Below are 107579 nucleotides of genomic sequence, written 5' to 3'. Positions count from 1 at the left end.
CCAGGAAGAGAGGTTCAAGTCTTAATCTGCGTTCCTGTGGCTGGGAGCCCGTTTGTAAACAGGACACTGAAGATGGGCTATCACTCGTGAATGGGATCCTGAAGATCTTATTTAGATGGGGCAAAATTGAACCAGGCTGGGCCTTTCACCATATGGCTGAAGTCCTTATAAGCAAAGGACACTGGACATGGAAGGCAGCAGAAACCGGAAAAGCCGGCAGGAGAGAGGGCTCGACACGTGTCGGAGGCAGGGAGGCGAGCCGAGGGGCCCCGGGGTTTGCAGCAAACCAGCACCAGAACACCACGGACTTCCAGGGGAGAGTGTGGCCTTGTGTTGATGCCTTGATTTCGAACTTCTAGCCCCCAAAATTGTTGAGCCAACCAAGGTGGGGTGCTTCTCCTAGCAGCTCTGGCAAGCCAAGACAGTGGCCATGAGACTTGCTTGGACTGACAAGTGCGGAACGCTGAGCACTGCATCCTGAGTCTGAGGCTGGCAGGGCCAGCACGAGGTGCCCCCTCCTCTGCCTCTAGACCGGCAGTGTTCTCGGTGGAGGCTGCCCCATCAGCCTGGCCCCCCATGGAGACAGGCAGCTGTGTGAGCTTCAGGGAACCATTGATGGACATGGGGGTGCGCAGGAAATAAGCCACAAGACATCAGGGTCATGAGTTTCTACAGCACCCCCTGGTCCTAGCCCACCCAGGCTGGTGAGCCCCTGAGCTCTGTCCTCTGCCCCAGGGCACCCGCACTCGCTGCTCCCTCTGCCTGAGGTGTCCTCCTCCTCGCTCTGTTCAGATTTTTTTCTCAAAATTCATCTCCTCAGAGAGATCTTTTGTGACCATGCAATCAAAATTGTATCCCTTTATCACTTTTTATCCCCTTATTCTGGTTTATTTTTATACCACTTAGGATTATATTATCTGACATTATGTCTTATTGCCTAACAATGTACATAGATGCTGTAAAATGTCAGCCAGCATAAGGGAAGGGAGGTGTTCTGGTTTGCTAATGATGTCGTTTTGCAAAACACCAGGAATGATTTGGCTTTTAAAAGGGGGTTTATTTGGTTACACAGTTACAGTCTTAAGGCCATAAAGTGCCCAAGGTAAGTCATCAACAATCGGGTACCTTCACTGGAGGATGGCCAATGGTGTCCGGAAAACCTCTGTTAGCTGGGAAGGCACATGGCTGGCGTCTGCTTGCTCCCAGGTTGTGTTTCAAAATGGTGTTCTCCAAAATGTCAGCATCAGCTTCCAACAGCCGTCTTCAAAATGTCTGTCTCGGCTGCAGCTCTCTGAAGTCCTGTTTCTGAGCTTTTATAGGGCTGCAGCAATTAAATCAAGACCCAAGCTGAATGGGTGAGGCCACACCTCCATGGAAACAATCCCAACAGGTCACACCCTAATCAAAGGTGTCACTCAAAGTTGGGTGGGTCACATCTCCATGGAAACAACCTAATCCTAATATCCCATGAGATTGGATTAAAAGATCATGGCTTTTTCTTGGGGGACATAATATATCCAAACTGGCACAGGCGGGGACTTAATTTTATAGGGAGCAGGAGGTTGGCTCATTTGGGTCCATACCCTTAGGACAGTGCCTGGCACATTTTAAGTTCTCAGTAATGATCTGTTGAATAAATGTAGATCTTTGTGGTGGTTTAAAAATATGCCCATCAGTTCTTTCATAGTCCTCCTCTCAGGAAACAGAGCCCAATCCCCCTCCCCTCGAGTCACCTGGATGCAGCACTCACTTCCGACAGAGGAAAGCTGAAGTGACCATGTGGCATTCACCCTGGGGAAGTTGGCTGCCATGCTGCGAGGCCACTTGAGCTGTCCACGTGGGGAGGAGCTGCCCACAGCGTGTGAGACCATCCTGGGAGGGGACCCTCCAGCCCCGGTCAAGCCCTCGGATGAACGCAGACCTGGCTGACATAGTGACTGTCACCTTAGGTGAAGCCCTGAACTGGGATGACCTGGTGAAACTGCACCCTAAAATTCCTGGCCCTTAGAAACTGAGAGAGGTGATGGTTATTGTTTATGCTGCTAAACTTTGATATAATTTATTATGCAACGATAACTAATCCAGTCCTCCTCTCCAATTCCTCATTATTTCTATTTCTTTCTGGGTTGTCTGTTAATTAAATGCTGTTCTCCCAGACTGGTTCTTTTATTATTATTATTATTATTATTATTATTATTATTATTATTATTCTCTACTTTTAATGTCTTTTTCCTGTTCTGTGCTCCACAGTTCCTTAACTTTGCTTTCTTTTCCTTCTATTGAGTTTCTTATTTTAGTATTCACATTTTTTTTACTTTAAAATACTGTGAAACATGACATAAATAAGAAAATGTACATAAATTATGCTTGTACTATTTAGCAAATAATTATGAAGTGAATAATCATTGAAGAATTGATCAGGTCAAGAAATAAACCATAACCAGCACCTCATACGGCCCTTGTGGGCCCCTCACTAATCATGACCCTTCCCCCCACTAACAGTAACCACTACTTTTATGTTTGTGATAATTTTTTTCTCACCATGTCTGAGTCCTTAGACAGTATTGTTCAGTTTTGCAAAGTTTTGAATTTTATATACATGGAATTATAAGTGTGTGTTTTATAACTTTTTTATTAGAGAAGTTCTAGGCTTACAGAAAAATCATGCAGGAAATACAGTGTTCCCACATACCCCCCCATTACTAACACACTGCATTAGTGTGGTACCTTTTTTACAAATGATGAAACAATGTTATAATTGTACTATTAACTGTAGTCCATACTTAACATTAGGGTGCATTTTCCACCATATATCACCCTATTATTAACACCTTGAATTAGTGTGGTACATTTCTTATAATTCGTGAAAGAACATTTTAATAATTGTACTATTAATTATAGTCCCTTGTTTACACTAGGGTTCACTAATTTCTAGAGTCCTATGTTTGTTCTTTTAATTTTTATTCTAGTAACATATATATGACCTAAAATTTCCCCTTTTAACCACACTCATAAATAATTCAGTGCTGTTAATTACACTCACAACATTATGCTAACATTGCCACCATCCATTTCTAAAACTTTGCACTTTGCAATCAACCCAAATAGGAATTCTGTACAATTTAAGCATTAACTCTCCATTCCCTACCCCCAACCCCACCCCTGTAACCTATATTCTAGTTTCTGACTCTATAAGTTTGCTTATTCTAATTATTTCATATCAGTGAGTGTGCTAGTTTGGATATATTATGTCCCATCAAATGCCATATTCTTTGATGCAATCTTGTTGGGGCAGATGTATTAGTGTTGATTAGATTGGAATCCTTTGAGTGTTTCCATGGAGATGTGACTCAATCACCTGTGAGTGAAACGTTTGATTGGATAATTTCCATGGAGGTGTTACACCGCCTATTCAGGGTGGTTGTTAATTGGATCACTGGAGTTATATAAAGGAGTTCACAGACAGAAGGATCTCAAAATAACTGAGAGTAACATTTTGAAGAGCAGCTGCAGCTAAGAGAGGACAAAATGCCCCAAGAGCAACACTTTGGAGAACACCATTTTGAAACGCAACCTGGGAGCAAGCAGACACCAGCCACGTGCCTTCCCAGCTAACAGTGGTTTTCCAGATGCCAATGGCCTTTCTCCAGTGAAGGTACCCTTTGTTGATGCCTTACCTTGGATACTTTATGGCCTTAAGACTGTAACTTTGTAACCAAATAACCCCCCTTTATAAAAACCAAGCCATTTCTGGTATTTTGCTTCATGGCAGCATTAGCAATCCAGAACAGTGAGATCATACAATATTTGTCCCTTTGTGTGTGGCTTATGTCACTCAACATGATGTCTTCAAGGTTCATCCATGTTGTCTCAAAAATCAGAACTTCATTCCTTTTTAATGCTTAATAATATTCCATTGTTAGGTATACACATTTTTTTTTTAATCTATTCACCAGTTGATGGGCACTTGAGTTGCTTCCATCTTTTGGCTATTGTGAATAAAGCTGCTATGATCATCAGTGTGCAAATATCTGTTCGTGTCCCTGCTTTCAGTTCTTTTGGGTATATACCTACAAGTGAGATTGCCAGGTCATATGGTAATTCTGTGCTTAACTTCCTGAAGAACTGCCAAACTGTCTAATAGAAGCTGCTTCATTTTACACTCCCACCAGCAATGAATGAGTGTTCCTATTTCTCCACATCCTCTCCAGCACTTGGAATTTTCCATCTTTAAAAATAGTAGCCATTCTAGTGGATCTGAAATGATATCTTGTTGTGGTTTTGATTTTCATTTCTCTAATGTCTAATGATGTTGAACATCTTTTCATGTGCTTTTTAGCCGTTTGTTTGTCCTCTTTGGAGAAATGTCTATTCAAGACTTTTGCCCATTTTTTTTAATTGATTTTTTTAATCTTTTTATTGTTGAGTAGTAGGATTTCTTTACATATTCTGGATAGTATACCCTTATCGGATATGTGGATTCTGAATACTTTTCCCATTGAGTAGGTTGTCTTTTCACTTTCGTGATAAAATCCTCTGATGCCTGTGCTGGTTTGAAACTGTTATGTACCCCAGGAAAGACTGTTCTTTGATGCCCTCTTGTGGGGGCGGATTTATTATGGGTGAGATCTTTTTTTTTTTTTAATTCAGTTTTATTGAGATACATTCACATACCATACAATCATCCATGGTGTACAATCAGCTGTTCACAGTACCATCCTATAGCCATGCATTCATCACCCCAATCAATTTTTGAACATTTTCCTTAAACCAAAAAGAATAAAAATAAGAATAAAAAAATAAAAGTAAAAAAGAACACCCAAATCATTCCATCCCCCCATCCCACCCTATTTTTCATTTAGTTTTTGTCCCCATTTTTCTACTCATCCATCCATATGCTGGATAAAGGGAGTGTGATCCACAAGGTTTTCACAATCACACTGTTACCCTTGTAAGCTACATTGTTACACAATCGTCTTCAAGAGTCAAGGCTACTGGGTTGGAATTTGATAGTTTTAGGTATTTACTTCTAGCTATTCCAATATATTAAAACCTAAAAATTGTTATCTATATAGTGCATAAGAATGTCTACCAGAGTGACTTCTCGACTCCATTTGAAATCACTCAGCCACTGAAGCTTTATTTCGTTTCATTTTGTATCCCCCTTTTGGTCAAGAAGATGTTCTCAACCCCACGATGCTCGGTCCAGATTCATGCCCAGGAGTCATATCCTGTGTTGCCAGGGAGATTTACACCTCTGGGAGTCAGGTCCCATGTAGGGGGGAGGGCAGCAAGATCACCTGCCAAGGTGGCTCAGTGAGAGAGAGAGGCCACATCTGAGCAACAAAAAGGCACTCGGGGGAGACTCTTAGGCACAATTATAAGCAGGTTTAGCCTCTCCTTGCAACAACAAGCTTCATAGGGGCCAGCCCCAAGACAGAGGGCTCAGCACATCAAGCCGTCAGTCCCCAATGTTTGTGAAAACATCAGGGACAATCCAGGTGAGGAAGTCCAATACCTCTGCATTCTCCCCCAGCTCTTCGGGGGGGGGGGCAAATATATATTTTTATTCTCATGGGTGGGATCTTTTGATTAGGTTGTTTCCATAGACGTGTGACCCACCCAACTGTGGGCGAGACCTTTTGATTAGATTATTTCCATGGAGGTGTGACTCTGCATATTCAAGATGGGTCTTGATTAGTTTACTGAAGTCCTTAAGAGAGCTCAGAGGCCAACACAGGCCCAGACGGCTAGAGATGCAGATAGGAAGATGTTTGGAGATGCTAAGAGATGAAGCTCAGAGTTTTCCCCCAGGAGAAGCCAAAAGCTGGCACAGACCAGAAGCTGGGAAATGCAGACAGAAGGATGTTTGAAGATGCTTATCTAAGAGTTGAAGCCCAGAGTTTGTCCCAGAGAAACTATGAAGGGACCCTCAGATACTTGGAGAGAACAAGCAAGAATGCACAGGTACTGAGGGAGAGAAGCCAAGAGACATGGAAGCCAGAGATATTTTGGAGAAAGTCATTTTGAAACCAGAACCCAGGAGCAAAGAACCAGCAGATGCCAGCCACTTGCCTTCCCAGCTGACAGAGACGTTCCGGACGCCATCGGCCTTCTTTCAGTGAACTGTAAATTTGTAGCCTAATAAATCCCCCTTGAAAAGCCAATCCATTTCTGGTATTTTGCATAATGGCAGCTTTAGCAAACCGGAACAGTGCCCAAAAGTTTTTAATTTTGATGAAGTCACATTTATCTATCTTTTTCTTTTGTTGCTGTGTTTTCTTCTAGGGGTTTTATAATCCTGGTTCTTATATTTAGGTTTCTGATCCATTTTGAGTCAATTTTTTTGTATATGGTATGAGATAGAGTCCTCCTTCATTTTTTGCATATGGACACCCAGTTGTCCTGGCAACATTTGTTGAAGAAACTGTTCTTTCCCAATTGAGTGGAATTGGCAGCCTTGTCAAAAATCAGTTGGACATACCTCTCTCTCTAGCTAAGGCAACTCAGCTAAGCCACCTCACCGCCCTCCCCCCTACATGGGACCTGACTCCCAGGGCTGTAAATCTCCCTGGCAATGCAGGATATGACACCCGGGGATGAGCCTGGACCCGGCATTGTGGGATTGAGAACATCTTCTTGTCCAAAAGGAGGAAGCGAAATCTCTCAGTGGCTGAGAGACTTCAAATGGAGTTGAGAGGTCACTCTGGTGGGCATTCTTACATACTATATAGATACCCCTTTTTATTTTTTTTTTATTGGAATAGCTAGAATACCTGAAACTTTCAAACTGAAAAAGAAAATCAATTGGCCACAAGTGTGAGGGTCTATTTCTGAACTCTTTATTTGATTCCCTTGGTATATGTATCTATCCTTGTGCCAGTACCATCTGCTTGACCACTGTAACTTTATAATAACTTTTAAAGTCTGGAAGTTTGAGTCCAGATGGTTTTGGCTATTTGGCGCCCATTACCCTTCCAAATAAATTTGATGATTGCCTTTTCCATTTCTGCAAAGAAGGCTGTTGGAATTTTGATTGGGATTATATTAAAACTGTAAATGATTTTAGGTGGAACTGACATCTTAATGATATTTAATCTTCCAATGCATAAACATGGGATATTCTTCCATTTATTTAGGTCTTCTTTGATTTCTTTTAGCAATGTTTTGTAGTTTTCTGTGTACAAGTCCTTAGTTAAATTTATTTCTAGATATTTGATTCTTTTAGTTGCTACTGTAAATAAAATTTTAATTGATTTCTTCCTCAGACTGTTCATTACCAGTATATAGAAACACTACCAATTTTTGCATGTTGATCTTGTACTTGCCATTTTGCTGAATTTGTCTCTTAGCTCTAGTAGTTTTCAGACTTTCACCACTGAGTAGGATGTTAGCAATGGGTGTTTCACATATGTCCTTTATAACGTTAAGGAAGTCTTCTTTTGTTCCTATTTTTCTAAGTGTTTTTATCAAGAAAAAGTGATGAACTATGTCAAATGCCTTTTCTGCATCAGTTGAGATGATTATGTTTTTTTCTCTTTGTTTTGTTAATGTGATATTCTAGTTTGCTAATGCTGCAGAATGCAAAACACCAGAGATGGGTTGGCTTTTATAAAGGGGGTTTATCTGGTTACACAGTTACAGGCTTAAGGCCATAAAGTGTCCAAGGTAACACATCAGCAATCGGGTACCTTCACTGGAGGATGGCCAATGTTGTCTGGAAAACCTCTGTTAGTTGGGAAGGCACATGGCTGGCGTCTGCTCCAAGTTCTGGTTTCAAAATGGCTCTCTCCCAGGACGTTCCTCTCTAGGCTGCATTCTTAGTTGCACTTGGGGTATTTGTCCTCTCTTAGGTTCTCCGGAGTGAGTCTGCTTTCAGTGGCCATCTTCAAAATGTCTCTCATCTACAGCTCCTGTGCTTTCTTCAAAGTGTCCCTCTTGGCTGTAGCTCCTCTTCAAAATGTCACTCTCAGCTGCACTGAGTTCCCTCTGCCCGTCACCTCATTTATATGGCTCCACTGATCAAGGCCCACCCTGAATGGGTGGGGTCACATCTCCATGCAAGTATCTCATCAGAGTTATCAACTACAGTTGGGTGGGCACATTTCCATGCAAACAACCTAATCCAAATGCACCAACTTAATCCCCACTAATCTGTCTGCTCCACAAGATTTGCATCAAAGAATATGGCTTTTTCTGGGGGACATAATACATTCAAACCAGCACATGTGGGTATTACATTAACTGGTTTTCTTATGTTGAACCACCCTTGCATACCTGGGATAAAGGCGTATTCAGCATCCTGCAAGACAGCACTTCAGTATCTCAGGGGGTTGTGCCACAGTTGAGTCCTCATTAGGCAATTCCATCATTTTATCAGGCCAACTGTTTCTGGATGATGGTGAAATGAAGTAGACAAGATGACCCACCCGTGCATGTCCATCAGCCTCTTTCCTCAGTCAGCCCCAGGCTTGATCAATAGGCCCAAGGTTGCAGATACGAAAATCATGCACGGGCTCAGCAACATGGATTTCCTCTCGCCAACCCTGATCCAGCACCATCTCTGTGGGGTCCTCAACCTGCCAGAGGCAAAGGCTGACCCTTGCTGAGTCCCACTGAAGCATTCCCCAGGGTATTTCCAGCCACCGGGTGGCAGGTTGATTACAGGATGACCATTCCACCATCAAGGGGGACAGCAATTTGTCCCTGCCTGCACCATCTGCAAACTGCAGGAATTCACCATCTTGGTATTGCACACAACACTGCTTCCAACCAAGGTACACGGTTCCATGGAAGTGGAGTGAGGTAATGGGCTCATGCCTACGGCATTCACTGGTCTTATGGGTTTATGATGCTGGTTGGGGACGCAGCCATTTGAAGGCTGGAGGGTCTGTTTCCAAGACGACTCACTCACATGGCTGTTGGCAAGAGGCCTTGGTTTCTTGCCATGAGAATTTTTCTATAGGACTACTTGAGTGTGCTGTTGGCAGCTTGCTTAGCTGAGCAAGTGGTCCAAGAGAGTAAGGCAAAAGTGATGTCTTTTTGTGACCATGCCTTGGAAATCACCTATCCTCATTCCCACAAAATCCCATTGGTGACAGGTCAGCCCAGTCAGCGTGGGAGGAGATAATACCAGGGTGTGAATACCAGGGGGTGTGGGTTACTGGGGGCCATCTAGGGAGGCTAGCTATAAGAGGCCCTTTGCCCACCTGGTCACTAATAGTGAGCACTGAGCCTATCTGCCACATCCCAACCTGCTGTTTCTATTGAAATCAGGGAGTCTCCATGGCACTGGGGCATCTCCCACCATTGTCTCTGGGCTACAGACAGTTCCCATGAAATTCTCTCAAGTGTGGTGTTCCCCACACCAATGTCCAGAGGCGGTGGAATGGGTGGCACTAACAAACTCACTCCAGTGTTTTCATTCCTTGCTGAGCCTTTGGATTCTTTCTTCCTCATTATGCCAGGGAAGTTCTGGAATATCAGCCTCACTGACTGTAGACCATTGGTGATTCCAACTTTAGTCAACCAATCAAAGCAAACAGAGCTGCCCCTAGCTGCTTGATCTCATACATCAAATTTGGCTCGATTCAACATTATATTCTAACCTCTTTAGTGTAATGCAATTAGAATCCTTTCTATCCATGCTGCCAGCTTCTGAACCAATACTAGTTTGTAAGATCTTCCAGTTCCTTTGGGGTACACCTCTCTCCTCTTGCAGTGGAACTTGCCCTTTACCCCCTGCTCCCAGCTGTGGTCTAACTCCTGTTAAGCGTCAGGAGGCAATGAGGAGTAGAAAGGGTGGTTTTGGGGAGACTAGGAATACCTTGAAAGGCAAGTGCCTCACGTGAGTCTTCAAGCAAAGGGAAGATAGGATAGGAAATGAAGGGCTGCTTCTACTGGGAGAGGCAGCTTGGAGGAATTCGGAGATCCAAGATTCACTTTGCCAAGTTTACCCAAATACTTTCATCTCAAGTTTCAGGGTTGCACTCCTTTCTTCACTAACCTTAACAAAAAAGACTGGGTAAGGTTCTGCATTCAAATTGTATTGTAATTCTGCACCTGTACAGATTCTGGGTCTGATCTTCAACTGTGTCCTCCCTGCGCCTCATCAGGTAAAAGGTTATTTGAAAGTCACCACAGAAGGTGTTTTTGCCTGACCTTTTCACTGTATTTTATTTTTATTTTTCTTCTATCTTTTATATTTTTATTTTCATTTTTTCCCTCCTCTTCCTCTTTCTTTGTGGAAGAAATGGAAATGTCCTCCCATAGATTGTGGTGGTGACTGCATAACTATGTGATTATGCTGGGAACCATTGATTGTTTACTTAGGATGGAATGCATGGTGTGTGGATAAAACTGTTTAAAAAATAAACAGAGGGATACAAGTGCTGGAGAAAATGTGGAGAAAGGGATATACCTAATCACCATTGGTGGGGAAATAGAATGGGGCAGCCCATTTGGAGGGCAGTGTGGTGGTTCCACAGGAGGCTAAGCATGGGGTTGTCATATGGTCCTGCAACCCTGTTACTGGGTATATATCTGGAAGAACTGAGAACAGGGACATGAATGGACATTTGCACAGTGGTGTTTATGAAAGCAGTAGTCACGATTTGCAATGGATGGAGGTGGCCTTAAGGGTACATCAACTAATGAATGGAATGGTGAACTGTGGTGTATGCATACAGAGAAATACTGAGTGGCAGCAAGAAGAAATGAAGTTGTGAGGTATGCACGTAGGTGAATGGACCTTGAGGACAGTATGTTGAGTGAAATAAGCCAGAAACAAAAAGACAAACATTGTAACACCTCACTAATATGGACTAACTATAATGTGCAAACTCTGGAAATTGAATCTGGGAGCACAGGTTATCAGGGGGAGGCTGATTGTAAAGGTTCCTAGATTGTAAGCTCTTACAGCAGTCACATCCATTCATGAATTGTAACAATAATTTCTAAATTCTGAGATGCTGAGCTCTTTATGTATAATCTGGTCAGTTCCTGGAACTTTAGGTGTATGTGTGACACCTGAGACTCAGAGCCAGAGTTTGGCAGCTACGGATGTCAGCAATACCCCAGATAGCAAATGTGAAAGAGTCTGAAAAAAGAGCTCAGCCTTTAATTAGAGAATGGACTTGGGTAGGACTAAGGTAAACCAGACTAAAGGGAAAATGATGATACTGACTGTGTTTTAAAACTTCAACTTCTATGTGAGACCAAAGGAGGAAATGTTTATTAGGTGCAAAATCTTTATTTTCTGTAGCACACTATATAATTTAATTTGTATGGTCAGTTTATTCAAACACCATAATTACATGGAACCTTGAATAGGGGATGAGATCTGGCTGGTTTGTATAGGTTAGCGTGAAACCCCGATACATCCCAGAGTAATTTGGGCAGAGAATAAAAAGTATTTGCATGGCTCCCTTGAGGGACTGGGGAAAAATTTGGAAATATTAAACTTCCCCACCTGGAGAATTACTGATATTCTCACAAGCACTGGGGACCACCAGTTTAGTAGGCATGGCCCTCGATCTTGTGGCTTGCCCTTATGAAGCTTGTTACTGCAAAGAAGCAGCTAAGCCTACTTATAATTGTGCCTGAGAGTCACCCCCAGAGAACCTCTTTGTTGCTCAGATGTGGCCTCTCTCTCTCTCTCTCTCTCTCTAAGCCCACTAGGCAGGTGAACTCACTGCCCTCCCCCCTATGTGAGACATGACTCCCAGGGGTGTAAATCTCCCTGGCAATGCAGGGCTTGACTCCTGGGGATGTCAAGCGTCATGGTATCATGGGATTGTGAAAGCCTTCTGGACCAAAAGGGGGAAGAGAAAGGAAACAAAATAAAGTTTCAGTGGCTGAGAGATTTCAAATGGAGTTGAGAGGTCACTCTGGAGGTTATTCTTATGTGCTATGTAGATAACCCTTTGTAGTTTTCAGTGTATTGGAATAGCTGGAAGGAAATACCTGAAGCTGTTGAACTGCAATCCAGTATTGTTGATTCTTGAAGATAATCGTATAACTATATAGCTTACACAGTGTGATTGTGCAATTGTGAAAACTTTGTGGCTCCCACTCCCTTTATCCAGTGTATGGACAGAGGAGTAGAAAAAAAGGGGGACAAAAAGTAAATGAATAATGGGGGGGGGAGCTATGAGATGTTTTGGGTGCCCTTTTTACTTTTATTTTTATTCTTATTTTTATTTTTTGGAGTAACAAAAATGTTCAAAAATTGATTGTGGTGATAAATGCACAACTATATGATGATACTGTGAACAACTGATTGTACACTTCGGATGATTGTATGGTATGTGAATACATCTCAATAAAATTGCATTAAAAAAAAGCCACCACAGCAGCTCTCTAGCTCTCTACCTCTACCTTGATCTGACAGTTAAAGCCCTGAGCTTATTTTCTTTTGGTAAACTTTCCATCCTAGCCAGTCCATTCCACCATCTCTATATTCATCATGGCTGCCTCACAGGTTGAATACAGCAGCCACTTGGCTACCCAAAACCTTACCTTCCCATAGCACTTTATCCTAAACTACCATGGGTGATGACTTGAAATAATCCCAATTCTTCTAGATAGCACAGATCATCAGTATTCCATTTTCCACCTGCAAAGATGTCTTCATTGGATTCATGCTCTAACAGAATCCCATACTGAAGACCTGTGTCTTGGCACCAAGGAATGCACTGGTCAGGGTGTAGCTAGGAGGTGGAAACTACTCAACTATTTCAAGCAGAGGGCATGATGCAGGGAACTGGGCACACAGGTGATGGAAGAACTGGGATCCAAACAGGGACAGAGAGGTGACCAGAGATCGGCAGAGCAGGCAGCCACGTACATCTGGGCTAGAGAGAGGCCAGAGCCACAGGCGGGTGCTGCTACTGCTGGAAGGGACAGAAGGCGGTAAGCCCGGGTTCCTCCTTTCCCAGCCCTGGGCCCCAGTGTCTCTCAGTGGCCAACTCAAGCTGGAAGCTACTTGACATGGGAGTCTGGGGGTCAGTCTGCAGGGGTCACCAGAGGCGACCAGAGGAGGGGGAAGGGATGGATGTGGGGGCAAATAGGCTTGGGATTGGCACACCAAAGGTGGTTTGACACAAAAATATTAATGTGATTTACTAGATCAATAGATTAAAGGAAAAATATGTGAGTTCAGCAACTGATGGAAAAGGATTTGATAAAATGTTAGCACGCATTCCTCAATCATTCAGCAAAAACTGACTTAGATTCTGCTCTCATGAAATTGTTCAGTCTACTGTGATGTGGAAATTAAACAAACAAACCCACATGGACCTAATGACACACTCCAGGAGGTCCCATCAGAGAGAAGTTCAGGGGATTCACAGGGGGAGGCAGCAGGGAACTGTGCTCTGATGAACCGTGTTCAAGCTGAGATCTGAAGCTCTGGGAGGGAGAGGAAGTATAATGTTCAAAAACCTCAGGGGAGGAATTGACAAAAACCCAGTGGGTGTAGAGCTTGAGGACAGAAGAGTGATGAGACATGAAGCCGGAAGGCAGTGAGGGACTGTGGGACTGGGTAGGCCACGCTAAGGAATGTGGAGTTCACCTGTTGTATCAAAGATAAAAACTGACCCAGCCAACTGTCCACCTTTTCTTTTAGAACCCTTGGGTTCTGGCCTTGACTCGTAAGAACTCCTCCCCACAATGGTACACGAGCCTTCTAGACTTATTCTAGGATTTGTCTGTTGTTTTCATACTCATCTAATCCCATCAGGAGTTTATAGTTGCATATGGTGAATATTGGGGTCCAACTTGATATTCTTCCAGCTAGTCAGCTGAGCCAGCAACATTTACTGCTCCCTCTCTCCCTCCCTTTTAATTAGGTAAGTTCTAGGTTTCCAGAAAAATCATGCATAAAATGCAGGGTGCCCATATACCATCCTATTATTAACATCTTGCATTAGTGTGGTACATTTGTTGCAACTGATGAAAGAACATTTTTATAATTGTACCATTAACTATATTCTATGCTTCACCTAGGACTCACTGTTCATTTTGTACAATCCTATGGACTTAAAAATTTTTCTTTGTTCTAGTAATCTATATACAACCCCAAATTTCCCCTTTTAACACATTCAAATATTTGAGTGCTGTTAATTATGTTTACAATGTTGCGCTGCCATCACTACCATCTATTACCAAAACTTTTCCATCATCCCAGGTAGAAATTCTGTACAATTAAAACATCGACTTCCCATTCCCTAACCCTACCCCATCCCCCGGTAACATATATTCTTGTTTCTGTCTCTATGAATTTGCTTATTCTAATTATTTCTTATCAGTGAGATCAGACAATGTTTGTCCTTCTGTGTCTGGCTTGTGTCATTCAACCTGACATCATCAAGATTCATCCATGTTGTTTTATGTATCAGAACTTCATGCCTTGTTAATAATATTCTATTGTATGTGTATGCCACATTTTGTTTATCCATTCATCCGTTGACGGACACAGGTTGCTTCCATCTGTTGGCAATTGTGAATAATGTCACTAAGAACACCAGTGTGAAAATACCTGTCTGAGTCCCTGCTTTCAAATTCTTTTGGGTATATACCTAGAGGTGGTGTTGCTGGGTCATATGGTAATTCTGAACAGATATACATCATTTTATCATGTGCTTTGCAGATACTGTGTTTTTTACCAAATTGAAAGTTTGTGGCAACCCTGCACTGGGCAAGTCTATTGGCAACATTTTTCCAACAGCATGTCACATTTTAATTAAGGTATGTGCATTGTTTTTTAGACAAAATGCCATTGCATACTTAATGACACTACAGTAAGTGTAAACGTAACTTTTATATGCACTGGGAAACCAAAAAAGTCATGTGACTTGCTTTATTGTGATATTCCCTCTGTTGTGGTCTGGAACTCAGCCTGCAGTATCTCAGTGGTGTGCCTGTGCTTCCTGAGGAAACACCAAACCGTCTTCCCCAGCGGCTGCACAATCTTACACTCCCACCAGCAAGGAATGAGTGTTCCTATTTATCCACAACCTCTCCAGCACTTGTTATTTTTATTTATTTATTTTTAAATAGTTGCCGTTCTAGTAGGTGTGAAATGCTATCTCACTATGGTTTCGATTTGCATTTCCCTAATGGCTAAGAGGTTGAGCATTTTTTTTATGTGTGTGGGGTTTTTTTTTTTTTTTTGGGAGAGGGGGCATTTGCATATTTCTTTGGAGAAAGATCTATTCAAGTCTTTTGCCCATTTTTAAATTGGATTGTTTTGGTTGTTCAAGAGAATTTATTTATATATTCTGGATATTAAACCCTTATTGGATATGTGGTTTCCAAATATTCCCTCCCTTTGTGTACGCTGTCATTTTACTTTCATGACAAAGTCCTTTAAAGCCGAAAAATTATTAATTTTGATGAGGTCCCATTTATCTATTTTTTCTGTTGTTGCTTGTGCTTTGGGTATAAAGTCTAAGAAACCATTACCTAAAACAAGGTCCTGGAGCTGCTTCCCCACATTTTCTTTCAGGACTTTAATAGTTCTGGTTCTTATATTTAGGTCTTTGATCCATTTTGAGTTGATTTTTGTAAATGGTGTGAGACAGGGGTCCACCTTCATTCTTTTGCAAATGGAGATCCAGTTTTCCTAGGACCATTTGTTGATTAGACTAGTCTTTCCCTACTGAGTGGACTTGGTACCCTTGCCAAAAATCAATTGGCTGTGTATGTGAACGCTGATTTCTGAACTCTCCAATTCAATTCCATTGGTCTGTATGTCTGTCCTTGTGCCAGTCATGCTGTTCTGATTACTGTGGCTTTGTAATAAGTTTTAAGATTAGGAAGTGTGAGTCCTCCAATTCCATTATTCTTCAAAATGGCCTCAGCTGTGCAGGGTCTCTATTCCTTTCTTACTAAACTGTTAGACCTGAAGCTGCAAATTTCAAGTCCTCCATGACCAAAAACAGCTGAATGTTGCAAACAAACTGAGCAAAAGCATAACCAAATAATACAATTCCATTTATATTTTGTTAAAAACATGCAGAACTATATTTAGTGAAGCAGATCTAGATTGCATAATAAAAAACAGTTTATATCACAAAAGTGAAGACAGTTGTCTTCTCTAGGAAAGAGGAAGAGCTTTAGAGTCAGGGAGGGCTGTTTTCGTGTGCTGGCAATATGCTACTTCTTGATTTGAGCAGTACTGATAGGATTTTCACTTTCTAACTGTTCTTTAAGACAGACCCATGTTCTAAGTACTTTGCTGTATGCATCATGCATAAAATTAACAATATGACAAGTATGGAAGACAGCTAAAGAAGATACAATATAAGCACAAATGTGAGTGTCCTAAGAAAACTGAAATGGAAATTAAAATATCTGATATACTGTGATGGTTAGGTTCATGTGTCATCTTGCCCAGGTGATGGTGTCCAGGGGTCTGGCAAGCAAGCACTGGCCTAACTCTTACTGCAAGGATATTTGTGGCTGGATAATAAAGCGGAAGGCTGGTTTATTAAATCATCAGTCAACTGGCTGCAGCTGTGACTTGATTACATCAACGAAGAGTGTGTCTTCTGCAACTGAGAGAACTCAATCAGCTGGACTGAATCCAATCAGTTGAAGACTTTAAGGGAAAGAGAGGACCTTCACTTTCTCTTCAGCTAGCCAGCAAAGTGTTTCCTGAGTCCATCAAACACCTTCATCAGAGTTGCCAGTTCACTGCCTGCCCTATGGAATTTGGACTCATGCATCCCCACAGTTGTGTGAGGCACTTTTATAAAATCTTATATTTACAGATATCTCTTTTGGTTCTGTTTCCCTAGAGAACCCTAATACATATACTTTGTCCCTGGATTCTTAGAATTCCACTTAATTGTGATATACTATTTTAATATGCTGCCAGATTGTTTGGTTTTTACATCCATATTCATAAATAAGGTTCCCCATATTCTTTTTTAATGTCATTTTGTTAGTTTTATTAGTATCATACTCATTTCATATAAAAAATTTGGAACCTGTCCTTTTTCCTGTCTGGAAAAATAAGTAGCATTGCCTTGGGCAATTGAGATGCTGGGGGTTTGGCAGAGGGAGAAGTGCCCTCTCTCTTACGGGAAAGCAGAAGGACCCTGTTCTCTTTGCAAGCAGCCTGAACTATAAACGAAAGGTCTCGGGAAGCTGCAGCCACCTTGCTATTAGCCTGAGATGTTAACTCCCACAGACCTGTCGGGAGCGCCGCAGACGTGCAAATGGAGCTCGACTCAGGCAGACCCTGTAGTGAGGATGCCTCCCAGCACTTCTGACACAAGCCAACACATCACTTTGTTGCTGTGACTGCTGTGCTATAGTGTCTATTATTTGAGTTAATAGCACACTGAGACACCCTGGCCAATTTATTTAACTCCAAAACTGGATTCTCTTTTGTAAAGTGAAGCACTCCTATTCCTCAAAGGGTTACATGGATTATCTGGGATAACATACATTTAAAAAGTCTGATCCAGACTCGGCCCTTTACTTCCTGCTCTGTCCTGTGTCAGCTACAACTCCCCTCTACTCAGCACTTTATTTAGCAGGGAATTCCACCGCGACGGCCCAGCTCCGTCTGCTACCGACAGACTTCTGAGGTCCTTCTCGCCACACCCCCTCAACTGACGCCTCCCAGCCCTCTTTCCACGTTGCTTCTCTGGACATTATGAATTCTCAGAGCAGTAAGTCCTATAACACTAACTGCCTCTTGCACTTGAGCGTAGTTTTCAAGGGTCAACGTCTTCACTGTTTTGTACTGAAATGCTGGCTGGAAGACAGAAAGTGCTAACCAGGTATCTATTTTGTCCACCGCTTCCAGCATGTACCTAGTAAGCCACATTGCTCTGAGATGCTGGTTAAACCTATGGTTTCCAAACCCTGACCCAAGAAAATATGAAACCCTAGGTACTACAGGGAGGTTTTCATAAAGCTAAACTTATTCCTGAGATTGTTAAGTGAGAAAAAGTCCTTATTTGTAATGCAAACTTAAGTATTTAGGTTCAAGTATCTGGAGCCGCAGTATAATCTCTACCTTTGCGAATGTCTGAGAACTTCCATAATAAAATTAAAATGCTTTCTTTCATAAAATGATGGTGAAATTTGATAAGAGCAAGTTTTAAAAGTCTTAGAGCAAATTAAAAGTTGGGAATCCTGTGTGGATCTTGTTTCTCTGGAAAAATTCACATGGCCTGTAAAATCCACAAGTCTGGGAGTCACTGGAATAAACAAAGCAAAGCTTTATTATGGCCAGTTTTAATAAAGCCCTATATGACATTTTCATGTACTAAGACCCAAAGTCTTACTTTCCATTACAAAAGCTCTAGAATGTAATTTTTAATATGATTCTGTTTTCTGCACTTTGAATTGAGACTCTAGTTTTCCTTATTTTTTTAAAAATAAACCACATGTAATTTTATTCCCTATTGGTAAATAAGCAATCCTGAATCAAGAAATGAGAAAGTGATAATTAGCTGAGTTTGGATACTGCAGCTACTTTATCACTAATCCCTTTCTCCACTCAAAAAGAATTTTCTTCATTCAAAGGAAACAAATTTTCTCCAGTTAAAAAGGTTTTGATGACCTCATTAATCAGTTTTAGCAATATTTAAAACGATTGTGTAAATATTGTATACCCATGCATAAGGAAGCTTACTTGATATGCTTACTGACGCAAAGCAGGGAGCAAAAAGATGTGCCAAGTAGCAAAAAATAGATAATTCAACAAAACAGTTGAATTAAATGTGCTGAGACCTTATTTAAAAGTTTATTTCAACAGCTGTTCTCCATTTGGTTTTACAGTCTTAATATGTGTTATATAATATTCTAGGACAAGAAACATTTAAAGTAATATTTGTAGCTGAATTAATTACATATCAAAACTATTTCAAGTGACCTTTCCCCTACCTTTTTACAAACATCTGCTTGGACCTAGGATCTATGTAAAAATTACCAATTTATTTCCCATTGGTAGTTAAATGAGCAACTTTTATCGGGCTGCTCTCTATCCACTGAGACCCCGAAGTATCCAACAGCAGCTCCACAGAGGGGGGGCAATTTGGGGAACAAAACGTACCCACCTCTCCTTCCAGACCTGTACTGGGGGGCCCGAAGGGAGGGAGGTGGGCAGGGGGTTTCCAATCCCTGTTTTGCTTTGTGAGCTCATCTTTCTTACTTCAGTGACATTTTTAAAGACACTTTTGATGGAATTTTCACTTATTTTTAAATAGGAATTAACTTTCACAGGAAAAGCTGATTTTAATCAGCATCAAGAAACACAATGTCGAATGCTTGCCTCTTCCTCCTTCAGATTCAGTGGAAATGATTTAACAATCTCCATAATTTTGACCACACTGAAGGCAGAAAAAAATGAAATATTTGTACTGACTTTTTCTGAGGTGGGTCAGAGTGAATAAGGACTTAAAACAATATTACCTAGATCTCCAACTAAGAATCACCACAAATTCATCCAAAATCATTTACCCACTAGAGCAAAGCCGTATACATAAAACATAATTTCTTACAGAGACCAAACCCGGACAAAATCAATGTTCCATTAACAGTCACGTTTTAGAATTTTCACTTACCCTAGTCAAGCAGGATTTCCTTCCAGTTAGTTATCACACACAAATAGGCATTTTAGGCTTATCTACAGAGCAGCCAAAGACTTCCAGGTGGCAACATGGAGCCTTCCAGCCCCTCTTCCTTGGGTATGAGGAAAAACTTCCTCTTAGGAAACTGCTCCCAGCATTGAGACTCAGTATGGAGACTAAACGAGCTGACACATGACTTTCAAGCGTCCAACCACCAGCTGCCCGACAGCTCCGTCACCAGCAGACCACCGGAGGCCTCACCACAGACGGGTTAAGGGAGGAAAAGCCAGAAGGAAGGTTCTAAAGAAAGGCAGCTCTGCCTCACAGGGACGTGGGTATTGTCAGTTCGAGTTGAGTGAAGCAGCACCCAGCCAGGACGAAACATCGCCTGCGTGGTGGCTCTCAGGCCGCAATGGGTACGTCCGTCATCAGTGCCTTGCCCCTTCAGGGATGCAACATCCGGTCCACCTTCAAGTAAAACTAGAAAACTCACGCAGAGTAAAAAAGAGAGGAGCAGACAGGGTCCACTGACCGCATTTCACCCACAGATTGGCTGGCTTCTAAACACCAGCGTGGAGCCGAGAGGCGTGTGTTATGGAGCTGCATGGAAGCACCTCTCACGAGTAAATAAATGGACCCAGGCTCCCTACGCCGTCTTCCTAGAGCACTGCAGGAGAAATTCTGGATTCCTCGTTAATATGTGGGCAACAAGAAAAAGATTTGACTTTCTCCCATATGAATTTCTCTTCAACTGATAAAAGCTTTACTTTATATCTTAGGCTAAAAAAACATGGTTTCAATTATACGCAAAGCGATCAATGAATATTAACCTCCACCTCAAGGACAGTTGGCTAGTTTGTAAAGGAAGACAAATTAAAAAAGAAATGTTACAACAAGGATACTGTATCACTACAAATTTTATTCAGAAATCCATCTTTGTGTGTTTTTTTGTTGTTTTTTTAAAAAAATTTCCATTATGAACTGGTTTGGTCGATCAACTACAGCACTTTCTAGCAGACATACAGTAAAAATGGCTCAGAATCGCCCAGATCGTTCCCGATCTCTCGATCGCCTCCTGTCGCGCTCCCGTCCCCCGCCGCCGCCACCGCCACCGCCTCCACCGCGCCCACGGTCTCTAGATCGAGACCTCCGTTCCCGGGACCGAGACCGGGATCGATGCCTGCAGACGGAGGAAAAGAGATAAGGCCATGTGCGTCAAAACCAAAGTACGGAAGGCAAGGCTGCAGTTTACTGCCTCATACTTCTAAATATGACAGCCCAGCAAAACGACAACACCAATAAAAATAAAGCTGTAACTATAACATGCACCCTGATTTCAGATGATAAAATGCCAGGCAAAAAACCCGCCTGTTAGAACTGAACAAGTATGCAATTCTCCATCTTCTGTATTTTCTTCAGTAGAGTCAACTCAAATGATCATGGGAAATCATAATAGATACACCGTCTTATGCAACAGTTTTTGAGGTGAGGAGAGAAGGGTTTCTTTTCTCTCCTGCCTTTTTTGGGTGACAATAAAAGAGAATCACTAATGTTTGCATTTCCCAAGATATGTAAAACAGGAGCAGACCCGGGAGCAGGACTCTAACTTGAAACAGTGCCTCACCAGACTCTCTGACATCTTGTATTCTCTCCACTGTCACCTGAGTGTCCAGAATGTGCCCTAGGGTTTGCAGTACACATGCCACCCACACCCGCATCCCCCAACCGCCCAGGCAGAAGCAAACAAAACAGCCACCAAGACCCCAAACCCCCCATGGAAATGCAGTATTTAAAAGAGGGAGAATAAAACCCTGTGTACCCAATTACCTCACAAGCTTAACTGAAGCCCTGTAGGCTGATTGTCCAAAATTTCAAGGACTGCCCACTCATCTCTCCCTTGCTTTGTCACTGGGGGTTTTTTGACTTCTACCTGAGAAGTTGGAAGATGAACTTTTTACCTGTGTGCATCTGAATATTCTTCTTCAAAGAATGTGATTTTATATTTTAAAATATGTACTATGTTCTAGGCAGTATCTTCTACAGGAAAAGGAAAGACCCCAAAAAAGTTCTTGGGGGAAAAAGCACCACGGAACTTTCCAATGGATGCATGCCAACACTCACTTCTTACGGCGACGCCCGTACAACTCCCGCCGCAGTTCTCTAGAAATGGGCTTCAGGTGCATGAAGTTACAGAAGCCGCCTCGTGTGCATTCTCTGTGGATCAGAACCAGAAGTTATTACAGCAGCCCTACAGAACGCTTTACTGGGCTTGTTTTATTACGCTATTACTTGAAAGAGTAACCCCCAGGCCCCTGGCCTTACCCCATTTCATACTGACGGCAACAGGCTTCTCTGAAGTCGGTCACGGGTGAGAGCTCAGCATGAATCGGCTGCCCATTAAACCAGCGGTTATTTAAGTCAATCACAGCCTTTTCTGCATCTTCTTCACGGCGAAACTGAAAATGAGACAACCCCAAAATGCTTGCCACTCATGCTCTAATTTCAATGGTTTCCAATTACTGACCCAAATATGTTTAATATGTTCACTTAGGTAAAATAATTAAGGTGGAACAGGGTTGTAAAGCAATTTAAAAGCCTGGAAATCCTTTATTTCCAATTAGAGTACTTAATTGCATGCTATTCCAAGATCATGCCAAATGTCGCCTTGGTCTTCAAATTCAATTGGCTAAAAGAGCAAATGTAATGATTTTGTAGGCAACTAAGGCTTTATTGAAGAAAAAAAACAGAACGAAAACTAAATGTATAAATGATTTAACTGCTCCACACTCCAAACAACCTCTAACCAACAGCTACTAAAATATCCTTTGCCAAGGTAACAAGGGATACAGTGTACACTGTCATCAAATCCCGCTGACAGGGCACACAGGCAGGCTGGTCCCCAACACTAGCACTGCAGTTGGCAAACTGCTTAGTCAACACAGCAAAATCCAGATATGATGAACACACAGAATCTCAACATGCACAGCCAGCACCCAAAGCCCCCCTCACCACCTGCTCCTACCTTGACATAAACGTTCCCCACTAGATGGTCTCCAAGATTATCACAGACGTTCATCTCCTCCACTTCGCCATACTTTTCCTCCATTTCTGTGAAAACTTCCTGAAGTGGGAAAAACAGTGGTGTAAGGGTCAACACACGTTAATAAGAAAAGGGCAACAGCATCTAACTTTCTAATTTACGTTTAAGCATTTTTATTTATGGGGAAAACATTTTCATTCCTTCCAAACAGATACAGAAGGCAAACAGGTCTCTCAGTTTCAAACAGCCAGTATCTCACCTCAAAAAATTCATCATAGTGCTCCTGCATCTCCACGTCGCTCACAGCACCTGCGAACAACCGAGAGCCTGCTGGTTAGAGCCAGAGGTGGCTGGGCGACAAGGCTTGTCTTACTCACACTGCTATAACAACACACATCAGATCACTAAAGAGAAAACACAACACAGTTGCACTCTACTGGAGCACTAAAGGTACTGCGTGATACAACTAACTGTGTGGTAAGATTTTAAAATGCCCCTTTCACAGTCTCAATTCTGGCTAGTAAAATAATAAAATCACAAGTTTTAATCAGCATCAAAGGGCCACATTTTCAAAACGTGTAAGGAAAAAGACTCTCAAATTAAGAAAAATTCAATGAAAATTTCCTTAGGATTTAGAATCAAAGCCAAATAATGGCAGAGATTTCTTCCCCTCCCTTTATCAGGTTAAAACGAAGGCTGAAATCAGGGTGATAAAGAGCTTATGTTCCTAACTAGTTTCTTTTACAGATTATCAGCCACACAGAAAGCTACGGAATTTTTTCTGATGCGATTAAAACCCAAAGAACTGTAAAAAATCAGGATAAATACCAAGTACCATTACGGTATTTTAGATGCTCCCTAAATAAAGGGAGAGATATGATGCTTTGTAGAAGAAAGCATTTTTATTTTATATTCCAAACTTAGGTACATCAAGTTTATTATTCTTCATAACCCATGTGCTCTGAATGGAACCATGGCTACTGCTTGGGTAGATTGTGAAACTTACATTCTATCCCCATTAGCATTCTCTCTGCCAAATTCTAAAGTTTTCTTAACCTAAATCTGAGAAATCACAAAGCTTGTGGTCAAGTAACTGACATTCCAAATAGTGGGTGAGGGGTCCCGCAAAGAGCCCGGCTCAGGGCTGGGGGTCTCCTCTGGGCCACCTCGCTGAGGGAACGTGCCCGTCATGGTATCGTGTACTCTGTCTAGACTGCGCTGCCCTTCACATACCGCCCACCTCTCTCGAGAGCCTCCTGTTCTGAGAATGAGCCAAGTCACCTCACTTCTACAACAGGGGGCTCTCTCTTCATTTCAGTTATTTCTGAATTTCCAGGATCCAGCTTGTTTGAAAAACCAAACCTTATTGAGTGCATTAGGCAACCACCACCATTCCTAACAGCCAGCGGTGCTATCACAGTACACCCAGGTTTAAAAGTGTTGTTAACACACTTCCTTCCCTCAGGGGAAATCCAGTTAACAGAAAGCCACCCATTCCCAAGGACAGATTTTCTTAATGCTTAAAATTCACTTCCTTCTCCACACCAGAAAGGGTGTGAGGAGGAAAAAAAAAATATCCACATGCTCAAACTTTTTAACAGCCATGAGAAAAGTTTTGGCAGTGGCAATTTTTATACTACTGGCTGCATTTATATTATTTCTTTTCTGCTACTATATAACAGAGTATTCTATTTCAAGACTATTTTAAAAATTGATAATGAGCATATTTTATCTTCTAAAATCTGCTTGAAATTTTTGAATTAATCAAAATGACTTCAAAGGCAGAGATGAGTACAATAAAAAACTGACCAACTAAAAATTATTTTAGTTACTCAGTATATTTTAAATACAAGTTTAAAAAATACCCAGTTATCTTACAGAATCATTTAATTCTTCAACTGGGATTCACTCACATTTAAGTTTAATTCAAGGACACAAACCATATATTTCTACATACGAAAAGTTGTGTTCAAAAAAAAAAAAAAAGGAGCAGGTGATTTTTAGGGAACTGAACCTAGCTGGCTGAAATTTCACTGTAAAGGTCTGTTGCCAAATATTTCAGGTTCATCAGTTTAAACTGATTTTCTTCCTAAACCGCAGAATCAGAACTTCATTTACTCTGCATAAGCTGGACCCCAGCATCTAAATATTAATAAACAGCTAAATTTTAATTTTGTAGTATATGCAAAGCAAGAGTACTGTGAATTGCAAATAACACAGAGAAAACTAATATGACATTCTGTCAATAAAACACACACAGTCCCCAAGGAAACAATAAGGGCAAAGAATTATTAATTATTGTTACTCAGTTGTCATTTACTTTCGCCCCAGGGGAGAGCAAGGTTGTTACAAAAGTTATCTAATAATAAGTCCATATATAAACATTTCCCTCTACCTACTGGTCTCATTTCTTAAAACAAAACAAAACAAAAACAACCCACAACAGAACAAAACAAAAAAACAGGCAATTTAAACCAAGAGTTATTAAGTAAATCCTACTGTCATCAGATTTGGGGAAAGAAAACAACTCACTACTCCCAGTATCCGCACTGAACAACACTGAGTATCCCAGCAAGAAAATGAGCCAGATAACCCCACCCCACAGGGAAACAGGGGCGCCTGTGCTGGCCTGGGTGCAGAACCCTGGAGCCTCACCACTGGTAGGCCAGCTCGAGCGTGGCGATGGCCACTGGGTTACTTCACAGCGTGGGTCACCCTATAAACTGGTGGGTTCTGATTCAATGGTAAGCCAAGCAAGGCTTATCCAGGGGTGCTGTTTAAAAGCTCCTTCTATTAATTTTCATTGATTTAAAACGAATTGGTGAAGAAGTATCTACTTTTCCTTTTGGACCCCTGGATTCTTAAGGGGTCCAGGTTGTCTCCATTTCAACTGATCTACATAGGACTAAACCCCAGTGATTCTACAGCTGGACAGTTAAATTAAATTTTAGTTGTCTACACTTTCCAATGATACTAATCTGTATCCTATTCTCCAAAAGCCACTCAGTAATCACGATATTCACATCCTACATTTAGTTTTTCCCAGCACAGCAATAAATCAGTAATGCCTACCAATTTAGATCTAGCTGTTCCCTGCCAAGTACCCTTTGTTATTCAAATGTAGCAAATCAAATCCTGAAGTTGGAGCTTACATCTATGCAAAGTATCATAATAAAAACTGCCCATCTTTTCTGCCAACCCAGAATAGTCAGGGTGGCAGGCTGGTGGTGAGGCAAACTCGGGGCCCAGTTAGCTGGGCGGACCCTCATCTGGGACACTTAGAACAATACCTGCCACACCATGGCCTCCAAAGTGGTGTTCAAAGAAAAAAAGCCTTAACAAGAAATGAAATCTGACAAGTAAGTTCAAAATAATGCATATTTTAAAGTACCTGAAAGTGAGGTAAACTTTCATATACTGTGGCCCTGAAGAGGGAAACTATAACCCAGCATTTTAAATTCCAAGTGTATATCCCCCCAGGAATGACGGTCAAAGGAAAAGAAGAAAGGGCAGCAGCAGCTCCCAACTATGGGAAAATGGGCACTACTTCCAGTCGATTAGTTATTTTTTAAGTGGGCAGAGTCCAAATATCAAATAGCAGTTTTCTGGGGAGAGCTAGGACAAAGCTTGGAAATGCGGTCCTTTAAACTACAATGGCAGACCAGGCTGAGCCGACACTGAGCTCTGGCACGCAAGCCCAGGGAACCAGTGAAGGAACTTGTATGAACTTACAGCGCAAACCGTCAGCAGACTGGGAAGAGTTTTGAGGGTTACGGTAAATGTTCAAGAGGGCAATGGTCTGAAATACAAAACGCAACAACTTTATATTATGGAAAATTAAATGTAAACACTTAACCGGTTTCCTCTGATGATCGCTTCAGACGAGACTAGTGCTGAAAAAAGAGGAAGTTATTTTCTTCAAAGCAGAGGTGTTTTCTCTTAGTTGATGGCTGTCTCGAGACACCCTAACACTGCAACGCAACAGAGGTCTCATGATACACTAGTAATGTATTTCCACGGAATGTAAAATTTCCACCTTGCAATTCTAATCCAATTTAGACTGCCAATAATTTGCCAAGGCATTACACCAAAAAAAGTTCTTAGGTTGTCTTAGAAAACAATTCTGATGTCTTAGAAATACAATAATTGCATATCATGAAATCTCTACTTCCTAAGGAAAAAAAATCATAATGGTGAAATAAAACCCACATTTATTGGGCAACTTACCTTAAGATTCCTAAATATTCCTAAGATTTTGAATTTCACAGAAAGAACTTAATAAATGCCAGGGGTTCAGTCACTGTGAAGACCAGCGATGGGCTAAAAATGGTGAAAGTTCACGGGCTGGACCACCGCTCTCTGAACAATGTCCACCAGTGCAAGAGGCCCAGCCTGTGAGCCTCCTGGAAAAGCCTCCTGAACGTGGGCAGGTGTCAAGTTCTTGCTGTGTGCCAAGGAGGTCCACCACCTTGTCCTATTTGCAACAGCTCTATGTCAGCAGCTCAGGAGCTACCAGGATGTGTCTCAACTAAGAGTGGGCTCTTTAACACCATTCTTTTAAAAAAATTTCTCCAACTGTGGGACTTACAGTGTGAGCCGTCAGCCGTCTGTGCACTGTTTTGGGGATTACGATAGATGTTTTGAATCAAGATGGTCTGCGGGGAAAAAAAAATAAAAAGGGGAATTCTACTGGCTGCTGTGCATATATTAGACAATTGCAAAGAGACAACTTGTTTGCAAATGGCTAAACGCTGTTTTTTTTTTTCCCGCAAGTCAGACACTTGTGTTTTGACGAGTCCACCAAAACCATCATATTATGAAAACAGAGTTTGAGCAGTGACCAAGGTCAAGTCAGCCAGCAACCAAGAAGAAACTAACAATTGTTATTTTTAATAGTCCCACGTTATTAATATTAAAGTGTTTTAATACAACATAACTAATGGAACAGGAACATTTTCTGGTACTTCAAGCTAGCGGGCACTAAGATGTCTAAAAATTCACATTATAATCATATTCCCCACACAAAGCTGTTTTTTGAAAACCAAATGCATAACTCAACCGTATGCAACACATTCAAGTTCTCTAATCTCAGCGAGAGGCACGCCAAACAGGGTTCTTAACTGGATACCGGAGTTTCTTATTCACACTTTCTTGGTGGGATCTCTGTTTACATAATACAATAGCTTAAAAGATTTGCTCTTTTCCGATCCTTTTAGAAAAAAAATCCTTTTAGCCCTTGCGCTTTAAACTGGATCAGGCAGACTTGAAACCTTACATTGTACCGTTCTTCTTAAAACCAAGTTGTCTGAAAAAACAAACCATGTTTAAGTTAGTAGGCTAATACATTACATGAATCTTAACGTCCATATCACTGTAAGAAGCTTAAAAAAGAAACCCAATCTGAATTATGCTAGAAATTAATAAACTGCATGATTTATAAAATAAATGCTCAGGCTCAACAGCATGTGTGCAGAGCAATTTTGTAAGTGGCTTTGCAAAACCAGTCAGTTCAATTTCTAGCTTGCGGGAGGGGAGCCCTTGGTCCCAGGCTTGCAGACTGGAGACGTGCCTTGTGGAATCATCCAGTGGTGAGACCGCACACATGGAACCCACTCTGACTAGAATGCACCCCCTCCACCCAGAGCCCAGCATCTATCAGGCCCTTCCCCACCTGTCCCCTCGGCCACCAAGAACTGTCCCTGAGTCAACCTCTCTTAGGGTCAGGTGGTGGGAAGCACGGCCAACCCAGGCAGTTTCCCAGCGGAGTCACCAGAGGGTGAAAAGCTATGTTGGGCCCAGTTAGTCAAAAGTAAACTTACTTAAGGCCTCACTCAGATAATCGGGCAGTGAAAGTTTAAACAAAAGCATCACTTAAAGGGGCAATGCAGTTCCATTAAAATCAGGGGTGGCTAGTTATGTAAAGCCAACCAACCAAACCAGGAAATCAAAACCAGGTGCTTAAGCTAATACACACAACCACCCCCCAACTTTAATGGGATCACATTGTTTTGGTCCAAGCACTCAAATCAAACTTCACAATAAACATTCTGAAATAACAGATGATTCAGGAAAAAAAAATAAACCAACTACCTCTGGCTAGTTTAAAGAAAATTTTTAGGGGACAGATTATCTCTTTCTTAGTCCAATCCTAGGTATGTCTAAGTAATCTAAACACACACCCAGAATTGGGTGAACACTTAAGGTGCTTGGGTATTGCCCAATCTATGGCCACTTGCTCAGTTGGGAAGGTTTATTTCATAAATCAAAGCACTACCTTTTTTTTTCCTAAATAATTCTAGCAAAAGAAAATTTAAAGCAACTTCTCTAGTAATTTGAAACTCACAAAAAGAAAAATGAAAGACACATTCAAACTGTTAAAAGGCAGATTCTTACTACACTAACCACTAGCTAAAGAGTAATGGGGACAAAAAACCACACACCCCCTATCTAGAAGCACAATACTTTGTGGGACTTTCTCTAGACTTGCACCAGACACGTCTCTTTCAGCTCACTTGTACCCATTGGCTGGTTTTGCTAATATGGAAGAATATGTAAGTATCTCTTCCCTAAGAAAGAAAAAATGTGAACAGAAAGACATGAGCTCAAAGGCAGGGCCAGGCAGCTCCCAGGAGCTGCACACAGCGGTTACCCTGACGGTCCAAGACTGCACATTCACACTCCAAGGATGGGCTAGAAGGAGCTCAACAAAAATTTAAGTATGTAGTTTCCAAATTCCAAATATTCTAGTGAACTCTAACTTTTCTGCTCCTATAGGAGGTGCCTTCTCCCTTTATTCCACCCGTGGTCACAGGCTGGGGGTGACCCTTCCTTGCCTTCCATTAAACAAAACTAAAATGATCAAAAATGACCATTTTTGATAGGGCTGAACTCATGGTGGACATAAGCCAAGATAACGGGCATCTCTCAGTTAACCAGACAGGCCTGCTGCGATCAGCGCAGGGGGTGACCCATCTTCTGTCAGCCTTCATTTTTTAATGTTCTGCTACAACTGGTCTCCTCAACTAGGGGGCTAAAAGAGGGGAACACTCCTAGGAGCTGCAGAGAAAGCTCTGAGCAGTGCAGCAGGATGGGTCTGGGGGCAAATAACCCCTGTGTAAGGTTTGGTAAGGGGGCTATGTCACCCCTACTGTCAGGAGAGAGCAAAGAGCAGGGGCCACTCTACAGTCTTAGTGCTGGGAAATGAGCCCAAGGAAGTCCATGCTGGCACTGACACCCCTCTTGATTCAAGACTTAGGGAGAGGTAGGAGGTTGGCAGGGGAGTTTGTATCAGTCACAGCCAATGTACAAATATCAAAGACTGCACAACCTAAAATGGAACTTCTTTTTAAAGTTTCTCGAATGACAATAACAGGGAGCAGTGCTCTCAAACCTTCCACGGGGGTGGTCCAACTACCTCATTCACACAGACAGAACACACTCACTTAGGAACACTAATGGAAAAAATGACCTGCCTAATATATGGAAATTATTAACTGTCTCTGAAAAGCATACAAAGTTTTGATAATTTACATGAAAACCCCCAAAAAAGAAAAAACAAACAAACCTGGCTAAAGGTCGGTTTATTGTGCAACCGAGAGCATCTGTCTCCATGACGACATGCTCCAATTTTGAAATAAAATGAACAGTTGACTCTGTAAGGAAAAAATAAGAGCTGATTATTTTGCTGAGAAAATATAAAACAGATGGAACTATGTCGTTAACATGATACACTCTATCAAACTACTTTTACATCACAAAAGCATAGCACAGTTTTATTTAACAAGAATAAGTTTATTGGCAGTGGGTCCCTTCTTCCTTGCAATATTCTAGAACTATATAACCTCAATATCCCCTACGAATAAGCTACTTTTCCATGAAAACAGCACTCTAATTTTAGCTTTCCACTAGAACACCTCTCTCTTGAGGACCGAGGGCTCAGATTCTGACCTGGGCACTAGCTTGGCCAACTCACTCCACCCCTTCTGGTCTCTGATGCCACCTGTAAAAAGGAAGAAAACGCCAACCTGGCACTGTTCCAAGCATCAAATGTAATGTATGTGTGCTTCATACACAGTGCTCTTTAAATGCTATCATTATCTAAATAAAGCAGAAAACAAAGTTCAGGTTCTCTTGCCCATAATATCAGACCAACAGGAAATTTCCAAATGTAGTCTGAAGTATGTAATTCTCCTGGATTCAATACACGTTAAGATGGGCTATTAGGAAACTCAACCTGCCTTTAGGAATGACATAAAGACACCTTCTGTCTCCACCACAAAGACCTCCCTAAAAATTCTTCAAATACCTTAACTAAGCAGATCAAACCAAAACCAGCAATCAAGCCAGCAGGACAGCAATGTCAGTTGATTAAGCAGGTCTGTGAAACCGTACTAGATGGACACCATTCAAAATTAAACTTGTGGAGGTGGGAAAGCTACCCTGTGGATTTCGATTCCTTAGCAAGTGCCATAGGTTTGAACAGCCCAGAGTTAAGATGGAAGGGCTTTAACCTCAACCAAAATTTGAGTGGCAATGCAGATGAACTAGCCATTGATGAATTATTAGGTAGCAATAAAGATGGGCATGTCTGAATTTATCAAGAAATGATTACTAGGTATATCTGCAGATTTATCTTACAGATCTTACTTTAGATTATCTAACTTGATTAGATAATAATATTATGTCTTCAGGGAATCACCTAAAATGAAGAACGTAATTTACAAGTATCTCTGAATGAACAAAAGTCCTGCCTAATTAATACTTGACCGTTCCACATGGTTAAAACAATCCCTGATCCTGTACTTCCAGAGATGACTTTCATTTCACCATGCCCAGTTCAACAGTTCAAGTATATTGAAACTTTCCTAGCAATAAGCTTCAGTGATCTGCTTATTAAGCTACTGAAGTCAAATGAAAAGAGTGTAATTTACAACCACAGACAAGATACTAGAAAGGCTAATCCATGCTTGGATCTATAAAATGGTCATATTTTCAAATTTACTATTAGGAAAATACTTTTAATTGGTAGAAACCTGCATTTTACTTCTAGCTTAATTAGAAAAAAAAAAAAAGGTAACAGACACCATCATCATTTTTTAGAAGTTGATCTTGATGCGATTCTAAAGCTGGTTTCCCAAGCCACCTCCTCTGTGGCCCACAGCAGAAATCAGGCTATAGCCTCTTCCATGGCATTCAACACACGGAATGCGTTTTACTTCAATTATCCTTATCGCATGAGTTCCCTGAGAGCAACAAAATTTTAATTCATCTCTGAGTCCCCAGAAGTTGGCATATGGTTGACACCCAAGAGAATGCTTCTGGAGTGACTAGACTGACGATTCTGACATACAATTTTGCTAAGGAAAAAAAAAAAAAAAGAAAAAAAAATATATATGTATGTATATATACATGAACTCCCTTTTCCAAACAACACAGGTGATTCTATCGTGTAGCAAGAAAATATTTTACAAAACAGACTCCATCCTGGAAAAAAATTACATTTTAAAGTTTTATCAACGAAAACAGGTATTTGCACAACCTTTCTATGGCCCTGAAAAACTCCAACATGGTAACTACATACTCAAAGAGTAGATTAGGACAAGTGCTTAGTTTTTAGGTTTTCAAAGTAATAATTATTCCTCAAAATGTCGGAAGACATCCCCTTTAGTCTAAACTTCATGGAACTCACTGCAAATTAGTACATGGCAAGATGACAAGACTAAAGTCTTTACTTTTAGCCTAAGGATTAGGAAAGGCACGCAAACTAAAAATGTCTTTTTCCTCATACCAGAACGGCATATTCAATTACTTTTAAAGCAGAATGTCCTTTACGGTTAGCTACCTAACTCAGAAGTCTCCAGTGATACTTTTTCATGTCAAAAATCCTATCGCAGGTCCTATCACCGCTTAAACGTGCTGGAGACTTGACAAATAAAACTCCAACAATTAGGATCGTAAGATATCTGGCTATTTAACAGGACCAGGTTTGTACTACCAGTCTCCCAAAGCGACATGAAAAACCTGAAAGCTGGCGGAAATGTGCTAGCACTTAAGAGGACACGATCCGCCGAAGATAACTTGAGTGCGACTCGAAACTGCTTCCAAGAGCTGGAGAGCGCGGGGGGCGCCGAGGCCCAGCCCGCCGAGGCCCCGAAAGCGGCAGAGGCCGCAGCCAGGTGGGAACGGCGGCCGCGAGCCCCGCGTCCCGCCCCATTCATCCGCCGAGAGGGCCAACGCGGCGGCGGAGCGCGGCTCCCGGGGAAGCGCGCGCGGGGCCGGAAGAGCCGCCGCTTCCCGCCGCCCGCTCCCCTCCCCCTCCCGGCTGCCGGCCCGCCCCGGCCTCCCGCCGCCCGCCCCGCGGCCCTAGGGATCCCGCCCGCCCGGGCCACCCGCCCGGCCTCCTCGCGCTCGCGGCCGGCGCCTCGGCCTCCTCCCCAGCCCCGGGACGCCGGCGGCTCCCACTCACTTGTCTTTCTCAGTCCCGAAGATGGACGCCAAGTACTCCGCCATTTCCCACCCGCCGCCGCCGCCACTGCTGCCGACGCCGCCACTGTCCGACGCCCGCGGGAAACGTCACCCGAACGCGACGACGCTCTCCCCGCCCCCGGCGGCGTGGCGGAGCCGCCCAATCGCGCGAGGCGCTGCCTGCGCGTGGGCGGGACTTCGGGCGCGAGGGAGGCCCCGTCCCGGGCCCCGCCCTCGCGCACCTCCCGCCGGGCCCTGCGCTCCCCGGGAAGCCTTGACGCCGGCGGGGCCGGAACGGGCGGATGCGGTCCGTGGCGCCCGGTAGAGTCCGGGGCAACCGGGAGGCTCCTCTGCCGGGTCTCCGCGGGCCCGGTTCATGGGCGCCGAGCTCGCCCTGCGGGCTCGAGGGCGCGCGTGTCCCCGGGATGGAGCGGGGCCCACGTGGGGCGGCTTCCGGGCGGGGCGCACGCGGAAGCCTGCGGGAGGACAGGGGTCCGCCCTTCTTCCCACTCTGGGCACCCACCCCTCCTTTTTGAACCGCTCCTCCCTCCCTTTAAGACCCCTTTCCACTGGCCCTGGGGTGTGGGCGCCCTCAGGCTTGGGGAAAACCGCGTGGTTTGGGAAAGGGCTGATCACAGGAGAGGTCACAAGAAGTCGCTTAGGGCCTGTTGCTGACACATGTAGGCCCGTGGGCTCCCTGACTGGCCCTCGGGCACGTGTGCCAGGACCTGAACGATTGACGGGGGCTCTGCCTGGGTGGCTGGTGAAGGGCAGCAGATATCCGGATTGGCATCAGTTTAGGGAGGTCAAACTGCTGGCACACAGCATCGAGCTGAAATCTTAAAAGGCAGCAGAAATGATGGAACTCCATGGGGATGTGGGCAGCCGAGGCACCATTTTATTACCCGAGCACAGTTATGTGGGCATGGCCCCCGGAGGGCAGTGGCTAGGACCTCCTCAGGCTTAGGGGACATTGAGCAACAGCCTAGGGGGAAAAAGAGAAGCATAGCCAGGGTTATTGTGCTGGAGAGGCATAACGTGAGCACAGTGGAAGGGTGGTGGACAGAGCCCATGGCTGCCTTAAGAGGGTCAGGCCTTGTGGGCATCTCCAAGGGCCAACCTCAAAGACCCCAGACAGATCAGCAAAGATACCACTTTGAGAGATAATTAAAGGGCAAGGGTGAAGCAGGCATCTCCCCTTCCTGTAGGAATAGGCTAATCAGATGGCCTGGCGCAGGCAGCAAGCCCTCTCTACAAACAAGCACGGGTTGATAAAGTAGAAAGAAGACTGAACCGGCAATTTCCATCCTACAACTGGAATGAGATTGTTGGTTTTCACCAAGACTGTTAACAAGTATTAAAACTTTTTGCAAATGGTTGCTGGAGGACCAGGCGTTTGTGAAGAACCCAGGTCAGTCCAGTTAGTTTGCGTTTTGGTCACAACAGGAAAAAACCAACTAGGCAGTAGAGGCTTCTGGGCATCCCCACGTGAATTCAGTTCCCTTCACAGCTCCACTGGCGACAGACAACCACGCACTGATGTGAAACAACCTGCTGTATGATGCCTTCTCCCAAAAATTGAGATTTAATTTGCGGGTTATAGGATGATGAGATGATGGCCCCAACTGTATGAACTCAAGAGAAAAGAATCGGACAAAGCAGGGAGGTGGGCCGTTCCACAGACAGCCGGTCTGGGCTCTTCAGTGAGTCAGGATGGGACGTGGAGGATGGAGAGACACAAAGTATATCGCAGACACCTGGAACTTGTGGTCCTGAATTGGGTTTTGGTTTGGACAGACGAGCTCACTGGGCATAGGGGAAATTTAAAAATAAGCTGGGATGTGCTCACAGACATAGGGGACTGGTAGTTTGGTGGGCTGAGCTCTCTACCACAGGACTTGCCCTTGGGAAGTCTGTTGCTGCAAAGGAGAGGCTAGGCCTCCCTATAATTGTGCCTAAGAGTCTCCTCCCGAATGCCTCTTTGTTGCTCAGATGTGGCCCTCTCTCTCTAGCTAAGCCAACTTGGTGGGTGAAATCACTGCCCTCCCCCCTACATGGGATCAGACACCTAGAGGAGTGAATCTCCCTGGCAACGTGGAATATGACTCCTGGGGAGGAATGTAGACCTGGCATCGTGGGATGGAGAACATCTTCTTGACCAAAAGGGGGATGTGAAAGGAAATGAAATAAGCTTCAGTGGCAAAGAAATTCCAAAAGGAGCCGAGAGGACGATTGTATAAAAATGTAGCTTATGAGGGGTGACAGTGTGATTGGGAAAGCCATATGGACCACACTCCACTTTGTCTAGTTTATGGATGGATGAGTAGAAAAATGGGGGAAGGAAAAAAACAAGCAAACAAAAAACAAACAAAAATAAGCTGGGTATGAGGTCAGGGTAAGAAATTAGTGTTCATTTTAAATGTGATAGTGTTACTTTGGCTCAGTGAAAAAAGTGTTTGCTTTTTAACAGAAACATTTATAAGTATTTAGGGTGGAATATCATGTTATTCTTGGTGGTGTGTAAAGTTGCTTGTATTAGCTTGAGAGAACCCATTGTTAAATTTTCAAGAAATGTGTGAGATGGTGAATTATAAAAATATCATGGAAATTAGTATATGCTACAAAGCAGGCTCTCCACGCCCCTGTCTGATTGTTAAACATTGGCCCCTGCTTGTAGTGTGTTTTGACATGCTTCCGTTAGACAGGCTGAGGTGTGTGTGTGTTGGCTGCAGGGCTCACCTGGGGGTGGTCCGTAGCTCTAATGGGACACCTACGGGGAACTCAGTTGGCATTTCTTCAGAGGACTGCACCAGAGGTGGTTAAGTGTTTCCCTAGTGTAATGGCCTCCCCATACCGCCACCCAAGGGTGACCCGTTCACTCCTGCCCAATTGTGTTTCTTGTTTCCCCACCCCCGCTCTTGCACCTTGCTGGAGTATTTTCATGTGCATCTCAGTCATCATATCGTGTCATCTGTAAATGTCTCAATATGTATCTCAAAAAGATGGATTCTTTAAAAACCCACCCATAACCACCATATGACTATCACACCTAAAAATATTTCGGAATGATCCCTGGGTATCATCAATATACAGGGCTCACAGTTCCAATGGTCTTGTATCATAATATCATAATGTGTTTCTATAGTTTGTTTGAATGTGCAACGAAATAAAGTCCACGATTTGCAATTGGTTGATATATCTGGAAAGGTTCTTTTAAATCTGTAGGTTCCTGCTTCATTTCCCTCTTCCTCTCCCCCTTCCCCTTTCCCCTTGCCATTTGCTTGTCAAAGGAAACCTGATGCTTACCCTGTAGGTTTCCCATGGTCTAGATTTTGCTGACTGCATCTCCATCATGGTGTTTAACATGTTTGTGTGCCAGTTTGAATGTATTATGTCCCCCCAAATGACTTATCTTTGATGCAGTCTTGTGTGGGCAGATGTATTAGTGTTGATTAGATTGTAATTCTATGACTGAGTGTATCCATGGAGATGCGACCCACCCAACTGTAGGTGATAACTCTGATTAGATAATTTCCATGGAGGTGTGGCTTTGCCCATTCAGCGTGGGCCTTGATTAGTTTACTGTAGCACTATATTAGCTCAGACAGAAGGAGTGAGCTTGCTACAGCCAAGAGGGACACTTTGAAAAATGCACAGGAGCTGAGAGAGTAGCTGCAGATGAGAGACAGTTTGAAGACAGCTGTTGAAAGCAGACTCTTGCTCTGCAGAAGCTAAGAGACGACAGACATCCCAAGAGCAACTAAGAGTGACATTTTTGAGGAGCTGCAGCCTTTGGAGGAACATCCTGGGAGAAAGCCATTTTGAAACCAGAACTGGAGCAGATGCCAGCCACATGCCTTCCCCAGCTAACAGGTTTTCCAGACCCCATTGGCCATGCTCCAGTGAAGGTACCTGATTGTTGATATTTTATGGCCTTAGGACTGTAACTTTGTAGCCAAATAAACCCTCTTTATGGAAGCTGATCCATTTCTGGTATTTTGTATCCCGGCAGCATTAGCAAACGAAGAATGTTCCTCTGTCCTCTGTAAATTGTAGTTGCATCTAGAGGCTTGATCGGTCTTAGATTTACTCTTTTTTGGTGGGACTACCTCCTTCTCACTATATTCTTCAGTAATGAGGCATATACCCCCCAGCATTCTCTCTTGTGGCATTGCTGGCAGATGTAGATGTTCAGTGTCCACATCCATTCTTTCATTGGCATTTGAAGTATGGTGGTTTCTAATTGTGTCATCCCTTCCTTTTTTAAATTTTTTTTGATCAAAGATTATATTTTATTCATCACTCAGGCCATTCGAAACTGCCAAGCCCCCTCAGTTGATTCCAAGTTGACGTAAGAATTGATGACCAGGAATCGATATTTTGCCTCTTAACTGCTACATGACAGACCACAGTTGCCAAATACAAACTGCAAAGCCATCCAATGAAGCAAATTGAGGTCAAGCAGGTGACTGTCTCTTGCAGATCACACCTTTGAGGTGGTTTCAGTGCAGCGTTTATAAAGGTGGAGCCTTCTCGTGCAGGTTTAAAATGCCATTCCGTTTTAGACTTGTCTGGTAGGGATGCGCTTCTGACCACTTGTACTGATCTGGTGGTTTGGCAGGTTGCTCCTAGGTGCTTCAAGCCATTACCAGTTGTTGAATGTGTCAAATACCTCGGCTGTCACCCTGATTCCATCACGCCAAGGCAGGGCACACTGGGGCTCATTATGATAGGATTCACACTGGTCATTTTTTTTAAAATTCCTACTCCAGAGGCATCCAGCTTAAGCCATGGAGTCCCCAAGTGTTGACAGCTGTTGGATAGCAAAGTTGGACTCAGCAACTGTGGCGATTTGAAGCTGTATGTGCCCCAGAAAAGCGTGTTCTTAAATCTAATCCATTCCCGTGGGTGTGAATACATTGTAAGTAGGATCTTTTGATGAGGCTACTTTGGTTACGGTGTGAGCGAGCTCAGTCAGGATGGGGCTTAATATTCCTGGAGAACTTTATGAATGGGATGAATTCAGATACATATAGAGAAAGCCATGGAAGCAAGAAGCTGAAACGAAACCTGGAAGAGAAGGGAGAGACCGGGAGACACCGCCACATGCCTGGCCAGGTGGCCGAGGAGCCCAGGATCGCCAGCAGCCAGTCTTCAGGGAGAAAGCATCGCCTTGGTGATGCCTTGATTTGGACATTTCCCCAGCCTCAAACTGTAAGTAAATAAATCCCCGTTGATTAAGCCGATCCTTCTCATAGTATTTGCTGGAGCAGCCTAGGAAACTAAAACAGCACCCTTTCCATCTGTATACGTGCTGGTCGCCATCCTCACTCAGCCTCTCAGACCCCGTGGTTCACCCCACAAGTTCCAGACAATCCAGGACTCAGACCGGCCGCCGGCATCCCAGCCAGGCACAGAAATGGTTCCATTCAGCAGCGATGCCTCTAGCACGGTCCTTTGTCTTTGCTGTTGCCACAACGCTGCAGCTGCTGGGACCAGTTGTGTGGATTTCCACCATCATCAGCGCCCTCCTGGAGAGGGGCCAAGGGTGCTGAGTCCCTGGGGGGTGCTGCTCTGATAACGTGATGCTTGGAATCTGGTACCCGCATTGCCAGGTTTCATTGTGTCATACCTGGGCCTCAGCCTGCTCATGTCCACAGCCCCCTCAGAGCTGTCATGGTTGTGAGTGGTCTCCCACACCAGGAGTCACTGCCCCACTCCCCAGGAGCCTGCATCAGCGCCGCTGAAGCTGGGTGCACCGCAGCAGGGTGCAGGGCTAGCCAGGGCGTGGTGCTGCCATGGGTTTAGCCAGAGCTGCCTGCTGCGGGGGCTGCAGTTCCTGGTGATGCTGGCGACGTGGACCCATTTCACGCTGCACCAGGCCCACTTGTAGGCAGCAAGGGAGGGGCAGGTGCCCCCGAGGCTGGGATCCATCCTGCGGCAGCTCTGGCCTGGGCTGTGACACATGTCCCCAGAGAGACCCCCCCCCCCAATAAAATACTTCAGTTATTCCCCAGAGTTCCCTCAGGCCTCTTTGTAATTGATCTTCCTCCACCCAGGCCCAGCCCTGGGAAGCCCTGATCTGTTATCTGCCACCATAGATTAGTTTTGCCTGTTCTAGAATTTCCTACAAATGGAGTTTAAAATGTGTACTTTTTTCGGTCTGGCTTCTTTTGCTTAGCATAATATATGTATTTTAAATTTTATACTTTTTATTTTGAAATATTTTCCAACTCAACCATCACAAAAATAATACAAATCCCATCTGGAGAACTCCAACATATCCCTCTTCCCTCGGTTACCCAGAACCACAAATTTGCCACATTTGCCACATCCTTCCATCCGTCAGTCCATCAACCCATCAATCATCTATGTATCCCGGGAAAGCATGTTCCTAATCTTAATCATTTCTGTGGGTGAGAACTCTTGTAAAAGGACCTTTTGTTGAGGTGACTAGTTTAGGTGTGGCCCAGCTCAGTCAGGATGGGTCTGAATCCCATTACAGGAGGCCTTATGAGAGAAAGCCACAGAGAGAGAAGCCACAGGAGCAGCCAGAAGCTGGAAGTCTGCAGAACTGGAAGAGAAAGCAGAAGACATCGCCATGTGTATTGCCATGTGACTGAAAAGCCAAGGACCAAGGATCACCAGCAGCCAGTCCCGGAATGCTACGGTCTTAGGGGAAAATGCATCACTTTGCTGAGACATTGATTTTGGACCTCACCTAGCCTCAAAACCATGAGCCAATGAATTCCTGTTGTTTAAGTCAGCCATGTGCAACATTTGTTTTAGCAGCTGGGAAACTAGAATACCATCTATCTATTCATCCGTCTGTCTGTCTATCCATTTTTAGAACCTTGAGTGTAGGTTGTACACTTTATCCTCCTTGAACGCTTAATACTTCCATGTATATTTCCTAGGAACAAGGATATTCACTTATGTAACCACCCTAAGTGCAATTATCAAGTTGAAGAAATTTAACGTTGCTATAAAGCTTACAGTCTATATTCCAATTTTTTCATATGTCACAATAACGTTCTTTTGAGCCTTCTCTCCTCTCCTGTTAGATCCCATCCAGGTTCCTATATTACCTTTGATTGTCATGGTCTCTTTAGTTTAATTGTTCTTTCTTCTTTTTTCAATTGTGGGAACATATATACAGTTTTCCATCCCAGCCCCTCCCAAGCACACCATTCAGTGGGATCAATCGCATTCAAATGTTGTGGTGCCCTCCCCATCTTCTATTTCTAGAACTTTCCCATCTCCCCAAACAGAAACCCTACACCCATTATGTATTAACTTCCCATTTCTTCTGACAACCTGTATTCTAATTTCTTTCTCTCTGAGCTTGCCTATGCTCCAATTTTTTCTTTGTGATTACCAAGGGGTTTAAGTATAAGATCCTCAATCTTTAACAATCTTGTTTGCTTTGATGCCAACTTAACTTCATTGGTTTGCACAAGCTATGTTCCTACACCCCTCCATCCCCCCACCTTTATGCAGTTCTTGTCACAAATTACATGTTTACACATTGAGTCCAAGACCACTGATTTCTCATTATATTTTAAGCATTTGCCTTTTAGATCCTGTAGGAAGTAAAAAATGGAGTTACAAACCAAAAATACAGTAATACTGGCATTTATATTTACTCCCATTCTTATGCTTACTGGAGATTCTCATTTCTTCATGTAGCTTTGATCTATTATCTAGTGTCCTTTCCTTTCAACCTGCAGTACTCCCTTTAGCATCTCTTGTAGGGCCGGTCTAATAGGGACAAACTTCCTCAGCTTTTGTTTATCTGGGAATTTCTTAATCTCTCCCTCATTTTTGAAAGACAGTTTTGCTGGTGTTCTAGTTCGCTAATGCTGCTGGAACGCAAAACACCGGAGATGGATTGGCTTTTATAAAAGAGGTTTATTTGGTTACGCAGTTACAGTCTTAAGGCCATAAAGTGTCCAAGGTAACACATCAACAGTCGGGTACCTTCACTGGAGGATGGCCAATGGTGTCCAGAAAACCTCTGTTAGTTGGGAAGGCACGTGGCTGGCGTCTGCTCCAAGTTCTGGTTTCAAAATGGCTTTCTCCCAGGACGTTCATCTGTAGGCTGCAGTTCCTCAAAAATGTCACTCTTAGTTGCACTTGGGGTATTTGTCCTCTCTCAGCTTCTCCAGAGCAAGAGTCTGCTTTCAATGGCTGTCTTCAAACTCATCTGCAGCTCCTGTGCTTTCTTCAAAGTGTCCCTCTTGTCTGTAGCTCCTCTTCAAAACATCACTCGCAGCTGCACTGAGCTCCCTCTGCCCATCAGCTCATTTATATGGCTCCACTGATCAAGGCCCACCCCAAATTGGTGGGGCCATGCCTCTATGGAAATTATCTCATCAGAGTTATCACCTACAGTTGGGTGGGGCACATCTCCATGGAAACACTCAAAGAATCACAATCTAATCAAAACTGATACATCTGCCCACACAAGATTACATCAAAGATAATGGTGTTTGGGGGACACAAAACATTCAAACTGGCACAGCTGGATATAGAATTCTTGGTTGGCAGATTTTTTGCTTTCAGCACTTTAAATATGTCATCCCACTGCCTTCTGGCCTGCGTGGTTTCTGGTAGGAAATTGGAACTTATTCTTATTGAGGCTTCCTTGTATGTGACACTTTGCTTCTCTCTCGTGGCTTTCAGTATCTTGTCTTTATCTTTGGTGTTTGACAATTTGATTATAACATGGTGCAGTGTGGGTCTGTTTGGGTTTATCCTGTTGGGAGTTTGTTAAGCATCTTGGATGTGTATATTTCTGTCTCATTAAATTTGGGAAGTTTTCAGTCATTATTTCTTTGAATATTCTCTCTGCCCCTTTCTTCTCCTTCTGGGCCTCTCACAATGCATATATTGGTTTGCTTGATGGTGTCCCACAGATTCCTCAGACTCTGTTCACTTTTCTTCATTTTTTCTTCCTTCTGCTCCTCAGCCTGGATGATTTCAATTGTCTTATCTTCAAGTTCACTGATTCTTTTGCCAGCTGCTATTGAACCCCCCTAGGGAATTTTAAATTTCTGTTACTGTGGTCTTCAGCTCTGTTGGGTTCCTTTTTGTAATTTCCATCTCTCTATTGACAGTCTCTTTGTGTTCATCTTTTTGTTTTCCTGATTTCCTTCAGTGCTTTGTCCTTCTTTTCTTTCCTCATTGAGCATATTTAGGACCATTTTTTAAAAAGTCTTTTTCTGGTATGTCCCAGGTCTGGTCCTTCACTGATGGTTTCTAATGGCTTTAATCTTCTTTGTCTGGGCCACCACTTCCTGTTTCTTTGTATATTTTACAATCTTTTGTTGAAACCTTGATATTTTGAAAATTTAATGTATTGTCATTGGAATTTAGACTCTGAGGTGTCTGTTCATTAAGCTTGTATCCAGCTAGCATTATTCAGTTTTTTCTGAATGCCAGGAGCTAACAACAACAAAACAAACAAAGGAAAACAAAACAGAACAAAAAGGAGAAGTAAAAATAGAAAACCCCTTTCTCAGTCTTTGCAGATGGGCCTGTATAGTGCTCTCCTTCAGAGCTATCCATATGATGAGTTTAGAGAATAGCCCCAGGCCAAAGAACAGGGGCCTCCCACATCCTTTCTGTCCATCTGTTTGGTCTTGGGCATGTGTGTGTCCCTAGGAATCCCCCATTTATATCGGTAACAGTTTCCTCACAGTCCCAGGCCTTGCTCTGTGTGGTCTACACCCAGCGATCCCTTGTCCCAGGCAGCACGACTTGACTGCTCCCTGAATAATGTTCACTGGAGAGCTCAATGAGCCCCCTATACGAGGGCAGGTTCTGGGATGATGAGTCCCTTAGGCTACCGCTGGATGGACCGGGCCCGAGGTTCATGCTCCCAGTGTGCATGCAGAGGTCACTCCACTCCCTCTGGATGTGGGACCAGGGACCACCTGGCGGCTCGGGGTGGGCGGGGGGAGCGGCCAGCCAGGGCACCGTGAGATCTCACCATTAAATGTAAGAAGGCTTTTTCTTGATTCACCACTCACCCTGTTACTGCAGTCTTTTGTTTTTCTGGGACTTTGAGGAAGATGTTTCTGCCTGTTCTTGCTGTGTTCAAAGCCTGTCTGGGAAGACAGAACCCTGAAGCTCCCCCTCTGCCAGCTTGACTGGGGTGGGGCCTAGCATCATATTTTAGAGATTCATCCCTGTTGTCATGAGTTTCAGTAGTTTTTTTTTTTTTTATTGCTGAGTGATATTTGGGTTTTTTTTTTTAAATAAATTTTTTTTGGCATAATTAAGTAAAATATTTGCTGGTACCAAAATAAGGTATATTCAAAGAAACCTACCTTCTATCTGGTGTACCCTCCCCGTATAGGCAACAATTTCCCATTTTCTAGCATATTATTTTATATTTTTCTTGTGAGTAGATATATGTATATGTTTGTGGTCCTCCCTTTCTTAGGTAAACAGCAGCAGGCTCTCCACTCTCTCTACACCTTGCCTTTTCTCACCCATCAGCTCGCCCTGGAAGGCCGTCCCGCGGGGTGTGTGGAGCACGTCCTCGTGCCTGTGCAGCAGCATGGAGCTCTGCATGAAGCCCTCCTTCACCAAGTCCCCACTGATGGACGAGCGGCTCGTTTCCAGTCTTTGCTCTTACTAGCTGTATTAGTTAGGGTTCTCTAGGGAAACAGAATCAATGAGAGGTGTCTATGACTATAAAATTTATAAAAGTGACTGTGGGTATGCACGAGTCCAAATTCTGTAGAGCAGTCAGCAAACTGTCAACTCCAAGGAATATGTCCAATGAACTCCTCAGGAAACAAACCAGCAACTTTGACGAACTCCTCAGGAAAGACTTTGCTGGGCAGCCGAAGAAGAAGTGAAGGTCCTCTATCTGTCTAGCTTAAAAGTCTTCAACTGATTGATTGGGTTAAATCCAGCCAATTGCATTCTCTCATTGTGGAAGACACGCCCTTTGGTGAGTCATCAGTCACAGCTGCAGCCAATTGACTGATGATTTAATAAACCAGCCTGTTGGTTTATTAACCAGCCACAAACGTCCTCACAGCAATTGTTAGGCCGGTGTTTGCTTGGCCAGACAGCTGGGTACTGTCACCTGGCCAAGTTGACACATGAACCTAACCATCACACTAGCTGCCCTGCAACAAACGGCCTTGTGTGTGCATCTTTTTGTATTTGGGGCAATACTTTTCTACCACCAATTTTTGCAGTCTCAGAGCCTTCACCAGTAAACAGGATGGAGCACACATTTTATTCTGGGGTGAGAACTACACAAAAGTGTGTTATCCTGGTAGAAATGCTTAATTTTTGGTGGTCTCTAGTGTGTTCAAATTTGTTATGGAACACATGTGAGAACGGGCTGCATGTGAAGAAGAAATTATAATCAGATGCTGCGAGGAGCTCTTGGTTTCCTTTGGATGCAGCCAAGAACCATTGTTTAGGTGGTAGTGTCCATGGGGGATTTTAGCAGAAGGGGCTACGGTAGTGTTTGCATGTTGGAAAGGTCTCTTTGAGTGCCGTGTAGAGGATGATAGATTGGTTTCCTGTTGCCACTTTAACAAATTGCCACAAACTCAGTGGCCAAGGTGGCAAGCAGATTGGGAAGCTCATGGCAGGTGACTTTGTGACATCTATTTTGAGTGGCTAAGGGGTGAGCTGGGCCACCTACCAAGGCAGGAAGTACCTGGGGTAGTTTGGGCCTGGGTGGGAAACAGTGTCACATGCCCACCACATTCCCCTCCCCTTCTGCCTGGCCGTGGGTCTCGATGGCTGAGTGTGGCTTCTGGCCCACCCCACAGACTTTGGGTTTGGCCACGCAACTCACTTGGGCTGCAAGAACGGGTGCAGACCCGACAAAAGCCACACTCAGCAGAGGCCCTAAGAGCCCTGTCACTTTGGCTCGTTCTCCTGGGTTCCTCTTCACTGTGGGAAGAGCAGGTTTCAGGTGGCTCCTCCCTTCAGCCTGGGGCCCCTGGGAAATTTCTGCAGCAGGTCTAACGTGATCCATGGCGTGAAGGGGCCGTGTGCAAGGAGAGACCTGATCTCAGGAGCCTCTGAGGTCTGGGTGGTCACCAGCGTTACCCGAGGAGCGTGAATCGCCTGTACGACATTCAAATAGAAACGTCCAGCAGACATTCGCATGTATTGATAGACCGTCCAGCAGTTCTTTCTGTGATGATGGAATATTCTCTGCCTGCACTTTCCAGGGCACTAGTCACCGGCCACGTGTGGCTCTTGAGTACTTGGAGTGTGGCCAGGGTGCATACAGAACTGAATTTTCAAATTGTATTGAATTTTAGTTCATTTACATTGAAGTAGCCAGACATGCTAACGCGTAGCTGCCCTCTTGGACAGCATGGACATGTGTGAATCTGAGGACCCTCCTCAGGGGTCACCTCACGGCTTTCCCCGTTGGCTGTATGGCTCATTTTGGATTCTCACAGCTTCCCTCACTCACCCTAAAAGCCAGGCAGGCCCGGGTTCCACACCCGGCTTTCCCACGTCTGGCTGGGAGACCCTGGGCAAGTTGTGCGCGTCTTGGCCTCAGGGTTTCCGGCGGGTCAGTGGAAGGAGGACCCGTGACCTCGAAGGCCGTGGCGCGCGGTGACGAGAGGCTCCCTAATCAGGCAAGAGCACGCTCGCCCTTGGAGGGGTTCGAGGCCTGCGTTGACGTCTCTCTCACCAGACTGCGGCCCCCCGAACTCCCCCACTCTGTCTTTTCCTTCTGAATCCCTGCAAGAACAAACCCACAGTTCCGTATCTGTAATGCTGAGCCAAAGTGACAGGGCTCTTCCGGCCTCTGGTGAGTGTGGCTTTCGGCGAGTCTGCACATGTTCTTGCAGCTCAAGCGAGTCGTGCGGCCGATTGAAAAAACAAAGCAGACAAACAACAACAACAACAAAACAACTTTTTTGGCTACCAAGCCTGCCCTGCCTGTCCCGAGGTCTTGGCAGCACCCCGGTGTCCCTGGGGACCTGGGCGTCTTTTCTGATCACTGACATCTGTGTGTTTTATTTTTTCCCTTGTGGCTTTGGGTTTCATTGCACTGTGGCTGTGGTAAACAGTGTTGGGAGACCTGGAAGCGTCCGTTTTTGCAGACAGTGTAATGAAGTTCAGGAACCAACAGGACCTGGGGCTTATGGAAACCAAAAGACAGGCAGCTGAAATTTTACGGGAACAGGGATGACTGAGAACCCTTGAAAAAATCGATAACACTGCACGGAGGAAAAGAAGGAAAAAAAAATTTTTTTTTTTTAACATCTAAAAAGAAGAATTTCTTCTTATTTTCAAGTTGGATGGCTTTTTAAAAAAATCCTTTCATAAAGAATACAGATTAATTTTTCATTAAGTACATATGGAGATATCTTGCAAAACCCCATAGATGCAGGATAATTTGCCTCCACAGCATCGTAAGATGAAAATGAAATGCTGGTTTGGAGTCCAGGAAAGATAGACCAGGACAGTAGTGTTACTCACATTTGCAGGTTTCCAGTTCAAATGCTTTGCAAGCTCATTTGCAGCTGGGTTGTGGCAGGCTCCATCCACGTCTGTCTGTGGAGACTCAGGCTGGAAATCTCAGCTGGAAGTTCAGGGAATCAGCGTCTTTCATTAAACCTCATCATAATTATATAATAAGCAACATTAACAGTTCAGTCATGTCTTTAAACAAAACAAGGACATCTTGACAAGAAGCAGATTGCATGGAGCTGGCAATGAAGATGTCAACATATGCCATCAAATGGTTGTTGGTCATGAAACGAGCTCGGATATGCCAGGAAGAACTGAACTCCAAAGGTGAGTGTGAATCTTTAGAAGGTTGGCATGGGAATTTAAGAAGTGTCATGGTGTAAAAATCTGAATATCTATCTGCAGTGTGAAAATGTCTGATTATGAAACAGTGATGATTCACTAAGATCGCACCCAATGAAAACCTTAGTCTGAGCAAATCTGCATGGTGGACGAGGCATGTCGGCACCGTGCTCCATTTCTAGAAAGGTGCCCCCCGTGATTGGGATGCACGATAGGTGTTCAGGATGCCAAGCACGGTGACCCAGGATACAGGTGGCCGTGATGGAAAAAGCCGCAGGTGTGAAGGGCAACCACACTTTCCCTGTGTCCTGCTTCACAAATAAAATCCTACTGGTAACCCGAGAAATGTTTTCTGCCTGGTTTAAGGATCCTTCGTGTTACTGGCATGGACTCACTGCAGATGGGCTGGACTGGGAGAAAACATTTTATTATTTCTGCACTCCTGCTGCACACATTCCCTTCCTGCCTGTCATTTGAAAAGGAATGTTTCTGACGTTTATTTTTCCTTGGTTTGTGAAAGGAGTTTTACACTCCACGAAGAGTGAATCTAAGTGCTCTTCTTGGATGGGGGTGAGGGGGTGTGGGTAACTCTGCTTCCTGCAGAGAGCAGGGTTTCCTGAGCACGTCCACGCGTGAGGTCGCCACTTAGAGCAGTTAGGGCCTGGACCCTGCAGGTAGCCCCCTCACACATGCTGGGCATGGACGTTGACCAGGGATGCTTGAAACTGAACCCGGCGAAGACGCCTTGATTGATTTCCTGTGCCATGTGAAAAGAAGATGACGATAGCAAACCTCATCACTTACCTCAAAAGTTTATCAGCCAAAAGTGCAAGTCAGAGGAAGCGGGCAGAAGCAGTGGTGAATGTTGAAATGCAGCATTGTGTCTTGTGCACTCCTCAAGGGAGAGAGAAACTGCTGACATGGCTGCGACATAGAGAAGAGCAGGGAGAGGATATGGTGATGAGGAAGACACCGAATGCTGGCAGAGCCCCCATAGATTCCGTGGTCCTACTGTGTGATACAAGAGAAACTTTTCATGTGGTTTAGGGTCTCACAGCTGTATGGAGCGATTTATGAATCGGTCAGTATCCCTTTCAGAAAGTAGAAGGGAGCGTCATGAGGGAGGAGAAAGGGAAAGCTCATAGACGGGGTTTTAGTTTCCTGGGCAGCTTAAGCAAATGCCATGACATGGGTTGGTGTAAACAATGGGAATTTATTAGCTTACGGTTTTGAGGATAAAAGAAAGTCCAAATCAAGGCATAATTAAGGTGATGCTTTCTCCCCGAAGACCATGGCGTTCTGGGGCTGGCTGCTGGTGATCCTTGGCTCCTCCATCCCATCACAAGGCACGTGGTGGCATCTGCTGGTCTCTCCCTTCTCTTCCTTTCTGTCAATTTCAGCTTCTAGCTTCCTGTGGCTTTCTCTCTCAATCTCTCTCTCTCTCTCTCTCTCTCTCTCTCTCTCTCTCTCTCTCTGAATTTCATCCTCTTACAAAGGACCCAAGTATTAGGGTTAAGACCCATCCTGATTGAGGTGGGTCACACTTTAACTAAAGTAGCTTCATCAAAAGGTCCTACTTGCAGTGGATTCACACCTACAGGAATAGATTAAATTTAAGAGCATGTTGTTCTGGGGGACAGACAGCTTCAAACTGTCATAGAGGGTGAACATGGAAGCAAGTGAGGAAATGTTCTGATTGGCATGAAGTTTCCATTTTACTTGGGGGCGGGTCTTAGAAAGTGGGGAGCAGATGTTCATTGATTAATCTGTTCTGCTTGTTCATTCCGATAGCTCTCACTACTGGACCGAAACTAGTTTTACCACCAGGTGTTGCTTACCAGTGACTCTGTAGGCATGTTCCATTTTCTTGGGAACTTCTGCGGGTCAATTGTTTTTGTCCTCTGGAAAAGCCTTCTCAGATGGGTTCTTCTCCCAGCTATGCCCAGTGTGGGTGGCCTTTTGATTTTACCTGATGTGTGATCTGCTAATTGCTGGCCTCATCAAGGACACTGATCTGCCAGCAGGGTCCACTGGAATGAGGAGAGATGTCCTGGTCATGAGGCCAGTGCTGCCGGGAGGTGAACTGAGCAGTACTGTCTGTGCTGTGCGGCTCCCTGGATGGAGACTCCGCCCCTGGCTGGTTCTCCCACCTACATCTAGGACAACACGGCTGTGCCCTCGTTCCCAAGACCCATGGGCAGCCAGATATGACCCCCAGGCAGCCAGATGCAGAAATGATGCATTGCTTGTGTACGTGCTGTCTTAGCTCAGCTTGAATGCGTATATGTTTGAAGCTTCACTGAACATTTTCATTGGGAACAAGAAGTACTATAAAATTTACAATCCATAGCTATCTCACTGTTTCATGAACACACTTACTATATAAATAAGCTGGCAGAAAACTGTAATACTATTTATGGAACATTTATCCCACTTAGCATGATGAATTTGGCTGCAGAAATGTTAGTGCTTTTTATTTAGGGGTCCTGCCCCAGACCCTGCTGGTGAGGGTGACTGGTTTTGCTAGATATAGCAGCGTCGGGGAAGTCAAGGGCACACTCAGCGGCCATCTCCCAGCCCTCGCAGACCCCGCTCCTTTTCCCCTCTTGCTTGTATGCAGGCATGTGTTATGTTTTCTCTCTTGTTGTTTGCACATGGGTCTTTGGTCTCTTTCTATTTGTGCTTGTTTGCGTTGGGGTGTTTGGTAGATTTCTATTTTGCAGGTGCAGGGGCAGATGTTAGAGCTTAACCAGTCCCAGCTGCTTGCCGGGGCCTAAGGGTTGCTCCCTGGCAGAGCCCCTTCCCCCTGGTGTGTATAAAAGCCCAGCACGCAAGCAGTGCAGGTGTCCCTCATCTCCGACGCGAGGTGAGGTGTGTGGAGCTGCCGTCCACTGCCGCTGCCCTGAGCAGCTGGCCTCCCCAGGGGAATTGCCAGGGAGGGGTCACTTCCCCCTCTTTTGGACGCTTTGTGCTGTACAAGTGACAGAGTGGGAGCCTCCATTGTGCCTGAGGCTGTGTTCCCATGACGCACTGTACAGAAACTTGCCCCACGAGCAGTGCTGGTGCCAGAGGCCAGACAAGATACAGGATGCCTGTTATGTGTGAATTTCAGGCAAATGACAATTTTTTAGTATATGCATGTCCCAAACCATGTATGGGACTTATATTAAAAGTATCCATCATTTATCTGAAATTCATCTTGTATTTTTTCTGTGCTGAATCTGGCCACCCTAGCTGGGGTCACGGTCACCTTTGTGTGAGGTCCCCTACCTCAGTGCCTGGCCCCCATGAGGCACTCAGTTGACGTTTGTTGGATGACTGAATGCAGGGGGGGACTTTTGGTGGGGGTTGGGGTTTCCATCAGTTATCAATTTATTTAGTGATACAGTTATCAATTTATTGCCTCTTAACCCCAAATCCACCCTTCTTGGCCTGCTCTGGATAACGGGGGTGGGCTTAGTATCGGGTGAGCACAGTATCAGGAGGGGGTACTGGAGGCCATGGTGGAAGGAGGGGTTTCTATTGGTTCCGATGTCTCCGGCAGTTCCTGCCATGCTCAGCGGCCAGCACCTTCCCTGGGCACCTCCTCTGGTGGCCGTGCAGCCGAGTGCCGTCACGAGCAGCTTCTCTGGCACCCCCGGGTGGCTTTGCCGGGTGGCTTTGCAGTGAGTCCGGGGCTGGGCACTGGGAACCTCCCTGGCACCACGGGGGCTGGTTCCAAGCAGTTCCACTGGTGCGACTCAGCCACTCTCTGAGGTCCAGGCCGTGCCTGCTCCAGCCAGGTCCAGGCTGGGGTGTTTCCTGGGGTGCACGTCGGCCCAAGGGGCCTTCTGCTCTTCCTGCGTTCCTTGGCGTCCTCCACTACTCCGTCCTCTGTTAATAATTCTTGATTTTAAACGTACTTTTCAGATTGCTGTGGGTTCCTGTCTCCTGCAGGACCCTTTCTCAGACAGGAAGGAGCCTCCTTGGAGCACTGCTTTTGCACTGATCTAAGACGTATTTTTCTATTTGGAAACAAGGGAAGTGTTTCGATAGTTTGCCTAATTATTTCTGACAGAAATGTGAATCATAAATACCAAGGCAGCCCAAAGGCTCCTCCAGTGCCAGCATCCCAAGGGCAGCTCTGACCGTCGCCCACTTCCTGGGGTGCTGGTGGCCCCAGCAGCTTTGGCTACCCCCCTCAGGCCCTGTGGGTGAAGGTAAATGGGGGAATCAGGGGTCCCGCATTTAGGAGGGGGAGCTGGACCCAGTCCTCAGGGACCAAAGAGAGCCAGAGGAACTTTGTCCTCACCTGCCAGGGCTGCCGTAGCAAACGCAACACCCGGGTCAGCCCAAACCGCGGGGACTTAGCGTCTCACCGTTTGGAGACAGAGAACAAAATCACGGTCTCAGCGGGCCGTGCTGTCTCCGGAGTCTGTGGCTTCTGGTGGTGGCCTGCCGGCTGTCCCTCAATCTCCGCCCCTGTCACACCCCTATCTCGCTCCGTCTGTCCCCTCTGGGGGCTTCTCCTTCTGCTTGGTTGTCTCTCTCTGTCCAGTTCCCTCTCCTCACAAGGACTCCACGTGTGCGGACTGAGCCCCCCGGTTCCATTGGGCTTCATCCAAATAGGGTCTTCCAAGACCCTAGTTACTGAAGAGCCCCCACCAACCCCCTAGGACCGGGATACGACTTGAACGTGCCTCATGTAGGACATGGCTCAACTCCCAGCAAACTTTCAGCAAGATTTTTCCCAAGGGGGAGATTTTGGGGACTTGGAGTTTGTTGCGACCAGATCCTGCGTGGTGGATTGACCCATGTGCTCCAACAGAGACGTGTTCTGAACCTTAATCCATGTCCCTGTGGGTGTGAGCCCGTTGTCCGTGGACCTCTTAGAGCTGTCGTCTTTAGTAGACAATTCCCCCAGCCTGAACTGCTGGTCCCCAGATGATGAACTAAATAAAGAGTTGTTGTTTTAAACGACTAAGTTTTGGGGCGGTTTGTTACGTGGCACTAATGGTGGCAAGAGAAAACTGACGCCAGGTCTTTGCCATGTGTGGCTTTTCAAGCTGAACTAAAGACGAGCTGCACCTTTGAAATGACAGATCCACCAGGCGACAGTGTCGGGGTCACCTCTGTGCTCTCAACAGCTGCGCTTTCAACTGTTGACGAGAGGACACCACAGCGTGTGTCAGTTGGGCAGAGCCGCTGGCAGATGCACAAGGAAGCAGAGCAGTGGGTACCAGGTGCTGAAGACCCCTGAGGCGGGCAGAGCCGACAGGCTGGGGCTGGCGCTGCAGGTGCCCTGGCTCAGAGGTCAGCTGGTGGCCGCCAGGTGTCCTCTCATCCGGGCAGTCAGGGTGCCCGATGGGCCCGAGAGGCTTGTCTTTTTTTTTTTTCATTTTTTTTTTATTTTGAAATAAATTCAAAGTTATAGGAACAGTTGCAAAAGCAATACTGACCCATACACAGAACTCCAGCATACCCTGACCCCCCTCCCCCGATAGCCCAATCCGCCAACTTTAACACGCTGTCACACCATTTCTCTTTCCCTTCCTCCCTCCCTCCCTATCTATCATCCATCATCTATTGCTCTGTCTTCTGAACATATGAGAGCTAGCTGCACACATCCTTGAACAAATACTATAATTCACATATACACTTCCCATGAACAAGAACATTCTTTTATGCAATCCCATTAAGCACAGCTAAGAAGTACAAGAGATTCAACAATGATACAAAGCTTACATTCTATATTTCCTTTTCCTTATGTCTCAACTGTGTCCCTTTGAGCCTCCTGTCCTCCATCCTCCAGTCCTATCCAGGTTCATCCTTGGCATTCAATTGTCATCTATTTAGACTGTCTTTATTTATTTATTTTTTTAGTTGTGGAAACATATATACAGCCTAAATCTTCCCATTCCACCCCCTCTCTAGCATTCCATTAGTGGGATTAATCACCTTTAGAATGTTGTAATGCTCTTTCCCACCATCCATTACTAGAAATTTCCTTCACCTCAAACAGCAACCCTACACTCATTTCTTAACTCCCCATTGCCCCTTCCCCCATTTCTCTTAACCCATACTCTACTTTTCATCTCTATGGTCATATTCTCTGATAATTTCTTTGTGTTTACTGTGGGGCTTAAAATTAACCTCTTAAATCCATAACAATCTCATTTTTCTTTGATACCACCTTCACTTCAATAGGACATATAAACTATGTTTCTATACTCCTCCTTTCCCCCACCTTTATATGGTTGTCTAAAATTACATATTTTACGTTGAGTTCAAAACCACTGATTTGTCATTAGAGTTTGTGTATTTTATATCATGTAGGAAGTAAATAGTGGAGCTACAATTCAAAAATTATTGACTTCTATTTGTATTCCATTGTGGTTGGAGAATGTGCTTTGAGTATATTCAAATTTTTTTTTTAATTTATTGAGGCTTGTTTTATTTCCCAGCTTATGGTCCCTTCTGGAGAAAGATCCGTGATCACTAGAGAAAAATGAGTGTCCTGGTGATTTGGGATGTAAGATTCTATATATGTCTGTTAAGATTCTCTGTATCTCTTTCTCCTTCTTTCTCTGTTGGTAGGGCTCCCTTTAGTATCTGAAGTAGGGCAGGTCTCTTATTGGCAAACTCTCTCAGCATTTGTTTGTCTATGAAAAATTTAAGCTCTCCCTCAGATTTGCAGGAGAATTTTTCTGGATAAAGTATTCTTGATTGGAAATTTTTCTCTCTCAGAATTTTAAATATGTCATGCCACTGCCTTCTCGCCTCTATGGTGGCCACTGAGTAGTCACAACTTAGTCATCTGTTGTTTCCTTTGTATGTGGTGAATTGCTTCTCTCTTGCTGCTTTCAGAACTTGCTTCTTCTCTTCAGTATTTGAGAGTCTGATCAGAATATATCTCGGAGTGGGTTTATTTGGATTTATTCTATTTGGAGTTCACTGGGCATTTATGCTTCGTGTATTTATATTGTGTAGAAGGTTGGGGAAGTTTTCCCCAACAATTTCTTTGAATACTCTTTCTAGACCTTTACCCTTCTCTTCCCCTTCTGGGACACCAATGAGTCTTAAGTTTGGATGTTTTATTTTATCTGTCATATCCCTGAGATCCATTTTGATTTTTTCAATTTTTTTCTCCATTCTTTCTTTTGTTCTTTCATTTTCTGTTCTGTGGACTTCTAGGACACTGTGACATCGTTCAGCTTCCTCTAATCTTGTATTGTGAATATCCAGAGTCTTTTTAATTTGGCCAACAGTTTCTTGTATTTCCATAAGATCTTCTATTTTTTTATTTACTCTTGCAATGTCTTCTTTATGCTCTTATAGGGTCTTCTTTATGTCGCTTATATCCTGGGCCATGGTCTTCTTCATGTCCTTTAAATCCTTTGCCATGTTTTTGTTCCTTGATTGTAGTTCTTTGATTAATTGTGCCAAGTACTGTGTCTCTTCTGATATTTTCATTTGTGTGTTTGGAATTGGATTCTCCATATCGTCTGGTTTTATCATACGTATTAAGATTTTCTGTTGTTTTTGGCCTCTTGGCATTTGCTTTGCTTGATAGGGTTTCTTTCAAGTTGTAGAAAAAAGATACCAATCTAATTTTTCAGAAACACAGTTTGGTGGCATACACTTTCTCTAACTAATCAGCAGATGGCATCTGTGAATCACCTATATCCCTCAAGTCAATTCTCAACCTTGTCCCCACGGTGTGTGGGGAAATGATTCTTGTGGGGTTCAGTTGGAGAACTCAGTTTGGGTGTGTTGCTGGTGCTGTCTGCCCTAAATGTGGGGCATGTGTCCGGGTGGCCAGGGAGGAAGGGCAGCTTTAATATTCAAATCCCCCAGGTTCCCGGAGATTCAAGGATGCCGCAAGAGTCTAAGCCTTCATTTCAGTTTTGCCCCAGACCCTCTCTCTCACTGATCCACAAACCACCGGACTTGGCACAGCGTCCCTGGGTTTTCCAGCGGGCCCCACCCCCCGCTGCGATCCTCCAGGACCTCTGCTGAGGGAATGCTGTGCCACGTCACCAGTGCGCTCCATTCCTCAAGGGAAGCCCCAGGCCGCTGGGCCGTGCCAGGGCGCTCTCAGCCTGATGCAAAGATGGCCGAACGGGGCATCTCACCCCCCCCTCCTTGCACAGTTCCTCCTTCCCAGCTCCGGGACAACTGGTGCGGCTCTGGGCTGTGGGCACGGCCCCAGGCAGGAGTTTATCCAGTCCTCCGGGGAGCCAGCTGCGAGCTGTGGGGTTTCTTTCAGCTTCTGCCTCTCCCCTCCATTCCCCCGGCCCCAAGGGTATCTGCAGTGGACTATCCTCCAGGCCAGACACTGAGAGGCCGGCTCAGCACCCCCTTGCTGTGTTTTACTGCATAGTTCCCACTATCGGAACTGCAGCCGCTCCTGGGTTTTTCCCTTTTTTTAAAAGAACCAGTCCGTCTCCAAACACCAACTCCTGGCTTCCCCACACCACAGCGCGGCTGCAGGTCTTCCAGCCAGCTTACTCACTCGTTTCAAAATGCAGACTCCTGGTTTCACCAAGTATACGGCCCCTGTGGTACTAGCAGACCTCGTCCAGCTGGCACGTCACTGTAACCGGTATTCTGGGTCACTTTCTGGTTTTTATCTAGTGTTTTTCATGGAGGTGTTTTTTTTGCCCTGTCTCACCTAGCTGCCGTCTTAGTTTCTCTAGCCCAAGAGGCTTGTCTTGGAGCTGCTTTTCCAACTAGAGCTGGCCTGGTGGGTCTGTTCCTCCTCGTTCCACATTTGAAGGAGAAGAAAGGAGGATAATGCACACACGCTGGATGCGCTCCTACCCTACTGTGTTATGAATTCTTACAAGCCTAAGGAGGAGGAATTCATCTTCATCTGCAGAAGGAGGGATGTGCTGGGATGATGTAGGAAAAAAACAACCTGACACCAGCCAGCCAAACAAGCAAAAAGGCCCTATCAACACGCAGCGGGTGGAGTCATAACCAGCCAGGGTTTTGTAAAGATCAGAGCTTTCTGAAATGCAATCTGCTGTGCTGGGATTCTGGGATCCTGTAATCTGGGCCCCACTGAGCTTCCAACCTTCCATCTTTATTTATCCAACGCAAGTTCTTCAAGTGCCTGCTCAGAATCAGATGTCACTCAGTCCTGGGGGAGCAGGTGAACGAGAGTGAGTTGAGCAGGAAAGAAAACGATCCGGCGGGCAGAGGACCTCACCAGCTCAGAGGTCAGGGAGGGCCACTCTGAGGTTGGGATATTTGAGCTGGAAGGAAAAGATTCCAAGAGCTGGGAGTGTGAGAGCTGGGTGGCAGGAAGGGCCCACCAAGGCCTGGGGGTGTGAGCTGCTGTGGACAAGTGGCGAGCAGGAAAGTGTGACCCGGCAGGTGGGTGGAGGTGCGTCCAGGTGGGCTGGCTGGGTGTGGAGGGAGGGGGTGCTCAGGCCGGGGCTGCAGGCTGCCACCCAAAACCGGACGGCATTCTAAGAGCAGTGGACGCCACTGGGGAATTTTAAGGAAAAGAGATGAAATCCGAGTCATGTTTTTAAAGTCTTAAATATACAGCATGCCATGGAATATTCTTCAGCTGTAAAAAGAAATAACATTCTGATCCATGCTACAACATGGAGGAACCTGAAAACCTGATGCCCAGTGAAAGAAGCCAAATACAGAAGGCCACATATTGTATGATTCCGTTTATAGGGAATGTCCAGAATGTCTGTGAGGCAGAGAGCAGGGGCCGGGGGAACGGGGATGGGGAGAGGCTGAGTGGGTACCGGGTTTTCTTTTGGTGATGAGAAAGGGCTGTAATTAGATGCTGGTGATGCCCTGTGCCCCGTCCTTTGGGGCCCTGGCAAACACTGATTAGTGTCCATGGTTTGGCCTTTTCTAGAATCTCACCTGTCAGAATCATGTTGTATGAGCCTTTTCATTCTGGCTTCTTTCACTTAGCTATGTGTGTTTGAGGTTGTGCCCGTTTGAATGTATTATGTCCCCCAAATGCCATTATCTTTGATGTATCTTGTGGGGCAGACATATTAAGGGAGATTAAGTTGGAACGTTTGGATTAGGTTGTTTGCATGGAAATGCGCCCCACCCAACTGTGGGTGATAACTCTGATGAGATATTTCCGTGGAGGCATGGCCCCACCCATTCAGGGTGAGCCTTGATCAGTGAGCCATATAAATGAGCTGACAAACAGAAGGAATGCAGTGCAGCTGTGAGTGACATTTTGAAGAGGAGCTACAGCCAAGAGAGACACTTTGAAGAAAGCACAGGAGCTGCAGATGAGAGACAGTTTGAAGACGGCCATTGAAAGCAGACTCTTGCTCTGGAGAAGCTAAGAGAGGACAAATACCCCAAGTGCAACTAAGAGTGACATTTTTGAGGAACTGCAGCCTAGAGAGGAACATCCTGGGAGAAAGCCATTTTGAAACCAGAACTCTGGAGCAGACGCCAGCCACGTGCTTTCCAAGCTAACAGAGGTTTTCCGGACACCATTGGCCATTCTCCAGTGAAGGTACCTGATTGCTGATGTGTTACCTTGGACACTTTATGGCCTTAAGACTGTAACTGTGTAACCAAATAAATCCCCTTTATAAAGGCCAATCCATCTCTGGTGTTTTGCATTCCAGCAGCATTAGCAAACTAGAGCAGAGGTTCTGCTCTGCCTTTCCGTGACTTGAGAGCCCATTCCTTTTAATTGTTGAATTATATTCCGTTGTGTGGCCGCATCACAGTTTGTCGATCCATTGACCCACTGAAGGACATCTTGGTGGCTTTCAGGCTTTGGAGGTTATGAATAAAGCGGCTGTAAACACTTAGGTGCAGTGTTTTGTGTGATGTCAGCTTTCAACTCACTTGGGTACGTGCCCAGGAGCACAACTGCCGGAAGGTACAGTAAGCCTTCTTTGTGTTTTGCTTTAATTAATTAATTATCACTTTATGTGTGGGTAATACCTTCTCATGGATTGAAATTCCAAAGCGAAGTTCCCCGCTGGCTTCAGTCGAGCCCCACTTGCCTTACCACGAGCACCCAAAGTGACCTATTCCCCACGCTGAGTCCTTCTAGAAGCATTTTATGCAATTACAGGTAAATGCATGTATAAACACCCCGGTTTGGGCACAAATGTGAGTACACAAAACACATTCTCTACTTTTTTGGTTTGCGTGTAGTAACTTGGAGATATTCCCCATTGCAATATGCAGGTTTTCCTCGTTTTGTAACCACTGCAGAAGGGGCCACGCAGCACAGCCGAGCCGGCCCCCACCCGCCCAGGGTGCGCTTATTTTCCTTTTTTTGTTTGCTGCCATCATCAGCTGTGACAGGTGACCCGTGCGTAGATACCTGTAGGATTGCACAACTGGATATTGGTAGGAAGTGTTTCCGGAAGTGGAGCTGCCGCATCCAGTGGAACGTGGGAGTGGCTCTCGGTCCCTGCGTCTTTCACTCTCGCTGCTGGAGCTGCTTTCAGACACGTGGCCTTGGGCGTGATGGTGGGGCCATGGGCCTGCCCTCCAGGCAGGGGCTGGGGGTGGACTTGGCGGATTGCAGACCTCAGCCGTCCTCGGGCTACGTCTCTGGGCCTCCTGCTCACCTGGCAGTGGAGGCCGAGCAGATGCTCCATCCGATTCTCAGCTCCGGGAACCGCGACAATAACCATTTAGGATGCTGGATGGAAAAAAAAAAAGTGTCTCCCAAAGAGGTACTTACTGAATGGGATTTGATTTTCAGATTTTGAGCAGAGAACAAATGTTGAAGACTGGCACTGCCTTAGGGCCTGCTGGGGGATGCCTTTTTTCCGTCCAAGCCCCAGCCCACCCCCTTGTCCTTCAGCTGCTGCTCTCACCTGGGACTCTGTATCTTAGGCCCCCATGGAGCTGGGCCCAAGGGCTGTGACTTTTAGTTTTTAAAAACAGACAATGGCGCATTTCCTTGTTTGTCTAATTGCAGGCCTGTGTGGCTGGGGGGCTGCCAGCTGGGACACGGTGGTGCAGAGCCGCAGGGGCTGGGGTGTCCTGGCAGAGCGGTGGCCTGTCCCCTCACCCTGCCTGCCACTCACGGCCAAACTCAGGCCTCGGGGAGGGCAGGGGGCGTGTGGAGGTATCGTCGGGCAGAGACAGGGCGGGGGGACCTAGGGACAATGGGGTGTCCATGCACAGTAGTGTGGGCAGAGCTGGTAACTGGGGACATGAATGTCAGGGGTCGTTTCCTTTGCGGCTTTTTGTAGGTTTTCCAACTGGCACCCTAAGCAGGGTTTGGAGACGCCGAGGGGCCTGGAGGAGGCGGATGGCCGGGCCGGGGAGGGGAAGGCGGGGGATGCCAGGTTCTGCCCGATGCAGCGGGAGGACGGCCTGGCATCTGGGAGCACGGGGGTCAGAGCCCCAACTCTGCCGCCGCCTGGTCACCCTCGAGTGCAGGAGGTTGTCTTCCCAGCTCTTTGCTTCCATCCCCTCGTCTGCAGGAAAGGGGTGGGGCTGGGGTCAGCCCTGCCTGCCTTGGGGTCTGCAGGGAGGCTAAGTGGCCTCTTATTACTTCTGTGTCATTTCCTGGTTGGGGAAACTGAGGCTCCAAGGAATTGAAAGCCTGTGTGGGATGCTGGAAAGAGCGGAGAGCAGGTGTCGGGGTGCCCGACCCCGGCAGCATCCGACTGGGAGATGCTGGTCACTCGTCATCGGGGATGAGGGCTGGACGCCCGGCTCTGGCTCCCTCCCAGCCCCAGGGACTACAGCAGCCCTTTCTGGAACGGGGAGTGGAGGGGGAGCTGGATGGTGTTAAAGTCAGAAAAAGAGAGATACTCGGGCTTGGGTGCCCGGAGGCCTCTGGCTGAGGAGATGGGGAGGGTCTGGGGGCTCAGGTGGGACAAACCCTGAGGGGGGCTGTGGGCCAAGGCAGGGCAGGGGGTGCAGTGGGAAGGGCACGCCTGGATTTGTGGGGTGACCAAGCGGATGGCCTGTTGGTGTCTGTCTGACTGGGACGTCTGCATCCTTGCTTGCCAGCTTTGGTGGGGTGGGCCCCGGTGCCTGTGGACCCAGAACGAGGGAGTCAAATCCCTCTCATTCGTTCTCCAGGAAGGAGCTTATTTGCACGCACCGTGAGGGCAGGAGGGGGTTCCGGGGTGTTTCTGTGCAGACTCCTTAACACTCACACACACGGCGATGTGGGAGCTGTGGGCTGACTGTGTCCCTCAAAGAAAAGTTGAAGCCCTGAACCCCGATGACTTTGAATTTGACCTTTTTTTGGAAATAGGGTGGAAAGAGGCAGCTTAAAATGAGGGCACGCTATAGGGTGAGTCCTTAATCCACTACGGCTGTTCCTTAGGGGAAGGACAGAGGAAACGCAGGGGAAGAGGGAGGAGATGGCCGGAGGATGACAGAGGTGGCCGGCCACAGCCGGGAGCCAGGAGCGAGGCAGGGGGCAGCTTCCCCTACACAGACGCAGGTTCAGAGGGGGCCCGGCCCTGCCGACACCTCGATTCCCGACTTCTGAGCCCCTAGACCTGCGAGAGAATCCAGTCCCCTGTTGTAAGGCCCTGGGGTGGGCTGCTTTGTTACGGCCGCCCCGGAAAGCCCAGGCATGGGGCCCCTGCTCTCAGGTCACCCGGGCGGGGAGGACCCTCCCTCCTGGGGAGGTCTGACCGCGGCCAGGCCCCCTGGGGCTCGCCCCCCAGAGAGACCGAGGTTACAGGTGAGAGCGGCCCCTGTTCGTACCTGTCCCCACACCAGGCCCTGAGGGTCCACGACGAGGACAGATCCTCCCTGCCAGCCGGGCTCTGTCTCCGCGAAGCCGGCTCGACGCCCATGGGCCTGAGCCCTGTGCCATGGGGTGGGGGGCGTGGCTCGGTAACCCCACAGGAGGAGTCGTCCATGCCGACAGGACGGGGACTCCTCGCACTTCCCTGATGGATCTGGAGAAATACACTCCTATGAGAGCTCCCCAAGAGGAATGAGAGGATATAAGCATTATGGGCATTCAGTTTATATCCACTTTAATGAATTGATGCGAGTTCTGCGGGAGCTGCACTTCTCGTTTCGGCTGAGATTTGATTATTGGATGCAGCACTTGCACTTCCGGGAGTCTGGGCTGCAGAGGCGCTCCCCCAGAGGTGTGTGTGTGCAGGGGGATCGCGGGGGCGTTGTTTATAATCACCCCGACCGAGACCCCCCACCCTGTCTCGGGCTCTGGTGGGCTCCTCGTGTGAGACGAGCCGTCGAGTCCCAGGCGGCTGTTGGGAAGAGCCGGGGTTCAAGGTTCTCTGATGCGGAGACGGCAAAGAGGCTGTTTGCAAAAAGGTCATTATGAGGAAATGGTATAACGAGCCCCAAATACCGATCACACACATTCAATAACTCAAGGTTTCCCTGTTTGCTTCATCCATCCCATCGTCTGACTCTTCCTTCCAGAAGTGTTTTATTATTTTAATTAGAGAAGTTGTAGGTTTACAGAAAAATCGTGCAGAAACCCCTCCCCCATTATCAGCACACTGCATTAGTGGGGTGCCTTTGTAACGACTGATGAAAGACTTATAATTGTAACATTAGGTGTACTTTCCCCCATGTACCGCCTGTGCCAATCTGGATCTGTTATGTCCCCAGAAGAAGCCATGTTTTTTGATGCACTCTTGTGGGGGCAGACTTAGTATCTTTTGATTAGGGTGTGACTTTTTGATTGAATGTTTCCGTGAAGATGTGACCCACCCAACTGTGGGTGAGACCTTCAGATTAGGTCATTTCCATGGAGCTGTGGCCCCGCCCATTCTGGGCAGGTCTTAATTAGATCACTGGAGTCCTCTAAGAGGAGCAGGAAGAGAGACGAGCTGGAGCCGATGGAGATGCTTAGAGATGCTTGGAGATGTGGACAGAAGGACGTTTGGAGATGTTCAGCTAAGAGATGAAGCCCAGAGTTTGCCCCAGAGAAGCTAAGGGAGGACCCCCAGACGCTGAGAGACAAATGTACTGGGAGAAAGGACACCAGGAGCTGAGAAAGAGCTGAAATGCATCCTGAGAGCAAAGGACCAGCAGACGCCAGCCGTGCGCTTTCTCAGCCGGCAGAGGTGTTCTGGACGCCATCGGCTTTTCTTCCGGGAAGGTCTCCTCTTGTTGTTGCCTCTGTTTGGACACTTTTATGGCCTTTGGACTGTAAATTTGTATCCTAATAAATTCCCTTTATAAAAGCCAATCCATTTCTGGTATTTTGCATAATGGCAGCTTCAGCAAATCAGAACACAGCGTTTTCTGAGAGAAGCCAACTTTGGCCATAGGCCATCACCCTCTTTTTTTGGCGACGAGAGAGAATATGTGTCTTCTGGGGCCCCACTGAGTTTGTCACACCCTCTGGGAGGTGGTCCCTCATCTGAGCTTGTCTATGAGTCATCTCTCCCATGGAGCTTTAAGCTCCTCGGGGCAGGAACGGAGTCTATATTATAATCGTATTCAATCAGAGTGGCACATGGTAGATGCTTAATAAAGATTTAGTTGCTTCTGATTCTGCCAGTCTTCACGTGGAAGTGGCTGAAAGCAAACCTGTGGGAAAGGGGCTCCCTGCCACCCCAATGGCCAGATGCATAATCTTCGACCATTCCCATGAAATCTTATTTTTCCCTTTCTCCTTGCTAGTATCAACCAACTCTGCCTCTTCTGGGTGGTTCTATTCACTAAATTCTCTGGGAACTCTTTGTTCGGCACGTCAAGCTGGGAAGTCTGCCTTGGCCACAGAGCACGTCTGCTTAGAGCTGCTTCCCTGGAAATTCCACCTCCGGGGCTGGGTTAGCAGCTCCCCATGTGCTCGGTGCCACCCGGGACTCACCACCCTCAGTCGTCCATGCAACCATATTTTTTCACTGCCTCCTCCTATATAGTGATGGGGATATAGTGGTGAACCAAAGAGATGAGGATTCCTGTCCCCGTGGAGCTTACCTTCAGGGTGTACCACTTGGCTTCAGGCTTTGGGTTGAGTTTGGGTCTGTGCGGGGGCTCAGACTGAGGGTCAGCGCCCCTGGGGATACTCGTCTCGGGGTGCTGCACCAACCACGCGAGCATGTGGAAACCCCCAGCTGGACGTGGCTGACACTCCACCCACTCACCCTCCACCCCCACGGCAAGTCACAGGGCACGTCAGGAGGAAGACTGGGGAAGTCACGCCACCTACCCCAGCCACGTAGGGTCATGGGTGGAAGCCCCCCGATGAGGTGTGTTTTGAGTCAAGACCTCGGGTTGTGAGGGAGCGAGCTGTGGCGGTAACTGCAGGGAACAGCCTCTGTGCAGGGGGGACGGGGGCTCCCTGCTGCTCCGAGCTGGCAGGAGCAGCCCGTGTGGCCAGAGTGAGGGACAGGGCGGGGCCGGGTCACCGTAAGGATTTCAGCTTCTGTCCTGGGCGAGGCGGGAGCTCAAGGCAAGGCCCAAAGCGAGGACCACCAGGTTGTGCCAGGGTCCAGGGGAAGAGCGGGAGGCAGGGGTTCCTGGGGCCAAGGGGTGATGGCAGGACCAGCTGTGTCAGACACAAGAGCTCAGGCTGGAGGAGGTTGGGTGTAGAGTGTAGGTGGCACACCAGACTGGCAAGAAGTGGGGGCACTGGAGACGGCCCAGAGCCCCCAGGCTTCCCCATAGCTCATGCTAGTCTGGGTGGGGTTTGAGAACAGCCGTGGAGTCCGGCATGCCCCCCGTGTGTCCCCAGGGCTGGCTTGGCTCACGGTGACCTGGCACGATGGGCTGCACCATCCAAGCCTTTCAGGAGACCATGGGCACTTACCTGGAGCTGACAGGTGACCAATTGAGCGAGGGGGACCACACACCAGGGTGACCACAGAGCACCTCAGACAGGGGTCCTGGAAAGACCCCGTGTAAGACCAGGCTTGGTTGGGTGACTGGGGGATCCAAAAACAGGGGTTTGTTCTAGGTTGGGTGTGTCAGAAAGCAGGGGTGACTTTATGGTCCAGGAAGAGGGCGCAGTCGCTCGTTTAGCAGGTGAGGGAGCGTCAGACATAACTACAGAGCGGCCTGGCCTTGTTGAGCTTGTCATGGCCGAGGGTGACCTTTCTGGGGTTGGCCCACTGTCCCCCAGGATCAGGGGGCTGCCCGTTGTTCTTTCTCCACCCAACGAGGTTCTGCAGACTAACACCGACTCCGCAACCACGGTTTTCTATTTGTACAGGGTAGACACTGACGCCCCTGGCTCAGCTGTTTCTGTGCTGGTGGTGGGAAATTTTCAGCAGCAGTAATCTCGGAAGAGATGTATTTTCCTGGAATCCAGTGTCTCCCTTCCTCAGGCTCACCCTGTTGCCCCACACCCTGGCCCCGTGGCCTCTGGGCCCACCGTGGCTAAGGGACAGTTTCTGGCAGGCCATGTCTTCTGCTTCCCTGCTGGGGCTCCTGGGCCTTGGGGACACTCGGCCCGCATGGGGGCCACAGACGCCAGAGCCCGCGTCCTCAGGAGGACCTTCGCCACAGAGGGGTGGCGGCCAGGGATGGCTTCCCCGGAGGGTGCTATGGGATGGAGCTCCAGCTGCCCACGCCAACAGTCCCTTCCCTGTCTCACCCTCCCCCTGGAAGCACCCCCAAATACAGGACCAGCCTCCGCATCCCTCTCTGTCTGCTTTTGGGGGGACCGAGAGGAGACACCCACACTCCCTGCCCATTTCCTCCTATGAGGGTTTCTCCTTGACTGCACCCACCCTAGCTGGGAGTGGGGGTTCCGTCCCCTGTGCAGCGGCCAGGCCAGGAGGGGCTCGTGGGTGCTGCCATGGTGGTCCGGGCCCCAAGCTGGCCACGCTGTTCCCGTTCTGTCGTCACAGGCAGCACGAGTGGCCGTCACTCTGGTCAGTGGGGGCGGGCAGGGGGCCAGCCGTGGCCCTGCCTCCTGGGGGGTCCCTGAGCCGCCTCCTGGTCACCCTGTGTCTTGGTGGCTTCCTCCGCAGGAGGGGGTGCCAATGGCTCCGACATCATAGGCTTTTGGGGAGGAATAGTAGGGTCATTCGTGTAGAAGTTAGAACCGTACCTAGCAGAGTGGCCGCACTCAGGGACATTTGTTGTTCACAGGCGCAAATGTGCTTTTCACACCTTAATCCCCACCCCGGTCAGGCGTGGCTGCGTTTGCCTCTGTGCATGGTTTGTCAAATTGTTCCGCCTTCATTTCAGCTTTTCTCCTGGGAATTTTTGGTCCTTTGGGCCTTCCAGATGCCCAGGATGGAAGCACCATTACCTGCCTCGAATAGTTTTTTTTCAGGGAGGGTCGAGATAAGCCCCAAAGTGAACGTTTAATCTAGCCCTGGCGTCTAGATACAGAGCCACCTGCGGAGCTCCGCTCTGTGCTTTCACACGGACGGGGATGTGTGGGTGCTGCCACAGTTCCCAGGTGGGCCCGGCCGTCTGCTCTCCCGCAGGTTCTCCACGAGGAGCTGGAACTCACCTGTCCAGACAGGTGGATACCACAAAGGCAGGCCCGCTTACGTGGAGACGAAGAAAAGGTAACCACTCACGAGCTGAGCAATCGCCTATGAAGCTAAGGAGCTTAACTCCAGAACAGATCCAGAGAACACAGAAGAAAGAAAAAAAACAGACATGAGCAGAAATTATGGAAAAGGAAACAACTGCCATAGAGAGGCTCAACCAAGCCAAAAGCTGTTTCTTGAAAAATCCAATAAAACTGATAAGCCTCTCCAGATTGACCAAGAAACAAGGTGAAGAGAGGTAAATAAACAATAATGAGAATGAAAAAGCAAACATAGCTATGAGCTCAGCAGAGATTAAAAAGGAGGTCAGAGTATACAATGAACAACTTCAGGGCAATACATCTAAAAACGTGCACAAAGTGGTGCATTAAAAAAAAAAGTGAATTGATGACTTGTCAAAATTTACTTCCAAATAAAAAATTGGAAGTCTTCAGTTATTAGGAAAAAAAAATTGAATTAGTGGTAAAATATACCCAAATAAAAATGTCAGGCCTTGCTGTTTACACATCAGTTCTATCTACACTAAGGGAAGAGGTAAATTCTTCCAGAGACAAGAAATATAGGAAACATCCCCTTCCCACCTTCATTTTATGACGCGATCATAGTCTTGATATGAAAACCAGATAAAGACAGTACAATTGTGAAAGAAAAATTACAGCCCAGGTGCATTCACAGACGTGGATGCACAATCCTAAATGTAAATGAGCAAACCAAACCCACTGCCCTGCCCCCTGCCTGCCCCAGGAGGCCGGGCTGGGCTGAGGCTCACCTCCCAGGCTGACCCCACGGCTGCCCAGAGGGGTCCGGTCAGACAGATCAGAACGGGGAGTTGGCGCCCTTAGGGCACATTCGGCTGAGGAGAGACAGGAGATGGGAGAAAACAGCAGGTAAACCATTCGCCCTTCCTTCCCTGGAGGCCGTTCGGAGATGGGCTGGTTCTTCCCAGCCGCTCAGCCCACAAAGCACCGCGCTGTACTCTCTTCCCATCCTCCCTCCCTCAGTTTACCTTTACCCTCACCCTTACTTGGACCCTCCCTGTGATTTTACCTCCCACACAGGCTCTGCTTTCCCGAGAGCCCAGGCTAAGGTGACGGCTAACCTGTGCTTATTCCAGCAACGCAGGGTGGGTTTCACAGCAGACAATTACTTAACACCATTCGCCGTTCAACAGATCAAAAGAGAAAAATCACACAGGACCTTTGCCATAATGCAATCAAAGCTTTAGAGAAAATAATCTACATAACAACCATAGCAACGCGTGGACTTTGTTTGGATCTTGATTCAAACAAGTCCACTGTAAAATCACATCTTTGAAACAATTAGGAATGTTTTACTAGGGACTAGGTTTTAGAGAATACTAAGAAATTATGATATGAAATGGAATCGTTGTTATTTAAGAAAATGTCCATGTTTTTAAAAGGAGTGCCCTGGAGTATGTAGGGGTCAAAGTATGTGATGTCTGGAATTTGCTTTAAAATACTTCTGGAAAGATGAAAAGGGATAAAAGAAGCAAATGGGCCAAAAATCGTTTTATTGTTTAATCTGACTGATGAATATATGGTGTTCATTGTACCATTTTCTCTGCTTTTGAGAATGTATGGAAATCTTTGTAATAAAAATTAATACAACATCCATTTGTCATAAAAAAGTCTCTTGGCAAATAGGACTTCATTAACCTTACGACATTTTTGAGAATTGGCAAATAATTAAAAAAACTATCATTACTTGCAAATTATGTTTGTCTAGAACCCATCAAAAATCTATAGGTAAATTATTAGACTTAAGAAAGATTAACAAGGTTGATGCAGATAAATTAACATACAGAAACCAATCACATATTTGTATACCAGCAACAGTTGGTTAGAAAATGTAATTTAAAAATATACTTTCTTAAATAGTAATTAAAATATAAAGGACCTAGGAATAAGTCTGAGAAGATATGTACAAGCCCTTTATGGCGGAAATTATAGAACTTTTTGAAAATATCATAGAAGACCTAAGTAATTTGGGAGCTACACCACACACGCAGATGGGGAGATTAAATAGCATAAAGACCTCACTTCTCCCCAACTGAACCATAGGTTCAAAGCTATTCCAATCAAAATTTTTTAATAGAATCCAACAAATTTATTCCCAAATTGAGGTGAAAGAAGAAAGAGCTAAGAAAAGCTGAGAAGTCTTGAGGAAGGACCAGGTAAAGGGTGTAGCCTGTCAGCTACTTGAACTTTCTAGATGCTCTAGTGCATAGGACAGTGTGTTTTGCTTAGGGATAGAGATGAGGGCACAGCAGCGTAGAGAACCCGAAACGGACCCAGCACACGTGGAGGCTCAATTTGGGACAGAGGTGGTGTTGCCCATCAGTGGGAAGAGGCTGGAAATGCACCCCGCCCCGTGCCATGACAGTTGGATGCTCATATAAAAACAACACTGGCTTCTCTACCTCTACCTCTCATTGCACATAGAAAAGTAATTCCCAATGGACATAAAAAGCATAAACCATAAAGGAAAAAATGGGTTAAGTTTGACATCATTCAAATGGAAAACTTCTATGTTTTAAAAGGTGCCTAAAGAAAGTGAAAAGAAAAGACACATTTGCCACACATATCATTGATGAGGGCTTAGTATTGAGAATAATGTCTATAAAGCAATAGGAAAAAAAGATAATCCAGTAGAAAAAAAGGCAAAAACCCAGCAGGCGTCTTGTATCTAAACACATTTATAGCAGCATGGTTTATACTAGCAAATAAAACAGTGACGAACAACAACAAACACGCACACAAAGCCAAGCCTCCAAATCCAAAAAACCAAAACCAAAAATGAAAAAATAAAACTGGCATCAGCCAAGGGGCCATCAAAGGTAGAAGGATGAAAGTCCTCTGGAACAGGCATGTAACGGACCATAAGTGCATGCACCAACAACGCGTCAATCTCAAAATCAATGTGAGTGAAAATAAAGCCACAAAATAATACATTTCTGTACGATTCTATATATGTAAAGTGCAGAAAGAGGCAAAACTGAAGAATGTGCTATTTTGGGATGCAGACACACAGTAAAACACAGCAAGATGGGAGGACAGAGAACCACATCACTCCGGAATGTGCCATGGGGGGTGGGCCGCACACAGCCCTCAGACCCATGGGGTCCTGTCGCCCGAGCCGGGTGGGGCAGCTGTGCCCATCCTGTGGCCGTCAGCCGTTAAATGGAATACAGGCCGATTGCCCAATGTGAAACGCTGGTAACAAGTGGTGAGGTCAGTGGATTGAACTGTCCACAAGGCCCGAGGACTGCTGCGGGGGGAGCAGCAGGTAGAGTGAACTGTGCAGGTGGGAAGGTGGGGGTTACAGTAAGGGGAGGCTAGAAACCCAGAATTCAGAGGCGTTGAGAAGTCCAGGGTGTGACCGTGGAGGGGAGGAGGGGAGGCTGAAGTGGGTGGACTAAAATCTGGATGTGGGAAGTTGTGAAAGCAGCCGTACTGCATGTACTGTTTTCACTTAGCATTAGATCATCAGCATTTCTTTCTAGCCATCCATCATCCATCCATCCATCATCCATCATCCATCCGTAATCCATCATCATCATCAATCCATCATCCATCATCATCCATTCATCTATCTATCCATCCATCCTTCATCCATCATCATCATCAATCCATCATCCATCATCCATCCATCCATGATCCATGATCCATCCATCCATCACCCATCATCATCATCCATCCATCTGTCATCTATCCATCATCCATCCATCCATCATCCATCCATTATCCATCATCCATCATCCATCCATCCATCATCCATCATCATCCATCCATCCATCCATCATCTATCTATCCAGTGATTTATCTATCTAATCTATCTATCTATCATAAACCTACCTACCTACCTGTATCTATCTATCCATCCATTGTCTACCTACCTACCTACCTACCTCTATCTATCTATCTACCTACCTACCTATCTATCCATCATCTATCTACCTACCTATATCTATCTATCTATCTATCCATCCATCATCTACCTACCTAGCTACCTACCTATATCTATCTATCTATCATCTATCATATACCTCCCTCCCTACCTGTATCTATCTATCCATCTATCATCTACCTACCCATCTATCTACCTACTTACCTACCTACCTATATCTATCTATCTATCTATCTATCTATCTTCTATCCATCTCCTTGAGCACCTGGCTGTGCAGCGTTCCTCTGAATGGTTGTATGGCACTGTGACAGCCTCCTTTGACAGGTCTGAGTAGCTGGAGCAGGGCGCTGGCTTAGGCAATGCTGCCCCCTGGAGGTCGTCCCTGTGTCCTTGGCCATGACCTTCAATCCCTGGACAGCAGCACCCCTTCAGGGACCCAGAACCCAGATCCCAGCTGTGCCCCTGGCTTTGCCTGGGGCCAGGAGCCCCGGGGATGGTACTTGTTTACAGGTCTCCGGGGGGCTCAGGCGTGCACGTTCAGTCTGAGGACTGGGGTCCGCAACGGGAAAGGGACAGGGCAGGGAGAAGACCCACAATCTTGGGAGCCTGGGATGATTGGCTGGGGGATTCCTGGGCACTATGGGTGGGAATAATCAGGGAAGAGACCGCACCTTCTGCTTGGAAGGTAGGGGCTGGGGCAGGGGACCTATGGGAGCCCACTGGGGGCACACTGGTCATTTAACCCACTTCTGTCATTGGACGTTCTGGCTGTTTCCATGAGATTGGCCATTTAAGTATCTTCCTTGTACCTAACTCTTTGTGATCTCTCTATTTTCTTGGGCTAAATCCAGGTGTCAGTGTGAATTCGGGGAACTGGCCCTTTATGCCGTGCAGCCTGTTGAAAGACAGATCAGAGTTGAGTTTGCAGACGATGCATTTTGTTGAGGACGCCAGAGTTTTGCTGCAGCAAGGAAGCTGGATCACTTGCAAGATTGGAGGCAGCTCCAGGCTTTTGGGGTTGGGGGGGGGGCAAATGGTTTTTATAGACAAAAAAGGGAAGTGAGCTGGACTCCTAGCTGGGCAGGAGTTTGTCTGTCTTATAGGGGCAGGTTTGGGCAGGTGGGCTTTATTTTGTTATGGGTCAAATGTAATGAACTAGGGGCTTGGTTGGTTGTCTGCGGCTGCTGCCTGAGTGGGGATTTCAAATTTCAAAAGATAAAGAGGAAACTGAAGAGGGGGTTCCAAGAGGAAGTAGGGCCGGGGATTTTTGGCTCTGAGCGTCCCCAGGGCTTTCTCTATATAATTGTATCGAGATAAAACCTGCCCTCTCTAGGCTGTGGGCTGGGGTAGAAGGCGGGTGGGCTGGGGCTGGCAGCTGTTAGGGAAGTCCCGAGCCCCCCAACAGCTGTCTCTAAGCGGCAGGGCATCAATGCACTCCTTGTGCAACTTGGGGGGTCCTGCTGGCCTGGCAGACCCCCTTGTACCCCCCAAATAGTCCTGGTGGTACAGTAAATTCTGTGGGCACCCGATACCTTTGGGAATTCAGAAATCTAAAGGCTTCTCTTAGGTCAATGGGCTGTGGGGGTACGTGGAGAGCAGAGACCTAGGAGCCACTCTTCCTTCTCCTAGGAAATTTCTTTCCTGTTCTTTTTCCTCTCAGCATCCCCACAAGTTTGAAATCTCATAAAATGCCCCACGGCGGAGTCCTCCCTTGGGAAGTGGGGGCTGACCCAGTGTGGGGAGACCCTGCAGACGCTGTGCGGCTCCCTTAGATGGCTGCCACCTGGTCCAAAGTGGGGTTCAGTCTTGGTGAGGCTGGCTGAGAGCGGGCCCCCCACAGCCAACACAGGGCAGACTGGGGGGACCGGGCTCCTTTCTAGGGTCCCACAGGGGGAAGTGGGAAGCCACCTCTGTGCCTTGACCCTGGGGCTCTGCTGCCCCTTGCCCCCAGTTGGGAAGTCCTGGGGACAGCGAGTTTGAGCTGAGATCCCAGAGTTTGTGCAAGGGTGCAGACCCCTGCCCCAGCCATCAGGACACCTGACGCTGTAGCTTAAGCCCGAGCACCCCCACTTTCATTCCCTGGGACCCCCCTGGGCCCATGGCCACCCCGCACGGCTGCCCTTTCGCCTCACCCAGAGTGGGGATGGAGGCCCTGAGACCCCTCTTCCCTGCCACCTGTTTAAACGGGGCCGGGCTTAGCAAACTCTTCAGGTAATTTATCCACAGCCTCAGAGAAGGTCATTTCAACCACCCCAAACTGTCACCGTTACAGTAGTTTTTATGAACACGTATCTAAAATACAAAAATTAATAAGGTTGGGTTCCTGCGTTTGCGTGGCGCCGTGGCTCACGGTTTTAGGTCTAGGCTGGTTCTGCTGCTGTCGTCCTACGTGGTGGTCCCGGCCCTCTACCCGGTGCGTCCCCCCAGCTGCCTTCTGCCTCCGGCCTTCCTCGCCACCGTCGCCCGCTGTGGGCGGGATCATCTGCTCCCTTTAACAGGTGAGACCTGTCAGGATTCGGTGTCCTCCTGGGGCCCCGGGTCACGAAGTTCACGCTGGGACTCAAACCAGCTCTGGGCGCCGTTGGACCCTCCTCCCAGGACCCCTGCCCCCGGGCCTCCTTCCGGGGCCTTCCTCCCTGCCCACGCCCGCGGGATTTGCGTGGGGGTCTCTCTGGCCTCTGGGTTCCCAGGGGCTCGGCTGGGGTGGGTGCCCCTCCCCTGTTAGTGACGCGCTCACTCAACTCCGCCTGCCTTCCAGGCTCCCCGCGTGCGCTGACTGGTGACACGCCAGGAGCAGGTCTTTGCAACCTGCAGAAGCGACGATGGGCTTATGTGCAGAAATGCAAAGATTTGTACACATCTATGTGAACAGATCAGCACGTGTACAAGCCAGGAAGACCCAGTGGAAAAATAGATGAAGGAGACGGATGGGGACTCACTGGAGGAAGAGCAGAGGGGGAAGAGAAGCTCAAACTGCCAAGTGCCCAGAGAAACGAGAAACATTTCACCCCCCCACCCCACCCCCACACAGTCAGTGAGCTAGCACTTTGCTCCCGTGCCAGAAATGATTGCTAATACCTGGTGTGGGTGAGCAAGAGATGCAGGCAGACACAGTTCTGTGACCTTCGTCCATGACCTAATGTGTCCTGACAGGTAGTGAGCCCCCTGTCCCTGGGCGTGGGACAGAATTATCTATAAATTCCTGAAGGAGAATCACCACTCAAACTTCACTTGTGCCACCTTCAGATGATGTTTGAAGGGCCGCGGTGGGGTCTTCCGTGACCTCTGCTGCCTGATCGCTTTGTCCTGGAAGGGGCCAGTTGGGCATGAGTGGCCTCCCCGGCTCCCTTCTGGGGGCCCCAGGGTGGGGATCTGCAGTGGACAGAGCCCGTCTAACCTGCTGACCTAGCGAGAGTCAGGGCCAGGGTTAAGCCAGGCCATTCCGGTGGATTCCACAACAATGGGTGGGTTTGGGGTGAGCCAGCGGGGGCCTGAGGGGGACCAGTGAGGCTGCTCGGCCCCCTGTCAGCCAGTGGCAGCCGTGGGTATTGAGTACATTGTTTAGATGAGATCAACACCGGCCTTTGTGCGGCGAGGGCTGTGCTGGGCTTGCAGACAGCGGAGGCCAGCCCCCCGGGACAGGCTTAAGCTGGCCCCGGAGAACAATGGGCAGCGGCCCCCAGGCCCCCGGCTGGGAAGGGGGCACTCAGGACCCAGCTTCCTGCCTGCTGAAGGGCTTTCCAGGGATGGGGAAACACATCCTGACTGGTCCCAATTTGTTCAGTTATCAGGGAAAGATGACCTCAGGGTTTGCAGCTCACAGCCTGCACCCCAGTCGGGGTCCCCAACGCCCTCACCCCCTCCTGCACCCTCAAACCCTGTACCTCCGGGCCTCGCTCAAGGCTGGGGTGACCGGCTCCACTGGCCTCCCCAGCTCCTGGCCACCCCGGAGGGGCCTCCACGTCTCTCTGCACACTTGCTACAGGACTGTCAGTGCAGGGCAGGGGTGATGGTGACGGGGACTCCCCAAAAAGTCAGGGCCTGGTGGGTGTGGGCACAGGGCCCTTTCCAGCCGCCGGGGCCAGTCCCTGGAGATGGTGGGGGGAAGGTCAGCTGACCCGTGCTCACCCAGACCTGTAACTGCACCCCACAAGGAGAGCATGGCTCAGAGGCAGGGGCGGGGGGTCCCCAAGAGTGAGCACCCATCCTCCTCACGGGGGCTGCAGGGGTTGGCTGTGTCTCCCCACTCCCCCATTTTCCCTCTCCCAGCTGCAGCCTAGGGCCTGGTCCGAGGGCCCCTCCCCACCCCCAGGTAGGAAGCGGGGGGCAGTCCCTGCTGTCCCTTCACAGACGGGGCCCAAAAGCCAAAGCCACACACCTGCACACTCGGCTGCGAGAGCGTCCCATGTCTGTCCTGGAGGTGGCCTTGGGGGTCCGGGGCTCCGGCTGCTCTCTCGATGGCCTCTCCTCGCATAGGTAGATCGCCCCCCAGGATGGACAAATCCTCCAAAGCAGCCCCGTGGCCCCACAGACGCTGCAGCCGGCTTCGTGGGAGGAGGGTCTCGGTTGGGGGCTCCTGGAAGGAACCAGTGGACCCCGATTGGGCCCCAGAGACCCCACGGAGCAGAGAGCAGAGCAGCAGGACAGGAAGGACCTGGGACCGTGGCCCCCTCCCAGCGCCAAGGCTGATGGGGCCAATGTGTCATTTTGAGGTTACAATTCAAAATTTTCCATTTTAACCACATCCGAGCATACAATTCAGTGATATTAATTGCACTCACGGTATCGTACTACCATCGTCTCCATCCTTTACCCATTGGGGGAACTCTGCACCATTGGCCTAACCCTTACCTCCCCTGGTAACCCGTCACCTGCTTTCTGTCTGCGAATTTGCTTATTCTAGGAATTTCATATAAGTGAGGTCATCCGATAATTTTCTTTTTGGGTCTGGCTTCTTTCACGCAGCATGACATCTCAGCTGCACAGAGCATCTTTCCTTTAGACAGCTGGACACTATTCCCCTGTATGGACAGACAGCATTTTGTTCATCCTTTCATCTGTGGACAGACACTTGGGTTGTGTCTACATTCGGCTCTTTTCAATTATGCTGCTATGAACATTGGTGTACAGGTATCTATACAGTTTCCTGCTTTCAAATTTTGGGGGGTAAATACCAGGAAGTGCAATTGCCAGGTCATTTGATCATTCTATTTCCAAGTTTCTGAGGAACCACCAAACTGATCTCCACAGGAGCTGCACTGTTTTACATCCCCACCCAGTGTATAGGGCTTCCTATTTCTCTCCACCCTCACCGACACTTGTTAATTTCCATTTTAAAAAAAATAATAGCCTTCCCAGCAGGTGTGAAGTGGGATTTCATTGTGGTTTTGATTTGCATTTTCTGATGAACAACGATGAGCATCTTTTCACGTGCTTATTGGAGAGATGTCTATTCAAGTCCTTTGTGCATTTTTAATCGGGTTGTTTGTCTTTTGTTGTTCCTGATTTGTTCTTTAGTTTTAAAACAAACAAACATCAATTAAAAAGAAGGATACATTTCCATTTTAAAGATATTGTTCAAATTCAGTGAAATACATCATGCACAGACTGGCACTGGCACTGAAGAACGATACACCTTGCAGTTTGTGCCTGGTTCCACAGTTTTAAATTTTAAACACAAAGAACTCCAAGATGTCTCAGAGGATGAAAATCTTGCAAAGGCCCCAGTTCTGCTGCTCCTGGGTGCTGTCTTCACTTGTTTGAAGTCTCCTGCTTAAGTTCAGGAGTATGTTGGAGCACAGGGGTTGGCGATGTGGACTGTTCCAGAAGTGAGCCCGCCGGTCGCCTGCCATTAAAACGAACATCCTCTCCAAACTGGAAACCGAGGCAGGTAGTGTGTCTGCCGTGCCGGGGCCACCTGCTTAACTGGTTGCTTACCTGAGTGGTTCCACGTAACACGTTTATAAAAGGATAAGAAAGAAAACTGCTGATGTAAAATTACACACAGATTATGTAGCAATCGTTTAGAACTTAAACCTGCAAAAGACACCCCCTCCTCAAAGCCCCCAGGGAGGAGTATTTTGTCACTGAGATTATTTAGGCTTGGCCGTCCACGGTGATAATAAGAAGCAGAGTCTTAGTGGACCCTAGTTTGAAAAGCAGGGACTTGGCTTCAAATGCCGAGTGCCCTGCAGCCCGGTTCGACTGGTGTGAGTCAACGAATGAAGACGTTGCTGAGTCAGCAAACCGGGCCAGAGGGACCCCAAAGGCAGCTGAGCTGGAGGTGATATGGGAGGGCCCTGGACAACCAATCAGAGCTTTGGGTTGAATTAGGCTGTATATTTAGAAATGCGAGCTGGAATTGACAACTATCGGCTGCACTCCCTGTAGGCCGTGAGTTCTACTGAGACTGGCTACCCCAGGCTGGTGAACAAGTGGGGAGCTCGGGCTGTCCCGGGGATGAGGTGGGGGGCACAGTGCTGCTCCCCACCTGTGGTTGGCTGAATGAGGCCCCCGAAGACGTCTGTGTCCTGAACCCAGAGCCGTGCATGTTACCTGACGTGGCAAAGGGGAAATAGGTTGCAGATGGACCTCAATGTCCTATCAGCTGACCTTAAAGTAGGGAAGTTGTCCTGGGCTTGTTCTGGATTATTTGGGGGGCCCAAGGCCATCACAGGGTTCTTTGAGGGGGGACGAGGAGGCAGGAGGCTCAGAGGCAGTGATGTGATGGGGGAGCCCTCGGCCACCATCCCTGGCTCTGAAGCAGGAGGGAGGGGCCACGGGTCAAGGAATCAGAGGCCTCGAGAAGCCGGAAAAAGCCGAGGAACCAATTCTCCCCTGGAACCTCCAGAGGGAGCCAGCCCTGCCCACTCCTTGACTTGAGCCCGTGAGACCTGCTTCGGGCTGCTGACTGTACCCTGTGGGGTAATAACATGTTGTTTAGGCCACCAGGTTTGTGGTGATGTGTGACAGCGCCTCGGAAACAAGCACTCCCTGAGCTGGGTCTGAGACGGCTCCCACGTCCAGAGCCTTCGCAGCGGGGTGGGGAGACACAGGCACCCGCTGACCTGGAGGCCGGTCCCCGCAGCCTCAGCTGGTCCCGCACAGGACCCGGGAGGCCCCACCACACAGAGGACACGTGGGGGTCCCTCACTGCCCGAGGGGTGTGTGTGTCAGGGGGGTGAGGGCCTGGCCACCCCTGAGTGTCTGAAGGACTCGCGCCTTATGCTCGGCCACCATGTGCTCATTTGGCCCAGAGGATGAGGTCAGGGCCCAGCCCCAGCGTGGCCCCTCCGGCTCTGTCCTGGCTGAGCCCCAGCCTGTTGGAACAACCACAGGCCAAGCCAGGCCCGGCGAGGCCCAAAAGGCAAAGGGGGTGCCAAAACCTCAGTATTTCCAGGCAGTTTTTAACACATCAAAATTAATGTGAAGATCCATGACGAACAGAATATCAACATTTTGAAGGAAGGTGGGAGAGTTTTCCAGGGTTTTCCTTCTGCCCCGGGGTCCAGGATAACTCAGCCAGGCAAGGAAACCCCTACACAGACGAGCCAGCTTGACACTGGCCCTGCCCCACCCTTCCCCGTGCCCATGGGACGGACAGAGCCAGCCCCAAGCTGGGCCTCCCACTGCCCCCCACACTCCCTGCCGCTCCTGGGCTGCTGCCCCTCAGCCAGGGTGGGCAGCTGGGGCCGTCACAGGGGACTTGTAGCCCCCTCCCCTTCTTATGAGCTGCAGGCCTGGGCGTGGGGATTGGATTGGGGACCCCGGTTTGGGCACATCCTTGGTCTCCGTCTGCATTCTGGTGGGCACAGCCCATGGTAAAGAGGGACAAGAGGGCGTCTCTAGGTCAGGGCGACCCCAGCGAAGCAGACTGGGCTTTAACGGACGCCAGGAGTTCTCTGTGAGCAGCGTGGAGTTCAAACAGAGAGAGCAGCCACGGCAGGCACCCAAAGCCAGAAGTCAACAGGACCCAGGACAGAAAGGAGCCGCCACTGCCACATGGACTGTCATGTGACAGGAGAGCCGAGGAACCAGCCCCGGATGCCACTGTCTTCAGGGAACCCTGCCGTTGGCTTGCTGACCCCTTCAATTTGGACATCTCCCAGTCACAAAACTAAATGCTGATAAATTCCCGACGTTTAAGCCAACCCATCGTAGGGTGTTTGTTTTAGCAGCACCCGGACACATGGCATCACCTTTCAAAATTCCGCTTTCCTGGTCTAGAAAGCAGGGTGATCTCAGGACCTGCCTCATGGGGTGGCTGGAGGGATCGCCGGGAACGGGCAGCAGGTGCCTGGCCCAGGTCTGGGAAGAAATTCTGCCCCCTGCAGCCCTTAATGTCTGCACCCAAATCTGGGCACACATTGCTCGACTCCCTGCAAGTTACTCCCTCTCCTTTGTATGTCTTGTCTCCCTGGTGAATTTGCAAACTCAGAGCAAAGATGGCAGCATAAGGAGTTTTCAGGGTCCTCGTCCACCTAGCGGGAGCTAAGCACAAAGCAGCTGCTAGGCAACACGGGAAGGGTCGGACCCCAAAACTGCTAGTTACGCAGGAGCTATGTGAGGGACGCTCTGAACTGTCCGTTCTCAGCCCTCATTCCATCTTCAACAGGGTAGAGGTCATTCTGCTTAAATTCCAGAGTCTTCTCTCTCACAGCCTTCCACGGCCACGGGTCTGAGACAAAATCGTCAAGATCACCACACGCGTTTGAGCGTGCATTGGGTCCACAAATATGAACTGGACCCTGCCTGGTCACTGGACGAGGGACCGAGGAGCCCACAGCTGGGAACACGCCTTTAACAAGCCCCGTGAGGCCCATGGGACTGGGCATCCCCCGAAACTGAGGGTGGGGGCAAGTTAGGGTGGTCTCCCCAGAGGCGAGTTCATTGAAAAGTCTAGAAGCCTCGAAACCAAGAGTAGCTGTGACTCGGCGAGTCCCCTCTGGGAGGGTGTCCTGAGGAGATAGCCGGGAGGGGGCACAGAAGGGGACAGAGTAGTTGTGGACAAGCCACACTGGGGCCACCGTGGGGCTTTACAGAGGACGACGTGGAGCTGTGTGCTGACGGGGACTGGTGCCTGGTGGGTCTCTGGGGAAAGCCCAGGACACTGTGTGCCTGCTTTAGTCGAAGCGAACCCATCTCCAGGCCCCTGTGCACCCAGGCTGCATGCCATGGAGGCCATGGGGCAGGCGGGAAACACAACCGGCTGACCCTGGCCGCGTCCAGCTTTTCCTTGGCCCTTTCTTTGCCGAGGTTTCTGTGATGAGTATGTGTAATTTTTGTAATCACTAACAAGTAGCAGAGCCAATTGTGTTTCTGAAAAAACAGGGCACACGTTCAGTAGCTGTGGGGTCTGGGGGACCAGTTGTCTGACTTCTGTGCCTCGGTTTCCTCATCCACGGACGAGGGATTGAGCCCCCACTCCCAGGGCAGCTGGCACGTGGGGGGGGGTCACACTCGCTCAGTCCTTGGCACATGGCAAAAGGGAGCTGGGGTCTTTGCCGTCACCCCGAGGCGAGTGTGGGGTGAGAAGCCCCTTGGGGATGTCCCCACACCCAGAGGTCCCCAGGAGCTAGTCAGTGCCAGCTCTGCGTCCCCACCGCCCGCCCTGCCCCAGCCCCGCTCCTGCTGACGAGGCAGCCTCCCCACGAGCGCGTGTGTTTCCAGACAAATCCCCCTGATGCCTCCTTTCTCTCAGAGGCGCATATAAGCGGGGCTCACGCCGCAGCTCCCCACCGTGCTGCCCAGGTGCTGGCCCCGCGTCTTGCCACCTCTGGGTTCCCGCACTGCCGAAGCCGACATGGACGTCACCATCCAGCACCCCTGGTTCAGACGCGCCCTGGGGCCCTTCTACCCCAGCCGGCTCTTCGACCAGTTTTTCGGCGAGGGCCTCTTTGAGTACGACCTGCTGCCCTTCCTGTCCTCCACCATCAGCCCCTACTACCGGCAGTCCCTGTTCCGCACCGTGCTGGACTCTGGCATCTCTGAGGTAAGGCCGGCGAGGGCCGTCAGCAGGGGCCGTGACCCTGCAGCTCTGGGGGGCCCTGAGTCCTGGAGGGCAGATGGCAAAGGCCGTGGCTCCACTGCCCTGCCTGGCCCCCACCTCCGCACAGCCCGGGGGTCCCCCTGGCCTTGCAAAGGCTGGGTGGGGGCCCTCATGCTCCCGGCTGCTGGGCCCCCCCTGTGAGACAGTCCCCAGCACCAGCCCCAGCCCATCACTTTCCCGGGCTTCGGGGTGGGGACAGAAGAGGAGGCAGCCTGAGCCCAGCAGTCTTCTTTTCCTTCCATCAGCTCATGACCCGTATGTGGTTTGTAATGCACCAGCCACATGCTGGAACCCCCAAGAACAACCCCGTCAAGGCAAGTTGGGTGGCAAACCCACGTTTTCTGTTAGCTGCTTTCCACAGTTGCCCTTCCGAGCCGAGGGAGCCCCAGTGCGGGTGGGGTGCACTGCCTCCAGGTCCAGATCGGAGGGACCCCTGCTCACGGCCTGCAGCAGAGCTGACCCGTCTCCAGCCAGCAGGGCTGCAGAGATAGGGCTCTCCCCACGGTCAGAGGGCCTCCCTCCTTCCTTCCCTCCCCACTGGTTCTGGGGTGCTGGCCCCGGGGGTGCGGTCTCGCCCAGAGGCTCCCAGAGCTGGAATGCAGTAATAATGCATTCCTGGGGCTGAAAGGCGGAAAGGAATGTTCTGAGCCAGCAAAATGAGAGAAAGTGCTTTGTGCACCGTGAAGCCCTGGGGTGGGGTGGGGTGGGGTGGGGGGCTGTCAGGCACCCTCACGTCCCTGTGAAAGGCAGACCTCAGTGCTGTTTACACAGAGACAAGGTGAAGCCAGGGTGACCGCCTAATCCAAATGCTCAGTCTAACCCGCCAGCCAACTCATAACCAGCCCGCCAAGCTAGACCCAACCAGGAGTTAACCCATAACCAGCTGGTTAATCTATAGCCAGCCAGCCCATAACCAGCTAGCTGACCCATAACCAACCAGCCAACCCATTACCAGTCAGCCAGCTAAACCCAGTCAGCCGGTCAACTCATAACCAGCCCACCAAGCTAGACCCAACAAGGGAGCTAACCCATAACCAGCTGGTTAATCTATAACCAGCCAACCCATAACCAGCCAGCCAAGCTATACCCAGCCAGCCAATCAACCCACAAACAACTGGTCAGAATATAACCGGTCAGCCATGCTATACACAGCCAGCCAGTCAACTCATAACCAGCCCGCCAAGCTAGACCCAACCAGCAAGCCAACACATAACCAGCTTGTCAATCTACAACCAGCCAGCCCATAACCAGCTAGTCAACCCATAACCAATCAGCCAACCTATAACCAGCCAGCCAAGCTACACCCAGCCAGCCAATCAACCCATAACCACCTGGTCAATCTATAACCAGCCAGTCATGCTCTACCCAACCAGCCGGTCAACCAACCATAACCAGCCAGCTGGCCCGTAACCAGCCCTTTACCAACCAGCCAGCCAGCTCACTCCCAGCCAGGCTGGCTCCCAGCCACACTCCCCAGAGCCTCGGTCACCAGTCACTGGGACTCGCTTCTGCACTCTGCGTGGATGGAGGTGGGCACCGTGACCCTCGGCTACTGTCCAATAGCTGGGATCCGGAGCCGCAGGGCCCCCAGCTGCAGCCCTGCCAGCCCACGGGGACCCCCGCCCAGCTCCGTCCTGCCAGCCAGCGGCTCTCTGGGCAAGTCTACATGAGGCCTTTGGCTTTCAGGTCCGGTCTGACCGTGACAAGTTTGTCATCTTCCTCGACGTGAAGCACTTCTCCCCGGAAGACCTGACTGTGAAGGTGCTGGACGACTTTGTGGAGATCCACGGCAAGCACAACGAGAGGCAGGTGGGCTGAGGTGGAGCCCCCTGGGAACCTGGTGGTCCCCCCTGTGCGTTTTGGGCAGGGCGGGGGTTGGGGCAAACGGCCAGGGCCCAGGGTCTGCTGGGGTATCCAGTTTGGAGCCCCGGACGCCCGCGCTCCAAGCAGAGGGGTGGGGGCATTAACAAGGACCCTGGGTGGGGCCGGATCCTGGCTGAGGTGTGGGTTAAGGTGCCCTTGTGAACGTCTGAGTCGAGGTGCCCTTTGGCCCCCACGTGCTGCTGTCGGTTACTTACACTGTCCATGCTTTGTGCGTGCTGACCGTCCACTCTCCCGGCCGCCCTGTCCCCTCGGCCCCTGGGGTCTCTGAGCTTCCAGGCAGCAGAGCTGAGTCAGGGCAGGCCCCGCAGCCACCCCAGGACCCCCGCTTGGCCAGACACTGCTGGCTGTCACTCAGCGGTCCCACCCCTCTCTGGGCAGTGCCACCCCCCACACTGACAGCTCCCGCTTTTTTGGAGACGCCTCAACCCACACTCGGAAGTCCAATTTGGTTTTGGGAGGATGTGGGGCAATGAAGGCACCCCGGTGGGGAGCTGGTGTAAGGCAGGACCTCTGGGTGGAGGAGGAGAGTGGACAGGGCTGTGCCAGGCGTGGGCACCCACGGGGGTGGAGGGTGGGAGGGCTGCATGCAGAAGTGCCGGCAGGGGTCTTGGTTTCCAAGTTGCTGAAGAAATTGTGGCTGTTTGGGGTGGGGGGGAGGGTGTGTGTCTCTCTGTCATCTTGGGTCCACTGGGGTCCAAACACTGCTCTGGAACATTCTTCCTGGCACTCTCGGCCTTGGGTTTTCCCACCTGGCAGAGGCGGAGGTCGGGAGCCGGGAGGCGGATCCGTGGGGTCAGGGCTGTCGAGGGCAGGGACAGCGCCCTTTATTCGGCCGTGGCCTCTGACCCTGGCCCCTGCAGGGTCTGTGCAGAGTCTGTGCAGGTCACAGCTGACGGGTCCCAGGCCGAGCGGGTCACAGCGGGTGATTCAGTTCGGCAGTGAAATGTGTCTGTCTGGGGGGCCGCGGCCATGGCCGTGAATGGCCCCAGGGAAGTTTCGGACCTGGGGGTGGTGGCCGGGTTCCCACTTGCCTCCCTGCCTGGAGGGTGCGGCGAGGCCACCCCCCAATTCCACAGGTGTGGTGAGGCCAGGAAGCCACTCTGGGAGGGGGACTTGGGTCGGGGGACGGCACCCTGCCCAGCGCCCGTTGCAGCCGCCATGCCTGGTCCGGGGGGGTCCTCCTCCGGTGTGGCCGGGGCCCCGCTGACCGCCGCTCCCGGCCCCTGCAGGACGACCACGGCTACATTTCCCGGGAGTTCCACCGCCGCTACCGCCTGCCCACGGCCGTGGACCAGTCCGCGCTGTCCTGCTCCCTGTCGGCCGACGGCATGCTGACCTTCTCAGGCCCCAAGATCGTGGACCCCAGCCACAGCGAGCGCACCATCCCCGTGTCCCGGGAGGAGAAGCCCAGCTCCGCGCCGTCCTCCTGAGCCGCCCCGTCGGTGCCCCCCGCCCCACCCACCTGGAGGCCGTGGAAGAGGCGGGCGTCTGTTTTCTTCTGCTTTCCTCTTTTCTGTTTCCTTTTCCTCCTCTCGGATGGGAAGAGGGTTTGAGAGAGCACCCGATCGAGCTTGGGGTCTCCGGCGTCGGGGGCTGCAGCCTCAGGGTGGCCCCAGCCCAAGCAGCGGCCAGCAGAAGGGGTGACCGCCATGCCACCCCTCCTTAGACAGCCGGGCTTGGGGGTTTGGAGGGCGGTCTCTGCCCACTGGGCGGTTGGAAGGGGGTTGCTGGTGGCCTCTGTGCAGGGCCCCAGCCTCAGGCTAGGGGGGGACACCCTTGGCTGAGGGTCTCCAGTGACTCCACCAGGTGCTTCTTGACACCCAAAGAGCCAGCCCCCGGGCAGCACCTGTGTCCAGCCCTGCCTGGGCCCCGTGTGGCCTGTTGCCGTGACCCACAGCCCTCTGGGCCCCTGGAGTCCTGCGTCTCTCACACCTTCTTCCCCCAAACCCTCCTCTATGTAGTACTGACTTGGGGGGCAACTGGCCACCCCAAGAACAAGTCCTGGCAGTCAATAAAGAGCAGGTGGCACAAGCACTCATGGTCTCGTGGTGGTGCCGTCCCCTCGCAGAAGTCGGGGCAAGGGTGTGGGGGTGGGGAGGGGCAGGTGGGGGTGCTGAGGGGATGGGGGTCTCAGCTCCTGTCGACCCAGCGTCGCCCCAAGTCCCTTCCTCTCTTCCAACCTGAGATGCCTCCCCAGACACCCAACTTTGCAGGGAAGGAGAGGGCTTTTGGGGTGAAGCGTCTAAAGGGGACAAGAGAGGACTCCTTGAGGGCGGGGAAGGGGGTCTAGGTACTGTGTCTCCAGTTCTCTTTGGGAAGTGGGGGTCCCCTGTGGGATGAGGCAGTCCTCTGTGGGACAATGGGGGTCCGAGGGGTCCGGGGCAGGAGACACCCCCTCCTTGTAACGTCCGCCTCAGCCTGGAGGGGTCTCTCCCATCCCCCTGGGCTGTTTTGAGGACACTGCCCGCGCCTCTCTGCCCAGACCCCCGGTCCCCAGGCTGATGAGGTCAGACCACAGCTTCTGTCAGGAGACGGGTCCCGGGCTCACTGTCAGGGGTGGTCTGGAGCTCACCCGGCGTCTCTCCTTCCTGCCATCATGGGGGGCCCAGAGGGCTCCGGGGTCAGGGCTGAGCTTCCCAGGGCTGCACCTCCACCCAGAGCAGGGCCTGTGTCCACACATCGGCCCGGAGCCCCTGCAATGGGGGCTCAGGCTGGCTTGCCAGGAGGGGCGGCTGCCCTCCCAGGGACGGGCAGGACCCCAGCTCAGAGGACATGGCTAGGGGGTCCCCATAGGTCCCCGACAGCTCATGCAGCAGATGGGTTGACAGGGTGGGGTGGGCTGTGAGACGGGGTGTGGGGCGGCAGATGTGGTGGCAGGTGGCATCTCTGGGAGCAGGGGCCGGGGCCGGGCGTCTGCTGCAGACCCCCAGGAGGGGGGCTCGTGGGAGTGAAATCCAGGAAACCATCCCTGCTCGATATTCAGTGAAATAGTACAGTGGTGTTTTCATTTCAAGTGAAAAGCAGTGCGTGCACACACACACAAACACACTCACACACACACACAAAGGTGCAACCTGCATCATCTTTATTACCCTGGTTTGGCCTGGGTGAAAAGAATGTTCCAGGTATCTGTGGGGGCTCCCTGAGGTGCCTGTTCCCCTCCAGCAGGACGCCCAGCAGTGGCCATTCTGCTCTTCAGTCACATCCGTGAAGAAGGGGGGACCCCATATCAGTGGCAAACCAGCTACTGTGCTTTGGGGTTGGGAGAGGATGTTCTGGAAAACCAGAGTCCCAAGACCTCCTGCTCCTGCTCGGTCCACACCAGCCCGGTGTCTTCAGCAGACCCCTCCGTCTTGCACTGTCCCCCTGAGTGTGCTGGCGGGGGGTGCCGTCCAGGCTGCCATCCAGGCTGCAGCGGGGAATGGGGTGGAGGGTCTCTTGGCTGCTGCGGGTCTTGTTGGGGCTGAAGGCTGGGAGGGCCGAGAGGCCACGGGGGCAGGTTTGGGAATCCCGGATCCCACTCGGCCTGGCCCAGGCAGGGGGCAGAGGGGCCACTGCAGGGAACGTTCCGGCAGCCCGAGCTTCCAGCTGGCTCTTGGGACCCGGGGACGCCCCGTCACCCTCCCCTGCACATGGCAGTTGTGACCGCTCCCTTCCCTCCCCCCGTGCCTCCCTGTCAAGCGTCCTCTTTCCTCACCCACCCTCTGCCCACCCACGGTGGTCTCCAGGGCCTGCTTTGCACCTTCCGAGCCGGCCCTGGCTTCTGGGGCAGGGGAGCTACGCCTGTGCCCTGAGCAGGTGTTTTTGGAGGGGCCGGCGGCCTGAGGGCAGCTGGGTGAGGAGAGCCAGCTCTGGCATCCCCGGCTGCCGGCGTCTGTCCGATGCAGGCTGTGTCAGTATCGCTGGGACGCACAGCGGGCAGCCTGCCGTCCCCCCAGCCCAGGGTCTTCCCTGGGGTCCCCACCTCCCTCCTCCATGGCTACTGTGGGGCCAGCATCACACTTCGCTGACCCACAACCTCGCCCTACAGCGACCCTGGGGTTGGCACCGCTGTGCTTGCCCAGATGAGACAGAAGGCTGCAGGCTTGTTCACTCGGCCAGCGGACGACCAGGCCCAGAACCTCCCGGAAGCGCCAACCTGGGTTCACCTTCCTCTCAACGGGTCACAGGCTCCAAGCTGCCGTTGCTCGGGCAGGTCCCTCGTGGCCTTTGCAGGGCGGAAGGTGAGTGTGCCCATGCTGAGGTGAGCTCAAAGGGCAGAGGGCACGGCCCCCTCCTGGGGACCCACTCCCGAGGCTCCCGGGCGGAGCTCAGCTTGTGTCCCCCAATGCCAGCCCCACAGACTGTTTCGGGAAGAACTTTTGGACTCAGGGGGGTCATCTGTCTGACCCCCTTCCCGCTCTCACTTCCACCAACCTGGTGCAGGCCTGGACTCCATCCCCAGCCCCCCTGCATGGCCCCCTCTGGGCCTGGCCACCAGGGTCTCCAAGGCTGCCCTCTCTCCCCGGCGTCCCTCCCTTGCCACCCCGCTGAGGCCCCGAACCCCGGTGGTGCCCCTCCTACACTCTGAGGCCCTCTGCAGCGTGGCTGCACCTGCCTCTGGCCTGCTCCCCCACGGTTCAGGTCCAAGTCAGCCGCAACTGAAAGACGGGAAGGGCCGGTGCTCCCCAAGCCAGCCCTTGGGTCCTCTAAAGTGCTCCCCAAATACAGATTCCGGGGCCCTGCCCAGACCCGCTGAGTCAGGCTGCTGAGTCAGAGCCGGAGGAGTGAGCCGGGAATCCGTGCTCTCCACGAGCTCTCCGGGATCGGAGAGGCCGGAACAGCTCCAGGAGCTCCTGGGGCTGGAAGCTGCCTCACACCCAGGCGTCTGTTTTCCCCTCCCGTCCTACCAAACATGGGGCGCCAGTGTGCTTGGGGGTCCCGGAGCAAGATGCTCTCCCTCCCCTCCTGGAACTTTGCATCTTGGGGAGCAGAACTGTCACCACCATCGTCACCACTGTCACCATCTCCGTCACCACCCTCACCGTCATCACTGTTGTCATCACCACGTCACCGCTGTCACCAGCAGCAGCAGCTGGAGAAGCATTAACTGGACGCCACTAGCCACCAGCTGTCCCCTGTGGCCGCCCAGCGGCCGGCGGCATCGGATCCTCGGGGGTGCGGGGTCCAAGGTCAGGTGGAGTCGGACCCAGGGTCCTCCACTGCCTGTTTGACGTCAGAACAGGGTCAGAACCGGAGGTGTTTCCTTGTTATATTATCCCGGGTGACGTGAGCTAGGGTGGCCTGGAGGAAGCAAGCTCCGGTCCTGGCTCCGCCGACACCTTGCGGGGTGGCTGTGGGCAGGTCTCCAGCCCCCCGAGGATTAGCCTCCCCACCCTCACCTGCTCCCCGAGGCCGAGATCCAAACGCGCCCGGAGAGCGTTTCCTTCTGTCCACGCAGCGCTGCGATCCCAGGACGCGCCACCAGGTGGCAGCAGAAGCCCGGCCGGCAGCCGGGACCTTGGCAGCCGAGGACGCGAAGCCTATCTTGAAGGTCACCTTCTGTCGCCCGGGTGGCCGGAGGCGGCTGCAGCGACATCCGCAGGGGCCTGGAGCACCAGAGCCGCCAGGCTGGGGGATGCCGGGTTCCAGGGGACCCTGCCCGGCCCTCAGGGAGCCACGTCCAGGGGAAGGCACAAAAACGGGCACGAGGGGCCCCTGGCACGTTTCTCTACCTAAGCGTGTGGGTTTCACCCGCCTGCCTGTGAAATGCTTTGACCAAGGACAAATCCCGGTCTGTGTCCACGCGGCGGCCCCGCGGCTCCAGCCAGGGTCTGCTCCCTTGCAGAGTGACGTCCCGCTGGCCTCCCAGGGGGGTCACTGCCCTGGCTGCCCCCGGCTCCATCGGCCATGCAGCTCGGCCCCCCTTCCTAGGAAGACTTGGGGAGGCGACACCCTCAGGGCAGCCCGAGGCGGCTCGTGGGGGCAGGACAGGGAAGCGCCACTGGCCTGCAGCCCCCGAGGCCCGATGCAGGTGCAGGGGTCACAGGTCAAAGGTCCTGCCCGCGAGACACTGCATGTGTCCACCTTGAGACCGGCCTGAGACCAAGAAACCACAGCACAGGGTCAGACGCTGCTCTAAGAACAGAGACGGGCACAGACGCCTTCTGGGGTGGCAGAGGTCAGGGCAGCCCACCTCCCGCAGGGGCTGGTGCCGCCACCCAGTGCCCACCTGGGAGTAGAAGGGGCTGTGGAAAAGGGGAGCGCCTGCCAGCCGGGAAATAGCAAACTGGGCTGCAGGCAACAAAGGCACTTATTTGGGGGTCTTAGAATTGCAATTTGGGGAGGACAGCTTCAGGGAACAGCCCGAGTCATGTCCCGTCTCGGCATCTCCAGGCTGGGGTTTTAAAGAAAAAAGATTAGACAAGTTGTCTGTGGGTGGTGGGCACGTGGGGCGCTCCAGCTGCCCTTCAGGCTAGAGAGTTAACTGAGGTCTTTACCTGGGGCTGGTTTACGGGGCTCTGGAACAGTGCTGCTTGCGGCTCTGCATGCTGCAGCAGTTTGCAAAAACAGGCTGAGGCCTGCCTAAGAGTCACCTCCAGAACGACCTCCCCATGCCACCTTAAATCTCTTAGCCATGGTAACTCTATTTTGTTTTATTTATTTTGACTCCCCGTTCAGGGTGGGGCCCGAGCGAGGCGTGACCTGGCGTTGGCTCCTGGGCACTGGGGTGGCAGCCCATCAGGCTGGGAGCCTCGGCTGCTGCCGGGCTGCCTCCAAGATCCCAACCATGCAGGGCAGGGCGGCCGGGGCTGTGCCCATGTGTGCAGGTGGCCGTTACTACAGAGACCAGGACACAAACACTCATGCATGCATGCAAATACACAGACATGTGCACATATGCATGCACGTGCACCCATGCAACACGACACGTATGTGCACTCAAACGCATGCACGCACACTCCCCTAAAGGTCACAGCCCAGCGCTGGCTCAATTCCCTCCCCTCCCACCGCACAGGCTTCCCGCTGTATCTGATTTGAAAACCCACAACCACCCCACAAGGATCTTTCCTTCCGGCGCCGGCACCTTGTCAGAAGCCCTTGCCCTCCATGTGCCCGTCGGCAGACCCTCTCAGATCAGGGAGTTTTTGGGGGAGACTTGACCTCCGTGTTGCTCACAGCTCTGGGTTTACCCTCGTGGTGCTAGAGAGCAGCAGGAGCGAGGGCAGGGTGGCAGGCTCGAGGGCACCCCCAGGTCGCAGGGAAGCTGTGACGGAGCTGCAGGCGGGTTGGGCTGCTCCTCTGCTGGGGCCCTGAGCTGCCCCGGAGCTGGGAGCATCATCCTTCTGCCCCCGCAGGGGCCAGGCATTAACAGGGAAAACGACGTGGTGCAAACGCAGCTTTGCGAAGCCAGGGCAGCACCTGTACACCGAGCCCCTGGTGGCATGGCGGGGGCTTGGCGGATGGTTGTCAGGGATGGGAAGGTGAGACCTGGGAGGCTGAGGCATCCGATATCTGAAAGAAGACAGGCTCCGAGTTCCACCTGCACTTCTGCAAGAGCTCCGGGCCCCCCACGGGGGTGGCACTGGGCTGGGCACAAAGGGCACGGAGGCAGATGTAGGTCTTTAACAAGCAGGCATGTGCCGAGAGCTCCACGCTGGTCCCGCTCCCGGGGCCCACGAGGTGGTAGCCGTCCTCTTCCCGTTTCACCAGGCAGTGGCTGGGCAGTCACCAGGCCCCAGAACTCGGGCCGCGAGGGCGCTGCTGTAACTGCGATCCCGGCTGCCTTCTCCTGCCCGTCCTTTCGCTCCCGGGGCACGTTTCCTGGGGTGGTGTGATGTGTCACGCCAGGGCCCCGTCCCCAGTGCTTTCACTGTCACCCTGGCCCTGCTTCTTCCACGGAGGCCCAGGGAGGAAGACCCAGCAGCCAGAGTGCACGGGTCGGGGCCGGGACTCCTGGGGCTGCAGCCTGGCTTGGCCACAGGACAGACGGACAGACGGGGCCAGACACCCAGCCGAGTCTGGCCAGCCCTCCAACCCCATGAAATAAAGGGCCTTTTATGCTGGAAAACTCTGTGGTTCTTTGATTTCTCAAGAAGTAAATGAAGTGAGGGGTTTGTGATGCATTTGATTAAAAAATAAAAACCACAAACCCCACAGCAAATACCCCTGTGCACCTTTGCACAGCGGCGCCTTCTCCCCTGGGGCTGGGTTGGACACGTCCATTCGGAGGGGTCAGGGAGAGGCCCCCTCACCTCCCTCTGGAGACCCGGCCTGCACCAAACACACTGAAGGCCCTTCTTCTTCCCGCCATGCCTGCAGGGTCCTTGGTGTCCGCCCCTGGTGACCCAGCACCGGCCTCTGTCACCGATTCCCCTGCCAATGGCATGCGGGACAGCCGCTGACCCGGGGCTGGGCGCTGGAACCAGGAGTGCCGTGGGCACCACCCGGGAGGGGAAGCGTCACCAGTGGGCTCAGGCCCTGTCCCGCCCGACCTTGGGGCCTTGTCAGCCCTGGGGGGCCAGGGCAGAGGGGAAGCTGGAGAGAAGGGCCTGGGGGTGGAGGGGAGGGGTCTGGGCAGGCCAAGGGGGCCAGGCACACCCAGCCCCCTTCTGCGAACCCTGCCAGCCCCCAGCCTCCATGCACAGACCCAGCATGGGGGTGCCACCTGGGAGCCACTCAGGGCTGGGACCCTCCCTGCTGCACCCCGGCCCCTGAGGCCAGGCTGGCTGGTGTCACCTGCCGTTCGCTGCTCGCCACTGTGTCAGCCTCCCCCAGTCTGAGGTGAGGGCGAGCAGGGGAGGTGCTGGGAGCCGGGTGTCACCCCGTCAGTGCTGTCCCAGGGTGGATCCTAAGCCCCGGCCTGCCCTGTGGGGAGGTGGCAGGGTCTTGGCCGTGGAAACCGATCCAGGTGCCAGGGGAAGCGACACCTGGGCTGGGACTTACAGGTGGGGTGGGGGCTCCTCTGGCGTGTAGACATGGAGGTGGTAGGCTGTGGGGTGGGTGGGAGTGAGGTGTGACCTCAGAAGGGGCCGTGGACAGGGGACAGGAGGTTGTTTTGACAGAAGGTGACGTCCAGTGGGTGTGGAGCTGCCTGGGGAGGGTCCGGGCCAGCCCCTCTCAGAGAGGGGCTCTCCTCTGCAGCCGTGGAGCTGCACCCGGGTGGTGGGGGGCTACGGGGAGGGGCCCATGGAGCTGCACCTGGGTGGCTGGTCGCTGCAGAAGGCTCAGCTGTGAGCCCTGGGGGCGGCTGGCAGTGGCTGTGCCTGCTGAAGGGAAGAGAACCCCATGAGGGGTACCCACAGCCCCTTGGGTGAAGGGCAGGGTCGCCCGCACTCTCCCCCGCCCCCTTTTCCCAGGGGCCTCTGGGCTCCGTCCAGCTAGCTCTCCCCATGCCTGGTTGCACATTGGCACCCTCCCGGAAGCTTCCAGAAGGCCCAGCCTGGGTCCCCCCAGATGCTGGTTCATTGGTCTAGGCGTGGCCGAGCCCCGGGAGTGGTGACAGCTCCCACTGGGGTGAGGACCCTCAGTCTCTGGGTGTGGGGAGGGTTCCTAGTCACAGCCTGGCCCCCATGGCCTTCTGAGTGACCCCCAAGGTACAGGGGTCCCCATCCTCTCAACAGTCCGATGTGCCGCCCCCCAATGTGCTAATCCCAAGCCCAGGGCCCCCTCTTCCTCCTCAAATGTCCAACCCAACAGCCATTGTCACCTCTCCCTGATGATTGCAATTAGGGCTGGTAACCGCACCCCTGCAGGTGTTACCCACCTGCCGACCGGGCACCTTCTCCGCAGGTGACATTCCCAGCAGGGGGTGGCAGGGGCGGCAGGTGTGGGAGGCTCAGGAGCCCCTTGGCTTCCACCGAGAAGGCTGCCGCCTGGTGAAGAACACACACGTATCCCCCGAAGGCTCAGCCCCCTGCCCCCCAGGGCTCAGGGCCTCAGACCCCGGCGTGGGACGGCCATGGAGGTGGCTGTGGGGAGATAAATGGCCTCATGGCCCGCGCTGCACCGAGCAAGCAGACAGCAGGGCTGGGCACTGACCCAGCCTTGAGCAAGAGGTGGGCTGGGGGCTCGGGGTCTCCCGCCCCAGGCCAGTGGGCGTGGGGGTCAGTGGTTTGCAGTGTTCATGGGCTGGGGCAGCACGAACCCCACACCCCACTTCTCCACTCCCCTCCCCCAACTCCGTTCATTCCTCAGTCCCAGCCGCCCCCTGCGGAGCTGGCCTTGGGCGAAATGCTGTGCCCAGTGCTGCGGTGGGGTCTGCCAGGCGGCCCCAGCCCCTGGAACCCATTCCCCAGTCCTCTGTTTGTGGACTGTGCAGAAGCGTGGGGTCGTGGGGGTGTGTGGGGTGGGGAAGTGGAGGATGCCCGGGCCGTGGACCGAACAGGGCGGCCCCCGAAGTGCTGTGGTCACACACACCCCGGGGGAGCAGGGGCCCGGATGTCCCCTATCAGGGCCCGGCCCACTGGGCGGGGAGGGGGGCACACAGGCTGGAGGCTGCTGAGAGGGCTGGGAGTCCTGGGGGGCCGTGCTCCGAGGCCCCACTCTGCAGGTTGAGGGGGGCTTTGTGGGGATGAGGACCAGGCCGCAGCTCTAGTCTCCTTACCACTCGGGCTCCCCGACCCCCGACCCCCGCATGGGCAAACACCTTTAAGGGTCTTGACAACCAAGGCTGGGCTGTACCCCACATGGTTTGAGGGGCCCCACAGGGCCCCTGGGTCCCCTCCTGTGGGCTGTGCCATTCTAGGCCTGCTCTTGGCTTCTCTGAACTTAGGTGGTGGCTCGGTGACCCCTGCCCTGGGCTGGGAGAGAACCCCTTTCCGTGGGGGGTGGTGTTCTGGGGTCCCTGCTGCATGGGGGCCTGGCGGCACTGAGGGGCGGCCCACTGAGGGCTGCAGGCCCCAGTCCCTCCTACCCTGCCTCTGTCCTGCCCTCCAGGGGAAACCTGAGAAGGAAGCTGGCCGGAAGGAGCGGTTTCTTGTGACCTCATGACCGGGGAGGCCGGCTGGCCACAGCCACGGCGTGTGGGTGCCTTTGGTTACTGCATCGCCACCCGGGGCTCCCGCTCCCCCCACCCCAGCCCTTTAGTGACTCTGCGTGTGGGGGTGAGGGATGGGGGTGGTGGGGGAGCAGGGCCCCTCAGCCAGCACCCGGGGCCCCGTCACCCAGGGGACTGTGGGCGCTACTAGCCGGCCCCGTCTGTGTGGGGGGTGGGGCAGGGCACCCGCAGTGAGGACACGGGGAGCAGGGAGAGCAGGTCCTTGCTGGGCCTGGGAGCCTGCGGTGGCCTCCGGGGCCTGGGGTCCGGGTGAAGTCTCAGCTTGGAGGCCCCGCGTTTGAGGCTTGTCGTACCCTGGGGCACTAACGCTGGCTGTGAAGAAGCCCCCATGGTCCACTCTCTGTCTGGCAGCCAGAGCCACTCCTAAGAGCCAGGGAGGGCCCCTCACCGTCCACACTCTCGAAATGTGCCGGCAACGTGCAGGCACCGAAACCATGCCGGTCAAGAGTTAGCACTTGCTCTCTGGCCACCCGTAGGCCCTCGGGATGGGGGCTCAGGGGCAGGACAGAGCAGACAGGTGTGTCCAGAAGACCCAGGGGCAGATCTGAGCACTTAGAAGCGTTCCCGGGGCAGGACAGACACTGAGTGCCTGCTTGTTCAAGGACTCCTACAGCCTTGCTAACGTAAGTTAGAGCATACATCCCTCTGCCCAGAGTCTGCCCAGGACCCCATCCAGCTCCAGGAGAAGGAAAACCTGTCCTCAGGCGTCCGAGGCCGTCTGGGATCCGGCCTCTTCCTCCCCGTCGCACTCTGCCCCGGCCCCACTGGCCCCTGCCTCAGGGCCCTTGCACGGGCTGTTTCCTTCACTGGGAGGCCCCTGCCCAGCTCGCTCCTGCCTTGGCCACGAGGGCAGGGCTTGGGTCTGTCTCCTCCAGGGCCCAGAACAGGGCTGGCACCCAGGAGGTGCCCCACAAATACCATGGAATGAATGAGCGAATGCATGAATGTGCTGGTGGTTAGGGATGGTGTGATAGTGTAATTATCACCAAAAGAAAATGCCCCTCAAATCTCCCTGTTCCTTCTTTGCACAGACATTGGCCCCTGACTCAGTGGTCTCTGCCCGGTGGACATTAGAATCAATGGGGAGCTTTAAGAATACCAAGTTTGGCCTCTGCCCTGCCCCCAAGTTTTGGATTTGTCTGGGCGGGACCCCAAGGGTGTGTGTAAAGCCTCCAGTTTATCTAACTGGCAGCCAGAGTGAGGCCCATGGCTTAGCTTCATCACCCGTATCAATTCTCCACCAATCAGAGGGGTGTTTAGGTTGATTGGCAGGTCTGGCAAATTCCATCAGCCATTTACTCTTGAGTATGAATTAGAGGAGGTGCCTGCTCTTTCCCACTAACACCTTGCTGGATTAGGCAGGTCTGAGGGAGTGGAACATTCCCTGGGTGGTGGGAAGAAGAAAGAAAAGGCAATTTGGGAACAGGTAGCCCCTGGGGGTCATGTCTGAGTGGTGGAGGATGGTTTGAGGACTTGGAGGTGAGAAAAAAGGGAGGCAACATCTAGGAGATGGAAGGGAGGTGGGAACAAGACGGAGGCCGAGGCCCCTTTGATCACAGGTCTTCCTGGCTCCTCATTTTGATCCCTGCTGCTGGCTCTAACCTGGGGGACCCACAGTGACCCCCACATCGTGGTGGTCTCAGCCCCCAAAGCCCTCTCTCCCCCTTGGCTTAACCCTTCCTACAACCTCACATGGTGGTTCTCAAGATGGGGTTCCTGCACCCCCTGGGCAGCCTGGCGATTGAGGGTCATAGCCTCAGAACACTGCGCGAGAACAGGCAGGGTTACCCCACTTTACAGAGGGGCGAGGGGAGGGTGCGGAAGACTGCTTGTCCCCCAGTCCACGGCCCCCAGGTGCACAGAGAGGCCCCTCGCACCCAGACCCTGCCTGCCCTTAGAGATGAGTGACCTTGGGCAAGTCACAAGGTCATTATCAGCGGGAGGGCAGACGTAGAAACCACTGAGGGTGGGAGAGGACCTGCTTTGGGCGGACAGATGCTTGGTTTGTGCGTCCACAGGGGATGTGGGATGGCGCTTACAGTGCATTTGAAAGAGACAAATCAAAGGGCAGTGAGTTTAACGAATCTCACAATTAAAAATTCAATAAAATGTTCCTTAAAACAAACACCTCCTTTACCTTGGTGCTAACAGTCGCTTGCACTTGACACATGGCTCCCAGGGCTCCGGGCCCTTTCGGGGCACAGCTGGATCTGGCCAGACGGGAGCAGAAGGCGGCAGCCCTGGAGGCTGCGCCTTGGAGATGGGGCCTGGCCCTGCGCCCTGACTGCGATCCGGGAAGAACCTTCCACCTGCCAGAGGCCCCGAGGTGAGCTCCTGAGGGCAGCACGCGGCTTTTGGGCTGAGACTCTGCGGCCGCTGAGCTCTGAGTTTCTAGATTCTTCCTGGAGTTGGTCGCCAGGGGCTCGGGGTGCCCAGGCCAGTGCAGACAAAGGCGGGGCCCAGGAGGAACTGGGGAGCCCGCGGTGGGGGCAGAGGCGGGGTTCCTGGGACGGGTGTGGGTGCCGCCAGAGGCAGGCACCAGGGTGGCCTGGGGCACCGGCTGAGGGGCAGGTGCTCATAGCTGATGGAGACGCGTCTTCAGGGGCGCTCCCCGACTGCCCGGAGGAAACCGAGGCACGGAGCGGGGCGGGGCGCCGGGGGCGGCCCTGGGGGGTCCAGGGGGCGGGGCCAGCACGGGGGCGGAGCCAGGAAGGGGCGGGGTCGCGGCCGCCCGGGTCTGCCCACCCATCCCCCTCGGGGCGCGGGCCCGATTGCGCCCGCCCCCGCCGTGCCCCAACACCGCGCGCGCCCCCTCTTCCCCTCCCTTCCACGCGCCGGCGGCCTGCGGGCGTCAGCCACGCTCCCGCTTTACGCACGTCCGGGCCCCGCGTGGCCTCCGGGCGCCCCGAGCCCCCCCACGCGGTTCCGGGCGCCCCTCCCCGGCGGGCGGCGGGGGCCCAGGGCGGGGTGCGGGGACCTGGCCTTCGCCGCGCGGGTGGCTCCACCGGCGCGCGAGCCCCGCGCCCCCGATTCCTCCACCCCGCGCCGGGTCGGAGACCCCCCTCCCAGTGTCCCCGGGTCTCCCCCGCGACCCCCCAGCCCCGCGGCCCCTGCCGGCGGACTTCCCCGCCTCCGGCCCCCGCCCCTGGGCCCGGCGTCCCCGGCCGGCCGGAAGCAGCCCCTTCCTGGTCAGTTCTGGGTCCCCCTCCCGGGTAAAGACGCGCCCCGCCCACCGCCGCCCGCCGGGTGACTCAGGCACGCGCCCCGGAATGTCACTGCGCTCCCCGCAGGAGAAACCCTGTTCAGGGCGGTGTGATCTCCAACCAGACCGGCGGCGGCGCTGCCGCACTGGGGCACGGCCAAGCGCTGGGGTTCTCTGAGACCCTGGGATCTTCCTCTGACAAAGTGGGAGTCCCAGTACCTAGTCTAGGGTTGTTGGGCGACCAGGTGATCAAGTAAGATGGCGGGGGTGGGGTGGGTGGGGGAGTTCCTAGGGTCAGATGGGGGTGGGGAGAGACCCACAGAGAGAGTGTCGACATAGATGCTAGGAAGCTCTGGGGACCAGGGCTCACCCATACCCCTCACCTGCCACCAAGGCCTTTCCTGCCTGCCTTTATGTGTAGTAGGGTCCCAGGCCCGAGGAGGCGGGTCTGCACTTGCTGCAATCTGCCCGCCCACCCCTTCACGCCCTGTCCTCAGCTTCTGTTGGCATAACCTAGACCGGAAGCTGATCAATCCTGCAGTCACACGCCACACCCGGGGTGAAAACGGAGGGACAGGGTTCTCTGCAGGAAGGGCAGAGTCACCAGATACGAACACCTGCACCCCTGGCTCAGCAGGGTCGGCACAGATCTGCCTTTGGTTCAGCTGAGCAGGGGACAGGAGACTCGGGGGCCACCAACACGTGCAACATTTAGTAAGAAGAGGCTATGTCACACCCTCACGACTGCTGAGGGGCAGCCCTGGGGACTGGGACCCTGTGTGTTCATGTGGGTGCATTTGTACATGCACATGTGTGTATGCATCTGTGATGTGTACATGTGTGTGTGCTGTGGGAGTTTGTGTGTGTGCATACACTTTGCATCCATTGCATGCATGTGTACCTGCATCTGTGCACATAAGCGTGTGAGGGCATGTGTATACGTGTGCATGCATGCATACACCAGTGTGTGCATATTTCTGTATGCATGCATGTATTCTTGCGCATGTCTGTGTGCATGTGTGTGCACACATTCCCTGACGGTGACCTGGAATGCCTTCAGAGCTCTGGGCTGAGCGTGGCTGCAGCCTGGTTTTTGGGTGGAGTGCCCATGGCCTGTGGTTCCACCTTGTAGGGTGCCCGTGTTGTCACATGTACTGTGAGCCTGTGTGCAGAGGGCCCTAGGTGCACAGGACACACAGGGCTGAGTCAGTGAGGGGCTGTGGGCATGTCAGTGACGTGACACGGCTCCCATGTGAATCCCGTGGCCTCCCCAAGCCGGGGGCATGGCTCCATCCACCGGTTCCCCCACCCTTCCCCTCACCAGTGGTCTGTTGAACATTGGCTGGATTTGGGGCCTGGCTGGGCTGCGTTTCAGGAGAGATGCCCTTGTCCTTGGGCAACTCTGGACATAGAAAGGGCAGGGCTTGGGGAAGGAAGATCAATGGAAAGGTGCGGTCGTAGTTGACTCGTCTGGGGGGGGGTGGCGGCCGGTTGCTAAATCCTAGGCTCTCGGGATTGCTCGGAGGGTACCGGCGGCGGGGGCTCTTTCCCGGAGGCGAGGGCGAGGCGGGGGACTGGGCCCGGTCCCCGGCGGTGGCGTGCAAGGTGTGGAGGGCGGCGAGAAGAAACAGGCGGGACACGTTTCTTTTAGGGTGAGGAAGCCAAGAGAGCTTTATTAGGGGAGAGTACAAGCTTATATCGGGCGGTTTAGAGGGCGGGGTAGCTGTAGGGGTTAAAGGCTTGGATTGGTTCTGAGAGGGCGCGGAGGTTGTTTGAAAAGGGGCGGGAGTTGCTCCGGCAATGGGGAGGGCGGGAGTTGCTCCGGTAACGAAGAGGGTGGAGGGTGCGGGTAAGGCACGGGGGGGGGGGGGGTTTTCTCCGGCAAGCCCTCCCCAACGGTTGTACTTTGGGGTGAGGAAATGGGGCCTGCATTCGGCTCCACTTTCTCAGGCCCGGGGGGCCGTGGAGGGCGCTACCACCCGTGCCCCACTACCTTTCCTAGGGGCTGATCAGTTCCCCTGGCCCAGGCCCGCCAAGTCGGAACTCGATAACAGTGTCCCGCAGAAAGGGACAGCCAACGTCCCTGGAAATTGAACCTTTACCAGACTCAGGGGCAGAGGTGGACATGGGGGGCTCCCAGGGACCCTTTTCTGTATCAGGGAGGAGAGTCTGGTTTGTGCTGTGCAACAAACAAGCCCTGAGCCTTGGTGGCCTGTCCCAGCCTTGTCACTACAAGGCACCAAGCTCTCTGACCTCACAGTGTGGCCTTCCTAAGGCCCTTCATTTTTGGTGTCCCTTCTGGGGAAAGGGTAGGGCTGTTTTAGGTGGGTGGCAGTCATCGAGCTCCTTGTGCAGCGCTATGCTGGGCAAGGCCCCGGGTGTATCACCTCATCTGACAAGCATCCTGCCCGGGGAGGTGAGTGGCCATCACCGTGTGGGGAGGAGAGCTGAGGGACACTTCTGGAGGTCTTTGCCACAGGAAAGGTGGAGCAGGACCTTTGCTGCTCTCACTTCTGCACGTGTGGGGTGTGTTGCCACCTCTGGCCTCAGGCCCTGCCCCCCGGGCCTTCCCCACTGGGCCCACCGCCTCCTTGGGGGGCCCCTGTGTGCTCTTCCTTGGAGAGCTTGGCATGCTTTCCCGAGATGCTTCCATGGAGGAGCGGCGAGAGAGCAGAGGCCAGTGGCATGAGGTGCAGTGCAAGGGGCCCTGTGGGCAGCCAGAGGCCTCCCGTGTCAGTCTTGGACAGAAGGGTCCGGAAGTAAAAGTCCCCCACTCCCTGCAGCCTGTCCAGGGGCGACAACTGGGGTGGACCGGGGCAGGGGTGAGCCACGCAGCGGGCACATGGTTTAGGAAGGTGCCATGCCCTGGCATCCCCCATGCCCACACCCATCCCGGCCCTGATGACAGTGACCCTCATGGTCCGTGGGGAGGGCCAGGGGTGGTGTGAGCAGAGGGGCTCCCGGCTCGAGGCGGCGTGGACCAGGGCTAGCTTCATTGCTGATGGGCTCTTCTGATTTGACTGCGGTTCCTCTCCTTGAACGGGCCTCCCATAGTCGGGGTCACTGTGGCCGTGTGCTTGGCTCTCGGCGCCCCCACTCTCCTCGCAGGTGACGGGACAGTGTCTCCAGGTGCCCGAGCCCAAGGCCCTCCCCTGCACACATGTGTGCTCTCACACACTCGCACATTCCCACACACGTGCAAGCACACACAACCATGCTCAGTGCTCAGCACACGCTCACGTGTGCACGTGCACACATGCCTTCAGCAACACTCACAAGCTCATGCACACACTCACAATATACTTATGTTCACACACACTCTCACAGATGCTCACAGTCACAAGACTGGCACGTGTGCTCACACATGTGCCTACACACAGTAGCACACACGGGTCACCCACTTGCACCCTCGCCCTCACACACACAGGCTCACGCACGCTCACTCCTGCACGGGGGACTTCCCGGTTCTGACTCAGTGCCCTCTGAGGAGGAGCAGGCTGGCCGCAAAGGGTTCATCGCCACGGCTGAGCCTGGGGGGTGGGGACTCCTCGGGGTCACCAGGGGCCGCCCCGGCCTGCACCCCAGCTAACACGTGTGCGTGTCACGAGCAGCACGGGCTCCTGCGTGGAGGGAGGCTGCAGACTGAGGAGAGCTGGGGGGTCGCCCACTGCCTCCGGCCTCCCCGGGAGCCTGGGCCGGGCCTGCACCTGAGGGGCAGCCAGGGGGTGGGGAGAAGGCCCAGGGCCCCCGCTGTTCAGAGAACTAAGACAGGTGCTTGCTCGGACTGAGAGACTGAGAACGGAGGCGGGAGGAGGTTCTGGAGGTGACCCTCGGGCCCCCCAGCCAGAGCTCACCGACGGCCGCCGTGGACAGGGCTGCAGGCAACACGTTCCTCGAACCCCAAACCTCACACACACACACTCGTGTGCACACACATTGACGCTGGACACAGAAATAAACCCCGCGATGAAGGCCTCAGTGACCACCTAACTTGAGGAGAGTCGGAGCACCCCACACGCCCGCCGACCACAGACAACGTGTCGAATCTTCTTTCCCTTTATAAACCCCGGCCTGGAGGTGCCGTGACGGGACACGATTTGGGCTGCTGCCCGAGTCTGTGCTCCCAGAATTGCAGTTCTAAGACCCCAATAAACACCTTGCAGCTCGGCTGGTTATCTCAGCCCGTACCATGGGTGGACGGGCTGGGTGCTCCTGTCTCCAACCCTTCAGTGCCGGCGATCCCCACCGTGGCTGCACCCCGGCCAACCACGCCGGGCCCCCTCCTCTGCCCAGGGCCAGGCGAGTGGGGCCCCTCGGGACTGCCCTGCCTCCCCTCCCCCATGCTCCTCGCTCTCTGGCAAGGCTGCTGCCCCTGCACGCCAAGCTCGGCCCCTGCAGGCTGCTGCTCCTGCCTGGGACCGCGTCCCTCCTTCTCTTTACCCAGCCCCGCTCTGCTCTGGGTGGGCCCGAGCCCCCCCCGGGCACCCACATGCCTTCATGTGACCCCGTCTGTGTCACTCCCTAGATGGGCAGAGCCCGGCCCTGGGGATGAGGGAGAGACCACGACAGACAGTGAGTAAAGGAGGCAGCCGGGCCGGGGCTGCAGGAAGGAGGATGCACGGTCCGTGAGGGTGGTCAGCATTGCCCAGGCCATCGGCCATGGGCGTCCCTGGCCCGCGTGGCCCTGTGCTGAGTGCTCTGGGGACGGGGTGGGGGGTGGAGACTCATATAAGCCCCCGGCTCTACCCTTGAGGAGCAAGAGGAGGGTGCAGCCAGCATGAGGGTGCTCAGACCCACTCTGGCAGTGGCTACAGGTGGGGGGTCCCGGCTGGCGGGGGCCTGTGCCCTTACAGCAGAGGGTGGACGGGTTAAAATGCAGCTCAGGCTCGTGCCGGGCTGGGGTGTCCTGCCCCCCGACTGGCAGAGGCGCCTACTGGGGACCGAGTCAAGCCCCCCACCAAGGGCATGTTCAGGTCCCAATTGGAGATCTGCAGGCCTTTGGGGGAAGCCAGAGAAGGGGAGGAGAGAGAGACAGACAGACAGAGAGACAGAGAGAGAGGTCGGCACGTGCAGGAAGCAGAGCTGCGTGCCAAGGAACCCCAGGGATCGTGGCAAGCCAGCGCCAGAGGGCTGCAAGCTTTGGGGAGAGAGCAGGGCCTGTTGAGACTGGGATTTTGGGCATCCGGCCCCCCAAACTTTATTGTTTAAGCCAGCCAGTGTGTGGGCTTAGCTGTAGCACCCCGCTGAGTTTGGCTACGAGCTCTGCACGCTGAAATCGCAGCTCTCCTTGGCTCTTGCTGGGGCTTGGTCTTGCTGACATCAGTGTCTCTTTGGGCCGTGGGTGGACACAGGCTGCCCGGGGGATGTTCAGGGGTGGGGGTGTCCCCAGGCGCTCACCCTGTGGCTGCTTTGGAGCTGCGCTGGGCTCTGCCTCAGGACCCTGGGATGAGCTCTGGCACTTAGCATGGGCTGGTGGCCTGTGGCAGCATCCGGGGCCCCAGCCAAGCTCACGGAGGATGGAAGGCATCCCCCCAGATTCCCTGGTGGGTCCTGCAAAGTGGAGGCAATGAGGGGACAGCTGTGCCGCTTTTGTGCATGGGAACAGGCTTGCTACACAATTAGTGCAAACCACAGCCTGGGAAGGCCTTTGAAGGTGCCTGTGTGCCCGCCGCGGGACCTGGCCGATTGCTCACGTCGCCTGCGGGAGCTGCACCTGCTCCAAATTGTGATCAGGCTAAATTAGATGGAAAACATGCAAATTCAGTTGGAGCTTTTTGGCAAATTAGCATGCAAACCGGACGGTGAGGATCGCTTGGAAAGGGGAGGCCCTCGCATCCTTTCACTAATTATTGGAGCAGTCAAATTAAGATGGTGGCTCTTGGTGAGTGCATTTTTTAAAGGGAGAATTATTTCAGCTACATTTTCTAGGCCTCTTAGGTTGCCTAAGAAAGCCAAGAAAAGATACTTCCCTGCTGTTTCTTTTCCCCGCCGAAGGGTAAATGTGGAAAAGCTTTATCCTACTTACAATCTGGAGATTTTCTTGGGTCAGAATTGGCTCAATCACAGAGCATCGATTCCCTGAACTTTTTAAAGGGCAGGAGGGTCATTTTGGTTAAATCTGCTGAAGAGGGAGGATTTCACAGCCCTGCGTCCACAGTCACCTGCTGTAAGGACAGTTGTCAGGCTCCGTTGCACCTGTTACCGTGCTCGGTGAAGCGCTGGAGACGAAAATGTCACATACATGGCTCGAGGTTGGCAGTCCCCGAGGGACCACACGTGCAACACAAAGTCGGCTGCTCAGAAGAAGCGGGGCCCGGGGTGGTTGGCACCCCGTTCCTGGCTCAGTGTATGGGCACCTGTGGCAGCCATAAAGAACTATCACAAACTGGGGGACTTAACACAATAGAAACTTGTTTTCTCATGGTTCTGAGACCAGGAGTCTCAAGTCCAGGTGTCGGCAGGTCCGTGCTCCTGCTGAGGTGCTCGTAGAGAATCTCCTAGTGGTGGACTGAGTTCTGTACCCCAGAAAAAGCATCTTGTTAATCTGAATCCCATTCTTATGGGTGTGAACCCCTCATAAATAGGAACTTTTGAAGATGTTATTTTTATTTAAGGTGTGGCAGTTGAATCAAGGTGAGTCGTAACCCTAGTACTGGAGCCTTAGAGAGAGAAAGTCACTGGGAGAGACAGGAAGCTGGAACAGAACCCAGAAGAGAAAGGAGACGACGTCGCCATGTGATGGGAAAGCCAAGGAGTCCAAGGATTGCCAGAGCCAGGCACTACGACTCCGGGAGGAAGCCAGGCTTCCTGCCTCCGAACCTGAGAGCCACAGAATCCCCCGTGTGAAAGCCAACCCCTCGCATGGCATTTGTCATGGCAGCTGGGAAACCTCGGCCTGCTCCTGGCTTCTGGTGATGGCTGGGAGCCCTGGGCATCCCTTGGCTTGTAGCCAAATTGCACCCCTCTTTAGAGACTTTTCCCCATGTCTCTGCATCCAAATGTCCCTTCTCATAAAGATGCCAGTTACGTCAGCTCAGGGCCCACCCCAGGCCTCTCGGGCCTCCTCTTAACTCACCACGTCTGCAGAGACACTGCTTCCAAAGAGGGTGACGTGTGGGGCGGGGCTTAGAACTTGACAGGTCTTTTATGGGGAGCACAATTCACCTGCAACCCCAGGGCACCATGACCCCGAGTGGCAGCCAAGGCCGAGGCGCTTCAGGGCTGCCGGGGAGAAGGAAGGACACGGTGGAGGTATTTCCGGGCTCCCACATCTCCCTTCAGTCCCCCCTCCTCCATGACCTCTTGCTTTCCTCTGGATGTCGGGGCACTTGACGCACTCCCCTGCTGTGGTCTCCCGTGGCCCTGTCTTACGGCTTTTAGTGCACCTTCGGTGCTCCCGTCAGATTGGAGGACGTTGTTGTTTGCCCTTCTGTGTTTTGCCCTGTTCCCCTCCGGCCCTTGGTGCGGGAGCTGGAGGGAGGACCTCGCCTTCTGCGGTCGCAGTTAAATCGTCTGGGGGGGGGCGGCCGGTTGCTGAACCCTCGGCTCTCGGCGTTGCTCGGAGGGTACCGGCGGCGGGGGCTCTTTCCCGGAGGCGAGGGCGAGGCAGGGGACTTGGCCAGGTCCCCGGCGGTGGCGTGCAAGGTGTGGAGGGCGGCGAGAAAGGAACAGGCGGGACGCTTTATTCAGGAGGGTAAAGCCAAGAGCGTTTATTAGGGGTGAGCACAGGTTATATAGGCTGGCATAGAGGGCGGGGATTGTTACAAGCCAATGCTGAGGGGAGAAAGGCTAGGATTGGTTCTGAGAGGGTGCGGAGGTTAGGATTGGTTCTAAGAGAGCACGGAGGTTGTTTGAAAAGGGGCGGGAGTTGCTCTGGCAACGGTGTCTGGCAACAATGTATGCGCACTGGTGGTGATGGGAGTTGCTCTGGCAACGGGGAGTGTCCGGGCAAGATAAGGGGGTGGGGAAAAGGCGGTTCCCTCCGGCAAGCCTCCCCTAACGGTGGTATTTTGGGTGAGGAAATGGGGCCTGCCTCCGGCCTCACTTTCTCAGGCCTGGGGGGCTGTGGAGGGCACTGTCGCCCGTGCCCACCACCCTCCCCAGGGGCTGATCAGGTCCCCCAGCCCAGGCCCGCCAAGTCGAAGCACGTAATCAGTGTCCCGCATTTCCCCCTTCTGTTCTAATTAAAGGAAGAAGCTTACCGGAGAGGTCCGCTAAGGGATGAGGGAAGGGGGAGGCCGGGGAGGGGAAAAGGGGTAAACAGTGGCTCAGCGAGGTTGGAGCTTGACGTTGGTGTGGCGCCCGGGCGCTCGACAGGGGCCTCACTGCTTGCGGGATGGACGAGGGTGGCGACGCTGCGGAGGGTTAGCTTCTTCAGTGGAGGCAAGTTGTTGATACTGGACTTGCACAAATGATGAGAGCACAGCATTGGTATTGGCCTGGCTTTTAGCAAGTTGGCGAAGTCTGCGGATAACCCAGGGTCCTAGGGTGAGAGCTAGAATAATTATTAGTAGGGGGCCTATGAGGGGGAGGAGGTAAGGGAGGAGGGAGGTAAAGATGTGGGACCAATAGTTGGCGGCTTCACGGTCCCTTTTGCACTGTTCTAGTCCCTCTCGGACCTTCTTTAGGCTGTCTTCGGCGAGACCTGTGGAATTGGCATATACACAGCACTCTTCTCCTAGGGCGGCGCAAAGGCCTCCTTCTTTGAGAAGAAGGTCGAGACCTCGGCAGTTTTGGAGCACGACCTCAGAGAGGGAGTTAACAGAATTTTTAAGATGGGAAATAGCGTTTTGTAGGTGACGAATGTCCTCGTCAACGGCCGCCCGGAGGTGAGTTAGGGCAGAGCCTTGACTGGCTAATGCAGCGATTCCGGTGCCAGCGCCTGCAAGACCTAGGAGGGAGGCAATTGTGAGGGCAGTGATGGGCTCTCGCTTTTGCAGAGGGGCAGGAGCTGCAGTTCTTTCCAGGCGGAGGAAGAAGTCTTCCTCGCTGTGGTATAGGACCCTAGGGATGAGGACAATTAGGAGGCAAGTTTCATTAGTTGTATTGAGGGTTTGCACATTAAGGCAGGGGGTAAGTCCAGTAGAGGAGCAGAGCCATTGGGAGGAGTTGTGGGGAATAAGAAACTTGGCAGAGCTGCTGGGAGATGAGTAGTTGGCACAAGCTGTGAGGTTGGGAGAGTTACTTGAGCGAGGGCGGATGCACTGTCCTGTAAAGGAGACTGAATGAAAGGTTAGGGGGACGGCAGAGGTATTCCAATTGCATTCCGAGGGGCTGTCCTCTGTGTTTTCTGAAAAGGAAAGGTTGGGGTGGTGGGGTTGGCGATGCGTTGTTTGTAGCTGAGGTGCGGTTTCCGGATGCGCTGCTTGTAGTTGAGGTGCGGCTGGAAGGCTGTGGATTAAGGGGGTTAAGGACTTGGTTGGGACCTATGCCAGAGGGTGTTTTTAATGCAGTATTTTGGCATGGTTGGCTTGCAGCCTCCTTTTTTATGAGAATAAGTGATCCTCGGTCGGCTCCTTTCTCATAGATTCTGAAGCCCCAAGTTCGACCGAGTAACCAGGAGGGATCAGTGGGGAGCTGCACTGTAAGATTAAGATGTGTGCAGGATCCCTTGCTTTCTTGGCCGAGCCAGTTAACTGTAGGGAGTTTGCACCCTGTAGGGGCCCACTTTAAGGTAAGGTATTGATCAGGAACAGGAGGCTTCCAATTAGTGGCTAATGTTTCACACCCCCAGTATGCACAGTAGTACTCGTTGGGGGAATTGCAGTACGATTTTCCAGGATTTGAGGATGGGCACATGTAATACTGGTCTAGATTTTTGTTACTGCGTACTCCAACTCGGCCTTCCCTTCTAGAACTACCAGAATCGCTATTGGTGGGGGCAAAGGTTCCGGGAAGAAACAGTTCAGAGGCATTAAAAGAAAAGGAGGGAGGTTGTGCAGTGATATTGCAAAAGACAATATTTGAATCCTCCCAACGCGTAAGGGTCCATTTCCAAGGCTGGTGGGGGTTGGCCTGGGTAGAAGAGGCGAGGGCCAACATGACCTTTAGAAGGGAAGCTATGCTTGGGTGAGGGTTGTGGAGGTGTAGGGGGCTGGCTTTTGCCTGTCTATAGAGGCGTATGATTTCTCTGATTTCTTGTTTCTCCGGGGTTTCACTCGGACTGGGGTCCAGGCCCAGGTGTACTGTTGTCATCTGGTGCACCAGGTTGCGGAGACGACGGCGTTCTCGTCTCGTTAGACGCGTGGTTGCTGGTGGCGGGCCGGATTGCCCTTCCTGGGATCCAGATTGGTTGTGCTGCATCATCTGGGAAAACACAAGCAAACCCACGCCCCTGGGCGAGGAGTGGGGAGGGACCCTTCCAGGCATTACTCTCTGGGTCCTTCCAGTAAACCATCGGGGCTTGGGTGGGCCTATACGAGGGCCCCCAATGTTTATGTAGGGGCGAAAGCCCATCCTTATTGAATGTGAGTAGATTAAGGTGAATAAGGGCTGCTATGATAAGGTCCCCTGGAGTTGCCTGGGGGAGCATTGCCCTTTCTTTTTCAGTTTGTGTTTTTAAGCGGCGATGGACTGCTTCCACAACGGCTTGCCCCTGAGGATTATAGGGGATGCCGAAATGATGGGTAATGTTATATAACTGAAGAAAGGCTGCAAAGGAGGCACTGCGATAGGCAGGCCCATTGTCTGTTTTTAGGTCCCAGGGGACTCCCATAAAGAGAATTCCTTGTCTCAGGGCCTTGATACAGTGTTTGGCCGTTTCCCCAGCAAGGGGGACTGCATAACACATGGCCGAGAAGGTGTCAATATTACATGCACATATTTGAGGCGTCCAAAGGATGGAACGTGAGTTACATCCATTTGCCATCTAGAATTGGGTTTTAGGCCTCGTGGGTTGACTCCCTGAGGTTGCAGGGGGCCAAGCGGCGCAAAGGGCGCACAAGTTGCGCAATTGCGGACAAGATGTTTACAGGTGTCTAGGGGGAGGTCACATAAATGATGTAACGATGTAGCCGAAAAGTGAAACCTGGAATGCAATAACTTGGCCTGGTTAACAGCATCCCCCGGAGGGGCTGCCGTGTGGGTTAGCATAGCTTGGGTATTCTGAGCTGAGACCGCTTGGTCTACTATACTATTGCCATTAGCCAGGGGCCCCGGAAGGCCTGAGTGACTACGAATGTGGCTAATGAACCAAGGATCCTGTCGATGCTCCAGGATGCTCCTGAGGTCAGAAAGTGCTTTATCAATGGCCGAGTTCCCGGGGAAAAAGGTGGAAAATGTGAGGACTCGGCAGACCTGATAAGTGTAGAGGCTGTCTGTGAAAATGTTTACTGGGTGGTTACAGTGGGAGTTTAGCGCGTATGACACTGCCAGAATTTCCCCCACTTGGACTGAATGAAGGTTGACATAACTGAATAGGCGGGGTTCCGGGTGGTCCTGGGAATAAGAGAGGAAGGCGAAACGGGTTTTGGAGGCGTCAGTGAAGACGGTAGTGGCACCTGGGATGGGTGCAGAGGAGGGGAAAGGATGGAAGGGGTTGCGGAAGGGAAGCTTGGCGAGCCCCTGTAACAGTCGATGGCTAGGATAGTGGCAGCTGAATTCCCCCTGAAATCCTTCTAAGAGGATTTGCATGTCCGGGTTGTCACGTATAAGCAGGCGGGTTTGGCCTGCGTCCAGGGGCCAAACAATTTTTTCCGGCGGCACTCCAAATACATGAACAGCCAGGGTGACTAGATCTGAAGCTAGGCTGATCCAGAGCCGCACTGCGGGGCAGATTTTTCTAAGCCGGCTTTTAGTGGGGTGCGCCCAAAGTAGAGGGCCTTCCTGCCACAGGCAGCCCATGGGTGTGCCGGGCGTAGGAAGGATGAGTGCCATAAGATTGCCCCCTCTAGTGCTGAACCTGTTGAGACAGCAGGCGGCGAGCGCCTTGTTAATGGCGGCAATGGCTTCCTTTGCCTCCTGGGTGAGCTTAATGCGCCGGGAGATTGCTAGCGGCGGGGCTTTAGGGACACTCAGCAGCATAAAGAGTGGTTGGAGCTGCGCAGTGGTGATTGGCAATGCAGAGCAGAGCCAATTGATCTGACCGCAGAGCTGTTGGAGCTCAGTGATAGTGACCCGATCCGGTATGTCCAGCTGGGGAGCGGACGG

The 107579-nt window shown here is 51.0% G+C and overlaps 2 protein-coding genes across 5 annotated transcripts; one reads left to right on the top strand and one right to left on the bottom strand.

The window, feature by feature from the left end:
* Window positions 1-20491: 20491 nt before the first annotated feature.
* On the bottom strand, window positions 20492-33203 carry U2AF1 (U2 small nuclear RNA auxiliary factor 1). 3 transcript variants are annotated; one of them, XM_037830973.1, is made up of 8 exons: window positions 33098-33203; window positions 30197-30284; window positions 27221-27287; window positions 22892-22941; window positions 22615-22713; window positions 21915-22048; window positions 21714-21806; window positions 20492-20772 (listed from the first exon to the last, which is right to left on the bottom strand). In XM_037830973.1, the coding sequence occupies exons 1-8, from the start codon at window positions 33139-33141 to the stop codon at window positions 20628-20630; spliced, it is 720 nt and encodes a 239-aa protein (XP_037686901.1). In that variant the 5' UTR covers window positions 33142-33203; the 3' UTR covers window positions 20492-20627. The 3 variants fall into 3 exon arrangements, with proteins under 3 accessions (XP_037686901.1, XP_037686894.1, XP_037686910.1); XM_037830966.1 differs by lacking the exon at window positions 27221-27287 and adding an exon at window positions 26365-26431; XM_037830982.1 differs by lacking the exon at window positions 33098-33203 and adding an exon at window positions 26365-26431 and having other exon boundaries at window positions 30197-30265.
* Window positions 33204-46878: 13675 nt separating this feature from the next.
* Window positions 46879-83209, top strand: CRYAA (crystallin alpha A). Of its 2 annotated transcripts, XM_037837528.1 has the most exons (4): window positions 46879-46899; window positions 79011-79251; window positions 80995-81117; window positions 82422-83209. In XM_037837528.1, exons 2-4 carry the CDS (start codon window positions 79063-79065, stop codon window positions 82620-82622), a joined length of 513 nt encoding a protein of 170 aa, XP_037693456.1. In that variant the 5' UTR covers window positions 46879-46899; window positions 79011-79062; the 3' UTR covers window positions 82623-83209. The 2 variants fall into 2 exon arrangements, with proteins under 2 accessions (XP_037693456.1, XP_037693904.1); XM_037837976.1 differs by lacking the exons at window positions 46879-46899; window positions 79011-79251 and adding an exon at window positions 80758-80837.
* The last annotated feature ends 24370 nt before the right edge of the window (window positions 83210-107579 follow it).

The sequence above is a fragment of the Choloepus didactylus genome, chromosome 1, assembly GCF_015220235.1.
Source record: "Choloepus didactylus isolate mChoDid1 chromosome 1, mChoDid1.pri, whole genome shotgun sequence".
Taxonomy (NCBI): Eukaryota; Metazoa; Chordata; class Mammalia; order Pilosa; family Megalonychidae; genus Choloepus; species Choloepus didactylus.
This window is presented reverse-complemented; position numbering and strand designations above follow the sequence as displayed.

Excerpts from the sequence above, each read along its gene's own strand:
- U2AF1 (XM_037830973.1), bottom strand. The coding sequence starts at position 33,141 with ATGGCGGAGTACTTGGCGTCCATCTTCGGGACTGAGAAAGACAA. Across the intron at positions 21,807-21,914 it reads TGCCGTCAGTATGAAATGGG|AGAATGCACACGAGGCGGCT; the intron begins GTAAGGCCAGGG and ends TCTGATCCACAG. Across the intron at positions 20,773-21,713 it reads TACGGGCGTCGCCGTAAGAA|GCATCGATCCCGGTCTCGGT; the intron begins GTGAGTGTTGGC and ends CTCCGTCTGCAG.
- CRYAA (XM_037837528.1), top strand. The coding sequence starts at position 79,063 with ATGGACGTCACCATCCAGCACCCCTGGTTCAGACGCGCCCTGGGGCCC. Across the intron at positions 79,252-80,994 it reads TGGACTCTGGCATCTCTGAG|GTCCGGTCTGACCGTGACAA; the intron begins GTAAGGCCGGCG and ends TTTGGCTTTCAG. Across the intron at positions 81,118-82,421 it reads GCAAGCACAACGAGAGGCAG|GACGACCACGGCTACATTTC; the intron begins GTGGGCTGAGGT and ends CGGCCCCTGCAG.